The following is a 105,643-nucleotide window of genomic DNA, read 5'->3' as shown; positions in this document are numbered from 1 at the left end:
CAAGGAGATAAGAAAGAAGGAGGGAGAAAACAGTCCCCTCAAGATGCGCTGGGAGCTCTGTGATCTCTTCCTTGCCTTGGTTTCTTCCTTTGAGTGGGAATTCTTTAGGAATCAAGGAAAGGCCTGAGCTGCAGAGTTCAGATTTGGATCTTGATTCCCCCAGAGCAGCAAGGAGTTTGCTTCCATCATTTTGGTTCAGTCCCTACTGTATTAAAATCAAAATGAATAAACTGTATTATTGTAACCCTTCTGCCCGTCAGAGTTGGCAGCAACAAGGGCCGGGTTCAATATCTAGGGGATCCATTCCAATACCACCATGCAAACCGGCTCGAGCCCCCACCCAGTGACCTGGGACAAATATATACCACCCCTGCTGGGTGCCTCCAAGAGGCAATACTTCCCCTCTCGCAAGCACATAGTCTGAATGTAGCAAAAAGCCTTTTAATAACAGAGAGAAACAATGTGGCATTATGTTGGGGAAACACCACCAACAGGATTCATAACACAACCCATGAGCAAAAAACCCACCCCAAGCAAATTGGGGCATGCCCCTTTCCCTTTGGTTCTTGAGCCCAGCAACCCCAAATCACCCAAAGTCCCAAAAGTCCAGTGGCCCAAAAGTCTCTGTCCCTAGTCAGGGCAGCCCCAGAGTTCGAAAGTTTATTTGCAGAGCTTTATCTCCCAACCTGGGTGGAGATGGGGGGGGGAGAGAGAGAGAGGTAAGAGGCACCTTACACGATCTGAAACTGACCGCCCCACAGCTCCATAGGCCTTCCCTTCGCTTCGCTTCACTCCGCCCCGCCCCGCCAGCCGCCCCACAAACTGCTTCGCTCGGCTCGGCGACCCACAAGCAGCTCCCGCCGTCCCACGAACTGCTCCGCTCCGCGTCCCACAAGCAGCTCCCGCCGTCCTATGAACTGCTCCACCAGCCTGTTGACAAGGCACTCCAGCCGCCCCGCAAACTGCTCCACAATATATCTTCAGGCTCCCCCACTACTTAACACAACGCTCAGCGATTTCAGCTCTTAGGTGAATTCAGCTTGTAGTAGGGGAGCCTCAGTGCTGGTACACCATTAGCCCAAAGTGAGCTCAGCAGCCTGTAACTAGACTCCCAATAGAATCAAAATTAGCTCTGATATTCCACAGTGGAGAGAGGAGGAAGTGTAATTAGCATGTAAGGCCCTCACCAAGAGACCATACCACCAAGTATTAATACTTATCCCCAGCCTCTCTCTATTCACAGAGTTTTGGAACCCATGTCCCTTGCCTAGCGAGTGCTGCTTAGTTGATGGCGAGTCCCTCCGTCATAACAAAAGGCCCAGTACAATTCCAAGCACAGTTCCCATAGTCAGGGTAATAACAATTTATTCTTCCTGCCCCAATAACAGAGACACTGGGGATCCCACAGCAGCCAAAGTGACCATTTAGGCAGCTATGGGCTCATTCTAGGCGGGGTGGGGGTGCCTATGCAAATGAGATCAGCCCCTGAAGTTCTTTTCCACAACTTGCCACACCTCACCACCAGATGTCAGGGTGGAGCTCATCCTGACTCTGCTTACATCGTGGATGTTTGTGTGCTGTGCACCTGTGGAACTGGGGTCTCCTGGGCTTTGGGGTGTAGGAGGAGGCTCCGGGCTGGGATGGGGGGCTGCAGAGCAGGACTGAGGGGCATTGGCAGAGCTGTGTGGGGAGCCCAGGACTGGAATATGCAGGGGGGTTGCAGGGAAGGACTAAGGGGCACAGGCAGAGCTGTGTGGGGAGCCCAGGACTGGAATAGAAGGGGGCTGCAGATCAGGATTGAGGGGCATTGGCAGTCAGCTCTATCCGGCCTCTGGGGACCATCTGAAATGGTCACATCATCAACTGCCTCTGCTCAGCCTCCACCCAACAGCAAGGAGATTCTGTTTCAGCAGCATTTTACTGCAATAGCCTTTTCCTGCCCATGGCACCATGTCAGAAAGGGAAATGCAGCCACATCTAATAATGATTGGTAGCTATTGTCACGCAGTACGTTTAGCTATTGGTCTGGCTCTCTTTTCTCTCCTGCTTGGGCCCCATCTCCCTTGGAGCCTATGCAATAGTGCTGCCTCGCCTCCCCCCTTGCACCCACATCACTCCAGTCCTGGAGGGAGATGTCTCCTGCTCCTCCTGTAGGTGCTGCCACCCTCAGTCACCCATCCTGGGATCTGCATCAGGGGCTGCTGCTCCACCACTGCAGAGCTCCTAGCACAGCACCCAGCGCCTGGGATTTCATGGCCAGTGACACAATCTTAGCCCCAGCTGGAGCCAGTCTAGGAATGACTCAAGGTTCCAGCCCCCATGAATTTCAAATCCTGCCCAGGGGAAATCCCTCTGATTGGCTGCCTTCCCCACTTGCCCGCCTCCTGGGGAATAGCAGCCAACCAGGGCTGCTGCAGACAAAGCTGTCCCCCCTCCCAGGGCCGGTGCAACCACTATGCGAACTAGGCGGTCGCCTAGGGCGCCGCGTGGTTGGGGGTGGCGGTAGAGAGGAGGTGAGCTGGGGCGGGGGGCGCGGGGAGGGCCGCCTGCAGCAAGTAACGGGGGGTGAGGGGGTGGTGCACAGGGGAACCGCTCCCTGCCCCAGCTCATCTCTGCTCCACCTCCTCCCCTGAGCACCGCCCCGCTCTGCTTCTCTCCGTGCCACAGGGGAGGCTTCCCGAGCTGAGGGGAGGGAGGGGGCAGCAGAGAGCTGCCGCAGGGGGTGCTCCCTGGGCCAAGGGGAGAGAGGGGGTGGCAGGGAGCTGCTGTGGGGGGGGGATCCCCGGGCCAAGGGGGGGGCGGCAGCAGGGAGCTGCCGTGGGGCGGGGGGGGGGGGGGCGGCACAAGGTGGAAGTTTCGCCTAGGGCGTGAAACCTCCTTGCACAGGCTCTGCCCCCTCCCATCAGGGGCCAGAGCTGTTTTCGGGTAGGGGACTGGGAGAGGAAGCAGCTGACACCACCCTCACAGAAGGGAGGCGGGGAAGAGCAGCTCAGGATGAAGCTGCTCCCCCTTCTTGTGAACAATGGGTCAGCTTGCTCCCTGCTCCTCCCCTCTGCATCCCTGCAGCACCCAACGCGGGAAGAGTCAGAGAGAAGTGAAGACCCTGTTTTACTGCAGGAGGAGCAGAGGTGCACCGAGGGGCAATGGGTAGAGATGGGGCTGGGTAGGCCATGGCACTAATTGCTGGGACCTGGGTGGCGGGGATGGCCAATGTGGGACCGGGACTGGGAGGCAGAACTGATGTGGGGACTAGGGAGTGCAAAATACAATATAACTTTTAAAAATCTCATGAATTTTGAGCTAATGCCATGAGTTTTGATTGGACTCCTGATTTCTGAACCTTGGGAACTGGCGATACCACAGCCACTGGAGATGGGCTGGGCCCAGAGGGTTTTATCCTGCCCCTTTGTGCCCTGCGTCTGGTGGTGAAAGCAGGTTTGTTTATTCCAATTTTGAGCAATTCAAACAGGGGTGCTTCCCCCAGCTTCCGTGGGGCTGGGCCCTGTGTCCAAAGAGAGCAGGGGTTGTGCAAATGTTTGCAGAGTTCACCTTTCACTAAGGGCTGCGTAAATCTCTCTAGATGCTTGTGAAGGGGTCTGCTCCCCACAGGTGCCACCTAGTGGTAAGGCAAAGGAGTGGTGGGTGCTCTTCTGTCTTGGCACCCACTGTTGATAGCCATCCCTGTCCTGCAGTGGGCTTTCCTCTTCTGTGACTCGGACCTCCAGCTGGGCCACAAGTTGTTTCCACCCTTCCAGGCTATCTAAAGAGTCCAACAAAGGCTGGTTCTGCTGTCCAGCCAGGGGCTTCAGGCCTCACCCAGCCAAAGACTCAGAGTTGGAGTCTCTGGGATATGGGGGCTCCCTAGGGCTGGGTCTCTGGTACCAGGGATAGGCTTTTCACCTCCAGCCCTGGTGAGTAGGGGAACCCAGCCCCACCCTCTCCACCAAGTTCCAATCCAGGGCCCAAAGTTAGGCAGCGGAGTCCTGCCCCCTGGAGTGCTATGTGCTGCCTCCCTGGATCACTTCCTACCAGCCTACCCACACAAGAAGGGAAAGCAAAAGCCAGTAAATGAAATAAATCAAAGAATAAATCTCCAACGTTACAAATGTCCAGAATTCTTTCCCCTCAGCAGGTCGGCTAGACCATCAATAGTCAGGACCCCAGCTGCTGGGCCTCCCATGGTGCTCCTTTGCAGAGCATGTGTCAGCTCATCTCCCCTGGCTTCCTGCCAATGAGCTACTCTGCTTCCTTCCCTGCCCCTTTTCAGCTCCTGCTTGGCCGTGCACTGCAGGTGGAGTGGGCCCAGAGGTGTTCCTTAACCCCTTCCTCTCCCGTGTAGGGTTTTTACTCCCCATCACAGAGCCATGTACAACACAGTCCCAGAAATGAGCATTTCCCTCTGACTCTCAGCTCCTCAGCGTGGCCCTCCTCTGTTTACAGAGCCCCACTGCTGGGGGAGGGTTCATCTGGCAGGGACTGGTGGAAGAGAAGCCAGGCGATGGCTAGGGTTGCCAACTTTCTAATCACACAAAACCAAACACCCTGCCTGCCCCTTCTCCGAGGCCCCGCCCATGCCCTGCCCCTTCCACCCACTCACTCCATTCCCCCCGTTCTCCGTTACTCGGGGATGGGGCCAGGGATGAGGGGTTTGGGGTGCAGGAGGGGGCTCCGGGCTGGGCCAAGGGGTTGGGGTGCTGGGTCCTGGCGGTGCTTACTGCAGCTCTGAGGAAGCAGCCGCCAGGCCCCTGCAGCCTCTAGGCGCATGGGCAGCCAGGTGGCTCTACGTGGTGCACGCTGCCTTCACGCCCACAGGCACCCCTCACCACAGCTCCCATTGGCAGCAGTTCCCAGCCAATGGGAGCTGTGGAGCTGGCACTTGGGGTATGGGCAGTGCGCTGAGCTTCCCAGTCCCTGGCCGCCACAGTGTCTAGGGGCGACAGGAACCTGGTGGCCGCTTCCGGGAGCAGCACGGAGCCAGGGCAGGTAGGGAGCCTGCCTTAGCCCTGGGTCCCCGCTGTGCCGCCAACTGGACTTTTAACGGCCCAGGTGACAGTGCCAACTGGAGCCGCCAGGGTCCCTTTTCGACTGGGCGTTCTGGTCATAAACCGGACGCCTGGCAACCCTAGCGATGGCGCGTGAGCTGCAGAAGGGTTTAAGCAGTGCTGGGAGGCAGCAGGGGGAGACAGCTGTCATCCAGGGCTCCTGAGCCTCCTAGGAGCAGGCCTCAGTGGGGCAAGAGCTCTGCATGGAGGGGTCTCTTGGGTCCCACGGGAGCAGAACTCGGGAACTGAAAAGGGGCCTGACGCTGTCTGTGGGCACCGCACTGGTCACTGCCCAGCATGGGCCCTACCGTTTCCTAGTGGCAGTGTCATCAGGCAGCAGATGGTGTCAGAGGGAGCAACGAAGCCCTGGACGATCAGCAGCTGAGAGGGGCAAAAAGGAGCAGGACTCCAGGACAGCTGGGAGGAGTCGGAGGGTGGGGCTCTAGGTGTAGTGTGTGTGTGGGGGGGGGGGAGCCTCTGTGGAGGGACTAAGGACTGTGTTGGCCTGCGTGTGGGGATGTGCAATCCTGGGGAAAGGGCTGTGACGGATGCTGCTAGACTGGGGCTGCGGACCGGGAGTGAACCCTTTGGACTCAGATTCGTTTGTGTCCCGAGGGAAGGCAGAGGCTAGGGAGCAACATACTCCGCTAACCTGGAGTTCTGACTGAACAGCCAGCAAGCTGCTACCTCGCCGGGCTAGCGCATCCAGCTTTATGTGGAGTTAGAGGCTTCAGAGGGCGGGTGAAGGTTTTGGCCACCTCCAGAGATGGAGGGAGGGACTGGGCTATGTTTCACTGTTGCTGTGAATTCCCCGATTGCCTGTCGGCTGGTTGGTGTATTCCCATCCCCCTGACTAATATTTTGTTAGAGCAATGGTCTCAGAACGCCACTGGGTCTTTGTGTGAGGAGTTTCCAGACCCACATAAGCAAAGGGGAACTCTGCCTGACCCAAAGAGGACTGGCTGCAGCAGCCTCGCCACCCTTGGACAGGTACCAGCACCTGTGCTGCATACAGTTGTTGGGGACACTGGGGCATGGCCACAAGGTAACTCGAGGGAATGGAAGACCACGAGTGTTGATGAAGCCCCCTCGCACTAGGCCCAGGTGTTTGTGGCCCCCCTTTTTGCCTGGAGGCACTTGCAGCAGCTCTGCGTACTAGGCCCAAGTGTCCTTGGCCCCCCCACTGCCTGGAGGCACTCACAGCAGTTATGCTGAGGATCTGCAACAATATGTTGCAGAGTTAGACTGCCTAAAACTAAGCAAGGCCAAACAGGGCAAATATAAAAAAATAATGCTAAATAAAGCAGCTTTATGTATGGTTTAATAAATAATACAAAAAACAAAAAAACTAGCTGGGAACTGGATTGGCTAGCTATATAAATACTTAAGGCAGCTTGCTATTAAATAAGTATGCTAAAAAAAAGAATGTATAAAAGCCTGTGTAACTTCCTGCCCTGTATGCAGGATTTAAAATTTTATTTTTTTTTGTACCTTTTTGCAGCTGCAAATAAACTTGTCTGCTTCTCCACCCCGTTGTAATTATTGGGTGTAGCACACCGGGTAGCAAACCAACCCAAGCTGTTGTTTAGCCTCTCGGCACTGGGTGCCGGCAACAGCTTTTGGCATCCCTAGGTGGGCGATGAGGCTGCAATTTAACCTTGCCCGGACCCCTCCTGGAGGTCGAGGATTGCGGCGAGAACCAATGCCCAGCGCGCACCGGTGAGTTCATCGGGGGCCTCAGAGGAGACGCGATTTGATCAACCCCGGAGGGCACAACGGTGCAACGCACTCATATAGTGGAGAAGCAGTTGTGGACGACAGTGAGGAACCGGTCCCTTGGACATGGGGGAGGAGCAGCTGCGGACAACGGTGAGGAACCGGTCCCTTGGATAAGGTAGGAACCTTTTGAAATCCGGATTGTATGCTCTGTTGGAACCTGGGGACGCCCAGAGTTACCCTGTAGGTATGGGACAGGGACAGAGCTCGGGGGTTAGGGCACGGTGTACGCCCCTAGAATGCATTCTAGCAAACTGGAAGGTATCTGGTGCGGATCCGATAACTAAGAGCCAATTAAAATGATTCTGTACTGTTGACTGGCCTCAATATCAACTAGAGGACCAGGAGTGGTGGCCACCAGGAGGGTCAATTAATTACAACACGATCCTCCAATTAGTTTTGTTTTGTCAGTGAATGGGTAAATGGAATGAATATTTGTATGCACAAGTGTTTATGCCTTTAAGAAATAGAACAGAGCTGTAATTCTGCAGAGCTGTAATCTGACTCCGACTGGTTCGGTAATAGCTAATGTTAGTCCCCAGACCCCCACCCCCACTGTAATGGCAGAGCCGGTGTCCCCTTCGGCCCCCACACCCCCACCTTATAAGGGTAGGATGCCTCGGGTTACAGAGATTGCCCCTTCGGTGGGACTCTATCCTTTGATTACCGAGACTGTTGTGGCTTGCCCAGGGGCAGATGGACGTCAGGCTACCACTATGCAAGTTTACACCCATGTGCCATTCAATCCAATAGACCTAGCAGCTTTTAAAACACAGGCTGAGGAATTCTCAACGAACCCAAGCAGATTTATTTCAGTCTTTGAGGGGTGCCTCAGTAGTCACAAGCCGGATTGAGACGACTGTAATATCCTCCTAAGAACTCTGTTGTCTGAGGTAAAGGAATCAGGTTACAGCTAAGGCAAGGGGAGCGTCAGTGTTCAAGCAAAAAAAAAAAAGTTATCTATCAAGTTCCTACCCCAAGTAATTGTAAGCGGCTCAGGGCATTTCTGGGTATGGCAGGCTTTTGCAGGATATGGATCCCAGAGTTTGGACTGTGGGCTAAACCCCTGTACGACTGTGTAAAAGGAGCAGATCATGACCCCTTCTATTGGACCCCAGAGGCTGACAGGACATTTAAAATCCTAAAAAGAAAATTGATGGAAGCCCCGGCTCTGGGCCTGCCGGATCTCTCTAAGCTGTTTCAGTTGTATGTACATGAACGAAAGGGGGTGGCCCTAGGAGTGCTCACACAGCTGTTAGGAGCATGGAGACGTCCAGTGGCTTATTTTTCTAAGCAACTGGATCAGGTTGCAAAGGGTTGACCGGCATGTTTACGGGCGGTCGCAGCTACTGCCCTAGTGCTTGAGGAAGCCGAGAAGCTAACATTGGGAGGGGTTATGCAAATCTATACTCCCCATATGGTCCGAGCCTTATTGAATGCAAAGGGAGGGCTTTGGCTCACGCAGGCTTGGATTGCTCGGTACCAGGCTAAGCTGTTAGAGAACTCTGAAGTCACCTTACAGCCTTGCCCCTCCCTTAACCCAGACACTCTCTTGCCAAAAACAAAGGAACAAAAACATGACTGTTTAGAAATCATAGATGTCCAGTACTCCAGCCGTCCGGATTTAAAGGATGTATTCCTCCCAAATGCAGATTATGAGTGGTACACTGATGGCAGCAGTACTGTAATAGATGGGCAAAGGAGGGCGGGTTATGCTGTTGTGACCCTCCATGACACTGTGGAAGCTGATAGGTTTGCCTGCTGGGACCTCTGCCCAGCTTGCCGAACTAATAGCCCTGACCCGTGCACTTAAACTGTCAAAAGGAAAGCGGGTCAACATTTTTACTGATTCAAAGTATGCTTTTGGTGTGCTACATGCTCATGCTGGCCTATGGAAGCAGAGGGGAATGCTGACAGCCCAAGGCTCCCCAGTCAAGGACGGGCCCCAAATCCTCCGGCTCCTAGAAGCCGTACAACTTCCCTCGGAAGTGGCGGTGGTACACTGTAAAGCCCATCAAAGGGAAAATCAAGATGTGGCCAGAGGTAACTTCCGGGCAGGTAGAGAGGCTAAGCATGCTGCCACCCTGCCATCCCCTCAGACTAAGAACGCCCATATGTATGCCCTTATCCCATCAGTAGGGGAGCTTCCAACCCCTCAGTACTCTGGGGAGGAGAGACAGCTAACTGACAAACTCGGTCTCTGGGAAAAGAAGAAATGGCTCCATTCCCCAGAAGGGAAGGTCCTCTTACCAAAGGGCCTAATCCGGCCAGTGCTGCAGAAACTACATCAAACCACTCATGCTGGCAGGAAAGCACTTATCCAGCTAATGGAAAAATACTTTATCACTTCCGGAGTCCGACCCCTGGCTGCCCAGGTACAAGTGAACTGCTTAGTCTGCCAAAAAAATAACCCCCGACCGGGACATCCTGTGCCACCAGCTGCCCTAGAACCCACTCCGGGCCCCCGACGAGTGTGGCAAATAGACTTTACTGAGTTTCCCCGGACCCAAGGGTTCAAATATCTCCTTGTCATAGTGGATCAGTTCAGTGGGTGGCCAGAAGCCTTCCCATGCCGTAATTGCACTTCCAGAACAGTGGCCCTCAAGTTTGTTAAGGAGATCATTCCTCGCTTTGGACTCCCCCTGTGAATGGAATCTGACAACGGGACACATTTCATGTCAAAAATCATTCAAAGCATCTCGCATGCCTTACAGATCCCCTGGAAACTCCATATGCCCTGGAGACCGCAAGCCAGTGGGGTAGTGAAGCATACCAATCAGACCCTTAAATGGCATCTCTCAAAAGTGTGCCAAGAAGCTTCACTGCGATGGCCTGATGCTTTGCCCCTCGTCCTACTTCGTATCCACATTCTCCCTAAGGGTAAATTAGGGCTTAGTCCCTTTAAAATTATGTTTAAAAGGGCATGGCCTATGAATGGCACCCCGGTTCTGTCAGGGGAATGGGAGCTGGGTAATGGTTTTTTGTCACAGTATATGTGTTCCCTATCTGCTGTTCTCTTGTCTCTTCACAGGTATACCAAGGATTCCCAGCCTCTCCCCTTGGACTCTCCCACGCACTCCTTACAGCCCGGTGACTCCGTGCTTGTTCGTACCTGGAAAGACAAGCCTCTCCAAAAAAAGTAGAAAAAACCCTATACCGTCCTGCTGATCTCCCATACAGCGGCAAAGATTGAGGGACACAAGAACTGAATCCATCACTCTCGTCTGAAGGCAGTACCCGCCCCCTCGTCAGCAGAACAGTGGACCGTCCAACCTGCTGACTCCTCATCTAGTGACGATCTCGGGCTAAAGCTACTGTTTAAAAGACACAAATAGCGAGCACCTTAACACTAAAATGGGCCCACCCAGGTACTGGAGACCCTGGGTTAAAAAAACTCTGGTGATAATTAATTGGGTAACATTGTTGTTCTCTGTATTGGTATTTCCAAACTGTGCATATCTCCTTTGTTTCGCTTGTGCACCATGTTGCTACTTTAACAAACCAGACTGATTGCTGGGTATGTGCTCCAACTCCACTGTCCCCCAAAACGGGAATGCCCCTTGACATGCTGCCCTTGACCCTAGCAGAATTAGCTGCCACCAAAGAGCAGGAAAGAACAGACTCGCCGTTCTGCAGTAAGACCTCTTTACAGCAAGCCACCTATCAGGACCAGGAGTATTCAGTTGCAGTACTCACTGAGGGAGTATTATGTTTTACCCAAAACCAATCTAATCACTATGAGCGTCCTGTAAAAAAAAGCTCCTGTGTTATTACACAGTGGACTGATGGGTATTGGATAAAGACCAAAAGGGGAGGCCAACAGTGTGGGTGTAATGGTTCCTCCCCTTTTAAAAAAACTCTTACAAATAATCTTACCACAAAAAAAAGTTGTAAAAATATAACTTGCCGTCCAGTTAATATCTCCAATGTAGCAAGCCAATGGTGGGTTTATAGTGGTCCCTATGGCAAGTGTAATTTGAACGGCACAATTAAAAACGCCCCCACTTGTACCCAATCAAAAAAATGGGATGCCCCCTTAGGGGCATATAAACTATTTAAAAAAGCAGCCAAAGCAGCCTTAAATATCCCAAAAATCCCCTTAAAAAACAGTCCTTACTGGGCCCTACAGGGTCACTATTTTTTATGTGGCCGAAAGGCTTACAAGGTGCTGCCAGCCAACTGGACAGGTAGCTGTTATATAGCTCATAGAGTTCCTCATCTTTCCACAACTGCCACACTGCCCAAAAAAAAAATTAGAAATGCCCAAGACACCTCTGTTACATCACAAAAAAAACCCCTGCGGCGACTGACTACGGCATTGGAGGGCAATATAAAAAATTCCCTCACAACCGAGAAGCTTGTAGGGTGCTCTGTACTAAAAATAGCGCCACTGTTTACCGGGCCAGCCATGGCATGCATAGGCCGCTATACTGTAAGGCTGCAAATGATACTTAAAAAAATAGCCTTAAAGTTAAAAAACTCAGTTAATAATTTAAAATCAGCAATAAAAACATTAAATAAAAAGTACAGCAGCTCAGGACATTTTCCCTCCAAAACAGGCTGGCTTTGAACTATCTCTTGGCATCCCAAGAAGGGGTTTGTGCCCTCGTCGGGCCCCAATATTGTCTATATGTAAATAATACCAATTATAAAATCTATAAAAAAGTGGTACAGGCTAAGGCCCATGCCCGAGCCGGAGCACAGGTTGCCTATACTGCCCCAGAGAGCGATTAGTTGCAAACCTTGTTTTCAGGCTGGGGTTTGTCGTTTTGGCTTGGTGGTTTATTTAGCCTGTTATTGAAACTTCTTTTTCCTGTATTGCTTGTATTACTGGTATTATGCTATGCAGTATCATGTATTAAAGCCCTTTTGCAAAAGTTAATAAGTCATTCTCTTCAGGGCTATCACAAAGTGCTTATGCAAAATCCTATTATAAAAAAATAAATAGCCCAAATAAAAAAACTCAAAGCCAAGGTTCTTAAGTGTTCTCAAAGAAGGGAGTTGTTGGGGACACTGGGGCATGTCCACTAGGTAACTTGAGGGAATGGAAGACCACGAGTGTCGATGAAGCCCCCTCGCACTAGGCCCAGGTGTCCTTGGCCCCCCCTCCCGCCTGGAGGCACTCACAGCAGTTATGCTGAGAATCTGCAACAATATGTTGCAGAGTCAGACTGCCTAAAACTAAGCAAGGCCAAACAGGGCAAATATAAAAAAACAATGCTAAATAAAGCAGCTTTATGTATGGTTTAACAAATGACACAAAAAACAAAAAAAACTAGCTGGGAACTGGATTGGCTAGCTATATAAATACTTAAGGCAGCTTGCTATTAAATAAGTATGCTAAAAAAAAGAATGTATAAAAGCCTATGTAACTTCCTGCTCTGTATGCAGGATTTAAAATTCTATTCTTCCTGTACCTTTTTGCAGCTGCAAATAAACTTTTCTGCTTCACCACTCCGTTGTGATTATTGGGTGTAGCACACCAGGTAGCGAACCAACCCAAGCTGTTGTTTAGCCTCTCAGCACTGGGTGCCGGCAACACAGTGAAGGAGGAGAGGGTTGGGACAGTACTTTCTCTCTGCTGGCAAGGGGTTGGGCAGTTGCAAGGGATTCTGGGGACACATTCTTGGGCTCTCTAGTGCAGTGGGTCTCAACTAGGGGTACATGTACCCTGGGGGTACGCAGAGGTCTTCCACGGGAATACATCAACTCATCTAGATATTTGCCTAGTTTTACAACAGGCTACAAGAAAAGCACGAGCAAAGTCAGTACAAACTAAAATTTCATACAGACAATGACTAGTTTATACTGCTCTGCATATCGTACACTGAAATGTAAGTGCAATATTTATATTCCAACTGATGTATTTTATAATTATATGGTAAAATGAGACAGTAAGCTGTTTTTCAGTAATAGTGTGCTGTGACACTTCTGTATTTTTATGTCTGATTTTGTAAGCAAGTGAGGTGAAACTTGGAGGTACGGTACGCAAGACAAATCGGACTCCTGAAAGGGGTACAGTAGTCTGGAAAGGTTGAGAGCCACTGCTCTAGGGTGTCCAGGGGCTGAAAAGCCAGCTCCAGTCAGGAGGTGATTCAAGGAGATTCTTTGGAGCCCTTGTGGGATGGGGGAATGGGGAGAAGGGCCAGAGGAGAATAGTATTTGGTCGGATGAAGCACTATTGGGGCTGCAGTATGACCCCTCTCCTCCTACTGGGAGAGGGATGAGTTGCTGGCTGTCATTGTGTATTGGAATCTGTTTGCGGTGTGCATAGTATGATTTCAGTCTCTCTACGCAGGGGGGTCTTTGCAGTGTGTATAACCCCTACACAACACCTTTGGAAATCTGCCCCCAGTGATTGTTTTGCAGTTCCAATGTTGGCCACTAGATGCCACTGTAATCCCATAAGAACAGAGCTGCCAATAGTCGGGCTAAGAATGTGCTGTCTCTTGGTGCCACCAGGTGCCCATTTCTGCAGGTTCTGGGATGTCACGTGTTAGTAATGGAACCTCTTTCCCATTTCTGTGTTTAAAGCTCCAGGATGATTGTACAGTGATGCAGGTGGAAACTAAGAACAAACCATCTCCTCTTCCTTGTGGACAACATAAGTTCAAGGAAAGGTGTGTTTTAGGGATTTTTTTTCTTGATTTTGTACTTATTTTTAAAATTTTTCCTGAAGATCAAAAATCCAAATAAAGCAACTGTAAAGCAACCGAGTTAGGTGAACTGGGACTCTCTTGGTGGATTGTGTCAAGGCGGGAGCTCCATGTGTTTGGAATCCACCACTGTGGGTCTTTGGTGGAGAGAAATTGATATTAAAGGAAAATATGACACCTTCCTCTGTCCTGCCATTTCCAGGACTCGCAAAAGGAAATCTTTCTCAGGGAGGCTTCAGGTTCTCAAAGGTGTTTGTGAGTTGGGAATATTCTGTAAGGGGGCAGAAGATATTTATGTGGTAGATACAGCAACAGTTTGACTGAATGTGATGTTTGGGTTTCTTCTTTTGCGGACGAGCATGTCTTGCTGAGCACAATACAGCCTGTGGTCAGGCGTCCCACATGAAACCTGCTACAAGTCTCCAGGTGGCATTACTTGCAAGTGATACGCTATATAAGTGGGAGAATGGTCCTGTTATTGTGGGGAACTTTCCTAGTTTATACACTACCCCAGTGGAATTGGCTAGTGAAAGAATCTGAGTCCTTGCTTGCACTTCCTTTACCCAGAAGCCTGCCTGACCTCGAGGACTCTCCTGTCCTTGTAACTCTGACAAGGCTGGACCCAGGATTCCTGGGGGCTTGAGCCCTGTCATAAACATACAGCTATGGGGAGCATAAAATCCCTCCTTTACCTGTAAAGGGTTAAGAAGCTCAGATAACCTGGTTGGCACCTGACCAAAAGGACCAATAAGGGGAGAGATACTTTCAAATCTAAGGGGGAAGGTTTTTGCTTTGTGCTGGGGAAGGGGGGGGCTCTCTCCGAGACAAAGGGAGAGACCAAGCAAGTAATCCAGCTCCTACTGAAATGATACATGTAATATTACAGAAATTGTAAGTAATAGCAAGGAAATGCGTGAGAGTATTTTTTGTTTTAGCTTGTGAATTTTCCCTATGCTAAGAGGGAGGTTTATTCCTGTTTTTTATCACTTTAAAGTTTTGTCTAGAGGGGAATCCTCTGTGTTTTGAATCTGAATACCTTGTAAAGTTACCTTCCATCCTGATTTTACAGAGGTGCTTCTTTTACTTTTTCTTTTACTTTTTTTCTTTATAATAAAGTTTTTAAGAACCTGATTGGTTTTTAGTGTCCTAAAACCCAAGGGTCTGGTCTGTGCTCACCTGGTTTACCTATTTGGTTGATAGATTATACTCAAGCCGCCCCAGGAAAGGGGGTGAAGGGGCTTGGGGGGGATATTTTAGGGAAACAGGAACTCCAAGTGGTCCATTTCCTGAATCTTTGTCTAACTCACTTGGTGGTGGCAGCAGTACCATCCAAGGACAAGGAAGGATTTGTGCCTTGGGAAGTTTTTAACCTAAGCTGGTAGAAATAAACTTAGGAGGTCTTTCCTGTGGGTCCCCACATTTGTACCCCAGAGTTCAGAGTGGGGAGGGAACCCTGACAAGCCCCAACCTTGTCGTGGTCGGTTAGGACACAGACTAGAGTGTCCCCACTTCGGGGTACTTTCTCCATTCTGCACACTTCCCTGACCCACTGATCATTAGATATACTTAACAGCAAATACAATTTACAGTACAGACCCATTTACACGCAGATGTCAGGAGTCAAGCCGTCACGACCGCATGTTAATGGACCGCGGGTTAAGAGGGCCATGCTGAAAAAAGTGTCTATGATTCACTTAGAAAAAAACACCGTTATTTTCTGCTCTTTCTGGCTCGCATTTTTTTCTTTCTTATGAAGTCTGTCATTCGCCGCAGATGAACAATTTCAATATTTTCCGCATTTTGCTCCTCCATAAATCTTACAACAGTTTCTACAGCACTAAGGGCTTCTGTGGGCGAAATTTTGACCTTTTCAATGACATCCTCGCCATCACTTTCGTGGTCCGACGTAGCCTCGCAGCCCGTTAATATTTCTTCCTTGGACAGAAATCTGAAGTCGGGCAATCTTCATCCATCTCCAGCCACTCGGTAATGATTTCCAGCGACATATACAAACTAAAATCTTTTATCATTTGAAAGAGAAGTTTACCGTTATCCTCTTTTGTCTGCGTGCGTGTTTGTAGCGATGTCTTCTTCCGAAAATCCTTCAAAGTCTGGCTCTGAATCAGTGCCTGTCATAAATATAAAGGGAAGGGTAAACCCCTTTAAAATCCCTCCTGGCCAGAGGAAAAATCCTATCACCTGGAAAGGCTTAAGAAGCTAAAGGTAACCTCGCTGGCACCTGACCAAAATGACCAATGAGGAGACAAGATACTTTCAAAAGCTGGGAGGAGGGAGAAAAACAAAGGGTCTGTGTCTGTCTGTATGCTGCTTTTGCCGGTGATAGAACAGGAATGGAGTCTTAGAACTTTTAGTAAGTAATCTAGCTAGGTATGTGTTAGATTATGATTTCTTTAAATGGCTGAGAAAAGAACTGTGCTGAATAGAATGACTATTCCTGTCTGTGTGTCTTTTTTGTAACTTAAGGTTTTGCCTAGAGGGATTCTCTATGTTTTGAATCTAATTACCCTGTAAGGTATCTACCATCCTGATTTTACAGAGGGGATTTCTTTACTTCTATTAAAAGTCTTCTTGTAAGAAAGCTGAATGCTTTTTCATTGTTCTCAGATCCAAGGGTTTGGGTCTGTGGTCACCTATGCAAATTGGTGAGGATTTTTACCAAACCTTTCCCAGGAAGTGGGGTGCAAGGGTTGGGAGGATTTTGGGGGGAAAGACGTGTCCAAACTACGTTTCCCAGTAAACCCCGTTAGAGTTTGGTGGTGGCAGTGGAGATCCAGGGACAAAGGATAAAATTAATTTGTACCTTGGGGAAGTTTTAACCTAAGCTGGTGAAAGTAAGCTTAGGAGGTTTTCATGCAGGTCCCCACATCTGTACCCTAGAGTTCAGGGGAGGGACCTTGACAGTGCCACTGCTGGAGTTTTCTGAGCCTGAGCCGTCTTTGACAGAAAAGGCATCACCGAGAGCCTTCATCCAGCAGTTTTCAATGGACTTTTGTTTTACTCCGTCCCAAGCTTTTTTAACTAAATAAATAATTTCCTTCATGTTTAACTGTTTCAGGAATTCAGAAATGCCTGAAGACGTGCATGACACCATCACCAAAATCAGCTCCCGTCAATAATTGTTTTTAAAATTCTGAATAATGCCCTGGTCTAAAGGTTGAATTTTTGATGTTGTGTTGAATGGTAGGTATAGCACTCGAATTTTTCCATCGCTTGATACCAGTGATTTGGCTGGAGGATGGGCTGGACAATTGTCAAGAAGCAAAAGTGCTTTGGCTTTGAGGGCTTTGAGTTTCTTTGACCGCAGATGCTTACCAACAGCTGGAACAAAGCTGTTGTAGAACGAGTCATCGAAAATGTGTCTCCTCATCCAAGCATTTTTGCTGTTAGCATATATTACTGGCAATTTGGCTCTAATGAGGTGATTAAAGCAGCGAGGGTTATGAAAGCAGCCAACGAGAAGAGGGACAAGCTTATGGCTGCCCGTCTTATTACTACAAAAAAGAAGAGCCACACGATCTTTTATCTTTATAAATCCAGCTGTTTTCTGTGTCTCGTAGTTAAAGGTTAAAGTCTTATCAGGTAGCAGTTTTGCAAATAAAGCTGTTTCATCACAATTATAAAGTTGTTCTTCATGGTAGTCTTCATTTTGTAAAATAGATTTTAACTTGGCGGGAAACGCGTTTGCAGCCAATTCGTCGGCTGATCGGCTTTCTCCAGAAATCGATACCTGCGCTATGCCATGACGCTTTTTAAAACGATTTATAAACCCCTTGCTGGCTTGGAATGATTCATCCCCCGTTAAATTTCCGAATTTTGTCACTTGGGCTTGAAGAATTGGCCCACTTAGCGGCATTCCTTTCAGCCTTTCCTGAACAAACCACGTGCACATGGCTTTGTCTATTGTGGGTTTTGCTGAATAGTGCATATGTTTTCGCTTAAGCCCCGTGGCAGAATCGATATTTTGTACAAAGCCATTCAGTTTAGATTAGTTTTTTAGCCATCCTCGGAGAGTAGATTCGGCAATCCCAATATCTTTTGAAACTTTGGCCTGGGTTTCTCCGCTATTTACTCGATCTATTGCAGCTAGCTTTTCTTCTACAATGTAGGAATGCTGACGCTTGCCCTCTGCCATTATATTAGGCCTACGGTTAAAATTTTCTAATGTAGCATATATATTACTATATAACTACTGTGACAGGGTCGGGCCAGATGGCTATAGGAGAGTAATAGAAGGCAGATATATTAGCCCCAGGCTAAGTAGTTCCCTTTTCCCTGGGTAAGGGAACAGGGAAGGTTCCAGAACAATCAGGAACCTTCTGGAGACAATTAAGACAGGCTGATTAGAACACCTGCAGCCAATCAAGAAGCTGCTAGAATTAATTAAGGCAGGTTATTCAGGGCACCTGGGTTTTAAAAAGGAGCTCACTTCAGTTTGTGGTGTGCATTTGAGGAGCTGGGAGCAAGAGGCACTAGGAGCTGAGAGTGAGAACGCGGACTGTTGGAGGACTGAGATGTACAAGCATTATCAGACACCAGGAGGAAGGTCCTATGGTGAGGATAAAGAAGGCGTTGGGAGGAGGCCATGGGGAAGTAGCCCAGGGAGTTGTAGTTGTCGCACAGCTGTTCCAAGAGGCACTCTAGACAGCTGCATTCCACAGGGCCCTGCACTGGAACCCGGAGTAGAGGGCGGGCCCAGGTTCCCCCCAAATCCTCCCAACTCCTAGTCAGACACAGGAGGAGTCGACCTGGACTGTGAATTCAGAAAAACGGCCAAGCTGCGGGCTGCCGTGAAGCTCCAAGGGTAGCAAATCCGCCAATAAGCGCAAGACCTACCAAGGTAGAGCAGGAACTTTGTCACAACTGGTGTCAGAAGTGGGATCTGGTGTCCACAGCATGGCAGAAGAAGGAGGGTGTTTGGAAGGGAAAAAGAAAAAAAAAAGGGAAGAGGGTCTATTTTTATTTTTTTTCACCACAATGGAGGAGGTACTGCGGGCACTGACACAAGCCATGGCTGCCCAGCAGGAGGCTACCCGTGTCCAGGCAGCCACCCAACAGGAGGCAGTGTGGCTGCAGCAAGAGACTAATCACCTGCTGATGGACCATGCTGCTCAAGACCAGGCTATGTTGTGGGAACTGGTAAACCAGGTAAAGGCCCTTACAGAGCTGAACTGCAGCCATGATGGGACGTAGATCATGCGGGCCAGCAATTGGCTGCAGAAAATGACGCGGGAGGATGATGTAGAGGCATACCTCCTGGCCTTTGAGAGGACAGCCCTGCGGGAGGCTCGGCCCCGAAAACAGTGGTCTGGCATCCTCGCTCCATTCCTGCGTGGGGAGGCCCAGAAGACCTACTATGATTTTCTGAAGAGGCTGCGGCACACTACCCCCAGCTGAAAGCAGAGATCCTGGCCAGACCTGGGGTAACGACCGCAGTGTGGGCCCAGCAATATCATGAGTGGAGGTACCAGGAAAACAAAACCTTGCGGTCCCAATTATATGACCTCATCCATCTCGCACAAAAGTGGTTACGAACTGAGTCCCGGAGTCCGGAGGACATACTAGAGGTTCTGGTCATCGACCGGTACATGAGAGGACTACCGCCAGACCTTCGCACCTGGGTAAGCCAGAACGAACCCTCCATCTATGAAGAGGTTGTTGCGCTTGTAGAAAGGCAAAGGACGGTGAGGGAGCTGATCCGACCAGTTAAGGAAGAAGCACCCCGGGTTAGACTAGCAGCACCAAGCCCTAGAGCTCGGGTGACTGGGCCACCAGGAGAACCCAGGTGGAAAAAGAGCGGGGCTGAAGGCCCACCAGAAGCCACAGAGTCGAAGCATTGAGGGGGAAGAGGATCGTGATGTTAGACTACCCAAACCAAGAGACCGGGGAATGTGTAGGGCTCCATACAGATGTTACGCCTGTGGGGAATGGGGACACATAGCTGCACAGTGTCCCAATGCTGAGGAGCCTATGCAGTGTAACCGGGGGAACTGGGCAGACCAATGCTCCCTAATCCACCTTGTGGGGGTCTCACTAACCCCACATATGTACACTAGACCAGTGAAGCTAAATGGGGTAGAGACTACAGCACTGGTTGATTCAGGGAGTGCTATCATGCTTGTCTCGGGGAAGCTCGTGAAGCGTAGGCAGTTGCTGTGGGCTTAGAGTATGGGGATAACGTGTCCATGGGACAGTTGGTTATTACCCCACCATCCCAGTAAAAATCGAGATTCAGGGGAACACTACTGAGGTAGCAGCAGGTGTAGTCCCTAAACTCCCATACCCAGTGCTCATAGGGAGGGACTTCCCAGGGTTTGGAGACTTACTCCCGGTAGGGGAATTGGAGAAAGGGGGAAGCCCTGAAAGTAGTGAGGCTTCCACAGTAGACTGTTAACACCCAACCTTCTCTGAAATATCCTCAGATTTGTTCTCCACTCCCAGACAGTGTAGAAAGACAAAAAGAGAAAGAAGGGCAGCTAAGGCCTTGGGAACCTGAATACTGGCCCAAAGCCAGAGGGTCGCTCTCCTAGATAGGCGGACCCGAGCAGCTGAAAAGGAGGCCACCCAGGAGGGAGAAGCACCCGAGTCTGACCCACACCCTAACGCCTCTGAACCAGTAGAGGCAACAGAGACTGGCCCCCTAGATCTCGGGCAGATTAGCCCCAGAAAAGGAAATTTTGGACGGGACCAGGCTGAAAACCCAAGGTATGACAACATTAGGAAGGAGGTGACCGAAATAGATGGGGTCCCCATGGAAGGGAAAACCCAGGGACCAGGACCCTACTTCATAATGAAGAAGAATCTCTTATACCGGGTTGCACCAGTACAGGGGCAGAAGGTACAGCAGATCCTAGTACCTCAAAAACACCAGAATGCTGTATTAAGTCTGGCCCATAGTCATCTTTTTGGGGGGCATTTGGGGGTAGAGAAGACCCTGGCACGGGTCCTGTGACGATTCTTCTGACCCGGAGTATATGAAGAAGTGCGGAGGTACTGTGCATCCTGCCCGCAGTGTCAGCTGCACAGTCCCTGTCCCCACTTGAGGGCACCTTTAGTACCCCTTCCCATCATAGAGGTTCCCTTCGAGCGAATAGCCATGGATCTAGTGGGACCCCTGGAGAAGACAGCCCGGGGCCACCAATATATACTTGTCGTTCTGGATTATGCTACTCACTACCCAGAAGCCGTCCCCCTGCGGAACACGGCCTATAAAATGATAGCGAAAGAGTTGGTGGGGATCTTTTCCCGAGTGAGGCTACCAAAGGAGATATTAACAGATCAAGGTACCCCATTTATGTCGAAGCTAATGAAGGACCTTCTCCTCGGCATCAGCCCCCCCCTCCCCCCCCCCATGAGGGTCACAATCTCCCTCCCAATCCAGCCTGCAAGCCCTCTTGGCTGGTGGCATCTCCCTGTGCTGGGCCCTCTGCCCAGAGCCCGTTCATTCTCCCCAGCTGCTCACTGCACTCAGCTCCCGACTGTTCCAGCTCCAGCTCCGCTCTGCCTCAGCACTGCTGCTGCTCTGCCTTCAGCGCAGCTCCCTGGGCTGCTTCTCTGGCCCCTCTGGCTGCTGCTGCTCTGCTCAGCTCAGGCTGCTTCTCTGGTTCTCTCTGGCTGGTGCGGCTCTGCTCCCCAGCTCAGCTTGGGTTCCTGCTCTCCCCATAGCTCCGCCCGCTCTGGCCCAGGCAGCTCCCACTAACATGGAGGGCGGGACCCCCTGGCCTCCTGACTCCCTCATTACCCTGCCTGCCCTGTCAATCAGGCTGACCCTGGAGCATTTGCCTCTCTCCGTTGGCCTTGGGGACTGTCACTGTCCCTTTTTGGTACTGGGAGAGGGCCAACCAAAAAACCTCACTAAGTTTCAGAAAGGGTCCAACAGTTCCCTTATATTCCCCCTTGCTAAAATTCTGCCAAAAGCCAGAATGTTCACACCAGCACATCCAGGTTCTATATTAACAAAATTTACCAGCATCATATTTTAGATTGATAGATGTTGACAATTAACAAAAGACCATTTAAAATATTTAACATTCCATGTCCACTTCTTTATACTATACATAATAGTATTCATTGACACAATGCATAGAACCAATAACATAATCATGTCTAAGTTTAACAGGCATACATTCATTAATTCTCAGGGACCTTCTTAAGACTGATAGTTCATTACCCATATTTTCTATTTCCCTGTCCCCGGGTAACACCAGATCAATTTGAGGGATCTGGTCATTTTCATCAGGGTTTGGATTTGCTCCATTGGTTTCAGTCTCCTCAGGACAGGCTCCTCTATGCCTCCTATGAACCCTTATCGGACTAAAAGTCCAACAGTTTATCTGGTCCCTATGTACTACTCTCTCAGGACCTCCTCGTTCAGGCTGCATAGTGTAAACCAGCAGTTTGGGATTGTTGTGAGTGACCAGAATGCAGGGATTTGGCTCCCACTTGTCCTGTATTTTATTACGTCCCCAGTGTCTATGGTTACAAACTGGTACACAGTCACCAGGTCTGAAGAGAGCCCCACTGGACTTGCGATCAGAAGTCCTTTTTCTACTTTGGGCTGTGTCTTTAGTTGTACTGAGACCAACTTCACTGCCTGTCTTTGGCCTGTCATGGACACCTTTGGCCCCATCATCAAAAGTGGTCATCTCATCCTTAGAAAAGATGTCTTGATGCTTCTCTGGCAAAGCCCTTAAGTTAGCCACTTCCGCAGGAATCAGCCTTTGGAGCACTGCTTAAACTGGAACTGGCAGTCTCCCACCACCTCTTTCTCAAGGAAAGGTAACTTGTTCTCCTTTCTCTCTCCTTGTCACCTGCAGCTCATCTATACTCTCTTCAAATGTTATCTTCACCTTAGGAACCACCTCCTCAGGCTGATGTATCTCTGCAGTTCTGTTTTGAGGCTGCAACGTGGGCTGGCTGGGAAAGGTACATGATGCTCGCATCTTCAGGAACTCTGGTCTGTTTCAAAAGCTGCAGGAAGGGACTTTATTCCCAGACCAGAAAATAACTGTTGGGGATGTTGAAATGCCAATAGTTATCCTTGGGGACCCAGCCTACCCCTTAATGCCATGGCTCATGAAGCCATACACAGGCAGCCTGGACAGTAGTCAGGAGCTGTTCAACTATAGGCTGAGCAAGTGCAGAATGGTGGTAGAATGTGCATTTGGACGTTTAAAAGCGTGCTGGCGCAGTTTACTGACTCGCTTAGACCTCAGAAAACCAATATTCACATTGTTATTACTGCTTGCTGTGCGCTCCACAATATCTGTGAAAGTAAGGGAGAGACGTTTATGGCGGGGTGGGAGGTTGAGGCAAATCACCTGGCCACTGATTATGAGCAGCCAGACATCAGGGCAGTTAGAAGAGCACAGGAGGGTGCGCTGCACATCAGAGAAGCTTTGAAAACCAGTTTCATGACTGGCCAGGCTACCGTGTGAAAGTTCTGTTTGTTTCTCCTTGATGAACGCCCCCCCCCTTGGTTCACTCTATTTCCCTGTAAGCTAACCACCCTCCCCTCCCCTCTTCGATCACCACTTGCAGAGGCAATAAAGTCATTGTTGCTTCACATTCATGCATTCTTTATTAATTCATCGCACAAATAGGGGGATAACTGCTAAGGTAGCCCAGGAGGGGTGGGAGAGGAGGGAAGGACAAGGCCACACTGCACTTTAAAACTTAAAAAATTAAAACTTATTGAATGCCAGCCTTCTGTTGCTTGGGAAATCCTCTGGGGTGGAGTGGCTGGGTGGCCCACCGCGTTCTTGGGCGTCTGGGTGAGGAGGCTATAGAATTTGGGGAGGAGGGTGGTTGGTTACACCGGGGCTGTAGCAGCGGTCTGTGCTCCAGCTGCCTTTCCTGCAGCTCAACCATATGCTAGTGCATATTAGTTTGATCCTCCAGCAGCCTCAGCATTGAATCCTGCCTCCTCTCATCATGCTGCATCTTCAGCTCTCTCTTCAGCCCACCACTTATTCTCTTCAGCCCGCCACCCATCCTCGTGTTCATGTTGTGCTTTCCCGCACTCTGACATTGTCTGCCTCCACGCATTCATCTGTGCTCTGTCATTGTGGGAGGACAGCATGAGGTCAGAGAACATTTCATAGCAACTGCGTTTTTTTCGCCTTCTAATCTTCGCTAGCCTCTGGGAAGGAGAAGATACTGTGAGCCTTGAAACACATGCAGCTGGTGGAGAAAAAAAAAGGGACAGTGGTATTTAAAAAGACACATTTTACAGAACAATGGGTACACTCTTTCACGGTAAACCTTGCTGTTAACGTTACATACATAGCACATGTGCTTTCATTACAAGGTTGCATTTTGCCTCCTCCCACCAAGTGGCTAACCCCTCCCCCCTCCCCCCACCACGTGGCTAACAGCAGGGAACATTTCTGTTCAGCCACAGGCAAACAGCCCAGCAGGAACGGGCACCTCTGAATGTCCCCTTAAGAAAAGCACCCTATTTCAACCAGGTGACCATGAATGATATCACTCTCCTGAGGATAACACAGAGAGATAAAGAATGGATGTTGTTTGCACGCCAGCAAACATACGCTGCAATGCTTTGTTCTGCAATGATTCCTGACTACGTGCTACTGGCCAGGCGTGGTAAAGTGTCCTACCATGGTGGACGGAATAAGGCTGCCCTCCCCAGAAACCTTTTGCAAAGGCTTTGGGAGTACATCCAGGAGAACTTTATGGAGATGTCCCTGGAGGATTTCCGCTCCATCCCCAGACACATTAACAGACTTTTCCAGTAGCTGTACTGGCCGCGAATGCCAGGGCAAATTAATCATTAAACACACTTGCTTTTAAACCATGTAAACTATTTAAAAAGGTACACTCACCAGAGGTCCCTTCTCCACCTGGTGGGTCTGGGAGGCAGCCTTGGGTGGGATCGGGGGGGTACTGGCTCCAGGTCCAGGGTGAGAAACAGTTCCTGGCTGTCGGGAAAACCGGTTTTTCCACTTGCTTGCTGTGAGCTATCTTCAACCTCCTCCTCATCATCTTCCTTGTCACCAAAACCTGCTTCCTTGTTGCCTCCCACTCCATTGACGGAGTCAAAGCACAGAGCTGGAGTAGTGGTGGCTGACCCCCCTAAAATAGCATGCAGCTCATCATAGAAGCGGCATGTTTGGGGCTCTGACCCGGAGCGGCTGTTTGCCTCTCTGGTTTTCTGGTAGGCTTGCCTTAGCTCCTTAAGTTTCACGCGGCATTGCTTCGGGTCCCTGTTATGGCCTCTGTCCTTCATGCTCTGGGAGATTTTTACAAATGTTTTGGCATTTTGAAAACTGGAACAGAGTTCTGATAGCATGGATTCGTCTCCCCATACAGCGATCAGATCCCGTACCTCCCGTTTGGTCCATGCTGGAGCTCTTTTGCGATTCTGGGACTCCATCATGGTCACCTCTGCTGATGAGCTCTGCATGGTCACCTCTGCTGATGAGCTCTGCACTCACCTGCAGCTTGCCATGCTGACCAAACAGGAAATGAGATTCAAAAGTTCGTGGGCCTTTTCCTGTCTACCTGGCCAGTGCATCTGAGTTGAGAATGCTGTCCAGAGCAGTCACAATGGAGCACTCTGGGATACCTCCCGGAGGCCAATACTGTTGAATTGCATCCACACTACCCCAAATTCGACCCGACAAGGCCGATTTCAGCGCTAATCCCCTTGTCGGGGGTGGAGTAAAGAAATCGATTTTAAGTGCCCTTTAAGTCGAAAAAAAGGGCTTCGTTGTGTGGACGGGTGCAGGGTTAAATCGATTTAACGCTACTAAATTCGACCTCAACGCCTAGTGTAGACCAGGCCTTAGAGTGCCCAGGCTGGTTCATCCTCCTGGTTCCTTCTCCTGGCAACAGTAGCTCCTTCAGCTCACTCATGATGTTCATTCCTAGAATCCCTGGGACTCCTTCTACCATATGACTCTCTTGAGAGACTTGTCTTTCAGGATAAAGGTGCATTTTCTTGGCATTGTCTAGCCCATATACTCTATGTCTGCTTTGAAGCATCCCACCACTGGGATTGCCAGTCCATTACCTGCTGTTAGATGTACAAACCATGTGCTGTGCATGGTCAGCTCCTTGTCCTTCAAATATTTTTGAAAATGCAACTCAGTAATGGTGGTGACTTTTGAGCCAGTATCTAACAAAAAGCTTGTCTTCACCCCGCTATACATACTTCAGCAATTAGACAGTCTCCAAATGCTCCTTACGGAAGTTGCTAGATATGCTGGCACTGCCTGCGTTCCTTTCAACACTGTATGCAGAGTGATTTTCCACCAAGGACAGGCCTAGGAATCCTTCCGCCATTGGTTGGCCATCTACTGTAGGTGGGCCACTCACTCCTGGTGCCCCTTTGGTTCCAAGTGCCTGGGACTCTGTTCTTCTACTCAGTGGACATTTTTAGCTAGTATGCCCTGGCTTTTCACAAGTGTAACAAATGTACCTTCCCAGCTCGTCCTTCAGTGGGGATCTTCGGGATCCCAATGCCCTTGGATACTTTGGCATATTAATGGGGATTTCTTTCCTTCATCACCTTAGTCGTCACTTTCAGCATCTCCTCCTGTTGGACTGCCAGTTTTTGGACAGCTTCATTTAAACTTTCCAGTGTTAACTGTGTTTGGGGCAGGGTCTTTTCCCCACAATTGCATTCACTAAGTCTCCACTTCATATACCAGGATTAGGCTTGGCTGTCTGTTCCGCAGGAACTTCCTCTTCTTCGGATCACATAATGGCAGCCTGCATGAATTCATGGAAATTCTTACCGGGCTCTTCCTTAAACCTCCTTTTCATTTCACGGCAGAGGGAATCAGTCCAGAGCCCTCAGCACCAACTGCTCTTTCAGAACCATATCTGGGTCTGGAACTCGTCGAGGGTCTCACCGCTCCACTTTGCTCATTCTCTCCTGGAGGTCATACGCGTATGCCCAGACAGTTTCACCAGGCTCCTGTTTTTTCTCAAAGAACTCCTGGGTTCCAATAGGTACCTTGTCTCCATATACTTCTAGGAGGAGTTCAAATACCTTTACCACATCTTTCTTGTCTGCCATTGCCAGGAATTTTACTGTGGGCTTGGCCTGGCCCTTGAGGTATTCCCTATGAAGTCTGCACGATCGTCTTCAGGTACTCTGAGCACACACAGAGCTGCCTTCACAGACTTGACCCACTCCTCTACTGTAATGTCTCCTGGTCTAGTTGGAAAATCACTGAAGTCTGTGACCTTCTGCTCCCTTGGGAAATAAACAGTAGGGCGTCCTTCTTTGCTTCTGCTGCCTGTTGGTCTATTACTGCCTTAGCCAGTGATAAGGCTTCTCTCTTTTTGGTTCTAGCTTGTTGTAATACCTCAGCCTGCTCTGAAAATTTGCACTCAAGTTCAGCAAACTGGGCCTGTAGTTCTTCAATTCCAACCATGGTAGGGTTCTTAACCAGACCTGGACGGTACTACCAGAACTCAACCAGTAAACCGAAGGGGTGGATCCTATGAATAGGCTCCTGTTCATGACACCAATTATGTAAGTGGGGAATGGTCCTGCTATTGTGGGGAACTTTCCTGGCTTACACACTACCCCGGTGGAACTGGCTAGCGAAAGGATCTGAGTCCTCGCTCCTCCTTCCTTTACCCAGAGGCCTGCCTGACCTCAAGGGCTCCCCTTCCACGCTCCTGTGTGGTAGAGTCCTCGTAACCCTGACAAGGCTGGGGGCTTGTGCCCCAATCTTCTTGTGGTCAGTTAGGACACGGACTCGGGTGTCCCCAGTCCGGGGTGCTCTCTCCACTCTGGATGCTTCCCTGACCCACTGATCATTAGATATAATTAAAAGCAAATATGTTTTATTAAACAGCAACTAATTAAAAAAATAAGGAAAAAATGGGAACAGTTAAAGGAAAACACATAACCCCATTCTCTAGCAGAGGGGAACCACAAACAGCTGTCTCTGGAATATAAGTGAAGTTCTCAGCCTGTTCCTCACATGTCCCAGGCCTCCTGCCACAGGCCCTCAGACTCTAGCTGGCAGGGCCCTTCTTCCCAGAGTTTCCCCCCCCCACCCATCGGGGTTACGATCCCCCTCCCAGTCACGATTTCTGCAAGCTCTCTTGGCTGGTGGTGTCTCCCTGCACTGGGCCCTCTGCCCCAGGGCCCATTCACTCTCCCCAGCTGCTCACCTCACTTGGCTCCAGACTGCTCCAGCTCCAGCCCCAGCTCCACCACTCTGCCTCAGCACTGCTGCTGCTTTGCCTCCAGCGCAGCTCCCTGGGCTGCTCCTCTGACCCCTCTGGCTGCTACTGCTCTGCTCAGGCTGCTTCTCTGGTTCTCTCTGGCTGTGGCCGGCACAGCTCTGCCCCACAGCTCAGCTCGGGCTCCTGCTCTCCCCTTAGCTCTGGCCCAGACAGCTCCCACTCACATAAAGGACAGGACCCCCAGCCTCTTGACTCCCTCAGTAGCCTGCCTGCCCTGTCAATCAGGCTGACCTGGAGCACTGGCTTCTCCCCTTTGGTCTTGGGGACTGTCTCAGGGTCCTGATTTCTCATTGGCCCTTCCCCTTTCTTTCTGTACTGGGAGCTAGCCAACCAATAAACCCCACTAAGTTTCAGTAAGTGGCCAACAGTCCCCTTACATCTACATAGATCGGGGTCTCAAACTCCCGGGCCCTGGGCCATCTGTGGCCCGCGAATCTCCCCAATGTGGCCCGCTGGGCTCCAGCAGTTTTGGGGCCAGGTCTCTCCCTTGGCCCCACCTGCTGCCCCCGGGAGCTCCCGCTGCCACCGCCTGTGATTTACAATGCCCTGGGGTCCCGGCAGTGCAGCGGAGCTGAGTGGCATCTGCCTGCTTGCTCCACTTGTCTGCTGGCCCCTCCCTGCGGCCCCGGGGTGGGGCTGTGCTTCTGCATGCTGCCCCGAGCGCCCCTGCGGCCAATGGGAAGCTGCGGGGTTCGCACCCCTCCACCCCCTCCAAGAGCTTGCATCCCCACCCCCTCCCCACGTACCCCCCCAGCCCCCAAACTCCCTCCCAGAGCCTGCACCCCCTCCCCACACACCCCAGCCCTCAAACTCCCTCCCTGAGCCTGCACCCCCACCCCCTCCTCCTGCACCCCCACCCCCTGCCTCAGCCCAGAGTATGCACCTAGCACCCAAATTCCATCCCAGAGCCTGCTCCCCAGACCTCCTCCCCCACCCAAACTCCCTCCCAGAGTCCAACCTCTCACCCCTTCTGCACCCAAACTCCCTCCCAGAGCCTGCACCCCCTCCCCACACACCCCAGCCCCCCAACTCCCTCCCTGAGCCTGCACCCCCACCCCCTCCTCCTGAAACCCCACCCCCTGCCTCAGCCCAGAGTCTGCACCCAGCACCCAAACTCCATCCCAGAGCCTGCTCCCCAGACCTGCTCCCCCACCCAAACTCCCTCCCAGAGCCTGCACCCCAATCCTCAAATTCCAAGTGCCTGGGCCCTAGTTATCTACACACTTTTTAGCAGCACAAACCTGCAACTGAAGCACATTTATCACTCGTTGACTAAGCAAAGTGGGGCCCTGCACGCAACTCAGTGGCACTCCCCTTTTTGTCTGTAACAGGATAACTTTTGAACACCACAGCTGATCAATTCCAAAACTTCTGGAACTGTTCAAGGCATCAGTGAGAAGAGGCCTATTAATTTTGGTGATACTCAGAAAACCAGAAAATCCTGATTTCCACCAGTGTGTGGCAAAAATCAACTAACAGCACGCCCCATTTGGTGCTGCAGGCAGAAGAATATCTGGGGTGCCACCTGCTGCTGCATACCCACATCAGAGATAGCAGCTTAATGTGCTGCTCACAGGCTGTCTGCTTATGGTGGCATGTAGAGTACATGCATTGCAAAGGCAGTTGTAATGCTTGTGTGGTGTGACACTCTGCCCCGCTCTAGTGGAGGCTAGATCAGCTAGAGATTGATGAGCCTGCTGCAGCCTTGGCTAAGAGAGCAGTATCTTTTAGCTCAGAAATAGAACTTCATGCATTAAGCTCCAGGGGTCACAGGTTTGATCTGCTGGCGTCTCTTGGCATATACACTGCAGTGAAAGGCCCTGGCAAGCAGGAAAGCAGCAGGAACTATACGACTAAAAATAGCAGTGTAGACATAGGAGGCACAGCTCGGGCGTGTAGAGATCTGTGTGGATTATACACCTTGCGGGTACAGGTACGTAGAGCACTCTACTCTACCCGTCCAAGCCATGCCTCACTGTGTATGCTGCTGTTTATACCCGTGCTAGCACGGTGTGCACTGTCTGTACTCTGCACGCTGCTGCAAGTGTAGACATATCTTCAGTGGGTGTACACCTCTGCCTACAAACGCAACAAAATGTGCAACTTCTAGTTAGAGCTAGAGGCCATCTCAAAGAGACAGCAACCCAGGCAGTAACGAAAGGGCAGAAGAGTTGCCCAAGGTTCTTGGGCTGACAGCAATACTACTGACATACTGAAGTGCAAAAATCTGCTAAATTGCTAAATGCACCTGAATCCTGACCTGTATTCCCCCACCCCCCTTCTATTCCGGTCCTTCCCACACAGCCCTGCCAATGCCCTTCAGTCCTGCCCTGCACATACACCCCCTGCTATTCCAGTCCTGGGCTCCTCACACAGCTCTGCCAATGCCACTCAGTCCTGCCCTGCAGCCCCTGCTAGTCCAGTCCCCCCCACAGCTCTGCCCAAAACTTCTTTAGAAGTGCCAAGATGAGGCACTGAGGTATGGGCTTGTACGACTAAAAAGCAGCCGATTTTTTGAGGTTACAGGGGCAGGACAAAACCCACAGGACTATAGAATCCTTCTATGGATTAAATCCACAACTGCCCATGTCCAAAGAACCTTTTCCCTTCCCCTTGTCTCTGAGGTGTTTCTAAAGATCATCACTATCCCTCTTCCACACACTCAGGAGTTAGTCCGGCTTTTCCTTCTCAAAGGTGTAACTGAGCCAGAGCGCTACATGCTAGAGGCATGGCGGAGAGGGCTAATAGGAACCACACTGGCCCTTGCCACCTCCACTAGCAGCATCCGCACTGGGAAGTGTAACAGTAGATCATAAATCTACTTCTGAGCTTCCTATCCATTAACCCCACTGCCTCACTGGAGGGGACTCTTCTCATCATTACAAACTGCTGCCAGTAACCCAGATTCTGGCCCAAATTCTAATGATGGCTGTAACTACTCTTATTTATACCTTGGTTTGGGCCGTAGGCTTGCATCATGGAGCCCATCCCAGTGTTGTGCAGGATGGAATGTGCTGAGAGCCACACAGTGAGGGACTGGAGTTCTGCGCGGGCCTCTCTTCCTCCCAATGTGGGCACCAGAATGAAAGGGCTGCAGAACCCACTGGCATAATGTCTGGCCCCAGGGAAGCTGGCACAAAGGCAGCCTGCATGTCCTTGCTGAGTCTCCTGGTTGTTTACTCCATGTCCCTCCTGTTAGAACAAAGTCAGGTTATGTGGGCCAGGGCCCTGCAGCAAGTCAATGCCTCTGTTGTAAATATGCAGCTGGCTGCTCTGTTGCTTGGCTCAAACCCACTGTGCTCCCTGTGGCCCTTGTTGTAACAAAGCCAAGTAATTAAGTGATGAACCAGCAAATTCTGTCCTGTCCCACTTTCCAAATCTTCTGATATCTGCTCACTGCTTTCCTGTCTTCTCCTAAACTCCCACACCGTCAATATGCTCAACAAGTACAAGGTGTCCAGGTGCACCAGCCAGCTATTGGCTAAAGCTGGTGAAAATCTCCAATGGAACATTTCTCTTGTGATGGCTCTGCTCAGCAGGGGACTGTAACTCCCACCAGCCACCTCCACACTGCACTTCCCCTTCCTCCCGGCCAGGTGCAGGAAAAGGACCAGAATCTGCCTGGGAAGTGGTGGCTGCTTGGCTAGCCAGGAGCTAAAGGAAGCTGGATGCAGAGGGCAGTCCCCAGGAACAGATGCAGAGCTGCATATGGAACAGTCTGTGTTTGCTGGAGGTTAGAGATGGGTGCAGGTCTGTGTGGGGCTTATGAGGGAGCAGCAGCAGAGAGCCAGTGCAGAGTGGCCCCAATGAGAGACACTAAGTAAACCTGGCCTGGAAACCTGCTAGGGTTGCTAACCTCCTGACTGAACAAAACCAAACACCCTTGTCCCGCCCCTTCTCCAAGGCCCCACCCCGCTCCCTCCATCGCTTGCTCTCCCCTACCCTCACTCACTCGCTCATTTTCTTGAATAGAGAATGGACTGAAAGAGGTCACCCCAGGCACTAGGCAAGAAGAGCCCTGACTCTCAACTGGCCAGCCCCAGAGACTCAAACGTTTATCACTATTGCTCACTGGGAGCTGTAACTGTTTAAGCATCTGGACCTAGGGCATCTACAATCTTCCCCTTTCCTGCCAGCCCTAGTAAAATACCCTTTCCCTCAGCCACGTGTCTGAGCGGTTAGTGGGACTCACCAGAGCTAGCACGCAAAGGCCTAGCTGCTGAAGCACCTACATGGTTTGCCTCCGAGCTGTGGTACAACTATTAGCACCCTAGGAGTCTGGCATATTCAACGACGGGTTAAAGAATTTTGCGGCCCTGTGCACTATGGAAATTAGACTGCGCATGTGAACCAATATCTGTAAATATGAGAACGCCTTCATTCATTATTATTATTTCTAGATCTTTCTGAGCAAAAAACACAGAAGCACCACTGGCAGTGAAAAGAGTTTGTTCCTATGCTAACTTGAGCAGTACTGTATTCTGAGTATGAGAAAGAATACAAGCAGAATTAGAATATAAGAATAAAAATTGTATAGTGCCTCACTGAGTGAGAACAAGCATTACAGTGTGTAGAGCTGCACAGTTCATGAACCAGAAGAAAACATGTATGTTTAATATATTTTAAAATGTTTTGTTTGTTTGGGGTTTTTGTTAACCTTACAACCACAATATAGTTCACTTTGTTACATTTTTTCAACAAATAATTATTTTTATAGGATGCATAGCTTCAGAACATAACATGCACCTAGTGTACTTCATTAAATTGGTTTATTGCAGAGGTTCTCAAACTTCATTGCACCGCGACCCCCTTCTGACAACAACAATTATTACATGACACGAGGAGGGGGGACCGAAGCCTGAGCCCAGCTGCCCCGGGTGGTGAGGCCAAAGCCCAAGCCCCACTGTCCCAGGTGGAGGGGCCAAAGCCGAAGCCGAAGCCTAAGGGCTTCAGCCCCAGGCAGAGGGCCTGTAACCTGAGCCCCACCACCCAGGGCTGAAGCCCTTGCACTTTGGCTTCAGTTCCGGGTGGTGGGGCTCAGGCTTTGGCCCTGGCCCCTAGCGCCAACAAGTCTGAGCCAGCCCTAGCGACCCCATTAAAATGGGGTCCCGCCCCACAGTTTGAGAACTGCTGGTTTATTGAATTCTTAGATCATTAAATCCAAACAACTCAAACTGACTATATAAATGCACAACAGAAACATGGCCTTAACTATAGTACTGCAGGGGCTTCTTCCCAGATCAGTGGCTTGCAAAATTTTCAATTATGTCACTGTAATCCAGGGTTCACGTCACATCACTCTGAACAGACATTAAGGCCAGGGTGTTCATTCTGGCCTGTCCCCATTGTTGCGCGGTCTGAGGTTTTAATTCTCCTTATCCTGGAGAATGACTGTTCCGCTTCAGCATTTGTAACCGGCAATGTGAGGTAAATACGAAGAGTGATGCCCACATCTGGAAAAGTGGATTCTGGGTAGGGAGCCTTCAGCTGCTCTAGTAGGTTAGCTGGCAAGTAACAATCTTCATTGTTTGCAAAAGAACAAAACTGTTCAAACTCATCTTCAAAAGTTGCTTCGGGATCAGATGCATATTTTGCAAACAAAGCTGCAACTGCAGAAGAAATCTCAGTGTGCGGCTTATTGTTGAAGTTGTTTAGGGAGCCAAAATCCTTAAATAAATGAATATAAGTGTGACACTGCACCCCATATTCATCATAGTAATATTATTATAATATGGTCATGGCATAATTATGATGCATTTTGTACAAGATATCATGTGAGGTGTCATTGGAAAAGTTATGATTTGCTGAATATGATTATCCTATTTGTATGCAGATATCATTTTTATATCTGAAGTTATAAATACTGACTATGTATTGGTACTTCAATTGTTGTTACACTTGGGTAACAACCACTAGACAAGATGCTTTCAGTCTAGATAGCTGGTTGGGAAGGGCCTATTCAGGGCAATGAACCATTATGCAAAACAATAGGCCTTAGGAGAAGCCTATCTCCTACCTGGTGAGCCTTCCTGAGAACACTCCAGACAGCCTGTAAGTAATGGCTGCTAAGACTCTACAAGGACATGTGATCAGGTCATATGATTCTGGACTCTATCTTCGGATATCAGTATTTTTCCACAAATTGGTCTGGGAACCAAGTTTTGAAACAAAGGGTTCCCACCATATGCTAAAGTTATATAAAGGAGGGAGTGACATCATCTACGGTCTTCACTCCCCACATAAGAAGACTCCTGGAAACACCTGAGGAAAAAGACTGAATTGGGGGAATTGCTGGACCCAGGCTAAAGGGATTTTTAGCCTGTGTATGAAGACCTGAGAAACCCAAGCTGTAAAGCTAATGCACCTTGTGCCTTAAGAATCTACAAGTCTGCTTGTATCATCTCTTAGGGTGAGAATCTGCTATTCATATACAATCTATCTAGTATATTAAGCTTAGTTTTCATTTTTTGTTTATTTACTAGGTAATCTGCTTTGATCTGTTTGCTGTCACTTATAATCACTTAAAATCTATCTTTTGTAGTTAATAAACTTGTTTCAATCTAAACCAGTGAGTTTAGAGTGAAGTGCCTGGAAATCTTAGCTCAAGGGGCAGGGGCTGTTGCATTTCCTCTCCACATTGAGCAGGTGGGAAGTGAACTGGATAATAAATTCATACTGTTTGGGGTTTGGACCAGGATAGCGTGGTACTGCTCTGGGGTCCTAGGCTGGGGATCTGGGGGTTATTTTGGCGGTAGCCCCTCTATTGTTTGCTCACATGCAGTGGCTGGTCAGAGAGCCTGCATGTAACTGAAGCTGGGTGTGTCCCTACCTGTGTGTTTGCTGGTGGAAGTGTAAAATCAGGAGCGTGTCTGCAGCTTGTCACAGCAGCACAGTGTGAGAGGGAGCCCCAGCTGATGTGTCACAGAGCTAAGTGGTACCCCAGTTGCAGGTGGCACCCTGGGGGGAATCCATCACAATAAGCTTCCAGACGACTTTGCAGGGGCATTTTCAATTATGTCAGGGTCAATTATGAAGTTAAAAGTTTCTATTCCACATTTTTGTGGCCCCTGCAGCTCTGTATTTGGTGTGTTGGATTCACATGCCTGCTGTTTATGTTTTGGGACTCAAGGAGTGCAAGTGCTTCCCTCAGGTATCACAAAAAAATCAGCCAATGACTTCAGGAGTTGGATAGTGGAAGCAAGGTCGATCTCACACAAACTGACAGCTGGCGAATTAAAAAATCTCCTTTGAGAGGAAATAGGGTGCAGCAGGGTATTAACCCACTGTTGACAGGGCACTCTGAGTCCATGCTCCAAGGACTATTCAAGTGCTAACTCTTCACATGTTTTCACTTCCCACGTTTTGGCCAGGACCACAGGGAGGTGAAGGCTGGGTTATCATCCACAGCCAATTGCATAACCTTTTCCAACTGTTTGTACTGGAAGTGACTAGAGCTAGGCCCATGCAGGTTGGGGTTTACAGCAGAGTGACATTGTTTACACAAAACTCCTTTTTGGTGAAAAATGAAGATTGGGCAACAGCAAAATTTTGCAAATTATTTTGGTTAAAAAAAACCCTTAAACCAAATTCCAAAAAAACCCCAGAACATTTTGTTCTGACATTTTCAAATAAAATGTTTTGATTTTTTTGGTTCAAAATTGCTTTTCCTTGCAACAGTTCCTTTTAATTGTATTTTAAAAATACTCAAATACATTAAAAAAGACTCAAAATCAAAATGAATTTTTTTCTTTCAAGTTGAATGAAATGTTTCAATTGACCCCAATTTTTTTTTCAACCTTTTGATTCACTAAGTGTTTAGAAACCTTTTGGTTTTGGTTCAATCCAAACCAATTAAAAAATTTGCAATTGTCAGCAAATCAAAAAATTACTTATTCTCCTAGGTCTATTGGTCTAAATAGGATCCATCCTTCTCCTGACTAAGGCTTCCCCCGTATTTCAGATCTCCATTTCGTGGAAGCAGGGCAGGGGCTTCCCACACTTCTTGAATGACCTTAATTCACTAATGGGGTAAGAGATTAACCATCAGAATGTCTGACTTCTGTTTTCCGATGTGCCACAAAAAGGGCTTCTTTCTTTGCCTTTCCATTGCACCTCCCACCAGAAGATCCTAAACCACTTGACAACCATTAATCAGTTGAGCCCAACACGCCCCTGCCAGGTGGGTCAGGATCATTACCTCCATTTTTCAGATGGGTAAAGTCAGATACAGAGGGGAATGGATGTGCCCAAGGTCAAACAGTGAATTGGTGGCAGGGCTGAGAAATGAACCCACTTCTCCCAACTCCAGTGTCTTTGCTCACAAGACTCTCCTTTCTCCATTTACAGCCCCAGTGTGCCAGTCTTACTGTGTTCCAAAGAGACCATTCACAACTAGCACCAGCTTCCTGGGGCGCTAAAGAAGCAGTCCCACTCCCTCGAACAACTGAGGGCGCTAATATGCACAGAGCTAGTCTAATGTTGCCTCCCACTGGTTGGAATATGGTGCATCCCAGCTCCTGCTCTAGCACAGCTGTTCAGCCAGGATAGGCAAGTACTGTGGACATGAGCAAGTGTGCTCTATGTACTCCTGCAAGGGCAGTGGCACAAACACACCCTCTACAGGGGCAGCTCCACTCCTGCAGCCAGCAAAGGGCACTTTTAAACCCATGGCCAGCTCTGACACTCACCATGCAGCAGGGGGCAATGGTACACAAAATGGTCTCTCACTGTCATTCCCTACAGACAGCATTGACTAGAGGCAGGAAAAGGGAGACAATTGTACGGGGTCCCCAGACCCAGGGGTCCCCAAAACTTTGGTAACATCTGCATAAATAAAGTAAATGGGAGGGGGAGGGGCCCCCACACACGTGATGTCCCAGGGCCCCAATTTCTCTTAACGGGCCTGCCTGCATGTGTGCCAGGGGGCTATTATTAGACGTAACTGGCTAAGCTGCCGGTGGAATGTGATATGCAATATTGCCAACACTTGAGATTTTTTTTGTGAGTGATGGGACTTCGAGAGTGGGGGGGGGAGCGGGGGGAGAGGGGCTGGAGCTCGCCTCACACTGACACAAGGCACCCACCTGGGGCCAGAGGTCTGGAGACTCTCCCCTCCAATCACCATTCTCACAGGAGGGGAGCGGGGAGAGGGGAGCAAAGAACCCAGCCGCTCCAGATGGCTCCTCTGCTCCTCCCCACGCCCCTCTCCTCCCTTCTGCATCTGGTCTGGGAAGGGGGAGGGGGGAAGAGCCCTGGTACCCCTCCAGCCTGGGAGAAGGAGTGGGGACCCCACTGCAAGCCCCTCCCCGTCAGGCCTTGGAGAACGAGGGGTGAAGAGACCCAGTAAGAACTGACATGAGGTTGAAGGGGGCTGCTTGGGGAACTGATGGGGGTTGGGGAACAGGATTAATGCCTGGACATGGGACAGGCAGATGTGGGGGTGAGAGCTCCTGCAGCAGGGCCCCAAATCCCCTTAACCCAAACCTCTGGTAGAGTGGGTCAAACACACACACGGGGGAGGGGCACGGGGAGTTCAAAAGACCAAAACCACAACGGTGTCTTTCTTTATATAGAACCTTAAGATTTTGGGGGGGCCAATCTGATGATGTTGAGGGTCTGACTTGCGCTTTTTGATCTCTTGTGGTTGGTAGTACTGGGAATGGGGACGGAAAAGGTTTCTCTGGAAACGCTGGGCAGGATTTGGGGAGTTTGTTCCAGTCCCCACAGAATGCTGGACTGGCCCAGTAATGAGCTAAAGGGCTTCTCCAACCACCGCACAGTGCTGCTGGAGTGATACAAAGAGGGGATGGGGGTGAATGGTTCAGACACAGGACAATGTCTCACATGAACACCTCCAATAAATATTCTTCTCCCCAAAAAAAGAAAAGCAGGACTTGTGGCACCTTAGAGACTAACAAATTTGTTTGAGCATAAGCTTTCGTGAGCTACAGCTCACTTCATCGGATGCATGTAGTGGAAAATACAGTGGGGAGATTTTATATACACAGAGAACAGGAAACAATGGGTGTTACCATACCGACTGTAACGAGAGTGATCAGTTTCTCAGGGTCTGGCCAGGGATATTTTCTGTGCCATGAGTTAAGATTGGCTCTGGCTCCTCCTCACGTACCTCATTCCATTGCCCAAATGGTCCTGGTCCCCTGCCCTTGTCTCGCCCCTCCCGGGGGCTGTTTGCAGAGAGAGGTATAAAGGGGCGGACCCAGCGGACAGCCAGGGTGCAGGGAGCCAGCGGACAAGGCTGTGTGTCTGCCTCACTCACCATCCTCGCTCTGCACCATGGGCAAGGACAGGCTGCCCGGTGGCCCGAACATCTTCCTCCTGCTCCTCTTCCTCCTCCCTGGAGACACGTCGCCCACCGCTGAACCGTAAGCTGCACATGCAGAGGGGGCTCGTGCTGTCTTCTCTTTGCTTTCCTTCATCCCCCTCACAGCGCTGCCAATGCCACTCAGACCTGCCCTGCAGCCCCCCTGCCATTCCAGTCCTGGGCTCCCCACACAGCTCTGCCAATGCCCCTCAGTCCTGCCCTGCAGCCCCCCTGTTATTCCAGTTTCCTTGCCTGTGAGGGAGAGCTCAGAAAAGTGTTGATCTTTTCTCCTCTTCTTTAAAGCCAGTTTGCTTCCCTTGGCAGCCACAGACTGTGCTTGTTCCCAAAGAGAGTCAGTGACCTAGATTCCTGTCTGTCAGCACAGACCCTGGCTGTGGCACACTCTGCCGGAATATCCACCTGGGGCACTGCAAACTAGCAACTTGGCTGCAACCTCGCCTCCATTGAGGGGCCTGAAGAGGGCGCGTGGCCAAGCTCAGCCAGGAGCTGGGCAGACTCAGAGCATCCCTTTGGCAGTGTCGACTGGCAGAGACTTCCCCTGGAGCCCGGCATAGATTAGAACATTTGCCCTCCAGTGGGCATTCCCCTGTCCTGGGGGCAGCACCCCTCCTCGCTGGTGTACATGAGCAGGTACAATTTACAATCCCCTGATTCAGCAGGCAATGGATCTAGGGTTGATAACTTTCTATTTGCACAAAACTGAACACCCTTGCCCTGACCTCTGCCCTTCCCCCTCCTCCAAGGCGCCAACCATGTCCCGCCCCCTGCTCACTCCATCCCCCCTCCCTTTCTCGTTCGCTTTCCCCACCCTCACTCACTTGCTCATTTTCACCAGGCTGGCTCAGGGGACTGGGGTGCAGGAGGGGGTGACGGCTGCAGCTGGGGGTGCAGGCTCTGGGGTGGGGCCAGAAATGAGGGGTTCAGGGTGCGGGAAGGGACTCCAGGCCTGGGTAGGGGTTGCGGTGTGGGGGGGTGAGGGCTTTGGCTAGGGGTGAGGGCTCTGATGTGGGGCTGGAGATGAGGGATTTGGGGTGCAGGAAGGGGCTCCCGGCTGGGGGGTTCAGAGTGCAGGAGGGGGCTCTGGGCTGGGGTTGAGGCATGCGGGGTAAGGCTCTGGGTGGGGCTGGGCATGAGGGGTTTGGGGTGCAGGAGTGTGCTCCGGGCTGGGACTGAGTGGTTTGGAGAGTGGGAGGGGGTTCAGGGCTGGGGCAGGAGTTGGGGAATGTGGGGGGAAGTGAGGGCTTCAGCTGGGGGTGCGGACTCTGGGGTGGGGCTGAGGATGATGGGGTTGGGGTGGAGGATGGTGCTCCGGGCTGGGATTGAGGGGTTCAGAGGGCAGGAGGAGTATCGAGTCTGGGGCGGGGTTTGGTTTGGGGGTGCAGCATGTCCCCCCTCCGGCTCCTACGCAGAGGCTCGGCCAGGCAGCTCTGAGCACTACTCCATCCGCAGGCACCGCCCCTGCCGTTCCCATTGGCCATGGTTCCTGGCCCATGGAAGCTCTGGGGGCGGTGTTGGGGGTGGAGGCAGCTTGCAAAGCCCCGTGGCTGCACTTACACATAGGAGCCGGAGGGGGGACATGCTGGCTGTTCCCTGGGAGCCGTGTGGAGTGGAGGTTAGCATGGAGCCTGCCAGCCCCGCTGCGTGGCGCCGCCAACCAGACAGTCAGCAGCCCGGTCAGCAGTGCTGACAGGAGCCACCAGTATGCCTTTTCGACTGGGTGTTCCGGTCACCTGGTCACCCTAGATAGATCTAGTTCCATAACTCCAATGTCAGATCTCTTAATCCAATTCACTCCATATTGTTTTGAATTGCCACCCTGCCAGAAATTCTGACATTTCAAAAATTGGTTTCATTGCAAATTGGAACACACAGTCCAAACTTTTCATGGAATGGAAATCCCAGAAAAATTTTATTCAGAAAATCTAAACACTTACCTTTTGATAATGTCAAAACATTGTACTGTAATATAAAATGAAAAGGAGTACTTGTGGCACCTTAGAGACTAACCAATTTATTTGAGCATAAGCTTTCGTGAGCTCGTGTAGCTCACGAAAGCTTATGCTCAAATAAATTGGTTAGTCTCTAAGGTGCCACAAGTACTCCTTTTCTTTTTGCGAATACAGACTAACACGGCTGTTACTCTGAAACCTGTAATATAAAACGTTGCACATCATAATGTATTATATTTAATATTCTATAACATTCATATCATAATATAAAAGTCAAAACATTTTTACGCTATTTAAATGAGAAAGTCAAAACAATTCATTTAGACATTTTCCCATTCAAAATGTTGTCAAAATTGACACGCTCCTGCAAATTGTCTCCATTATGACGAAGCTGCATTTTCTGACAGAAAATGGTTCCCTCTGAATTCTTTTGCCTCGCTCTGTTCCACTCTGAGCATGTAGTTTCATCTGGTCAGACTTGTCTGCGTCTTGCACCTTTAAATGGAGAGAAGACCCCCTCTGTGCTGCAGAAGCAGCTGCCATTTTGTGTTCAGTTGCATCCTACAGGAGAGGCCCCGCTCTTCTCTCTCCATCTGTCTTACCAAGACCTGCCTTTTGTCCTATCTCATTCTCTCAGTCTAGACGAAAATTTGTTCTTGCTGAAAGGGCAGAGGAAGAACACAACATGAGGCACTGTCACCAAGTCTATTCTGCTCTGTGTGAGGCATTTTATACACATTTTAATGAAATAATTTGCATATTTGTGAATACTTTGCATATGAGAATAAATTTAAGCTCATGGTCGACAAACCCTGCCCCAAGCAGAGGGGAGGAGGGCTGGCCAAGGAGCTCAACAACACATGGCAGCTATGGAAAGTCAATGCTGAAAGGTCTCTGGGGGCAGAGCTGCTGGAGTGGTAAGGCTGCTGGGGCTGGAACTCCTGCATCGCATTGGGCTGTACAGATTGATGGGGGCTGAGGGGTTGTACAGGGGGGTGGTGGCGGCCAATATCAGACCCCTCACATTTAGGGTTACCATACGTCCGTATTTTCCCGGACATGTCCGGCTTTTTGGTTCTTAAATCGGCATCCGGGAGGAATTTTTAAATTTTAAAAATTCCTCCCGGGAAAATATGGACCTATTTAAATATCTAAAAACATCCGGGAGGGCAGCTGCAACAGCGAAGGTTACCCCACCGCCCTGTGGACTGTCCTCTTTTTTGAATGTTCAAATATGGTAACCCTACTCACATTGTGCTTTTGCCCCAGCCAGCTTCTGCAGCCTCTGCCATCACCTCCAGGCCACTTGCTCTGATCCAGCAGGGAGAGAGGAGGCAGCTGGCTACCTGCTCAGCAAATGCCACAGCTGCCTCTAGCAGCCATAAGGTGCAACTGCAGGAAACTGCCTGCTGCCTTCTTACGGCTCAGCTGTTGGTCTCTATTCTATGTAGGTTCTCATACCGTGCTAATCACTGCAGTACCAGCGAGCCTGCCACTAGAGTGTTAAGCTAGACGACTGTCACATGTTGTTCCTTCTGACATCCTCACCCCAGAGAGAGAAGTGTGTGCCATGCAGTGTCTGGCAGAGTGGGTGTCAAATGCTATCAGAGCAGAAGGGCCGATTTCAGGCCCCCTTTGCACTCACTCTGCACCAGGTGCCAGGCAGGGAAGAATCAGCTCCCAGCCTTTATTGGCTGAGATTGAAGATAGAGAGAAAATCACACAGGGCTTGATCCAAAGCCCAGTGAGGTGAATGGAAAGAGTCCTATTGACTTCAATGGGCTTTGGCTCAGGCCTAACAAAGGGCGAAGAGGAATTTAATCAGAGCCAGGTTAAGGCTACTCCTACCTGACCTTGTCATTTTGAAATCTTGGCTAAGCAAGATGAACAGCCCCCCGGCAGAAAGCTGGGTGTCCCAGGGGGCTTCATGCTGCTGCATGTCCAGCCTCCCAGCAGTGACGCTCTGCCAGCATCTCTGCTCTGAGTCAGCAGGCTGCAGCCTTCTGTAGTAGGGTTGCCAGGCATCCAGTTTTTGACCAGAATGCCTGCTTGAAAAGGGATGCTGGCGGCTCTGGTCAGCACTGCCGACTGGGCCATTAAAAGTCTGGTTGGCCACCTGCAGCAGGGCAGGCAGGGTGCCTGCCTAGCTTTGCAAAGCTCCCAGAAAGCTGCCGGCATCTCCATCTGACTCCTAGGCTTAGGGGTGGCCAGGGGAGCTCTGCACGCTGCTTCCCTCCCTCCTCCCAGCGCTGGGTCCGCATCTCCCATTGGCCAGGAATTGCGGTCAATGGAAACTGCGGAGTGGCACCTGCATGCAGGGGCAGCGTGGAGACTGCAGAGCCACCTCGCTGTACCTCTGCCTAGGAGCCAGACAGGCTGGCAGCTTTCTGGGAGCCTCCTGAGGTAAGCACTGCCCAGAGCCTGCATCCCAAACCCCCTCCCACACTCCAGCCCCCTGCCCCAGCCCTGAGCCCCCTACTGCACCCCAAACCCCTCATCCCCACCCCAAAGCCCGCACCCCCAGCTGGAGCCCTCACTCCCTCCCGCACCCCAATCCCCTGCCCCAGCCCAGAGTCCCCTCCTGCACTCTGAACCCCTCAACTCTGTCTCCACCCCAGAGCCCACACCCCAACCACCTGCCCCAGACTGGTGAAAATGAGTGAGGGTGGGGGAGAGCAAGCAATGGAGGGAGGGGGGATGGAGTGAGCAGGGGTGGGGCCTCGGAGAAGGGGCGGGGTAGGGGGTATGGCAAGGGTGTTAGGTTTTCTGCCAAATAGAAAGTTGGCAACTCTATTCTGTAGCCCAAATTACTCTGTTGTTGTCATTGCTGGTGAGGGGCGAGCCAAGCTGGGTAAAGTCCTCATTAACATTTGAACTTGTAAGCTAGCACTTTTCATCCAGAGATCTACATGCACATTAAAGGGGGGCATAAGCAGCATCTTCAGGATCCCCATATGAGAAATGGGGAAACTGAGGCACAGAGAAGTGACGCCCAGTAGCACACAGCAGGTCACTGACAGACCCAGGAATAGCAATGAGTTTTCTGGCCAAATCCCTGTACAGTAGGTCACTCTGCCCCTTTAGCACAATGGCCATTCCCTACATTCAGATATCATCGCACACAGCCATCCCTACATTTGTATCTCTCCATTACTGAGGGCAGCTGGTGACACACCTAGATCGACAGACAGCTAGAGAGGGGGTTAGATTAAAAGCCCTGATCCACACTCCTCTGTAACTGCCTGCCAGTCTCCATGGAGGTACAACAAGCATTTCATCTGAGCTCCCTCCCCGCTGTTCAGATAATACAGCGAGGGGCTGTGGGATACACAAACATCAATTAACAGCCTGGAACTTTTCAAGCCATCTCCACGCCCTGCTGGGAGCCTGAACAAACAGCCCTTGGACAGCAATCGCTGCTAGCACAGAGCTAGTTCCTTCGCTCCAGGGGGTGTCCTAGGTTCCTGGCTGACTGAGCAGACCAGCTAGTATGTTACAAAAACAAAACGAAATTCACCATCCTGTATGTACAAATTACAGTGTGGATGGATGGTTGGGGATTCGGCTGTCACACTTGCCCATGCCCTTTCATCAGTACCTTCTCCATTCCCCATCCCCGCCTCTCTGACCTGTGACCTTCCCCTTCCCAGGCAGTACATGGTGCTAGTGCCCTTTCTGATCCACACCAACGTTCCTGAAAAGGTCTGTATCCAGCTGACCCACCTGAACGAGTCTGTGACGCTGAGCGCCACGCTGGAATATGCAGGGGCGAACAGGAGCCTGATCGCAGATGTGGTGTCGGAGAAGGACGTGTTCAAGTGCATCCCGTTCACGGTGAGTATCTGACTCCCACAGGGTTTATTACCTGAGTCTGTAAGATAGTGACAGCCTGGGACCAACCCCTGCAAGGCCTGACACCATCAGAAATCACAAACAGAGAGAGGCTCAGGTAGGAGACATTCAAGGAAAACCACAGTTCCTGCTGGCAGTGCTGTGGGTGACTCAGAGGAGTGATCTTCAGTTGGTGCTGAGCTCAGTGCCCGGCACAATGCTGGGAGGGGCTCTGCTACAGGCTGTGGTGTGGCTGGCTTTGTTGGGTGGTTTTCTCTCTGAGTCAGTGCTGACCTTATGGCTGCAGCCTGGCCTCCCATTTCTCAGGGGGCTCCACAAGCCTCTGAGTGAGACCGGAAAGAAAGCCATGGAAGGAGGAGGTTACAGAACTTCCTCCAGACCATCGACGTCCTTGAGCTCATCTTGTGCCTCTCCCGGGGGCCAGTCCAGGATTTCTCCCTGCAGCTCTCAAGGCTGGCTGGGGGGACAGTAGAAGAAAATGGACCCAGCACAGAAGTAATTAATCAGATGTAGCTTCGCGTTTTCCTCCATCACTGGGATCCACAGCTGTGGGGACATGATCACAGTCCATCAATCCCTTTGAGGAAGGAGCATAATGAGGGAAGAGAAATGATCCCCAGTCTTCGCAAGAGGCAGCACAAGGGGTGATGAGCAGAAGGAAAAGCTGAGACTAAGACACTGGGGGAAGTTCTTAAGATATGAGCTACTGGGGTGGAGGAGTCAGAGACCCCTGGTTGGGAGGGGATGGCAGTGGGTGGCAGGAAGAGTCTCCTCTGGAGGAGATGGTGGAGGCCCCATCACTGCAAAGATTCTGGCAGCATAAAGGAGACATTAGTGGGAATGGAGGAGAAGAGTCCTGCAAAACCAGGGTGAGGTGAGACTGGCAGAGCCTGGCTTTCTTTCCCCAGACCCCACAATCCCTGATTCTGGTAGGTATGTGGTGACCTTTATGGTTGGGTTTCATGTACAACTCCAGCCTCCAAAGGCTCAGTGCAGAGGGGAGAGTCTCTAAGGCAGCGGCTCTTTTGCTTTTCTCCAGGTTCCAAAGTCCAGCAGCTCATCAGCAGCGTTTCTCACGGTGCTGGTGAAGGGGCCGACGCTGGAGTTCAGGAGCCGGAAATCGGTGCTGGTCAAGAACTCAGAGAGCCTGGTCTTTGTCCAGACGGACAAACCCATCTACAAACCGGGACAAACAGGTACAAGGAGTCGGGTGGGGAATTATATACAAGGCAGGAAATCCTCCCTGCTTCCCCAGAGACCCCACAACTCATCACCAAGTTAGTATGGCTGGCAGTAAACCTGCCTTTCCACCGCCTCCCCGCTAGTCACAGAGGGGAGTGTGGTGCATGCGTCCAACCTTGCCATGTGTCCATGGATCATTGTATCTGGGCCAGGCATGCACACAGCAGCTGCCTCAATGACTGATGGTCCCTGTGTGAGTGGCTGCAGGTGTAACAGTGAAAATCTCTTCCTCTCTCAATCATGCCCTCTGCAGTTCTGTTTCGGATCGTCTCTCTGGACGAAGACTTCCGTCCTCTGAATGTGAAGGTAGGTCAGATCGCTGATCAGTTTCCATGGCTGACTTGGTGAGTGCTGATGATGACCCCATTAAAGTCCTTTGTGAGTCCTGAGGAACTTATTTCTATAAACATCCTTCTAGAGCCGTAAAAGCAACTCGGTAAATCAAATAATCCCATCTGACTCCCCACTTCTTCTACGTGGGGATCAGTTTCTGCCATGATTTACACTCCATTCTCCTTCATTGACAGCGTGTACATAGGACAGAATATGTCCCTTTATGGCACAATATGAATTAGTATATTATATTACAATACTATAAAGCTGGCTAGTGTGTAAATGCACCACTGCCCTCTACTGGTTGGAATCTGAAATGCACAATTGTGTGTCATAAGGCTACTACTTTGTTGCCACAGTGGTCACAGAAATTGTGAATTTCAATAAAATCCATGAAATCTTGGATATGGCTGTAAAAACTCATTTGATTAGCCCCCAAACCAAGTGGTGTTGTGACCTGGCACATGGGAATGCAGCCCCACTCAGGTTTGGCCTATCTGACCCTCCTTCTCCATCTGTAGAGGGGTGGACGGGCCAAACCTGAGTGGAACTGTGACCCCATGCACCGGGTCCCAATGCCCAAAATGGGGAGTCGGGCTCAGTACTGCAGGACAGGAGCTGCCGCTGCAGGGTGAGCACAGCATGCTCCCCACCCCGGGCCTCCCCTTTCAGCACCCTCACTATACTCTTTTTATGTTGATGTAGTGCAAACTACATTATTTGGTGACCTTGCCATAACTTACCGTTTTTTCTCCCACACCGCTGTTGTGAAATTTACTAAAAATTTCTGTGCTGAAATCGTAGCCTTAGCCATAGGCCTTATGTTGCGAACAGCTAACATAGATTCTTCTTTGGATTCCATGGTTGAGGCCTGGGCAGATGGGTCAGAGTTCTGTGCCTTCTGCTGTTGCCATGAGTTTTGAAAGGCCATGGTGTATGGTAGAGTGACAGTCATGATATCAGAGATGGTCACAAAGTTGCTATAATGTGGAACCCCACAATGTTTTTCCAGAGTGACTGTTCAGAGACTAAATCCCTCTGAAGTGGATTTATGGACATCTACTAAAATAGCCAATAATCCTGGCTCCCAAATGGGATCCTCTCCACAAGCAGCCCAGCTACAGAGGAGATTATGAGGTTGCTTCCTGTCTGCTTCCTGCCTCTTGGAAATACCCCAAGAGGAAGTAGGATTAAAGAAATGTTTAGATGGGATGATCCTTGCTCTGAGATGCTGGGCCACATTCCGATCTCATTTGTACCACTGTCAATCTGGAACAACTCCACTGACTTCATGGGAACTGGAGTTGATGTGAGAGCCTAAATTGTGCATTAGTGCATTAGTAATGCCTCAGACTAAGACCAGTTACTGGGAGCAAAATTTGGCCAGTGAGGCTAAGCTGATTCTGAGATTGTCTTGGCAAAGATCTTGGGGAGGATGTTCATCTTTTCCCTGGAGCAGGGAATGGAAATTGTCCTGTTAGGATCATGTTGCCAGAAGTAAGTAAATTGGAAAAAGTCCAGAGGAGAGCAAAAAATAATAAGATGTTTCAAAAACCTGATCTATAAGGAAAGGTTGAAAGAATTGGGCCTGTTTAGTATAGAGAAGAGACAGCTGAGGGGGGACCTGACAATAATAATCAGATATGTAAAACATTGTTATAAAGGAGACAGTGATCAGTTGTTCTCCATGTCCAAGAAGTAATTGATTTTGTTGGCAACAAGAGAGATTTAGACTATAAAGTAGGAAAACCTTTCTAACTCTAAGGATAGTTATGCACTGGAACAGGTTACCAAGGGAGGTTGTGGAATCCCCATCATTGGAGGTTTGTAAGAACAGGTTGGACAAACAACTGTCAGGGATGGTCTAGGTTTACTTGGTCCTGCCTCAGTGCAGGGAATGGACTAGATGATCTCTGGAGGTCCCTTCTGGCCCTACATTTCTGTGATTCTATAATTCTGTCCTACATGATAAATTGCTCACAGTTGGTGGAGCTAAGAACCTCCCTCTATCTTCTGTGTTACATCTTAAAAATCATAATCCTCTGTTTGTGGCATCCTTATGGGCCCTCTGAATATAGGGAACAGGAATTCGGGGCAGAGGGAATGAGCAGCAGGGCAGATGAATCTCCAGAGGCAAAAGATGATCATTATTCTGAAGGTGAAGGAGCATGCTAGTGTAACAAGGAGATTCTGATCACTTCATCTGATCACAAGGAAACATAAAACTCTACCGGAGAAGTTAGTGCTTTGAACAGAATTGTAAAGAATAACTGTCAAAGAAGAAACCATTGGTCTCAACATGCAGAGCAAGATTGGAATAACTGGCTTCTCCAGTGCTTAATTTGTAAAGGTGCTGGGGGCTCAAACAATTTTTTTTTACTTTCATAAGTGACGCGGCAAGCCTAGAGATGCCGGGGCTATTTACTGCCAAGCCTAGAGGTGCGGGGCTATGAACTGCCAAGCCTGGAGATACTGGGGCTCAGCCCTGGCACAAATTAAGCACTGGGCTTCTCCATTTCATAGGACTGGAAATCAGAGACTTTCAGTAGTGGCTTTAGGAACATCCTAAGGGCCTGATTCCCCAGTGCCGTGCACCTTGCGGCATTATTAACACCAGAGCAAAGTGGGCATAAAACGTCAAATGAGGCTTGTTCTGTGTGCCTCACTTTCATAGAATCATAGAAGGTTAGGGTTGGAAGGGACCTCAGGAGGTCATCTAGTCCAACCCCCTGCTCAAAGCAGGAGCAATCCCCAATTTTTGCCCCAGACCCCTAAATGGTCCCCTCAAGGATTGAACTCGCAACCCTGGGTTTGGCAGGCCAATGCTCAAACCACTGAGCTATTTGCACTGGGTGTGAGTGACAGCACCAGGGGTGGGCCAGCAGTGAGTCAGGCCCTGAGGAGATCACTTCTGTCTTGTGGGAAGGCATGTGACTGGGCCTCAAGACCCCTATACCTGGCTCTGTCACACCTTTCTGCACATCATACACTGTGACCTAGCTGACTCGCCTCCACAACCTCACTGCGAGTTTGCATGTGCAGGAGCAGGGGTCCCTCAGGAGACATCCCAGCAGCAGGCCCCACCTGATGCTGCAGAGCAGGACACAGAGAATTGAGTTGCCACCTGAAAGCCCTGAAAACCAGCAACTTTCCAAAGGGCTTCAGTGACTTAGAAACCTAAGTTCCCTCCCCACTCTGAACTCTGGGGTACAGATGTGGGGACCCACATGAAAGACCCCCTAAATTTATATTCCACCAGCTTAGATTAAAAGCTTCCCCAAGGCACAAATTCCTTGTCTTTGGACGGTATTGCTGCCACCACCAAGTGAGTTAGACAAAGTTTCAGGAAAAGGAACACTTGGAGTTCCTGTTTCCCCAAAATATCCCCCCCCCAAGCCCCTTCACCCCCTTTCCTGGGGAGGCTTGAGAATAATATAGCAACCAGATAGGTAAACCAGGTGAGCACAGACCAGACCCTTGAGTTTTTAGGACACTAAAAACCCAATCAGATTCTTAAAAGCAGAACTTTATTATAAAGAAAAAAGTAGAAGAAGCACCTCTGTAAAATCAGGATGGAAGCTAATTTTACAGGGTAATAAGATTTAAAAACACAGAGGATTCCCCTCTAGGCAAAACTTCAAAGTTACCAAAAAAAAAAAAAAAAAAAAAAAAAAAGGAATAAACCTCTCTCTTAGCACAGGGAAAATTCACAAGCTAAAACAAAAGATACTCTTAACACATTTCCTTGCTATTACTTACAATTTCTGTAATTTTAGATGTATCATTTCAGTAGAAGCTGGATTACTTGCTTGATCTCTCTCTTTGTCTCGGAGAGAACAACAAAGAGCACAAACAACCCCCCACCCCCAATTTGAAAGTATCTTCTTTCCCCATTGGTCCTTCTGGTCAGGTGCCAACTAGGTTAATGGAACTGATTAATCCCTTACAGGTAAAGGAGGGATTTTATGCTACCCTTAGCTGTATGTTTATGACAGGGCCAGATTGCCAAAGGGATTTAGATGCCTAAAGATGCAGATAGGCGCATAGTGGATTTTCAGGAGCACGTAGGCAATTAGGAGCCTAACTCCCATTGGCTGTGGTGGGAACTAGGTACCTCAGCTCTTGGAAACTCCTCTAGGTACCTGTCTGCATTGTTAGGCACCTAAACACTTTTACAGATCTGCCCCCAAGTCTCACTGAAAGTCAGTGGCTCTTTGGCTCCTAAGCCACAGAACTTGAAAGGTACATAGGTGCCTGACTCCCACTGAAATCAACGGGAGGTAGATACACAAGTCCATTTGTGGATCTGGCCTAAAGTGCCTAAATCACTTTTGAAAAAGGCTCCTATGATAAATGAAGCGGGGTTGGGGGTAGCTCCCTTTTATGGACACCCAGCCAGCCAGTTAGGTACAAAATCCGTTAGTAGCTGTTCTCTACTTGCTTTACCTGTAAAGGGTTAAAAAAGCCCATAAATAAAAGGAAGGGAGTGGGCACCTGACCAAAAGAGCCAATGGGAAGGCTAGAACTTCTTAAAATTGGGAAAAAACTTTCCCTTTGTCTGTCTGTTGTTGTTTTCCGGAGAGAGCAGACACAGAGCAGCAATGCTGTAAGAAGCTTTAAACCCGTTATGAAAAATCATCAAATCATACCTTGAAACTACTTATCTGAAAACCCAGATATGTAAGTAGATCAGGGAATGTCTAGGATTAGCTTTATTTCTTTATGGCTTGTGGACTCCTCTGTGCTAACCCCAGGTGCTTTTGTTTTGCTTGTAACCTTTAAGCAGGACCTCAAGAAAACCAATCTTGATGCTTAATTATTATATTTGCTCTTTTTAAAATCTAGCAATAGCCTATGTTCCAGATGTATTTTCTTTCTTTTCGTTTTTTAATAAAATTTACCTTTTTTAAGAACAGGATTGGGTTTTTGTGTCCTAAGAGGTTTGTGCATATATTGTTTAATTAGCTGGTGGCAACTGCTGATTTCCTTTGTTTTCCTTCTCAGCTCTTCCCTGGACAGGGGCGGAGGTGAAAGGGCTTGAGGGTCCCCGACAGAGAGGAATTCTCAAGTGTGCCTTCCTGGGTTCAAAGAGATTTTTTGCATTTGGGTCATGGCAACATCTACCCATCCAAGGTCACAGAGAAGCTATAACCTTGGGAGTTTAATACCAGCCTGGAGTGGCCAGTATTAATTTTTGCAATCCTTGCGGGCCCTCACCTTCTGCACTCAAAGTGCCAGAGTGGTGAATCAACCTTGACAGCTCCTAAGTCACTTGGGTGTGTTTGACATTTTTATCCTGAATCCTCTAAATGCAAAACGAAGTATTTAATTTCACAGCTGTGTTAAACTGACCAGTTCAGGCTCTAAAACATTAAAAGGCCCCGCTGGAGTTTCTCATTGAGTAACAGAGAGCAAGGGGCAGAGGGAAATGCAGAGACACAGAAGTCCCCTGAACAGGGTAGATGAGCTCAGTGCATGTCTGACCTGTATTTCTAACTCTGCTTTTCCCTGTTTTCCCCACAGTTTCCACTGGTCTTCATCAAGGTAAGTGGCACATTGATTTTTACGCTCACGGCCGCTAGCTGAAAGCTGGGGCTGCTGCGGGGCTGGGGAGACTCCCGTGCTCCACAGCAGAGGGGGTGTGTAGTGCGGTGTTCATTGTGAATGGGTAGTGCGGCCACTAGGGGGCTCAGAGCAAGGAAGTAAGGGTGCGTCTGTGGGAACAGGAAGTAGAGTCCTGCATTCACCCCACCCACCCTGGGTGATCATTGGATCATCTCAGCATTGGATCACCCGAGAGATTTCAGTCCTCAGCTGCAGTGCAACATTGGAACCTGACCTGCAAAGGGGGAAAATGGGCCCGTGACCTTTCCTGCTTCTTTAGGTTGCTTAAAGGAGCCTGAAAAGGGTCTTTTGTGAAAGTGAGCCCTGGTCTGCACACAGATTTCATTCCAGTTTAACTGTGTCAGTCAGGGGTGGGATTTTATACCAAAATAGTTAAACCAGTGCAGCCGCTAGCATGGGCCCGGTTATACCAACACAGAGGTGCCTTATACTGGCATAGCTCATTCCCCTTCCCATACAGGGATAAGCTATACTGGTCAAAGGCACCTTTATCCTGGTATAACTGTGTCCACACTAGGGGATTGAACTCGTGTCATTACACCAGTATAGCTCAAGCAGTACAACTTTTATATGTAGACGGGCCCTATGTTTGTTATTTCTGCTTCTTTTTCCATTAGAAGTTCAGATCTTGTCCACCCTGGAAGTCTCTGCGGGCACAAGAGAACTAGAGAGTTGATGATATGATACGAGTCTGTGGCAGGAAAACTGAACCCCTCAGATGGGAAGGGATCTTTAGGACTCTAATATTATTTAGGGTTGTTTGTTTTTGTGGCCAGCTGTTTAATTCCAATGATTAAAAAACTGTTGGGATAAAGACTGTCTCTGTTGAGACAGTGTGACCTAGATAGACAACTGTGGTGGGACTCAGGAGACCTGGGTTCTATTGGTAACTCTCCCACCCTTCTACTGGTGATTTTAAGAAGTAAGCTCACTTCTCTCTACCTCAGTTTCCCCAGATGTGAAACAGGGATAATGATTCTGACCTCCTTTGTAAAGCGGGTTGAGGTCTATGGATGCAAAGTGCTAGGTATTTTTTTTTATTGTTATAATTGTTTCCAACTCCCACCCCTTCAGTTAAGATGTGGCCGCTCACAATAAATACATCTGAGATCTGGTGAGAAACCAGGGGAGATCAGACGTGGCATTCCTGCTATTTCTGAAGTTAAAACAACAAGCAGGGGGGCGAAAAAACACTTTTTTTTTTTTCATGTGGAAAAAGCTTTCAGGCCTTCTGTCTATATCCATCATAAAGATGGCAAAGGCAGCACAAGCCCAATTATAAACCTTCTTTCCCAGCCTCCTCTGAGTCACATAGTCATTTCATCTCCAGATCCGCCTCACACTGGGCTACCCGCTTTTGACTTGACTTAAATGTGGGGCCAACTCTCAATAACTGCGACAGCGCAGTGGGACTTGTCAGCTGAAGGTCCTTTCACCCACTCTGCCTTCGGTGTCACCTAGTGGGGTCTCTTGGAAACAGGGCCTGCTCTCTCCCCGTCAGCCATGAGAGGTCACTCCCCTCTGCCATGTACATTGGCCAAACTGGACAGTCTCTACGTAAAAGAATAAATTGACACAAATCAGACGTCAAGAATTATAACATTCAAAAACCAGTTGGAGAACACTTCAATCTCTCTGGTCACTCGATTACAGACCTAAAAGTGGCAATACTTCAACAAAAAAACTTCAAAAACAGACTCCAACGAGAGACTGCTGAATTGGAATTAATTTGCAAACTGGATACAATTAACTTAGGCTTGAATAGAGACTGGGAGTGGATGGGTCATTACACAAAGTAAAACTATTTCCCCATGTTTATCTCCCCCACCCCCCACTGTTCCTCAGACGTTCTTGTCAACTGCTGGAAATGGTCCACCTTAAATATCACTGCAAAATGTTCCCCCTTCCCCCCCCACCTCCTGCTGGTAATAGCTCACCTTAAGTGATCACTCTGGTTACAGTGTGTATGGTAACACCCATTGTTTCATGTTCTCTGTGTATATAAAATCTCCCCACTGTATTTTCCACTACATGCATCCGATGAAGTGAGCTGTAGCTCACAAAAGCTTATGCTCAAATAAATTTGTTAGTCTCTAAGGTGCCACAAGTACTCCTTTTCTTTTCACATCCCCCGTTACTTGGCTCAGGGATAAAGTGGGAATGAAATAAATCCTCTCCAGTCAGTCAGTCACCTGGGGCTATCTGAAGTAAATAGACTTTTGATGGTAGCCAAGATACAGAGGAGTAAACAGATAGAAAATGAAAGAGTGTGAACATTAAACATGTTCCTGAGCAGTCTGGAAAGGGCACATCAAACTATATATTGCTTTTAGTTTAATCTCTTTGATGATTTCTACTAGAGTTGGGCCTGAGCTGCAGAATTCAGAACCAGGTTAGGATCTAGTCACGTCAGACCTGGTTTGCTCCATTGCTTTGGCCTGTTAATAATCAATTCGTAATTAATAATACTCAGCTTTTACAGAGATGAAGTTTCAGATCCAGCCTCTGGACCTGCCTTCAAACTTGCCCAAAACCATACTCAGGACCTTGTCTAATTTATTCAGATTGGCTTCCCACATTCCCCACCCCCCATACATATTGTGCATTGAGTAACAGCCCAAAACAACATATTTAAGACCAGATTAGTATTTCCATGGCCCATTGCCTTCCACATACCTGCATGGGGAGGGTTTTCTCAGCCCCATAGGTAACTTGAGTATTTCAATCCTCAGCCAGACCAGTTGCCAGTTCTCGAACTGCAAATATAACATTAAAGTTTCCAGGCTTTAGAAACTCATCACATCCTGCTGTCTGTGCATTGGTCTCTTAGCCTTGCTCTCTCCCACCCTCCTTGCCCACTCCATATGGATGTGGGCATGTTGATCAGGTGGGCAGACAATGGAATAGATTCGGTGCTGGTATCTGGCTGTTTAATTACACACTGATTGCACAGGATTTGACTGGTTAATCCTTACAGACTACTGGGAAAGTACAGAGCTGGCCACCAGGTGCCCTAACCTCAGCTATAGGAGAGGGAGATAATCGTATATATCCTGTATCTCTGCCAAACATTGGACTGCAACTGCCCTGCTCTGCAGCCTCATGCTGTGTAGACACCCTGCCTGTAAATGAAAGGTTAAGAGTCATCCTGTCTTATGACCTTCTGCTCTTCTCACCTCTAGGACCCGCAGAGGAACCGCGTGTACCAGTGGCGAGAGGTGGAGTTAAATGGGGGCCTCACCCAGCTCTCCTTCCCCCTCACCTCCGAGCCCATTCAAGGCACCTACAATGTGGTGGTGCAAAAAGAGACGGGGACCAATCTAGAACACTCCTTTACTGTGGAGGAATACGGTAAGGAAGGGTCCCACTCGTGCTGGGGCGAGGGGTGTTGGAAGCAGGAGCAACTGTCTGGGATTCATCCATTCCAGGCACAAAAATCCAGTTCAGGATTGTCTGGGGTGTAGATGTGTGAAGAGTGATCTGAGGAATGGGCCAGGAAAACACTGGATACTTTAAGGGATCAGGATCTGAGCCCGCATCCAGTGGTATGTAGCTTTCTCTTCAGCACCTGAACTGTCAGGGTCACTGTTCACTGTAAGCCTGGGCGTATCTGGGTCTGAATACAAAGGCCCATCCCTTGGGCCTACTGGATTTGGGCTGTGATTCCAGTCTCAGTACAATGCAGCTTTATTTTTGTGTAGGGTCTTTCCTACCAGTTGTGTGCAGTATATGGTACGGATGCAGAACAAACTATGTGAATGCTATATTACAGTGGCACAGTTTGCTTCCCCTGTGCTCTGCCAATGAAACTGGCTTAACTCACCTCTCCTTTCTCCCCTTCTCCCACTCTGGTCTTCACACCTTTGTCCTTGCAGCCCCTGGCACCCAGAACATCTTCAAACGTTCAAAATAAATAAATAAAGACACTTTTTGGCTGGAGATCAAGACTGGAAAACATCAGCCTCAAAGGGCAAACTTTTGGAAGGTTTATGAGGAAAGGAAAATGAGGCCAGCAGGAGTGGTAGATTCTCAGAGAACCCATTTTGCAACCTTAATTACAGTGGTTGCCACTAATCACCCAAGGAGAGAGAAAGTACAGCTCTGTCTAGTCTAGGGAAATGTACCACTCCAGCCCCCACCCCGACTACTTGTGAATTGTCCCACAGAAATGCTTCAGCCACTTACATGCATTCCAAGAGCCTTCTCTCAGCAAGCCTAAGAGCCAGCTCATTCTGAATGGCTTAGTAACAGTGGCTCCACGAGGCCTCTCGCTGCTGTCCGACGGGGCATTCTGAAATTTCCCAGAATCCACTGCTTCTGGGGTCTGTGCTGGGAACTGCGGGATAGGTACCACAGGGCATCGCAACTGAAGGGCTTTAAAGCAGTGCTCTTGTAGGCAAACCCGCAGAGCTCCGAACACCAGTCAGCATGGCAGTGCGGGCACTGTGACCAGCCTGTGCTCCAGCTGGGCCGATCTCACTGGTTCCAGTGTGACCTGGCTCTGGACAGACTGCCACCTCCTTGCTTGGGGTGCCTCTGCGTGTGCCACTCCAAGCCATGCTGGCTTTTGCCTGAGCCTTATACCTACAGCAGCTCTTATTATTGCAGGGGTTCTCAAACTTGGGGGTCGGGACCCCTCAGGGAGTTACGAGGTTATTACATGGGGGGTCGCAAGCTGTCAGCCTCCACCGCAAACCCCACTTTGCCTCCAGCATTTATAATGGTGTTAAATATATTTCAAAGGGTTTTTAATTTATAAGGGGGGGGGGTTGCACTCAAAGGCTTGCTATGTGAAAGGGGTCATCAGTACAAAAGTTTGAGAAGCATTGTCTTATTGAGTTTGCTCTCCACTCCCCTCCACACACCCCCAGTCAATGTCTCTCTTCCATTATTACCCCCTCATTCAGTTAGTTCAGAACTCCTGAGAGAATTCACTTTGGGGCTGAAACTTGACATTCTAGTGCCCAGCCAGAAGGGGAATGCAGTCTGTGTACTCAGCCAGCAGGAAACAATATTTGCTTTTACCGTGTTATGAAACAGCTTTTATCCAACTCTTTTCATGCAGGGATAAGTTTAAAATGGCTGAACTTTCAGGGTCACATTCACTGGTGCAGTCCGTCTGCTTTGTACCACTCCAGCAGGGATGCAAAGTAAGCGGGCTTATGGCTGCTTTGCTTCACCGGAGCAGCACAGGAGCCAGAGCACACAGTGAATGTGGCCCTTTAAATCTGATGAGTGACGACGGTGCGCTGGGGAGTCGGGCCCTCACTAGGTATCACTTACGTCGCATAGTTTGGAATACAGTCTCTGAAGCAACGACAGCCCGGCGGGCAGGGTTGGGCAAGGGGAGCGAAGGGGAGGGGAGTAGGGTTTACAGTGTCTTTCTCTTCAGTTCCACAGTCCCTGGTCGGATCCTCAGCTGGTGTAAACTGGCTCAGCTGCACTGAGGGGCATGGAGCTGTAGTGATTTATAGCAGGCTGAGGATCTGGCACCATGCGTTGCGGGGGGGGGGGGGAGGGAGAGAGGCTGTGTCTGTCACTCAGTGGGGTAGTGACAGTGATGTACACCTGTTCCCTCTGCTCTGTTCAACGTCTGGCCCGTCTCTCTCCCTCAGTGCTGCCCAAGTACGAGGTGTCGGTGAAGCTGCCCAAGAAAATCACCATCCAGGATGAGGAGCTGAAAGTGGCCGTCTGTGGTCTGTGAGTTTCAGAGTTTGAGTCACCGTTTTTTGTGCTCATCCACCGTTGCCTTCCTGCTGCTACCCCCAGAAACCAGAGCTGGAGAAGGCCCCTTTGGTCACTTTCTCTCCATCCCCAAGGGCCCTGGGCAGGATTGTTCCCTACTGTCTAGTCTGCATCCAGCCGAAGTTTTAAACATCCCAAGCAATGGGGCTCCTCCGCTGCCCCGGGAAACAATGCCTCAGCCCCGTTCAGCTCCCTCTCAGAAAGGTTTTCTCCATTATTCAACCCAAATTTTCCCTTTTTTAACATCATTCCATCCTTCCTAATCAGACCCCCAAGTGCCTCCGTAAATTATCCCGGCCCCCCTCGGTGATGCCTCCTTCAGACACTTGTAGGTAGAAATTACGTCCCTTCTTAGACATCCCGTAACCAGACTTGCCAGATTTAACTCTTCCTTCCCTCCTCATAAATCCCTCCCTCCAGCTCCCTGCTCGTATTTCTTGCTCTTCTCTGAACTCCCTCCAGTTTGTCGATGGCTTTTGGGTAAAGAGGTGTCCGGAGCTGAAAACAGTGCTCCAGAGGTGTCGTGTAGCGTTGATGGGAGATGATAATCCCTCTCTATACAGCCTTAGTGCGACCCCACCTGGAAGACAGTGTTCAGCTCTGGGCCCCACAGCTCTAAGGAGACTGCACCTGGAAAACTGTCCGCAGGTCTGGGCTCTTCCGTACCAGAAAGGTGTGGCCAAATGGGAGGGAGCTGGGAGAAGGGAAACACAACTGATTAAGGGGCAGAAGAGCCTGACTATCAGGCAACATTTCCTAATGGGGAGGCCTGCTGGGTAATGGAATAATCTCCCCCGGGAAATGGCTGGAACCCCGTCACCTGAGTCATTGGAAAACAGGACTAGATGAAGCTCTGGAGAATAGACATTAGGAAACCAGCAACAGAGTCCTCAGGGGTAATGGTATAAAGGGCCCCAAAAGGCCTCTTCTGCCTGACTCTGTCTCCCTGTCTAAGCACCCTGTGTCTCTTTAACGCCTCTCTGGTTACAGATACACCTATGGGACCCCTGTCCCCGGCCTGGTGAATGTCCGTGTGTGCCGGAGATTCTCCCAGTCCAGGTCACGCTGCTATGGAAGAGAGGCCGAGGCTGTGTGTGAGGAATTCACCAGACAAGTGAGTCCAAGGCCCATCCCATAGGCAGGAGGTGACTGTCTTGAGGAGGGTGATCTGTGTCTGTCAAAGGGGATTGTTAGATCTCAGCTGGGATTCTGTGTTCTGGGTTGGGCTTTGTCTCACAGGAGGGAGGTACTGGTTATGAGGTGATGCCAGGGCTGGGGGATATAAATTATGAAGAAAAACCCCTCGGGTGAAATCCTGGCCCCAATGAACTCAATGGCAAAACTCCCATTGACATCTGTCAGATCAGGATTCACCCCTGGATGGATGTTTCTTCTAGCTGGGAAAGAAAAGACCCTGAGAGGTTTTTGTGTCTGTGAACGGGATTGAGATGGGGAGGGGAGCAGAGCAGAGGAGAAAGCAAGAGGGAACTTTAAGATCTGGGAGAGAGAGAGAACTCAAGAGGAAGAAGAAAGAGAGAGACAGGGCAAGGAGGCAGAGAGAATAGGGGTAGAGCAATAAAGAGAGAGAGGGAGACTATGAAGGAGAAGAAAGTAAGAGAGAGAAAACAGAAGTAGGTTGGACAGAGATAGGAGGAGGAGAAGAATGAGAGCGAGAACGAGAGAAGGAAGAAGAGCGCAAGATTGTGCATGGAGAAGGAGAGAGGATTCCAAGGGTGGATAAAAGACACAAGGAGATTTATCACACTGATGGGAAGTTGCAGATCTAGGGGGTGTGATCTGAACAATCAGGGAACCAGGCGTGTAACTAGGAGAATTTGTGGTGAAATGCATCAGAGAGGGCTGCATGTTGGATAAGTCACTGGGACCAGAGATGCCTTGATTGGTTTGTTGAGGAAGAAGGGAAGAGAGGGAGTCAGGCCGGATCAAGCCAGTAAGAGGATGGGATTAAGGCAAACCAAGCAGCAGGCAAATGTCTTGGGTACTGGGGTCTCTGTTCCTGTTCCACACAGACCTGAATTGTACAGGGATTTCCATGGTAATTTCCTCTTTGGTCTCTGGCTCAGGCGGACGTTCGAGGCTGTGTCTCCAATGTGGTGAAGACTAAAATATTCCAGCTCAAGCGAAAGGGTTATGAGATGAAAATTGAGGTGCAAGGCAAGATCACAGAAGAGGGTACAGGTATGCATCATGCTGACCTGGTGGAGCTGTGGGGCCGCACTGCAATAGCAGTGGGTGTTGCAAGCCAGCACTGAAGGGCACTGGCAGAGCTGGACAAAGTGGGGGGCAGCATTGGAGCATCTGGAGGAGCTGCAGGTCAGTGCATTAGTTCAAACCCCTCTATGCCGTGTTTTCTTGCAGGGGTGGAGTTAACTGGGACAGGCTCCAGTGAGATCACAGGCACCATGAGCACAATCAGCTTTGAGCAGGTGGACTCTCATTACAAACCAGGGATCCCCTTCTCTGGGCAGGTAGGGAACCTCTGAGAGCCCAGGAAATTACCTGACATGAGTGTGCTTGTCTGTGGAGAATAAGAACGTGCAAAGGGAAAACGTGGGACGATCACAAACCACGGGAACAGGAGCCATCTCCCTCTGCCTCTACACATGCTGTGGTATCCTTGCCATTAGTGGGAATTGCAGCACTTTCCTCTGACCCCCTGGTGCTGTCAGAGACAGGATACAGAGGAGAAGGCCCATTGGTATGGCCGGCACAGTCCTTCCCATGTTCCCAATCACACACTCTGGGAGGACAAGCCACCTCCTCAGGTGGTTCAGACTCACCCAGCATGTTCGCACATACCTGCCCCGTGGTCAGCTCTGTAGGAAACACCCTCTGGAGCTGCCTCAGGGGAATAACGTGGGCAAAGGCTCATTAGGACTGTGGGGACTGCTTTCCCTGCCTGGTATCAGCAACGGAGATTGGATTTGTTCCTTTAGGTGAAGCTGGTGGACGGGACCGATGCTCCAATCACCAATGAAACAATCCGGATTTCCATAGGGGGAAACAAATACAAAGCCAACTACACAACGAATGAAGAGGGCCGAGTCCGGTTTTCCATAGACACTGTCAACTTCACAGACACCTCCATTCACATCACCGTGAGTGGCTGAATCCAGGGAGCTAGGGGATGGGAGGTGTCACTGGCTGAGCTCCAGGGGAGATGTCCGTGGGTTTATTGATCTCTCTGCCCATCGGGAGATAAAACAAAGAGTTGGCTGGGAATTTCAGTCTCCTCCTCTCTGTCTTGCTCTCTTTCTCTCTGTCCCTTGTTCTCTGTGTCTTTCACACACTCGGTCGCTCTCCCTCTGTTTCTCCATCTCTGTCTCGCTCCACACGAGCATGGAAAATGCAGATCAATGCACTGTGCCCTGAAAAATCTGCCAGGAACATGTTTTTAAAATTACCCACTTTTTCCTTCTGAAATGCTAGTAGACCTGTTACTCACTTTTTGATCTGATATAAAAATGTTCTTCTTTATCAGGCAAACCATAAATCTGAACTGAGCTGTTACGACACAGACTGGGTCACCCCTGTGTACGGTAACGTCGTTCACACAGCAACACGCTTTTACTCCCCGAGTAAGAGCTTTCTCAAAATTGAGCCCATGTCTCAGACTTTAAGCTGTGGCTCCAACGTGGTGGTCCTGGTGCACTACATCCTGAAGCCAGAGGCCGTGGGGGAGCAGAAGGAAATCATCTTTTACTATTTGGTAAGCCCTCATGACCTCTACTTCCGTACACATGACACAGCACTGGAGGCCAGACACCCATATATGTCCCAGGCCACCAAACTGCCCCGAGGCCAGGTTCACTTGACCCTGACATTTACATGTAAAAGCCAGTGAAGGAAATGCAGAATTGGCCGGCGAGTGGATGGTTTCTGCTGGGAGAGAGAATTTCTGACTTGGTCGAGGTCCCAGTAAACTCCAGTCTGGGTCTGGGACTCTCTGTATAGCTCTGTGGGATTTTCTGCTCCTTCCCCACAGGAAAGCATCGGTATAGACACCCCCCCCTACCCCCAGCATTCCTCCGTGAGCATCCCGCACCTCCCACCAGGACCTCTGTAACAGGTGGGTTTCTTCTTCCTGGCAGGTGATGGCCAAGGGAGGCATTGTGAGGGCAGGCCCCGAGGTGCATCCCGTGGGGGATGGAGAGCGTGAGTAGAGCTGTGTGAATAACTGATTTCGCGGTTTGCTGGCCGAACCAGAAACCTCAAAAAACAATTGTTTGGGAGCGGCTGAACCATTTCACTTTTGAGCTGCTTTCATCTTTTTTAAATAGAATTGAAGGGAAATTGTAAATGAGGAGTTGTTTTGAATTGAAAAATGGAACCTTTCATTGAGGAAATGTCGAAACAAAACTTTCTGATTTGTTGCCAATTTTTTTTCTGAACAAAACCATTTGGTGAATTTCACACAAATTTGTGAAATGTTTTTTGGTTGATCCAAGTCTACATTTTTCAACAACAAAAAATCATCTGAAAAATTTTGGCCCATTCTCATTGTGAGCTCTCCCCTCGCCTTTCTCTGTCTGTCCTGGGAGGCTGAGCTGCTGTGTCTGAAGGAGGTGACGAGAACAGCACCCTTCTGTCCTCTTCACTTTCTCTCTTACTCTTTCTCCTCCTTGTCTCACTAGTCATGGTCTCTCTCTCCCTTTGACACACACACAGTTCCCCTGACCGATTTCATTTCATTAATGGCATTCTCAAGGGATTCCCAATTTGACTGATTCAGGCTGGCTGGGTAAATTCTACCTTGAGGAGCAGGAGTGTGGAATCCCACCCCCTCTGCAGCCCTGTGCGCACAACCCTCCGCACAGAGCCACTGTACAACACGTACTTCTTTCCTCGCCTTCATTATTGCATGGGCAGGGGCATCCTGCACTGATGGAGGACGGTGCTAGACTCTAGCTGACATGGATTTAGAGGACATGCTGAGATCCACCAAACCCATCTCACCTGAATATCCCACACCAGGTGTCTGCAGTAAGAGTCAAAAGCCTCAGCTATGCGCCAAAACTCTTACCCTTGGATAGCGCATTTTTCAGGGTGGCTGATATTGCAGCCATCATGAGGGAGCCTAAGGAAATGTGTGGCCCTGGCGCTGCTTCTCTATAGCTTAGCCACCCCCCTCTCTGTTTGCCAGTTATCCAGGTATTTGAGCTGAGGCTCCCCGTGAGGCCTGATATCGCCCCCCTGGCCCGGGTACTTGTATACACCACTTTACCCAGCGGGGAAGTTATCGCCAATTCCGAAGATTTCAAGATTGAAAACTGCTTTGCCAATAAGGTGAGCATCCGGTTTCTATAACTCGCATTCACCCCATGGACAATGGCCCACCTGTGGAACCTGGAATGGCAAATTTCAAGGGAGACTCAGGAAATGTTCAATGGCTTCATGACCCACCAGGCACTGACCATAGATCAGCAATTGAATATGAGAGATGAATGCACATCAGGACTAATTTGCATAGGCAGAATTATGGAGGGTGGAAACAGAACTGACATATAGGGGGCACTGCTGATATTGCACTGGTCAGGGCTGAGGGGCATTGGCAGAGCTGTGTGGGACCCCAGCATTGTAATAGCAGGGGGGCTGCAGGGCAGGACAGAGGGGCATTGGCAAGGCTGTGGGGGGAGCCCAGGACTGGAATAGCTGGGGGGGGGGGGTTGTAGGGCAGGACTGAGGGGCATTGGCAGGTTGTGGGGGGAATCCAGGGCTGGAATAGCAGGGGGGTTGTAGGGCAGGACTGATGGGCATTGGCAGAGCTGTGGGGCAGCATGTGAAGGTATCTGGAGAAGTAGCTCCTCTAACACCTTTCCTGGGGTTGCAGGTTGACTTGCATTTCTCACCGGCTGAGGGCCTCCCTGCCTCCAACACTCACCTCCGGGTCGCAGCCTCCCCGGGCTCCCTGTGTGCCGTCCGTGCTGTGGACAAGAGCGTCCTCCTCATGAAGCCTGAAGCCGAGCTCTCGCCCAGCTCTGTAAGTGCCAGCCTGGCCTGGTGATCAACGGGCACAAGAGATGATCTTGTCTGGAAAGTGCAGAGAATCACTCGTGAGAGCTAGGGCAGAGCAGTCTGCCTGTTATTGTAGGGTCCCGCGTCAGCACAAGGTCTGCGCCCACTGCTTGATCTATGTAGGGCGCTCATGAAAACTGTTGCTGCAGCCAGTGATTTATAGTTCTGGGGCTGCTTGTGAGGACACAACCACACATACTGATTTATTACTGGAGGGCCGCTGGTGAGCATTGGTCAGCGCACACTGCGTTATTATTATTCTGCAGAAAAGGACCTAGGGGTTACAGTGGACGAGAAGCTGGATATGAGTCAACAGTGTGCCCTTGTTGCCAAGAAGGCCAATGGCGTTTTCGGCTGTATAAGGAGGGGCATTGCCAGCAGACCGAGGGACGTGATTGTTCTCCTCTATCCAACATTGGTGAGGCCTCATCTGGAGTACTGTGTCCAGTTTTGGGCCCCACACTACAAGAAGGATGTGGAAAAATTGGAAAACGTCCAGCAGAGGGCAACAAAAATGATTAGGGGACTGGAACACATGACTTATGAGGAGAGGCTGAGGGAACTGGGATTGTTTAGACTGTGGAAGAGAAGAATGAGGGGGGATTTGATAGCTGCTTTCAACTACCTGAAAGGGGGTTCCAAAGAGGATGGATCTAGACTGTTCTCAGCGGTAGCAGATGACAGAACAAGGAGTAATCGTCTCAAGTTGCACTGGGGGAGGTTTAGGCTGGATATTAGGAAAAACTTTTTCACTAGGAGGGTGGTGAAACACTGGAATGCATTACCTAGGGAGGTGGTGGAATCTCCTTCCTTCGAAGTTTTTAAGGTCAGGCTTGACAAAGCCCTGGCTGGGATGATTTAGTTGGGGATTGGTCCTGCTTTGAGCAGGGGGTTAGACTAGATGACCTCTTGAGGTCCCTTCCAACCTTGATATTCTATGATCCTATGATTATTGAAAAGTCAGTGCTGAGCCCTGGAGTCAGACATTCTGCTCTGTTACTGTAGGGTTTTGTTATTGTAGGATCACCCTTGGTCACTGGGATTGCACGCACAGGTGTGTTAGCTTAAAGTTGTCTGTGATCACTAGGGTGGCACACGCTGGTTTATTATTATTGGGCCTGTGGTCACTGACATCGAGACATGTCATACCCGCAGGTGTATGATTTGCTCCCGGTGAAGGAGATCAGGGGTTATAATTACCGGGAGCACCATTTGGAGGAAGAAGACGATAACCCTTGTGTGACACTCGAGAACGTCATTTTAAATGGATTCATCTACGGACCCATTTCTCCTGACGGTGAAGGGGATGCCTACAACGTTCTCAAGGTGAGCGCCACGTCTCCCTTTAGTGTGTGAAATCACTGTTAGTTCAGAAGATTTCCCCACCGTGTTCTTGGCAGAGCAAACTCCTGTTATATCCCATAGGTGCTGTCTGAGCACGCTTAGCTGGGTGCTTGTTAGCTAGCTCATTCAAGGTAATAACTAAACCTGGGCCAGAAAACCCCAGATGGGAATCCCCCAGCATTGAGGACTGAATGCCTCTCTCAACCACTGAACTCTAGAGGTTTCCCATCACTAATTTAAACATGACAAGGAGACATCCTAATAGCTGGGGCAAAGAAATAGAGCCCAGAAATGGGGATCTCAGCCTCTGCAGCCATTTTGTCAAAGAGATCCTGTCCCACACGCGCTCTCTCTCCCGTCTACGTAGGTCTCTGTGAAGTGCCAGTCCCCATTTTATCCACACATGCACACATATGCACACATGTGCGGAGTGCTGCTCTGAGCCAGCACCCAGGGTAATTACCCAGCCCCAGCTGGTGAGGGTTTGGTGTCCTGCGGGATCTCAGGTTTGTTGCCAGTGGGACTCACTCCCAAATCACCCAATCCCCAGCACATCTGACAATGACTTGTTAGGCATCTCAGCAGAGAGGCAGGGGATGGACTGGGCCAGAAAGGCTGATCTCCCTCCAAGGCAGGGCTGAGGCAAGCCAGCAGGGGCTGAGTGCATGGCGGAAGCTTGCATGGCTGATGCCTCTGATGAACCTGCTCTGAGGACACACAGGACGTCCATCTTCAGCCGCTGGTCCGGCGCCTTTCACTGACGTAGACCTTGCCGTTGGCTTCCCGCCAGCCACACAGGCATTGACCCCTCAGGCCTTAGTATCTGCTTTTGCAGTGACCCATCCCATAAGCCCGTCACATCCCGGTCCAGTCCAGATGGCACATTTATCTCCCGACGTATGGTTTACTTTACCACATGCCTGTCTGGGTTATCTTTTTACAGGAGATGGGTTTAAAAGTCTTCACCAGCACCAAGGTCCATAAGCCCAAACTCTGCATAGAGAGAATGTACGGTGTACCTGAAGCATATGGTATTGCTGGTAAATGAGCCTGCTTTGTTTTGCCCTGCTGATACCCCCCTGTTAGGTGCTTTTACTGCTCCCCTCCCTTTCACCCTCTCCTCTGCATGGAAACTAGACCAGTAGGACCAGACTCTGTTCTCAGCTATGCTGGCCAAAATCCAAGAAAGTCAGGCCTGAAATAGGAATCTGGTCCATTTCTACCTGCTTGCTCACCAGCTAAGGAAATCTGCACTGTTGTAACTACACTGATGCAGTGGCACCTTGCACCCCCTAACGTAGATGTGCTGCACTGGCACAAACTGGCTGCTAAATCTTGTTGAATTTGGTTACAGCTCTCTCAACCTGGAACAGGATAATTTCCACTCCCTTGTTTTCACCTTTCAGCAAGTGCTAGAGAAAAAACTATGCAGAAAGAGAGCCAGGTTCAATGGGGAGGGAGTGTGAACCCAGGGGGAGAGTTTAGGACTGGAAATCAGGAAATCTGTACTCCATTCTTAGCTCTCCCATCAACTTGAACTTGGGTGAATCATTTCAATTCTTTGTGCCTTAATATTCCTATCTGTAAAAGGGGATTAATTATACTTACACAGCCTTGTGAAGAGCTCTGAGATTAGATGGCTAAATATTCATGTTAATTATGCTCTCAGTTACACCAGTGGAAATGAAGAGTAACCAGATCAGATCACTGACCCTCTAATCCAATGTCCCTGTTCCTACTGTAGAACATCAGACTACTGGTCTATATATGGCATGTCCTGCGTCCTGACCATATTGGATCAGCACTGTCATCTTTTTAGTGCAGGATCCCTCTTCAGACTGTGGTCAATGGTGGCTGCCTCAGAGTAAGGTGGAAAACCTTGGTAATACACCTCACGGTGCAGTACTGTGGGGTAAATTTCTCCCTGGCCTACGGGCTTCTTATCAGCTTGTATCCTGACGCACGAGAACTGATACCCATGATCATTTGAATCCTAGCTGGTGTCACTAGTGTTGCTGCTACTCTTCGTCATATACAATTTTTTTTCCTGTGACTCTGACTCCGCTACTGCATCTATAATGTCTTGGGGAAGTGAGTTCCACAGGATAATTCCACATTGAAATGGATATAGGCAGGGCTCTAGGGGCTGCTTCAACACAGTCATTACAGCTGGGCTTCCCATACACTCTGGGATTGGAGGTGTGGGAATAAATATGTCCATCCATCCCGCCCCTGTAAGGGGTGCTGAAGTCTTTAGAAAGCAGACAGTTTGATATCACAATCGGGCAATACAGATATTTTTTCAGGGGCTTTGAAAGAGGTTCTAAAAAGATGATGATGCTGGGAGAGTGGGGTGGGGAAAAGAATGACTGATTGCAAGCAGAGATAGGTCTAAGTTTGGGTCTGAACATGGCTGAAGTTTGTGAGGAAGGGTTATTAGATCTAGAGTTTAGGATCAGGCCTATCACTAACTGGAAACAAAATGCCATGGTTTAGAATAAGGTCTAACATATTATGTCCTCTCTGCCCTCGCCACACCCTGTACCCCTAATGTCTGAAAGAAGCTCTTACATCTGCGCGGATGTCTTCATCCCTTTTGGATCACATCATCGATCATGGCCCAGTGGAGACCATCCGGAAGTATTTCCCTGAGACATGGATTTGGAATTTAGTTTCAGTGAAGTAAGTGATGTTTATGGGATGTGGTGAATGCGGTCAACTGGATTACACAGACACTCAGAAGAAGTTGCTCAGACACCATGAGATGTGCTTATATCCTTCTGTCATAGATGCAGTACCTGTTCTAGATACACTAGAGAGAGACAAGCATGAGGGATGGATAGGCAGGTAGAGGAAAGGCAGGAAGTAAGTTAATTAGTTCTACTAATACACCACAGCCACTCCTTCTCCTCTCAGTAACTGGGAGACAATTAATTGTGTGGATCACAATGGACAATCCCCTGTTAAGTGATCCAGCACAAGGTGACCTGCCTGGGAAGTGTGTGTGTGTGTCGGAGGGAGGTGTAATTTCTTTTTGGTCCCAGCTCTGGTGCAGAAGTCACTATTAGCTATACATCTCATCCTTTTCTATAGCCGTGTGTCTGAGGGATTTTCTGTTCACCGTGGAACGCCACCCCTTGTCTTGTTATCTGGATGATTCTTCTGCGGAGCTGGATGTAGGATGGGATGGGAGGAAGTGCTCTGCAGTGAGCCTACAATAACCCAGCATGCACACCCCAGTGCTCCAAAAGGACCCTGCAGTTACAAATGGGGGGAGGGGGTTAATTCAGGATGCTGTGAGGGACACGGTTTTTTCCCGCACAGCTAGGAAAGCTTCCCCCCATCTCCTTGTTTGGTCACCAGGTCTGACGGAAGTGCTGATTTGGCTGTGACCACCCCCGACACCATCACAGAATGGAAAGCCAATGCGTTCTGCACTTCAAGTGATACTGGCTTTGGCCTGTCCCCGACCGTGTCCCTCAGAGCCTTCCAGCCCTTCTTCGTGGAGCTCACCCTGCCCTACTCTGTGGTGCGCGGCGAGGCCTTCACACTAAAGGCCACTGTCTTCAACTACCTGACCCGCTGCATCAGGGTAAGGGACATTTGCAGCTTTCCTCAGCAGGGGGCAGGGAGGAGACCACATGGGCCAGTTGCAACATGGTTTCCCATCCAGGGGAGGCAGCTGATTGGCCCCTAGGAAATTGTCTTATTACAGTGGTAAGAAATGGGTGATGGAAAGGAGGAATCTGATTGGCTCCTAGGTGTGTGTTACTACTGGGGTACAGAGTGGGCATTAGGAAAGAAGGAATCTGTTTGGCTGACAAAGGTTTGCGAGCTGCAGATATACCTGAGACCAACTTCCTGTGTGGCTGAAGGCACCTGGCCTTAGACCTCCTGTGCCTATCTCATGACCCCATGGCAAGCAAGGTACCTGGGGTGACCACACACTGTGCATCACCCCTTACTCTAGTGGAGACTCCCGGCTTCCTGGAATGGACACATGTGCTTGGCCTTTGGCCTCATGCCACACAAGCCCCCCAGCTGCACTACAGCTGCTGGGAAACTCACTGGCCTGTTGCATCCATGGAAACGGCACTGACTCTTTAGCCCCACTGGCCTGCCGTGCATTCCTGCTCCAGCACAAGGGACTGGAGGGGACTCAGGAAGGGGGTCCCTGCAAAATTGTGGTGACTTTTCTCTCAGCTTTTATTTAAATGGGTTTCATTCTAGATAAAGTGAAGCGGGAACAAGCTCTATGGTGTTAAGAGCCCCCAAGGCACTCTCATCCTCTTCCCCATCCCTTTCCTGCCCTTCACTACGCTCACTGATGGTCCCCAATTCTGTTCTCTCTCAGCTACTCCCAGATAGCCCCCCGCCCCCCACAGCCAGCACTTCACCTCCTCCCCTAACAAGACACCAGAGGGGTCTCAGACTCATGCCAAGGTGGTAAATTTGAGGTCACCATTTTGTCTTTATTCCCACAACTGGTCCCGGGTCCCTCAGGCCCTGCAATCTCCTGTTTCTTCAGAGCCATGCACCCAACTCTCTGCCCCTCCTCAGTCTCCTGCACTTCCCCAAACCACGGTACCCCTCAGCTTTCCCCACCTCAATCCCTGCCCCACCAAATCCCTGTGGCCCCCAAACTCCCTGCCCCCTCTCCTCCCCTGCATTGTCTCATCTCCATTTACCCACAACCCCCTTGAACCCTTCTCTCTCCCTGCCTGACGGCACCTTTCTGTACAATGGACAGGTCAACATCTCACTGGTTTCATCTAATGACTTCCGGGCTACCCCTGTGGAGAAGGAAGAAGAATCTTATTGTCTCTGTGTGAACGGACGGAAAACAGTGTCTTGGGCTGTGACCCCAAAATCTCTGGGTAAGGGACCTGGCAACTTCAAAATCTCAGGATCAGGGACTAATGGATGGGTCCAAAACCTCTGTGAAAGGGACCAAATGGCACCGAAATTTCTGGGTAAGATTTCTGGCGTTTCCAACCTCTCTGGAAGGGACTGATCTGCTGTGAAAGGAGGAAGGCTGGCCTTGTGGCTGAGGCACTGGACTGGACTCAGGAGACCTAGACTCAGTGTCCAGTGCTTGGGAAAGTCAATGTTCCGGTGCCTCAGTTTCCCCATCTGTAAAATTGGAATAATACATTCATCCATGTATGGCAGGTGCAGTACACGACTGCGATGAGGGCTGTATAAATACCTGGACTGACAGACTGGTTGGGTCTGAAATTTCTGGAAAAGAAAGATGATGGCTCTGACACCATGCAGGGGTCTGAGTGTCAGAATCTGAAGACCTGCCCCTGCACTCCCCTCCTCTCCATCTTGCCCAGCCCCATTCAGTGTAGCTGTTGGAGCTGAGGGGTTGGAACTAAGGCTTCTGCAGAGCTGTGCTATAGTGCTAACTACATGTGACTTGAGCTCTGCCCTCTTTAGAGAGGTTTCCATGTAATCAGTGGTGCTGCAAAGCACAACACCAAGTGAATGACACTGACACTCCTGTAGCTGCAGTGCCTGGCAGAACGCTTATCCTTCTTTGTTCCAGGTACTGTGAATTTCTCAGTGAGCGCTCAGGCCTTGAAGACAGATCTGCCCTGCGGGAACGAGGTAGTGGAGTCCCTGGACAAAGGGCGGGGGGACACGGTGATCAAACAGCTGTTAGTGGAGGTAGGTGGGCTGTTTAGTCCCTGTGGAATAGAGAAGCCATGATAACTTACTGCTGTGTAGTGACAACTGATATAATGCTGCAGGTCTTCTTGGTTTTATTGGGAAATGTAAGGGGACTGTTGCCCCCTTACTAACATTCAGTGGGGGTGTTTTGGTTGGCTAGCTCCCAGTACTAAAAGGGGGAAGGGTCGATGGGGAATCAGGACCCTGAGACTGACAGCCCCCAGGTACAATGGGGAGAGGCCAATGCTCCAGGTCAGCCTGAATGACAGGGTGAGCAGGCTAATCAAAGAGTCAGGAGGCCAGGGAGGTCCCATCCTCCGTGTGAGCTGGATTTGCCTGGGTCAGACAGAGTGGGGTCGAGCTAAGGAGAAAGCAGGGGCCCAAGCTGAGCCGTGCCAGATCCAGAGAGAGCAGACCCTGTCCTAGGAGCAGAGCCGCAGCCCCAAAGCCAGAGGCACAGCCCAGAGAGGGCAGACTTGCCCTGGGAGCAGAGCTGCAGCAACCAGAGCCAGAGGGGCCACAAAAGCAGCCTGCAGAGCAGACCAGTCCTGGGAGCAGAGTCACAGAAGCAGCCTGCAGAGCAGACCTGTCCTGGGAGCAGAGCTGCAGCAACCAGAGGCAGAGGGGCCAAAGAAGCAGCCCAGGGAGCTGGAGGCAGAGCAGCAGTGCAGAGACCGAGTGGTGCAGCTGGGGCTGGAGCAGTCCAGAGCTGGGTGCAATGAGCAGCTGGGGAGAGCGAGGGGAACCCTGGGCAGCGGGCCTAGCACAGGGAGACGCCTCAGCCAAGGGGCTCTGCAGGCCAAGCTTGGATCGTAGCCCCGACAGGGCGGGGGCGACACTGGGAAGAAGGGTCCTACCACTTAGAGCCTGAGAGCGTATGGCCACCACCAGAGCAAGTGTCCAACCCACTGCATCCCCGCAGCACAACCAGGGCCTGAGAAGAAGGCCTGGGACTTACAAGGAACAGACTGTGAACTGCCTTGACATTCCAGAGACACTGTTTGTCATGTTCCCTGCCACAGAGCGGGTTGATGTGTTTCCTTTCACCTTTCCCATTTTCCCTTATTCTTTTTAAAATTAATTGTTGATTAAATAACTTGCATTTGCTTTAACATGTATGTAATGGTCAGTGGGTCAGAGAAGTGCCCAGTGCACAGAGAGTACCCCGGAGTGGGGGCACCCTAGCCCCTGTCCTAGGTGACCACAGCAGGGTTGGGGGTTGAGCCCCCCAGGAATCCTGGGCCCAGCCTTGTTGGGGTTACGAGGACTCTGCCAGACAGGAGAGTGGAAGGGGAGTCCTCAAGGGCAGGGAGGCCACTGGGTAAAGGAAGTGGGAGCGAGGTCTCAGATCCTTTCGCTAGCCCACTTCACCGGGGTAGTGCAGAAGCCAGGAAAGTTCCCCACAAGAGCGGGACTATTCCCCCGCTTACAGAAACCTTGATGACTTCATATGATCACACATTGTCTAATGCTGTAAAGGGAAGCAACGATAAGTCACTACAATGTAAACTGTAATATTGCATCACTTCTTACAGGAAAATACTGGTACCTTGTTGCACCGTGTGATTGAAATAATGAGCAAAGGTGATAGGTTTGCCACAGCCATGTCTTTTGGGACAGAAACCATGACTTTTCGGTTTTGTCTATAACAAGTCATGGGATCAAGCCCTCAGTAGTGTAGATTGGCATAGCTCCATTCAATCCAATTCAGCTCTGCGGATTTACACCAGCTGTGAATGTGGACCGTGGTCCTTGTAAATTGAGCTGTGCAAATAACTGATTTTTTGGTTTGCTGGCCAACTGAAAAATCAAAAAAAGAATCGTTTTGGGCCAACCCAAATAGAAATGTTTCAGGGTTTTTTGGTGAACCGAAACAGTCAAAAAATGTAGTTTCAAGTCCAACAAAATGTTTGATTTGACCTGACATGAAATGCTCTTTCTTTTTCAATCTTTTTTACCCTTTTAAAAAAAATAGTGTTGAACTAAAATTAAAATGAAAAAAGCAATTTTGAATTGAAAAATCAAAACATTTTATTTTGAAAATGTCCAAATAAAATGTTTTGATTTTTTTCATTGAAACAATTTGGTGAATGCAGCACAAATATGAGAAATGTTTTGGTTAACCTGAATCTTCATTTTACAGCAAAGAAAAGCTTTTCCAAAAATTTACTTCTTTTCTTGTAAACCCTCCCATCCCATCCCCAAATAGGACACTTCCAGGACCTGTAACAAATCTTGTGCTGTATGTGACCAGTGTAGTGGAATATGGGAGAGTGACTGCATTTAGAACATTTTTGAATTATTTGTGAATTATCATTATTTATTTTAAATCATTTAGCTTCATAATTTTTAAAAAAATCTCAAGGTAATATGAGCCAATTTTTTTTGTATATTTTTCTATAAATTTGTCTCTTTCAGTATTTTGTGATGAGGAACCCCTGGCTTTTCCCATTTTTTTTAAAAATGACACCCAACGAGACTTAATAATAACTCATAATATAAACCTCCATAGCTATTCTATGTAATAGGGAAGTAGTGATAATTTGTTACATAGTCTGATCAGAGCAATATCACGTGATAGAAGGTGGCCACTCCTCTCTCCATTATAGGAAAGCACTAATCATTTTTAAATTGTTTGATGTAAGCAGTAACACGTGATCTAATACTGCAGCTCCTCTCTGAGTTACAGAAATGGATCCCATCTTTTTCAGTAAGATACAATTCACATTATTGTATCAACCCAGAAAAAACAACTCTGTAAGCTTCAAGATAAGAATGAGTCCTGTGGCCAGTTCTGGGTGCCACGCTTTAGGAAAGACATGAGTAAATTGGAGAGAGTCCAAAGGAGAGCAACAAAAATGAAAAAACCTGACGTATGAGGAAAGGTTGAAAGAATTGGGCATATTTAGTCTAGAGCAGAGATGGCTGAGGGGAGTACAAAATAACAGTCTTCAAATATGTGCTACAAAGGGAATGGTCATCAGTTGTTCTTCATGTCCACCAAGGGTAAAACAAGAAGAAATTGGCAAGAGAGGTGTGATACCAGGAATAACTTTCTAACTGTAAGGGTAGATAAGCTCTGGCACAGGTTACCTGGGAAGGCTGCGGATTCCCCATTATTGCAGGTTTAAGAACAGTTTGGACAAACACCTGTCCAGGATAGTCTAGGTGTACTTGGCTCTGCCACGTTCTGAGGGGGGTGGATTAGATGACCTCTCATTTCTAGCCCTACATTTCTATGATTCTGTCCTGTTACAGTGAATCTGTTTTGGCTTTTGCTTTAAAGTTATCCTATGTGCCAAGTGAAATTTGAATTCTAACTTGGCTCCTTTTTCAATACATAGGGACACAAAGAACTGTGAAACACTTCACAAAAAAATTTGAAATAAGTGATTTCTAAATGGCTTCAGCTGAAGAAGTATTCACTTTGCTTCCTTCGCATTAGTGGAAATGTCCAACTTTATCTTGGGCTGATCTGACAGTTCTGTAAACACAGATTATTTTTCTCAGAATTACGAAGGAGATGAAAATTGGGCTTAAAATAATAGGAGACTAGTAGCAACTTTAGGGGGTGTACTGGGGGGAGGAATAGCTCAGTGGTTGGTGCATTGGCCTGCTAAACCCAGGGTTGTGAGTTCAACCCTTGAGGGGGCCATTTAGGGATCTGGGGTAAAAATTGGGGATTGGCCCTGCTTTGAGCAGGGGGTTGGACTAGATCCCTTCCAACCCTGAGATTCTAAGGTCTTGCTCTATTATTTTAAAGAACTGACTAGAGCACCACTGCCCTCTCCCTGATGGAATCAGAAATGCTCATCTGTGTTTGCTAGGCTAACAAAAAGTTAGAGCTGGTTGGAAAACAGGATTTTTCTCCCCAGTGAATCTTTCACCAGAAAAAAAAAAATCTAAAAAATATTTGAGCACTGCATTTGAATTTCCTGTGAAACTCAACAGCAGATTTGTCACTGAGATTAATTTTGAAAAGACATTTTGAAACAAAACAAAAATGTTCATATTAACCTCAAATGTTGTTTTAGTATGTGAGTGGGGGGGAGGGTTCAACTTTTGGATTCTCCCCCTTCCCCCTGCCATACACACACACTTTTAAAAAGTTTTAACCTTTTTCGACTGAAGAAAGAGAGGGAAAGGTTTTTTGAAAGAGAGGGAAAGCCCCTTTTCACACTTGGCTACTGTTTTCCACCTGGCAAAAGTTGGAAAACAGTTATAAAAAGGGGGAAAAACGACTAGTCTCAGAATAAAAATTTGCGGGGGAGGGGTGTGTTCCAAAACCAAAAATTGTTTTAATTAAACCCTCTTTTTTTTCCACAACATTTAGTTCCTGAGTTTTAGTCAAAACTGTTCTGGTCATCTCAATAAATAACAGGGCTTCTTCCTTAGCTCAAGCCATGGGGGTCTGGGCCTTTGGAGCAAGAGGAGCTGAGTTCTATCCCTACTGTAGCCCTACAGAACTAATCGGCCACAGTGTGTAATGGTGAATTTCTAGGTGGCCCTGCAGTCATTACAATATGTCATTTCAGGGCACTGAGCGCTTTGGCCCTGACTCAGCAAAGCTTGCTTTACTTTAGGCACATGAGTTGTCCCATTGATCTCAAACAGGCTTAAAGTTAAACACTTGGCAGGACTGAGCCCCTACCTCACTTCATTAGCATCACAGCATATTATCAGCACCAGCACCTGGTGTAAAGCTGGAAGTTCTCTCTGTATCACAAGCAAAGCCCATGTTTTACAGTGTGCTAACAGCAACTAATCACCCATGGTAGATCACTGCAATATCCTCCCCTTGGGAGCGAGGAGGCAATAACTTCTTAGTAGCTGATTTCCAACTATTATCTGCTGGCTTTATGAGAATTATTATTACATGAGAATTTGCAAGTCTCCATCTTTCTCTCATTCACTCCCTTTTCTTTCTTTCTTTTTCTTCTCCCCAACTTTTTCCTCCTCCCCATCTCTCTCCATCACCCCTGCCCAGATGTTTCTGAAACCAGGTGCTCAATATCTCTGCAGGTTCTCACCTTTCTGATTTTTCTTCCCCTTCCCTTTTCCTCCTCAACCCAAAGCCTGAAGGGCTTGAGAAGGAAACGACCTACAACTTCCTGCTCTGTGCAGCTGGTAAGAGCCCCACCCCTCCTGACCTGCTTCTGCAAAGGGAAGGGTGGAAACCCCGGGTGTCCGAGGGGAAGAGCTAACAAGAAGCAGTAATATGGGACTGAAGAAAGTGGGACACCTCCAGCTGGATAACGAGGAAACGTTTCCTAACACTGAAGGGCTGGAATGGCGCCCAAGGGAAGGGCTGGAAGCGTAGGTCTTAGGGAATGTTCCTGACCCGGGTCCTGGGAGGATGGGCTAGATGGGATTTAATGTGGCTTTCCCCTTCTCTCACTCTCTGATTCCATGGAGTGAAATTACAAAGTGGAAGGTGCCAGAGAAAGAGCTGGAGACTACAGTTCCCGTGTCTCGCCAGGTGGTGACACCTCGCTCCATGTGGAGGGCTGGGGTGGCAGGTGAGGGGATCCACTCCTGAGAGGGGAGTTGGAGATGGATTCACTATAAAGCTATGGAGGAATGGAGCTGCTAAAGGCAGGGAGCCCCTGTGCAGTGCCAGGGGAAAGACAGCAGCAGGGGCAGTGTCCTAGCTCCTGTGGTGGGGTCTGCTCACTGCTACACAGGGGGGGATTTTACTACAATCCCATCTATGTCACTTTTCCGCAGGAAAGACAGCGCCGCAGCTAATGCCCCTGAAGCTCCCAGAGAACGTGGTGCAGGGCTCAGCCAGAGCCTATTTCTCAGTGCTGGGTAAGTGAGGCAGTCCGAGGAGCCCAGCTGTGGGTGCTGCTGCCATTCCCTCCCCCTTCCTGATGGTTCTGGTCTCTCTACCCGTTCCACTCCTCACCCCTTTGTGCACCCATCACAGCCCCTCCACTTATCCCCCAGCTGCCCACTGCTGTAGTCTCTTGCTAGCACTTCACCCCTTTTTCTCTCTCCTTCCCCCCACCTCTGCCTCTGGGCCCACGTCTCTAGCTATACATCCAGCCTAGTGCTCCCATCTGTCCTTCCAGCAGCACGCCCTTCACTTTGCCTTTCATGTGTCCCTTCTCTCTCAGAGCATATTTCTCTGTCTCCTCCTTTCTCTGGGTTGTGTGTGTGTGTCTCTTTCCCTCCTATTGCCTGTGATCTCACAAGTCTGTTACGGATGTCTCACATTAGCATCCTTGCTCTGCGGTGCACTCTGCCTCCGCAGGCGGGCGGCTGGGCCACACTGACTCCCTGTGTCTCCATCCCCAGGCGATATCCTGGGCACAGCCATGCAGAACCTGCAGCAGCTTCTCCAAATGCCCTTCGGCTGCGGGGAGCAGAACATGGTCCTGTTTGCCCCCAACATCTACGTCCTGGACTATCTGAATAAGACAGGGCAGCTGAGCGAGGAGACCAAATCCAAGGCCATCGGATACTTAGTCAGCGGTGAGGAGGGACAGGGCTTTTGTTTCTTTACTTGCTCCAATCCAAGGTCATGCTAGGAGCTTTTTGTGTCTGCCTTGCTCAGATAATGCTTCCACTGGGAAGGATGGATGGACTGAGGGGACCACCTGTCTCTAGGGGGGAGCCCACTTGAACCTTCTCAGCCCTGTCATCCCCATTGCTCTCCAGCGTGTGAGCCCAGTGGTAATTCACTCTTACCCCAGGAAACCAGACTCGGCTTCCCAGGTGGCCTATAAGCCTTTCCTAGCCACCAGTGTATTGGCAGCACTGTCACAACTGACCCCTCATCATACATCTTTGAACCAGGGCCTCTGACACCCCCTCCCACCCCACCCCGCACCAGAGGAAAGAGGTTCCCTTTCCCAGGAGCTATGCTGAGTAGTTACTCCTTTAATGGTTGGTGTTACAATAGATCACTTCCCAACAGGGGGTGCCATAGCACAGTAGCATGCTTAGATCTAGGGTGACATCTAGGAATGTAGAGAACTCTACTCTCTGGAAGTGCTTGATGGGAGAAGATGGGTCCATGTGGATGAATGACTGAATGACACAGCCTGGGTGCTGCACTGCACTGGGTGAACTGCACAGGGTGCACTGGGTGCATTTCTGCTGATGACGTGCAAGGCAGAGAAGAAGAGCTGGGTTGGTTCTGCAGCTCTGGCAGCAGTAAATGGAGCAAAACCTGGTGTCAGGGTTCCCTCCCCACTCTGAACTCTAGGGTACAGATGCGGGGACCTGCATGAAAGACCCTCTAAGCTTATCTCTACCAGCTTAGGTTAAAAACTTCCCCAAGGCACAAATTCTTCCCTGTCCTTGCATCGGTATCACTGCCACCACCAAGTGAATTAGAAAAAGATGTAGGAAAAGGACCACTTGGAGTTCCTGTTTCCCCGAAAATGTCCCCCCAAGTCCCTTCACCCCCTTTCCTGGGAAGGCTTGAGCATAAACAAGGCGAGCACAGACCAGAGCCTTGGGTTTTTAGGACAGATTCTTAAAAACAGAACTTTTATTATAAGGAAAAAAAAGTAAAAGAAATGCCTCTGTAAAATCAGGATGGAAAATAAATTTACAGGGTAATAAGATTTAAAACAGAGGATTGCCCTCTAGGCAAAACTTTTAAGTTACAAAAAAACAGGAATAAACCTTCCTCTTAGCATAGGGAAAATTCACAAGCTAAAACAAAAGATACTCTAACGCATTTCCTTGCTATTACTTACTGTTTCTGTAATTTTGGAAGTATTGTTCAGTAGGGGCTGGATTACTTGCTTGATCTCTCTCTTTGTCTCTGGAGAGAACAACAAAAGCCCAAAACAAAAACCTTCCCTGTTAGAATTGAAAGTATCTTCTCCCCTTAATGGTCCTTTTGATCAGGTGCCAACCAGGTTAGCTGAGCTTCTTAACCCTTTACAGGTAAAGGAGGGATTTTGTGCTGCCCTTTGCTGTATGTTTATGACATCTGGGTTTAAGCCTTGTTTTCACTAGTGGAGATTTGTCTGTTTGTAGCACATTTAGCCAACTTGTAGTTTTAATACGTTAGTTGATCAAGGTAAACTCTAGGCTCCTCGCTAAGGTTAACTCGACCAGCTAATGTGTGAAACTACACGTACCTTGTCTGTGTTAGGATTTAAACACGTTAGCTAGCAATGTTGGTAATGCTCCTTTATTCCTAATGTGGACATGACCTTTGCCAATAAAGCCAGTAGCCATGACTCTGAACACATGCAGGGCAGAGCTGCTGAGTGACCAGGGGCCCTTTTCACAACAGCCCCACTTTGGGTCACACCTTTGATTATTCCTCATTCTCCATTTCTGCTCCACCCTGTTTTTAATGAGGTTCAGCAATCTTTCAGAGACAGCCTTCCCGTTTATTTTAGGTGCTGCAAAGGGATCCTTGAACCTGGTATAAGGTGGCTAGTAGATTCACATCATAACCCTGTTCCCTGTACTTTCATTTAACACCTAATAGAAGACCAAGGCCTCTCTGCTGAGAGACTGAGGCTATTTTTAGGAATGGGAGGCCTGCCTGGCTTGTGTACTCTACATCGGACCTGCTTCTGGGTCTCAGACTTGATCTAAACCCAGCTTTGTTCCAGTGTAACTATTTCAGTTAGGAGGTGATATTTTACCAAAATAATTTAATCAGTACAACCCGTAGTGTGGATGCAGTTCTACCCCTTTCTGATCTGGGAACAAGCTGTACTGGTATTAGCATTTTTATACTATCGTAACTATATCCACAGTGGGGTATTTGCAGCATTTTAACACTACTGGTACAATTCAAGCAGAATGTTTGTGTGTAGACAGGGCTGAAAATTCTCTTTTCCTGGCTGATGTCTACAGCTGGACTTTATTGCAGTAAAACACAACTTCATTCTCCCTTTCAGGTTACCAGACACAGCTGAAGTACAAACACCCGGACGGCTCCTATAGCACATTTGGGCCACGTTATGGGCAATCAGGGAACACCTGGTAAGATTTCAGTGTTGCTGAATTCTTTCCCTTCTCGATATAACCTGGAGCTTGCCCATTGTTGCTGATCATGAAGCTGTGGAGGAAAGGGGAGGAGCTCTAGAGCTGATGATGTGGGATAAGGCAACTATGAAAGCTGGTAGGGAAGGGAGATCTCCTTTAGTTCATATGCTAGAGGCCTTTGATTTTGGATTAATAACCATTTACAGCCTCCTCATTCCCTGCTCAGCTCAGAGCAGCCTGGGGGCTGTTCTAACTTGCTCCAGTTGGTCACAATCCCTTGAGGACCATACATCAGCTAGGTGTATCCAGAACACTGCACACTCCAGCCACTCACTGTCTGTACCAGGGGCTATAGGGAGGATGGCATAAAAGTGCCGGCCAAAGATTCCCCTGCTGGGTGACTTGCTGGTAGTTTCAGCTCCCTTTATGTTACCTGAGTAAGGTGCAGGGATCAGAACAGGGCAGAGAATCCATCCCAAAGTCCAGACTGCGGATACTTGACCTTTCTTTAATTATGGGTTTGATCCTCAGCCAGAAAATTTGGCCACCACTGCCCTCAGGACAATGAAGAGGCTGGTAACTGAGGGTGCAGCCATCACAGCCCCTCAATGCTTAGTGCATGCCTTGCCGGGTGAACAAACAGGTTCTGCAGGGAGTGCCAGTGGGCAGCTCTGTACGGGTTGCTCTTCCCTCTGCCTCTACTGACTCTATTGTCCCAGTGTGGTGCTAGGGGGCGCTGTGCTGCAGGGAGCGGGGTGGGTGGCTCAGTAAGGGGCATTCTCCCTCTGAGTGCTGACCCCAGTTTGATGCTAGGGGGCGCTGTGCTGCTGTTTTTATCATAAGAAAGTGCAGAGCCAGCGTCCTGGCCATTCCTGGTCACTGAAGATTCTGAGGTCTGTTCTCCCAAGGGTTCTGGACAACCACCCCCTAAACCCACCCCTAAACTGTGCCCCAGCCATTTGAAACCAACACAGGAAGCTGGCTCACTTCCTGTCCTAAAACGGGCAGTTTAGCTGTGCCCTGTCAGACGACTGCTGGGTCTTGCCGCCAGGCTCTGCTGTATGTCAGTAGGTGGCTGATTGAGCTAATGGTTCCCTGACCCAGGGCCACCAGCTCTCCGGCCCCTGCTGCTTCCCCTCAGGCTGGCGATGCCCCAAGACCCCACCCCTCCAGCGAGCAGAGGGCATGGGAAGGAGCTCTCACTGCTGCCCACTCTCTGTCGCAGGCTGACGGCCTTCGTCCTCAAGTCCTTCGCGCAGGCCCGCTCTCACATCTTCATCGAGGAGAAGCACATCCAGGACGCCCTGGCCTGGCTCGCTGGCAAGCAGAAGGACAACGGCTGCTTCCGCAGCTCCGGGACGCTCCTGAACAATGCCATAAAGGTGACATATCTGCCCAGCTGGCTTCCCATGGGCCTCATGGGACCCATACAGGACTCCAGTGACACAGAGAGAGCGTGCAACTCCTCATGGGAACAGCTCAGCCACTGCCGCACATGGGGTTGGGGCAGATGAGATCTACTAAGGGAGGCAAGAGCAGGGGGTACCATACTATACATGGAGCCACCATGGGCAGGGGAAGGGAGAAGAGGAGCAGATACATGGAAGCTACCATAGTATGGGAAGAACAGGGATGTAGAACACCCCTGGGAGGAGGGGCCAGTGGGCAGGGTTTCAGGGTTAATGTCTCTCTCTGTGGTTCCCTGCAGGGCGGGGTGGACGATGAGGTCACGCTCTCTGCCTACATCACCATCGCACTGCTGGAGATTCCTCTGCCCATCACTGTATGTACCTGTAACCCCTCAAGCCAGACATAGGCTGCCGACTTGGGGGTCCCTAGCTCCCATCTCGAGAGAGAAGCCTTTAAAAAAGGGGGAAATCCAGTCAGAAAAGACTTTAAATTGAGGTCCAAATCTGGGATTGGATTTCCCTGCAGCTTCCCTTCCAGTCCAGGGCACTGGTTCTCTCTCATCTCTAATCCTTTTATATGATCTTTATTTTAAAACTTTTGAGGTGGTGTTTGCTTGATCCTCTCTTACAAGCCTACAGCTCCGAGTTTTACAGAGATTTAACACTTGGGTAAATAACACTTAACCCCTTGGCACTTAACCCCTTGGCACAAGCCAAATGGGTCCGCATCAAGGGTTGATTTCTGTTCTCCTTCAGTTAGGTCTGCTCCACCCCCAGAAGTCGCACTGCTAAAAGTTTTATCACCAGCGAGCAACCAAAAAGACTATATTGGTGCAGTGAGTTCACACTGGGCCACTTGTGCCAGCGTGTTGTGTTCACCTAGTATCAGGCCAGATTGGCAAAAGTGTGGTGCGTTGTGAGTAGGCATCCCAGTGTCCTCTGTGCCGCTTTCAGTGGCACTGCCTGGTGGGGAAATTTTGCTGCGTAGCTTTCGCTGTGCTTGTGGGAAATGTTCACTCAGCATGTGGGAAAAGGTAGCAAGTAGCAGGAATAGCTGTGGCTGCGGAGAATGTGCTGACTGTGTAAAAGCCAGGCGGGCTTCCCAACATTGGGACCCTTTGGTTCAAAGAGCTGCCAGACTGTCTCTGCTAAAGGGAATGTTGCACTGTGGGACTGCAGTGGGCGACTTCTCTCCTCCCTCAGCTCATGTCTCTCTCCCCATACAGCACCCTGTGGTCCGTAATGCTCTGTTCTGTCTGGAGACGACTACAGAGCAGGGAGGAAACCACGTGTACACCAGGGCGCTGCTGGCCTACGCCTTCGCCCTGGCGGGGAAGGAGGAGAACCGCAGGGCACTGCTGGACTCGCTTGACAAGGAAGCTGTGAAAGAGGGTGAGAATTCCTGACAGGCCCTTCTCCTGCATCCCACTGGCCCTACATCCCCATTTGTATGGTGACCATGTGTTGAGAATCATATACAGGTGCTCAGAGGGGAAACCACAGCAGAGGAAAGTTAGGAGGGACCAGGACCAGGCGGGAGAACGTTATTTGACATGAAGAAACAAGATTGAGAGAGAGGCACCCAGGGCCGGCACCCAACACATTTCTACTCACAGCATGTTGTAACCCTGCCCGTTTAAACTGGGTCATTGGTTGCACCCTTCCATATCCAACCTATCTATTAGGTAAAATGTCAACATTCCCTTTGCATTTGCCCTTTTCCTTGTCCCTGCCTTCCCTCCATTTGCCCCCTTCCTCTACTCCGGAGCTTGTTAGCTTTTCCTCTGTTTGTTTCAGTCTGTTTTCCCCTTTTCTATACTGTGAAATAGCTGGTCTCTCCTTTCTTTTCCTCATGCTCTTTTCCTCCTTCTCCCAAGTCTCCAAATCTTTCTCCTGCCTCCCACACCAAAAGCTCTCACATACTCCCTACTTCCCAGCCCACAAAATCACAGGCATACTGTCCTGCTGCCTTGCACCCCCCAAATCTCTCTCCCCACACACACACTGCAGCCTGCCCCAGGCACAAAGTAATGCACAAGCACTTGCAAGGTTGCCCCAGGATCCACTCACACACAGGCTCCTTCTCCCCCAGCCGAAAGCCATTCACACACACTCGCAAGCTGCCCCCAACCCTAGTGCACATGGGACTTGTTATGCACACACACACTCCAAGTTCCCTTCCCCTCACAACAGACACTTGGGTTCTCTGTCCCCTGCCTCAGCCCCCACAAACACAGAGTCTCCCCCACAATTTTCTCCTCCCCCAGCCCCACACTCATAGGCCTTATGCAGGTGAGGAAACTCACTGTGTTAGAAAATGCATTAGCTGCTACTCTGCTAAAGATGACTCAGTACCTAGTCTACACAGGGTCAGGTGCGGTGAAAAACAGCAGCTGGTCATGGCCAACCCAATCACATTAGCTGCCTGTGGCTCACCTGAGGGCACCCCATAGCTTAAGTTTACAAACAGCAAATGAATTTACAAGCCCAGCCATCCCTGTCTATGCTAGGTGCCAAGTCATGTTTACCAGTGTGCTGCTTAATGCATTTTCTTTTCTAACACAGAGCATTTCTCCAGGGTAGATGGAGCTTCAGGCCTTGTCTACACACATGTCTTACTGTTGTATCTGTACTGGTATAGTTAAAGCGGTGTGACTCCCCCAGTGTGGACACAGTTATAGCAGTGTGAAGGTGTTTATACTGGTAGAACTGTTCCTGTAGAGATCTATCCTGCTTTGAGCAGGAGGTTGGACTAGACGACCTCCTGAGGTCTCTTCCAACCCTAATCTTCTATGATTCTATCCGTATAAGTGAGCTGTAGCTCACAAAAGCTTATGCTCAAATAAATCGGTTAGTCTCTAAGATGCTACAAGTATGCCTTTTCTTTTATCAGTATAAGTGTAATCCTTCTGCCCATCAGAGTTGGCAGCAACAAGGGCCAGGTTCAATATCTAGAGGTTCCTTTTCAATAACACAATGCAAAACTGGCTCAAGCCCCCACCCAGTGACCTGGGACAATTACATACCACCCCCCTGGGCTCCTCTCAGAGGCAATACTTCCCCTCTCGCAAGCATGGAGTCTGAGTGTAGCAAAAGCCTTTTAATAAAGGAGGGAAACAATGCGGCATGAAACAGGATTCATAACACAAACCATGAGCAAAAGACCCACCCCCAGGTAAGTTTTGGTAGTGTCCTTTTGGCAACCCAAAAGTCACCCCACTCACAGTTTCTGTCCTTAGTCACTGCAGCCCCCAGAGTTCAGAAGTTCATCTACAGAGTCCACCTCCCAGCCTGGGTGGAATGGAGAATAGGTATGGGGGAACCTTACATGCTCTGCTGCTCAGTTGATGGTCAATTGCCACACCTCTGTGGGGTTCCATTGCAGTCTTCACAACCAGCCATCCGCTGACCAATATGTCTTTAGGCCCCCCTACATAATACAGCTCTCAGTGATTTTACCGTTGGTAGAGGAGCCTCAGTGCTAGTGTACTCAGAACCACTAGCCCAAAGTAAGTCTAATGTTTAGACCTAGGTGTCATCAATTGCAGTATATAACAAGACTCCTAATAAAGTCAAAATTAGCTCTGTTATTATACAGTGGAGAGAAGAATGATCAAAATAGTCTTTGAGGCCCTTAAACAGGGCCTACACTACCAGACACAAATTCCTGTCCCCAACCTCTATCCATGCACTGGGCTTTGGAACCCACGTCCCTTGCCTAGCAAGTGCTCCTTCAGATGGAGGGATGAGCCCTCAACTAAAATGCCAAGTACAGTTCTACTGTCCTTGATTTACATAACCAGGATACAGACACTTTATTATTTCTGCCCCAATTACAAAGAGACTGGGGATCCCACAGCAGCCAAAGTGACCATTTGGGCAAGCAGTCCATCATGCTAGGCGCGGTGGGAGTGCCCATGCAAATGAGATCAGCCCCTGAAGTCCTTTTCCACAGCTCACCACCAGATGTCAGGGTAGAGCTCATTCTGACTCTGCTTACAAAAGGAACCTTTATGCTGGTATAACTGTGCCCAGACTAGAGGTACCAGTAGAAAAGTCACAGCCCTAGCCAAAATAGTTGTAGTGGCACAGAATCTGGCCAGGTCTTAGAGGCGTCTTCTCTCCCTTCCACCCTCCTTCAGTGTCTCCCCCTCCTTTTCCTGCCCTCCTCCCTAGGATCTCTCACCCAAGGTTTTTCTTTCCTTCTCCCCTGGTTTCTCCTTCCTTCTCCCTCTCCCCACTCCTTTGGGTCCAGGCTGTCTCTACCCTCCTCTCCCCCTTTGCCTCAGGAGGATTCCTGTTCCCCCCCCCGCCACCAGACTGTTGCCCATTTTGAGGAGGAAGTCTGTTGCAGGGGGAGGAAGCATCTCAGTGGCATCTAGCTTCCTCCACCCCCAGCTGGCTCTGTTGGATACAGCAGCCCAGGAGCAGGCCAGCACCGAGAGCAGCTCAGGGGGCAGGTAGGTGAGGCAGAGGATGGTTTGGTCCAAGGGGCATTACGTGGGGAGAAGCATCAAGGGGGCACATTTTAGGATACTGGCAGATGCCTTACAGCTCCCCAGACAGAGGGGGCATCACCAGGGCAGAGAGAGTTGGGGCTGAGTCCCCTTTCCCTAGGGCTAGTTCCTGGGGGACGGTTTGATGGTGGCTTTTTTTTTAAAGGCGCTGAAATATTCATGTAAAGACAAAGGAAACTTTTAAAAAACATGAGTTGGGGCCAGGGCTGCCGGTGCCTGACTTTGCAGTGACACAGGTGTATCTGGGGGGTCCCCTGACACCTCAGTGCTGTGAGCATATCCTGAAACCCTGACCAAATGGTACCATTCCCACTGAGCAATAGCACAGCTCTGCCGGTGTCTTCGCTGGCTCCGCTCCACTCCTCACTCCAAGCGCTGCTCCTCGCTCTGGACACTCGTTCCATGGGAGCGATGGCCCCTGGTCCGCACAGAGTGACGTCTGCTCCCTACAGCAAGAGACATATGAAGAGGAGAAGCCTGATGTTTGGACTGATCAAATGAAAAAAATAGATCATTCCGGGGGGGGCCCTAAAAAGGGTCCTGGTGTCCCAGGAAATCCAAGGAAGAACTGGGACTGTGCTGGTAAGAGAAGGATTTATGGGCTCTTCACGCCTCTGGAGTGGGGTGTGACCGTCACTGCTGTAACCCTTCGGCCTTGAGCGCCTGGGGCCACTTAGTGACCTCACATTTTTTGGATCAAAGAGCCCAATAAAGGCTGCTACTGTCAATTCCTTGGGATGTCCCTTTATAAGATAAAGGGGATGTAGGCACAGAGGTGGCAGCCTGATTAGTTGCTGAGTGTTCATACCACAAGATTTGTATAAATGCACTAGACCAGCAAGTGAGGGACTATTTAATCCTTTCACGTCTCATACCAATATGCCAGACTAGCATGGGGGGGCTCTGTTCTCCCACCCGCAGCAGCAGCAGGTCAATAACCCCCTTAGAAATGGCATGTACTAAGCATCTGTATTTCCTTCTCTCCTGTCCTCCCTCTCCCTTCTCCCACTGCAGATGGCTCCATTCACTGGCAGAGGCCCGGGAAGGAGCCGGAGGCAGATCTCCCCTTCTATCACCCCCGTGCTCCTTCTGCCGAGGTGGAGATGACGTCTTATGTGCTCCTCGCTTACCTCACCACACGGCCGGCACCATCCCAAGGAGACGTGTCATTAGCAGCTCAAATTGCAAAGTGGATCAGCAAACAGCAGAATCCCAACGGGGGCTTCTCCTCCACCCAGGTGAGCTGTTCCCATCCCCAGCCTGAGACACCCAGGGCAGGAGGGAGAGGCAGACAGGAGAGGGCAGGAGACAGATAAGCAACCCGGGAGACATGGGAGGCTGCCCTGAGGAGGGGGCAGTTCCCTCACTGTACGGTTTAGATCATGGGTTAGGCACAGCATGGAGCATAGTTACATCCGATCCCCACAGGCTCTGGCAGGCTAATGAGGCTGGAGACTGGGCAAATGATGCTCCTGTGTACGGAGGGCGGAAGATTCGCACTGAGCACCTACGCGTGCAGTGCCATCCCCAGCACTGACCCCATCCAGCCAGGTCAATTCAGCTTGAGAGATGAGGCCTCCCCAGAGAAGCAGTAGCAGCCAGTCACTTCCGGACACACCTGGCGGGAAGCACCATCCTGAGTGACAACCAAACAGGAGGCGCCACCTCCCGCTTTGAGCAGGTGCACGCCATGATGGTGCTTGGAGGCTGGGACCTCTCGGAGTGACCTCTCTGACCAATCATTGGCCCCATGTTCCACCATTTCCCTGGTTGGCTTGATATCCACAGGGCTTTCTCATACTCCATTACTGAGCCTCCTGGCTGCCTTGCCATGGTCCTCTCTGAGCCATTTCACTTGGTTTGTCTGTCCTGAGCTGCCCCTTCAGGCAGGGTGTCTTCAGGGGAGAGTGGGTGGTATCTTCCCCCAGCTCCATTCAGTGGAGTATCAGAGATACCAGATCCCCAAGGTTCCCAGGTTAGACACCTGGCTGCTTTCAATGAGAGATAGGTGCCTAAATACCTTGGAGGATCTGAGCCCAAGGGAATAGGGAGCATGGCACGTGCTGGTGATGGGGAGAGAATGGGTGGAAATGGGAAAAGCTGACCTTTCTGTCTCTCTTCTCCACCTGAGCAGGGCATTAGTGTGTTGGAGGAGCTGGCGGGATGGGGACTCCAGGTCCATGGAAATGGCTAACTTATCCCCTTGGGTGCCTGGGCCCATCTCTTGTCTGGCAGGACACAGTGGTGGCGCTCCAGGCCCTGTCCCGATATGGAGCGTCTACCTATGCCAAGAGTGGAGGAGTGTCCACAGTGACCCTGCAATCCACAGGGAATTTCCAGGCCCAGTTCCAGGTGGATCACACGAACCGTCTGCTGCTCCAGCGTATGGCGCTGCCAGAGGTGCCAGGGGACTACAGCACAGGGGTGACAGGAGAAGGATGTGTCTATGTGCAGGTGAGGGCCCTGGGGCAGAGAGAGAGGGAGACGCTGCTGCTGCGGGGAGCCCATATCATTCCCATTGGAGATGGCACGGTGCGTGGGCTGGGGAGGGAGGGAGGGAAGGAAAAGAGAGGAAGAGATAGGGGAGAGGAGGAGACAATAGGAAAGAGGTGTGAGGAGGAGAGAGAGTTGGGGAATGGGGAGAGAGAGAGAAAAGAGATAAAGGAAAGAATGAAACTGAGCAGAGGGAAGGAGACAGAGGAAATGGACAGATGGACACACACAGAGAATTGTGTATTCTCTTCCAGACCAGCCTGAGGTACAATGTGCTCCCCAAGCTGGGTGAGGCGCCATTCGCGCTGGAGGTGCACACGGTCCCTGAGATGTGTGACAGCACCAGGGCTCAGAGGACCTTTGACATCGCCATAAGCATCAGGTAACTCCCCTCACAGGGCCAGGCCTTCCTGAGCAGCCTTAGGGCTGGGGACAAGTCACTCCAAGAGCTCCCAAAGGGGAGGGGAAACCCCAGAAAAGTAGATAGAAATCAATATTTTTCCAAAAATTAAAAATGGATTTTTCATTAAATCATGGTATTTTCTTAATTGCAATTGTTCTTTTCAATGTCAGTCAGATTTTGTATTTCTGTATTGCCAGCTCTCCCCCTGTAAATTGTTACAGTGATTGTTTTGTGCTTGTTACTCTAAGAACTTCAGTAACATCCTTAGTGTGAGAGAAACACAAACTCAGACACAAAACTGCCCGGCCAGTAGCCCTTTCTGTATCTGCAACCACCACTACCCTCCCACTGAGTGAACTGCCCCCAGTCACAGGAGCTGAATGCTTTGACCTGGCCATTCTTCTTCAGCAGGATTTGCAGTCTGAGTTCAATCAGACTTGTGCTCCTAAATCACTTCGGTGCTTTTACAAAACCCACCCTTAGATGCCAAAATATGGGCTTAGGAGTGTATATAAAGAAGCTCACAGTTGCTTTGCTAGTGTATTGAAATAACTTCCCAGTGCTAACACTAAACTAGTTTGGATCTGAAGTGACAGAAATTTTATCCCAATAAAACCAATGTTTTTATTAATAATAATAATAATACAGTTTTAGCCCCTGATGCTGCAAACACTTCTGCACGTGCTCCAGTTTCCTCACCTGTGCCTCTGTTCATGTGACTGGAACTAGGTACCTGCTAAAAAGTTTGTAGGAACAGCACCTTCGCTTCCAATATTTTGGTTTTTGTGTGCAGAATTTATGTAAAATTCAAATAGGATTCCCTAGCAGTAGTAGCATTTAGAAACACCAGCTTTATAAGTTAGTTCAGCACACACTGTAATCTAAAGTTTTAATTGAGCAAAGCTTTACACTGATTTTTCAAAACCTGACTCACTTATAAATCAATTAGATTTTTAAAAAATCAAGTTATTTAAATCCCGATTTAAATTGCTCCCTCTTCCTGCCCCCACCAATGATGGGCGTATTTTAACTAAACCCCTTATTGGATGGGAAGCCTTTGCTGAAAGTCCCTCAAGCACAACTTACATGCTCCAGGGCAGAACTGAGGGGCATTGGCAGAGCTGTTTGGGGAAACCAGGACTGGAATAGCAGGGGGCTGCAGGGCAGCGATGAAAGGTAGTGGCAGGACAGGGGGCCAGTGAGGGTGTGAGGTGCTGCAGGTCAGGGTTGAGGTGAATCATCTCTGTGCTGAGATGTATTAAACCTTGTTTTGTTTCCTGCTTGGTCTCCCAGCTACACAGGGAAACGCCCCGTCTCCAACATGGTCATCGTTGACGTTAAGATGCTCTCAGGATTCATCCCTGTGAAGACATCAGTGAGGAAGGTAACAGCCCATTCTGTGTATGGGCCGCAGCCAAGGGTATCTGCCCCACACCCAAGTGAAATCCAGCTCCCCACGACCCCAACCAGTGGGCATCCAGGGTCCCTTGCCTCCAACCCCACTTGAGGGGTATTTGGCCCCAGGTCAACTCCAAACCCCAACCCCTCATTTGCAGCCTGGCCACTCCCTAGTCCCTTCTCCAGCATCAGGCTCCCCCCCCCCCCGGCCCCCCTGGCCCTTGTCTCCATCTCTCTGACCCCATCTCTTCTTTCTGACCCTCCCCTGATCCCCCACTCCTTCCCCATTCCATCCCATCCCCTTAAGCTCCCACTCAGTGACTCCCTGGTAAACTGTTACGCACAGGGGGAGCAGGCCCGACTGGAGGCACCTCACAGTCTCCCCTGGAGGGGGCAGTGTTCCTGTAAGGGGAAGTCAGGCTGGGTTCGCAGGGTGCTTGGGAGAGAGAGTGAGGAGCCTCCATCTCCCTGTGCCCCTCTCTGCTCCCCCAGCTCTAACACACCCCCCCACCACACACACTGAAACTCCTGAGCCCACCCCAGGCCCTGCATCTCCTCAGGGAGACCGAGATGGTGGGAGGTGCCCCTTCAGGGGCCCTGAGGTGAGATCTCACCAGCTTAATGAAGCCCTGTGAGAACAGGGAAGGCAGTGCTCACAGCCACAACCCTCCCCTCTGGGGACAGGTCAGACACTGAGCTGATGCTGCACTTGGTAGAGACCCAGTCCCACAGGGTGACTTAGGGTTGCCAGATATTTCAAAATGACAAGCCCAAATGAGTCTCAAAACAACCTCCAAATGCACCACTCCTTGAACAACCAACCATAAGCACTGAGGATGTATTTCCTTCCCCCACATAACATCCCCACACACACACTGCGACACCCTCCACACTCTTAGCCAAACCGGATGATCCACGGTGGCAGGTAGCCCAGTCGGGACCTGCCCACCATGGGGCTGACTCATTAGAAGAGCCGTGCATCCACCCATGGGGATGGACTGCCTGGTCAGGACATTGGCCCCAGGTCCAGCCATACAGCTGCCAGCACCTCTAAGCAAGAACCTCCTAACACAACCCCCTGTGCCCAGTCATTGTAGGAGGACTCTGGCATGGATAAGGGTGACTCCAAGTGCCAGTGAGGCACGGAGGGAGTCTGGTTTTTGCTGGCTGGGGTCCTGAGTCTTACCTGGAATATCGGAGTTCTGGGAGTCCAGGCTACTGCTCCTCTAAGTCCTCTCTGTCTGCTGAGCTGTCTCCCAATCCATCCTGGCTTTCTGCCACAGTCGCAGTCTTCTTGCTGCCACTGGCCAGCCGCGGGCAGGGTGCCACATGGTGGGCAGCATGGTGGATGGTGGCAGCATGGTCCCTGGGTCAGGTTTTGGAAATCGGATGCTCTCAATCTGAGGCACTTTAAACCTCAGTCCACTAGGTGTGTAGGACGACTCTAGAGACTCCACCCATTCCTTTAATGCACCAGCATCCCATTCCTTAGGGCTCTGGGGTAGCTTGAAGAGGGGCCCAGTAACATCCTGCTTCTCTCCCTTGGCTGCTGGCAGCTGGAAGGACAGCACCACATCCACCGCACAGAACTGAGCACCAACCACGTGCTGCTCTACATGGAGCAGGTAAGCAGCCAGATGGGGCCAGGATGGGCCAAGGAGAGTCACCCGCAACGTACCCGCGATAGAGGCACTGAATGGAGGAAATCTCCCAGGCCAGGGCCAGGAAAGACAAACCCATGTATCCCCCGCCAGCTGCTGCTGCTCCTCAGTATTTCCCTTCAGCACTTTCTGCTCCCCCAACATACAGAGCCTACGGGTACCAGGGAGAGCGGCACGTACTCGGGGGTTGGGGGGCAGGGCTTCTCCCTCCTCCCCCAGGGCCTGATCCCTGCCAGGCCCTGCAGCCAAGGGGGGCAGATGCTGGGCCTGCAAGATCATGGGGGGGGGGGGAAGCAATGGGGGTACATGGGAGAGATGGGGAAGGAGGGGGTGAAGTGGCTCAGAGCGTCCTCCTGAATCTCGTCTGTTTCCCCCCCACACCCCAGGTGAGCAATGTGACTCAGAGTTTCTTCTTCACGGTGGAGCAGGACTTCCCTGTGCAGAGCCTGAAGCCGGCGCTGGTGAAAGTCTATGATTACTACGAGACGGGTGTGTGTGGGGGCAGGGCTGGGGGGATGTTAGCCACCATGGGCCTGTCATAGGGAGGGGAGAGGCCACAGTCACAGCCACAGGGGGACCCGCTGGGCTCAGGGTTGTGTTTGGCCTCGTTCTCTCGATGATCCACCTCCCCACCCCGTGCTGCCTCCTGAGGGTGGGGACAGGCCTGGGGCTGAGCTGAGAACCTCACGCCAGCGGTGCCTGCTCAGCGACTGCCCGTGCAGGTTCAAGGGCAAACCCCATTCCCTTCTCCTCCTGCTTCCAACCTGAACGGCCCTGCTGCCACCATCCCTGACACTGGTTTGCCCCACGCAGACAGCGTCCCCCTCTCATCTCTGGACACAACAGGCCCATCTCAGCAGCGTCTCCCCTCTCCCAGATGAGAATGTGGGGCACACAGGGATTATGGGCGAGGGATCATATTCCACTGGCCTCGTGCTCGCACCATGAGCCCAGACCTCTCCCGCACTGTAGAGGGAAGGTGCCAACCCAGGGATCTGGGAGGGTCCTGCGTTCAGATCCTGCCCTGAGATCCCAGGTCTGGGGGTGACCTGGGGGAGGCACATTCGCTTCTCTGCCTCCCCAGCTAGGACATCGGGTGACAAAACCAGAGCCCAACGGCAACCCCGGTGGTCATGTATCAGGCGAGGTGCAAACGGACATAGGGCACCTGGCACAGACCCTCTGGAGATACCTGTTGCGCTATAGCCTTGGGGTAATTGTTGCCTTCCCCCAATGGAGCCCAGCTGAGGTTCCCGCAGTGCCCCTGGAGAGAGGGCTCCCTCCCCTCCTTCCTGAGATCTCTGGTGCGGTGCCAGCTCTCTGCCGCAGGGCCTGGTGGAAGTGTGAGGAGTCCTGGTTGGGTCTCACACAGCCCTGATCACATCTCCCTTCCCTTGTGTCTTCCAGATGAATTTGCCATTGCCGAGTACAGTGCCCCCTGCAGCAAAGGTAGCGTATGAAGAGCCATTTCCTCCCCTCGTCCTGCTCACAGCGCCCCCAGATCTACTCCCCACTGCGAGAGCTCAGCTCCAGGCAGTGCATCCCCCGTGCACTCGGAGCTGGTGGCTTTTTTCCCCTGCACAGGGGTTTGTTGCCTGCACTGATGGCGTCTTTGCTTATTCCGGGGGATAGATGCTCCATTCACCCCGCAGCCTCTGCCTCATGAGCCCTATGGAAATTGGGTCATTGCAATGGTTTGTGAGAGGCTCTTCCTGGGGCGGGGCGAGGGCTCCAGCCCAATCAGAGCCAACAAGTCCCTGCCATCTCACTGGGCAGCTTGTTTCTGTGAAGCTTTCAGAGATGGGCTGTCTGGGCTCGGATCAAATAAGAACCTGAGGCCTCTCAGCCTGTCCTATAAGCTCAGATTCTTTACCCCTCTCCCCAGCAGTTGGGTCTGAGCTTTCTGCTTCTGGCTAGGATCAGAGGAGCCAAAATATCTGTGACAGGGAGGATCAGAGAGTGAATGAAAGAACCAAAGCACAGGAGAGCCAGGCAGACAGAGGAGGGGAGGGTCTCCCAGCAGCAGGACTCAGCAGAAGCCTCCTTCTCCCAGTCCTTGTTCTGCAGGACTGAGAGGCCCAGGAAAAAATCTCAGCATCCAAGGGCTTCTCTGGACTTCATGCCCCTGGTGCTGATCCACAGGCAGGTGCTCAGTCCCAATGCAGGGAGCTCCCTTCCCTTCCGTGGGCACTGATGGCTCTTGTGTAAATGGATTAACTCCATTCTGTGCTGGGTTCCATAGGAACAAAGGGGCAGGGGGAGGACGTGCTCCCCAGATCAGACCTCGCCGCTGTTCCCTCTAAGCTGTGCGCGTGTGCGCGCACCCACAGATCCTAAACCCCGCGCACATGGCGAAACACTGCGCGCACAAAAATTTGCACAGAAGCACAACAATTTGCACAGAAGAAGTTTTTTGTGCACACGGCCTGTCAAAAATTTGCACAGAAGAAATTTTTTTGCTCACACAGCATGTCAAAAATTAGAGGGAACATTGCACCTCGCTCCTAAAGCAAATGTCCGAGCTGAGCCTATGCATCCTGTGGCCCCAGGTCCATCCCTGCTCTGCAGTGTCAGACACAGCAGGGATGGTTCTAGGCTGACACAGCCTGCGCTGGATCCTGTCCTGTAACTCCCCGGCGCTATGAGACGCTCCGTGTGGAGGCAGATGAGGCAAGGCCCTGTCCCTGGGAGGGAGAGATCAGGGCTGTGGAATCTCCTGCCTGGGGCCGTGGCAAGGCTCTGCTCCCTGCAGCAGAGCAGTTGTGCCCAGCCCTGGATGTGTGTTGCTGGCTCTGTGCCCAAGCCCCGGGAGAGGCCTAGCCAGTCTCTTCTCTAAACCCCTCCTGTTCCCGCTCCTTTCCCCCTCACAGTGGGAGCCGAGCAGAGCAATGTGTGAGGGATGGAGTCGTGTTCCGAGCCTCCTGCGTCCCACCCGCTTAGCCTCTGCGCAGGCTGAGGTGGTTGGAGGGAGCAACAGAGAGAGAACAGCAGCAAGAAGAGGGAAACAAACATTACAAATAAATGAATTCACCAACCTGACCAATGGCTCCTGGCCTCTCTGTTCCCAGCCCCCTTATCCCTGTTCAGCCCCAGGACTTCTCAGGCCAACATGTGCCCTGTACAGCCAGCCAGGGGGAAAGAGTCTGTGGGAAAATATCTGCTAAGCACCATTGTGTCCAGTAGCCCTCACCTTTTCCAGTTAGCGACTAGTGCGGGATTGTTCCTTACTTGTAAACATGAACTGTGGGACTGTAGATGCTCTCTGCCCACTACGGGATGGAAACAGAAATACTCAGCTGTGTGCCGGGGCCTGATACGGCTAACATGTAACAGGGTCTCCTTTGGATGAAGTGGTCGAGGCCTGGGGGTTTGGAACACCAGCCTGTAAGTTCCATCCCTGCTGCTCCCATGAAGTGTCACCGGCCACAGCATGTAGCATTGTGACAAGTGGTTTGTCCTAGAATTGAATGGCATGTTCCAGGGATTTATATAATACTAGTTGTAAGTGCCTCAGCTAATGGGACTTCTGACCCCCTTCCCTTTGGGAAACTACTCCACGGTCTGGGAGCCCCTTCACAGAAAAAGTTTCCTGAAATGCTCCCCTTTTCTTGGTTTCAGCCCATTTACACCTAATTTTATCTGTTCAAGTCCCCTAAATAATGTCCCCTCTTCTTTTGGTATTTACCCTTTTTAAATGCATGTAGTGAATTATTGTGCCTTCTAGTTATTCATTATTTATCCAAACTATGCATATTTAATTCTTTCAAAGTCTCTTTGTAAATTGCTTTATTCAGCCCTCTCTCAGCATGTCTGTCCTAGGAGTGTTCTCTCTGAACAAAGAAAACCCTGCATCTGATTCTCTGGCTTTTCATCTTATTTCATGTGTCCTTGACTAGATCTACTCCCCTCGCGCTGTAGTTATACTGACCTAACCTGCAGTGTAGACAGCTCTATGTTGACAAGAGAGCTTCTCCTGTTGACATAGCTAATGCCTCTTGGGGAGGTGGATTAACCACATGACAGGAGAAGTTCTCTCTTTGGCATAGTAGTGTCTTTACTAAAGTGCTACATTTGCACTGCTGCAGTGCTTTACATGAAGATAAGTGCTTTGTCTCCTGCTGTGATTCCCCATTATCACACACTAACGGTCCCATCTGCGCTATGCTTTTAAAAAGACCTTGTCTACAAAATGAACTGGGTTTAAATGAGAGCTGAGAGAAAATGAGATGAACATTAGAAATAACATTTTTTTCAGAATAAAAAGTTGCAAAAAAAATTGATTCAGAAATGACAAAATATTTTGTTTCAGTCTTTTCTAGTGAAATGGAATGTTTCCATATTCTCAAAACAACACATTTTGTGCTTGGTTGTTGAACTGAATCTAAATGTTTAGCTTTGAATCAGTCCCCCTTTGAACTACATCTGCATAAGGTGCATGGTGTCTCAAGAGATGTAATTTGGGTTGCATATGCCCCCATTCTCCCCACCCCAGGTCAGGCTTCCGGCAGGACTACATATCTCATAATGCACCTGCAGTCATATGACTCTAATGATGCATCACATGGCTCAGTAAGATAGGTCACCATGATGCATTATGGAAGATATAATCTGGTCAAGGACTCTTGCCCCATAGGGAGAATGGGGGCACATGGAGCCTGAACAACAATTCCTATGAACCTCTATGCAGCCTTATCATAAATATAAAGGGAAGGGTAAACACCTTTAAAATCCCTCCTGGCCAGAGGAAAAACCCCTTTCACCTGTAAAGGGTTAAGAAGCTAGGATAACCTCGCTGGCACCTGACCAAAATGACCAATGAGGAGACAAGATACTTTCAAAAGCTGGGGGGAGGGAGAAACAGAGCCTCTCTCTCTGTCTGTGTGATGCTTGTGCCGGGGACAGAACAGGAATAGAATCTTAGAATTTAGTAAGTAATCTAGCTAGAGATGCGTTAGATTCTGATTTCTTTAAATGGCTGAGAAAATAAGCTGTGCTGAATAGAATGAATATTCCTGTCTGGGTGTCTTTTTTGTAACTTAAGGTTTTGCCTAGAGGGATTCTCTATGTTTTGAATCTGATTACCTTGTAAGGTATTTACCATCCTGATTTCACAGAGATGATTCTTTTACTTTTTCTTCTATTAAAATTATTCGTTTAAGAATCTGAATGCTTTTTCATTGTTGTTAAGATCCAAGGGTTTGGGTCTGTACTCACCTATGCAAATTGGTGAGGATTTTTAATCAAACCTTCCCCACGAAAGGGGGTGTAGGGTTTGGGAGGATTTTGGGGCAAAAGACATTTCCAAATGGGCTCTTTCCGAGTTATATACCTGTTAGATGTTTGGTGGTGGCAGCGATAAAGTCCAAGGGCAAAGGGTAAAATAGTTTGTACCTTGGGGACATTTTAGCCTAAGCTGGAAAAAGTAAGCTTAGGAGGTTTTCATGCAGGTCCCACATCTGTACCTTAGAGTTCAGAGTGGGGAAGGAACCTTGACATGTTTTCTTTAGCAAGGGCCAGAGAGGTTCGGAGGGTGTTTTGTAGGTTGGCCCTCCGACATCCTCACAGATGCAGGAACTAATTTCCTGGCAGGAACTATGGAAAGCCTTTGGGAAGCTCATGGGGCAAATCACTTGGTTGCCACTCCTCCACCATGCCATTTGTTTGATGGTGGTAAGAAGTTTAATGGAACTTTGGGGGCCATGATACGTAAATTTGTAAAAGAGCACTCCAATGATTGGGAACTAGCGTTGCAGCAGTTGCTCTTTGCCTACAGAGCTGTACCACATCCTACTTTAGGGTTTTCACAAGGTTCCTTCCCCACTCTGAACTCTAGGGTACAGATGTGGGGACCTGCATGAAAAAAACCCCTCAGCTTATTTTTACCAGCTTAGGTTAAAACTTCCCCAAGGTACAAACTATTTTACGTTTTGCCCTTGGACTTTATCGCTGCCACCACCAAACATCTAACAGGTATATAACTGGGAAAGAGCCCATTTGGAAACGTCTTTCGCCCCAAAATCCTCCCAAACCTTACACCCCTTTTCCTGGGGAAGGTTTGATAAAAATCCTCACCAATTTGCATAGGTGAACACAGACTCAAACCCTTGGATCTTAAGAACAATGAAAAAGCATTCAGATTCTTAAACAAATAATTTTAATAGAAGAAAAAGTAAAAGAATCACCTCTGTGAAATCAGGATGGTAAATACCTTACAGGGTAATCAGATTCAAAACATAGAGAATCCCTCTAGGCAAAACCTTAAGTTACAAAAAGACACAAAAACAGGAATCTACATCCCATTCAGTACAGCTTGTTTTCTCAACCATTTTAAAGAAATCAGAATCTAACGCATCTCTAGCTAGATTACTTACTAAGTTCTAAGACTCCATTCCTGTTCTGTCCCCGGCAAAAGCATCACACAGACAGAGAGAGAGGCTTTGTTTCTCCCTTCCCCCCAGCTTTTGAAAGTATCTTATCTCCTCATTGGTCATTTTGGTCAGTTGCCAGCGAGGTCATCCTAGCTTCTTAACCCTTTACAGGTGAAAGGGTTTTTCCTCTGGCCAGGAGGGATTATAAAGGTGTTTACCCTTCCCTTTATATTTATGATAGGCCTAGATAGATGCAGTTTGAGGCTGCAGTGACTTACATACCAAACTATAATATTATTCCATATTGCTGTCTCTTGTAGTTTTGCTGTTTATATTTGATAGTCTTTTCTCCATCTGGCCCTTATTGACCAACCATGGATAAAATTTGTGTTCTGTTTTTAAAAGAATGACAGATACTGCACCTCTCTTTAATATGCCCCTCACCAAGGTACAAGAGACAGCACATGTGTGGGTCACTATTTGGAATAGAAACCACACATGATGAACAGGGAGCCCTGAATCAAAAATGGAGCAGAGTACCAAAGAACAAAAATTAACCCCCACAAAAAACAGTAAACAACAACAAGAAAGAAAGGAAACAGGTACTCAACTGCTAACATAACTACACACACTAGAGACACAAGCTAAACTAGCTGACGGCATCACTTGAAGAAACCATGAGGTAAACTGCTTGGCGAGCTCTGACCTGGGCCCTGGCCAGTGAGAAGGAACTGAAGGGGGCTGGAGCAGCACTGCCCTTATATATCCTGGGTGAGGACCAAAAAGTCATGCAGGGCAGATATGGGTATTGCCGAGGAAAATTCTGCTCTTCTCTGCTTGCTCCCTGACACCTGAGTAGAATACACATGTGCAACACATCTTGAAGAACAAGATACAATACAGATAAGGCCTGGTCTATACTACAGGGATAGGTTGACATAAGCTACCTTGCATCGACTTAGCTGTGGAAGTGTCTTCACTTAATTGTGGCGCCCACTGACGGAAGTGCCTCTCTCTGCCAGCTTAATAACACCACCTCCCTGAGGGGTGTACAGTCACTGTCAATGTAATTAGGTCAATGCGGTATCAGTGTAGACACTGTATTGCTTACATCAACTGTTACTGGCTTTTGAGAGCCACCACAAAATGCCCCACACTGACAATACAATCAATAAAAGTGCTCCTGGTGAGGACGCACACCGGCGACACAAGGGGCCAAGTGTGCACACACACAAGTGATTAAATAACTGCAGTGGCTGTACGCTGAAGTAAGTTAGGTTGACATAATTTTGTAGTGTAGACAGGGCCTAAGTAACCATTATTTCTGCAGACATAGATTCTTTCAGGAAAAACAGGGTGTCAAATATAAAGGGAAGGGTAAACACCTTTAAATCCCTCCTGGCCAGAGGAAAAACCCTTTCACCTGTAAAGGGTTAAGACGCTAGGATAACCTTGCTGACACCTGACCAAAATGACCAATGAGGAGACAAGATACTTTCAAAGCTGGAGGGAGGGAGAAACAAAGGTTCTCTCTGTCTGTGTGATGCTTTTGCTGGGAACAGAAAAGGAATGGAGTCTTAGAACTTAGTAAGTAATCTAGCTAGATATGCATTAGATTCTGTTTTGTTTAAATGGCTCATAAAATAAGTTGTGCTGAATGGAATGGATATTCCTGTTTTTGTGTCTTTTTGTAACTTAAGGTTTTGCCTAGAGGGATTCTCTATGTTTTGAATCTGATTACCCTGTAAGGTATTTACCATCCTGATTTCACAGAGGTGATTCTTTTATTTTTTCTTCAATTAAAATTCTTCTTTTAAGAACCTGATTGCTTTTTCCTTGTTCTTAAGGTCCAAGGGTTTGAGTCTGTGTTCACCTATGCAAATTGGTGAGGATTTTTATCAAGCCTTCCCCAGGAAAGGGGGTGTAGGGTTTGGGAGGATTTTGCGGTGAAAGACGTTTCCAAATGGGCTCTTTCCCAGTTATATATTTGTTAGACGTTTGGTGGTGGCAGCGATAAAGTCCAAGGGCAAAAGGTAAAATAGTTTGTACCTTGGGGAAGTTTTAACCTAAGCTGGTAAAAATAAGCTTAGGGGGGTTTTCATGTAGGTCCCCACATCTGTACCCTAGAGTTCAGAGTGGGGAAGGAACCTTGACACAGGGCCAATGAGACCTGAATATCTAATGTTAAAAAAAGAGGGTGGGGGATGGAAACCTTAAAAAAAGAAAAATGTTTCTCAGGTCTTCTCTGTGCAGCATAAAGGAACACAGCAAAGGCACAAGCACAGCTCTTCCTTTCCTTTGCAGGTCACTCTTACACGTAAGAGCAGACAAAGCACTGGAGAACAGACTGCTGGGCACAATACTGCATTAGCCAGTTCAAGGGAAAGGATGAACAAGACAGGACCTAGCAGAGCTTTCCAAACTCTAATTTCCTATATTCTAGAAAAATATTGTAGGTCCTACAAAAACACAGCTACTGTTCATTTTATAATTTTTCAGTTTCTAAAACCACATTCTGGCTGCTCTGTGGGAGTGGGACCCCTACCCCATCATAGCGCACCCTTATGGCTGGTGGTTTGTAACTTTTTGTGGGTGGCAGACAATTCTGTGGTACCATGTGTCTCTGCCTGAGAGCCATTCTGCCTTCTCCTGAGCATGGAAACAACCCTGAAGACATGTAGCAAGACAGATGGATGGATTTTCCACCTCCGTTTGGTGGAACTCAGCTCTCTGTGGAGCCAGACTCTGCAGATGGAGGCTATTCTGCTGACATGGGGATTGGTGGGGGAACCAGTCTTTCATGTTGTTCATAGTATTTACCCCTTCAGTCACTCAGTACCAGGGGCTTTTCAGGCATGGCCAAGTGGTACAGGAAGTGAGGCTGCTAACAATCCTCTTCTCCTCATTCCAGCTACACTGGGAGGTGTGCGGGCTCTAATGTGGTCCTAATGGAGGTAAAGATGCTGTCTGGTTTTGTTTCCGTCAAGAGCTCTCTCAAAGAGGTGAGCCACCATCTAACTTGTGAGACAATTCATAGGATAAAATGACCCTCATCCTCTCCTTCCCCTCTCCAAGTACTGGGTTTTGCCTCAGCTGCTTTTGGGAGGGTCGTTTTTGGGGAGAGAGGGCAAGGAAAGAGAGAGCAGTAAAATGGGGGATCAGATCCTGATGAATCAATTACTGGGGAAAGGGACAGATCATTCCAACCAATTGTATTATATTGATCAACTGCTAGGTGGTGTCACATGTAACATATTTTACTTAAGCTCACAACAGCCGTTCCTGGCAGTTCATTAAAGCAAACAGCATTAAAGCAAAATAAAGCCTCTTATAGAAAACACATCTGGTGCATCGCTCCGCAAAGGAAGCTCTGTAACCAGTCCATACCTGGTACAGAAGCCTGACCTGCTAGTAGCAGTCTTGCAACCTATCATGTATGAGGTGTTCAGAAGTACTTACCCTGAGGTAAGTGGGAAAATGGGATACCAGGAGGAAGCACAGGCAGGAACGTCTGTGAGGGGAGGGCTGCTGCTTCATACTGAGAATGAGGGGCGATCAGCAGGTTATCTCAAGTGCTTATATACGAATGCACAAAGCCTTGGAAACAAGCAGGGAGAACTGGAGGTCCTGGTGATGTCAAGGAATTATGACGTGATTGGAATAACAGAGACTTGGTGGGATAACTCACATGACTGGAGTACTGTCATGGATGGTTATAAACTGTTCAGGAAGGACAGGCAGGGCAGAAAAGGTGGGGGAGTAGCACAGTATGTAAGGGAGCAGTATGACTGCTCAGAGCTCCGGTACGAAACTGCAGAAAAACCTGAGTGTCTCTGGATTAAGTTTAGAAGCGTGAGCAACAAGAGTGATGTAGTGGTGGGAGTCTCGGACCAGGGGAATGAGGTGGATGAGGCTTTCTTCTGGCAACTCGCAGAAGCTACTAGATCGCATGCCCTGGTTCTCATGGGTGACTTTAATTTTCCTGATATTTGCTGGGAGAGCAATACAGCAGTGCATAGACAATCTAGGAAGTTTTTGGAAAGCGTAGGGGACAATTTCCTGGTGCAAGTGCTAGACGAGCCAACTAGGGGGGGAGCTTTTCTTGACCTGCTGATCACAAACAGGGAAGAATTAGTGGGGGAAGCAAAAGTGGATGGGAATCTGGGAGGCAGTGACCATGAGTTGGTTGAGTTCAGGATCCTGACGCAGGGAAGAAAGGTAAGCAGCAGGATACGGACCCTGGACTTCAGGAAAGCAGACTTCGACTCCCTCAGGGAGCGGATGGGTAGGATCCCCTGGGGAACTAACATGAAGGGGAAAGGAGTCCAGGAGAGCTGGCTGTATTTCAAGGAATCCCTGTTGAGGTTACAGGGACAAACCATCCCGATGAGTCGAAAGAATAGTAAATATGGCAGGCGACCAGCTTGGCTTAACGATGAAATCCTAGCGGATCTTAAACATAAAAAAGAAGCTTACAAGAAGTGGAAGGTGGGACATATGACCAGGGAAGAGTATAAAAATATTGCTCGGGCATGTAGGAATGAAATCAGGAGGGCCAAATCGCACCTGGAGCTGCAGCTAGCAAGAGATGTCAAGAGTAACAAGAAGGGTTTCTTCAGGTATGTTGGCAACAAGAAGAAAGCCAAGGAAAGTGTGGGCCCCTTACTGAATGAGGGAGGCAACCTAGTGACAGAGGATGTGGAAAAAGCTAATGTGCTCAATGCTTTTTTTGCCTCTGTCTTCACTAACAAGGACAGCTCCCAGACTGCTGCGCTGGGCATCACAACATGGGGAGTAGATGGCCAGCCCTCTGTGGAGAAAGAGGTGGTTAGGGACTATTTAGAAAAGCTGGACGTGCACAAGTCCATGGGGCCAGACGAGTTGCATCCGAGAGTGCTAAAGGAATTGGCGGATGTGATTGCAGAGCCATTGGCCATTATCTTTGAAAACTCGTGGCAAACGGGGGAAGTCCCAGATGACTGGAAAAAGGCTAATGTAGTGCCCATCTTTAAAAAAGGGAAGAAGGAGGATCCTGGGAACTACAGGCCAGTCAGCCTCACCTCAGTCCCCGGAAAAATCATGGAGCAGGTCCTCAAGGAATCAATCCTGAAGCACTTACACGAGAGGAAAGTGATCAGGAACAGTCAGCATGGATTCACCAAGGGTAGGTCATGCCTGACTAATCTAATCGCCTTCTATGATGAGATTACTGGTTCTGTGGATGAAGGGAAAGCAGTGGATGTATTGTTTCTTGACTTTAGCAAAGCTTTTGACACGGTCTCCCACAATATTCTTGCCAGCAAGTTAAAGAAGTATGGGCTGGATGAATGCACTATAAGATGGGTAGAAAGTTGGCTAGATTGTCGGGCTCAACGGGTAGAGATCAATGGCTCCATGTCTAGTTGGCAGCCGGTGTCAAGTGGAGTGCCCCAGGGGTTGGTCCTGGGGCCGGTTTTGTTCAATATCTTCATAAATGATCTGGAGGATGGTGTGGATTGCACTCTCAGCAAATTTGCGGATGATACTAAACTGGGAGGAGTGGTAGATACGCTGGAGGGCAGGGATAGGATACAGAGGGCCCTAGACAAATTGGAGGATTGGGCCAAAAGAAATCTGATGAGGTTCAATAAGGATAAGTGCAGGGTCCTGCACTTAGGACGGAAGAACCCAATGCACAGCTACAGACTAGGGATCGAATGGCTAGGCAGCAGTTCTGCGGAAAAGGACCTAGGGGTGACAGTGGACGAGAAGCTGGATATGAGTCAGCAGTGTGCCCTTGTTGCCAAGAAGGCCAATGGCATTTTGGGATGTATAAGTAGGGGCATAGCGAGCAGATCGAGGGACGTGATCGTTCCCCTCTATTCGACATTGGTGAGGCCTCATCTGGAGTACTGTGTCCAGTTTTGGGCCCCACACCACAAGAAGGATGTGGATAAATTGGAGAGAGTCCAGCGAAGGGCAACAAAAATGATTAGGGGTCTGGAACACATGACTTATGAGGAGAGGCTGAGGGAACTGGGATTGTTTAGTCTGCAGAAGAGAAGAATGAGGGGGGATTTGATAGCTGCTTTCAACTACCTGAGAGGTGGTTCCAGAGAGGATGGTTCTAGACTATTCTCAGTGGTAGAAGAGGACAGGACAAGGAGTAATGGTCTCAAGTTGCAGTGGGGGAGGTTTAGGTTGGATATTAGGAAAAACTTTTTCACTAAGAGGGTGGTGAAACACTGGAATGCGTTACCTAGGGAGGTGGTAGAATCTCCTTCCTTCGAAGTTTTTAAGGTCAGGCTTGACAAAGCCCTGGCTGGGATGATTTGATTGGGGATTGGTCCTGCTTTGAGCAGGGGGTTGGACTAGATGACCTCCTAAGGTCCCTTCCAACCCTGATATTCTAAGTAAACTAGTGCTAGAAGAGAACAGGAACAGAAAAAACAGCAACAAAGATTGGATGATTGATCTTATCAACAATGCCCTAGACTGAATTTCAGCTTTGATAGAACTTCAGAATGAATAGACTAGAAGCAGTATTTTCCAAGATTTTGCATTGCTACAAAACTCCACCAGGAAATGGGAGATACTCAGATATCTTCTTTAATTTGTGCTATGGGGAAGGGTTCTGGCTATGTTTGATGTATACTTTATACCTCAGAGAAATGTGGTTTGTGATAGAGCATGTTTACCCCAGAGAAGTCAGGAACCAAGAGAAAATGTAGAATGTTTTATAAGAGCTTCGCATGTATTTGCTAACAACTGTGATTTTGGGACTGCAAAACATGAAACTATCAGAGAGAGGCTAACAATTAGATTAACAGACAAAAGCCTCTCGCAGCAACTACAATTAAAGACAGACATCACTTAAATCTACCACAACTGTACAGATAGCAAGCAGTCTGAACTAGCCAAAGAACAAAACAAAAGGCAGGTCAACTTGAAAATCATGAAACTAGGTTAGAAGCTGTAAACACACACAGCATGAGTGCTAAAAGTTGTTACCATAAAAGCCCTCAGGCTATGAAGAAATTCCAGGCAAACTACAAAGCCTTTCACAATAAGCGTACAAGATGTGGAAAAATTCGTAGCCCACAGGTGTACATCTAGCCAAAGGCACTAGATGTAATAAAAATGCACAAAATATGGACATTTTGCAGTGCTTGCTGTACTAAAGCAGTCAGAGAGTTGATTCATATTACAGACAGACAATCAAGAGGGATTTTTTCTGAGATCTATTGTGTGATGACACAGAGCCTTACTGGAGAGTGAAAATGAATACCCATAGAAAGACTATTGACTTTAAAATTGAGTGAGGAGAAGATGTAACAGTCATCTCAGAAGGGATTTACAATCACCTTCAACCCCTCCCACAGCTGAGATCACCTGACCCAGCTCTGACTAGCACAGGAGGTATTCTGAACTGCATGGGCCTGTTCACCATAGAAACGATTTATAAAGACAAAAGCTATATATTCAGAGTGCACCTGATCAAAGGATCAAAGACCAACAGCCATATCATCAGCAGCATGGCAACCATGATGGGCCTAGTGAGAAAGGCAGAAGAATTTTGGCAGAAGAGGATTTGATGATACTGGACTTTTGAAAGGCGATCCAGTACAAATAAGCTTAAGAGACAATGCTGAACCATACAGTGTACAAACACTTCTACCAGACAGACCTTGGAAAAGACTAGCTGTAGATTTATGCAAATTCAGAGGACATCATTACCTAATTGTAGTGAACTATTTTTCCAGGCATACAGAAATAATGTACTTGAAAAACACACAATGCTGCAATGTTATTGAGAAACTGAAGTGCATATTTGCTCATTTCAGCATTCCAGAGCAATTTGTGATAGACCATGGGCCACAATTCACTGCAGCAAAATTTAAGTCATTCTGTATGAAATATGATTTTGATCATATTACTAGTAGCCATATTGCTCACAAGGGACTGGAAAGGCTGAAAGAGCTGTACAGACAGCCAAGAAAATCCTACAGCAGGAAGATCCATTCCTTGCTCTTCTGAGTTACAGATTGTCAAGGTTCCTTCCCCACTCTGAACTCTAGGGTACAGATGTGGGGACCTGCATGAAAACCTCCTAAGCTTACCTAACCAGCTTAGGTTAAAACTTCCCCAAAGTACAAACTAATTTACCCTTTGCCCCTAGACTTCCACTTCCACCACCAAACTTTATCTGGGTTCCTGAGAAAATGTAGTTTGGACATGTCTTTCCCCCCAAAATCCTCCCAACCCTTGCACCCCACTTCCTGGGGATGGTGAGGATTTTTACCAAACCTATTTGCATAGGTGACCACAGACCCAAACCCTTGGATCTTAGAACAATGAAAAAGCATTCAGTTTTCTTACAAGAAGACTTTTAATAGAAGTAAAAAGGAATCACCTCTGTAAAATCAGGATGGTAGATACCTTACAGGGTAATTAGATTCAAACAGAGAATCCCTCTAGGCAAAACCTTAAGTTACAAAAAAGACACACAGACAGGAAAATTCATTCTATTCAGCACAGCTATTTTCTCAGCCATTTAAAGAAATCATAATCTAACAC

The 105,643-nt window shown here is 49.4% G+C and overlaps 1 protein-coding gene across 2 annotated transcripts; it reads left to right on the top strand.

The window, feature by feature from the left end:
- Positions 1 to 37,799: 37,799 nt before the first annotated feature.
- LOC102942365 (alpha-2-macroglobulin) lies at positions 37,800 to 93,699 on the top strand. Of its 2 annotated transcripts, none has more exons than XM_037912689.2 (36): positions 37,800 to 38,109; positions 43,669 to 43,852; positions 44,910 to 45,066; positions 45,366 to 45,418; positions 50,969 to 50,989; positions 54,253 to 54,421; positions 56,686 to 56,770; positions 57,806 to 57,929; positions 58,900 to 59,014; positions 59,195 to 59,304; positions 59,773 to 59,934; positions 60,318 to 60,545; positions 60,928 to 60,991; positions 61,980 to 62,122; positions 62,667 to 62,816; positions 64,007 to 64,177; positions 65,139 to 65,235; positions 66,760 to 66,877; positions 67,559 to 67,787; positions 68,946 to 69,072; positions 69,747 to 69,868; positions 74,947 to 74,998; positions 75,599 to 75,682; positions 76,172 to 76,348; positions 78,751 to 78,835; positions 80,064 to 80,220; positions 80,547 to 80,621; positions 81,474 to 81,639; positions 85,779 to 86,002; positions 87,000 to 87,218; positions 87,512 to 87,639; positions 88,954 to 89,044; positions 90,615 to 90,683; positions 91,106 to 91,208; positions 92,127 to 92,168; positions 93,590 to 93,699. In XM_037912689.2, the coding sequence occupies exons 1-36, from the start codon at positions 38,021 to 38,023 to the stop codon at positions 93,613 to 93,615; spliced, it is 4,416 nt and encodes a 1,471-aa protein (XP_037768617.1). In that variant the 5' UTR covers positions 37,800 to 38,020; the 3' UTR covers positions 93,616 to 93,699. The 2 variants fall into 2 exon arrangements, with proteins under 2 accessions (XP_037768617.1, XP_043377898.1); XM_043521963.1 differs by having other exon boundaries at positions 37,923 to 38,109; positions 66,757 to 66,877.
- Positions 93,700 to 105,643: the final 11,944 nt, after the last annotated feature.

This window comes from Chelonia mydas, chromosome 1, assembly GCF_015237465.2.
Source record: "Chelonia mydas isolate rCheMyd1 chromosome 1, rCheMyd1.pri.v2, whole genome shotgun sequence".
NCBI classification, from domain to species: domain Eukaryota; kingdom Metazoa; phylum Chordata; order Testudines; family Cheloniidae; genus Chelonia; species Chelonia mydas.
The sequence above is the reverse complement of the archived record's forward strand: the minus strand, read 5'-3'. Positions and strand labels throughout refer to the sequence as shown.

Bases quoted from the DNA above. Each gene is read 5' to 3' on its own strand.
- LOC102942365 (XM_043521963.1), top strand. From the start codon at position 38,021: ATGGGCAAGGACAGGCTGCCCGGTGGCCCGAACATCTTCCTCCTGCTC. The intron at 57,930-58,899 runs GTGAGTCCAAGG...TCTCTGGCTCAG, and splicing joins GTGAGGAATTCACCAGACAA to GCGGACGTTCGAGGCTGTGT. The intron at 69,073-69,746 runs GTAAGGGACCTG...TCTTTGTTCCAG, and splicing joins TGTGACCCCAAAATCTCTGG to GTACTGTGAATTTCTCAGTG.